Consider the following 144,179-nt stretch of genomic DNA (forward strand, 5'->3'; position numbering starts at 1 on the left):
GATATTACTAAAAAGAAAAATCATAACATCATGATGATTGATATTGCTTCTGCTCTTAATTATGTTGAATTTGATGAAGTCAAAAGTTGCACTCAGTTTATGATATGTGGATCAAACTAAAAGCCATCTACAGAGGAAATGAAAATGTTAGAAGAGCTAAAGCCAAAAGTCTTAGAGGATAGTTTGATCAAATGAAGATGAGAGAAGATGAAAACATTACAAAATATGTTGAGAGAATTAAAGCAAGTGTGAGCACAATCAAAGCATCTGGAGGAGACATTGATGACAAAACAATTGTAAGCAAGGTACTCAGAACCCTTCTTCCTATCTATGCAATTAGAGTGTCTACTATTCAAGAAATTAGATGTGATCCAAATAGAAATATAACTTTCGATGCTCTAGTTGGAAGATTGACAGCTTTTGATTTGGATAACTATGATAACTATGTCCCTAGTTCCAAACGTATTAAGTCTGCATTTAATGCCAAGCTTTCACTCAAGAAAAAGGGTAAGAAATCAAAGGCCAATAAATTAGAAAGTTAAGAAGAAGAAGAAGAAAGTTCAGATAGTGATCTTGAAGTTTTAAAAGCCCTACTTGCAAGAAAATATTCCAAAGGCAGAGGAAAGTACAAAAGTAAGATTCCTCTAATCTGTTTTTCTTGTGAAGAAGTTGGTCACATTGCTGCAAGGTGCCCAAACAAAGAAAACAATGATGAAAAGAAAAGCAATAAGTTTAAAGGCTAGAAGGAATTCAAAAACTACAAGGACAATGGTAAGCAATCTTGTTTTATGGATAAAGATTCTGATAACAATGAATATGAAATGGTATATATTGTTGTAAAAGAAGAATCTAATGATGAAGGAGATAAAATGGCACTTATCTCTCATGTTAGCAAAAATGATACATGGATTATTGATAGAGGTTTCTCACATCATATGACTAGAGACAAAATAGAGTTTGAACACATGGAACATTATGATGGTGGTAGTGTGAGATTTGGAAACAATGAACCTTGTTTCATAAAGGGAAAAGGATGTAACTCATTAACCAATGAACTTAGATGTGACAATGCTCATTGGGTTTAAGGACTAAAGCATAATATACTAAGTGTGGCATAGTTGAATAACATTGGATTCAAGGTAGAATTCATGAATGGGAAGGCCAAACTGGTTGGATCTGGCAAACAAGCAAAAGGTAATCTATTCTATGTTGATCTCAGTGAAAGTTCATGTTTTATTGCTCAAGTAGAAGAAAGATGGTTATGGCACAAAAGATTATGCCATGTAAACTTTAATAATCTGGTCAAGATAAGAAAAAACAAAAGAGTAAGAGGTATTCCTAGCTTGAGGAAACCTGATATGGGTCTATGCAAAAATTGTCAAATTGGTAAGATGGGAAAAACTAGTTTCAAAAGCAAAAACTATCATTTGTGAACCTATTGGAATAGAAAGTTACAATGGAGATAAGTATTTTATTTTTTTTGTTGATGATTATTATAGAATGATGACTGTAATGTATCTAAAAGAAAAATATGAAGTTTTTCAAAAATTTAAGTGGTATTTGGCAAGAGTTGAGAAAGAAACTAGAAAGAAGCTAAAATGTTTAAGATCAAACAAAGGTGGTGAATTCATTTCCAATGAGTTCAATGAATTCCACATTGAAAGAGAAATTAAGAGATAGGTATCAACCCTTGGTACACCTTAGCAAAATGGTATAGCTAAAAGAAGGAATAGATCCATCATGGATTATGTAAGAACATTGATGATAGAAAATAATGTTGCAATCAAATACTAGAAGGAAGTAATCAGTACTACAGTGCATACTTTGAACATAGTACAATTGAAGAAAGACTCAAATCAAACTCTTTATGAACTATGGTATGGCTACAAGCCTAATGTAAGTTACTTAAAAGTATTTGGTAGCAAATGTTATATCTTGAAAGAATCTAGGAAAGGTAAATTTGATGTCAAAGGTGATGAAGGCATATTCCTAGGATACTCTTGCATAAGTAAAGCATTCAAATACTTGAATCTGTCTACTTATAAAATCATAGAAAGTGCACATGTGAAAATTGATGAGTTTGTAGAAAAGAGTGAAGAAGAAAGCAATAAAGAACCTAAGGATTACATAAGATTTGTTTACTATGAACTTGATACTTTGCCAAATTTATTTGGAAGTCAAGAGGCCTCACCTCCCAAGTCCCCAAAATCCCCAAAAGCTACTAAGTTGCAATCAGTGCAACCTGAGTTACAGTCTAAAGGACCTGAGTCATAGTCAAAAGCTACAAAGCTGTTGTTAATATAAATTGAGTCTGACGAACCCGAGTCACAGACAGTGGTACCTGAGCTTGATACAAAAGATCATGAAGAAATTAGTGAAATAAACTCCAAATCCAAAGAACCAGTGGTAGCAAGATATGTCAGAAGGCATCATGCACCTTGATGAGACTAATTATTGCCTCTATTTTATGATAGTTTTAAACACTTTGTTAACACTTTATTTTATTTTTATTAAGACTTTTGTAAACTTATGGTTACCTAAACCAATGATTAACTTATGGGTAGGTAGTATGTCATATTTTGCAAATATTATATATATATATATATATATATATATATATATATATATATATATATATATATATATATATATATATATATATATTGCAGTATCTTCTATAACCATCATAATGTGTGTCCTAATATTTGAATTTAATTTGATAATGCTTATTTGTAAACATCTCTGCATTATAACTAACCTGTTAGCAATGAGGCTAAAGATGATTGGAAGAATTCAAAGATGAACATTGAAGACAACCAATAGCATTCAAGGAGAAAGACATTGAGGTTTAGCCACAGTGGAAAAGTTATAATGGTACCAAAGGACACAACTGCGAGTATGGAGGAGCTATGAAGACTTGCTATATTCTCTGCATTTATTATTATGTCAAAGTGGTTGTTCGGACTTTATGATTCCCGTCTTGAGCCTTTATCTTTTATTCTCGCTTTGAGCTATTATCTTTCCTTCTTTCTCTCCTATGGATTTATAGCTAGTTTGTTTGCTTTTCTATTTTAGAATAAGTGTCAATCTTCTATTTATAGGGATCAAACCAATTGTGTTAAGGGTTAGAAGAAGAAAGTTTATGACAAGAAACTGTTAACTCTTGTAGTGAGTTGTTTTTATAGTTCTATGTATTGCTCCCATGTAATGAATTTCTAAAACGTAATAAAATAGTTCTTGGCTTACATTCTGTGCTAGTAGATTAGTAGAAGCCAACCAAGGGAGCCCACTTGGGAGGTGGATTAGATTAAAGTAGTGTAGATTTTTTTTTAAAGCATCCTTAGTTTTGCAAGTAGAAGTTGTAAGTTCCTTCCTGTAGCATCATACTTTGTGAATGTTCCTGCAACATCTGTAAGACCAGTTATAGTAGATGAACTGAGTTGGAATATATGTTAACATTTCATTACATTTCCAGTATTCATTTTAGTAAAGAGTTAAGTGTGTTAGTTTCCTACAGCATTAGTGTAGGTTCTTTCCTTGCATTTTACTTTCGTGCAACATAAGCATAATGACTCATTAAGAGACCTAGTGCACATACTGTGCCAACCATTTCAAGTATACATCCCTAGGTTGACAAGATTAAATGATCTTCATGGTGGGGAAAAATAATCCTTAGATTGAATACACTATTCCTAAGCATGGCCTTGAGCATGATTATTATACACCTATTGTGAGGCCGACCATTTTTGGTGCCGTTTCCGGGGATGGTGTCAAGCTAGGAGCATTTTTGAGTCATAGTTCTTAGTTAAGTCTTTTTTTAGAATTTGTAGTCCTAAAAATTTCTTTACTAGTGTGAAGAATTCAATTGCATGCATGGAAGAGGAAGACGACGAGATGAATATGGTAGATTTCTTCCACGGGAGTCTGTTAATTTGAATGAAGAAATTGAAGAAGAAGAAGATGAGTTGCCTTTTGAAGATGCAAGCCCTATTTTTCCTACAAAATCATCCTCAAGAGTAGAACCTATAGATACAAGTGGTCTTCAAAATTTTGCTAAAGTTTTGGCCAGTTTCCTTGATAATACTACTCTAAATCCACTAGTTGTTAATAACCCAGTACCCAATGTTCCTTTTCAACAATAACCTCAAAATCTAATACCTCCAGTAATGGCAGAACCTACCTTTCCATTCCCTCTTCCAAGTCTTGTAACCAATGCTAATCTCAAAAATATACCTCCAACTACTCTCCCAAAGTTCTATGGCCTTGTAATTGAAGACCCTGATACTTTTTTGTTTGAGTTTGACATACTTTGTCATAGTTTTGACTACAACACTGATGCCCATAAGCTTAAATTATTTCTAGCAATATTAAAAGAGTCAGTTTTACAATGGTTTATGGGCTTAGGAGCCAATGCAACAGGAACTTGGGATGAAATGCAAACTCTATTTATGGATAAATATAAGGAGTATTGGGAAGCATCTAGTTTAAGAGGAGATGATGTCTTTAGGATATCACAAAAGGAGGAAGAAACATTGGAAGACTATGTTTTACGTTTCTTGTATACACTGTAGAAGAACCCTCAACATGTGTTGTCTAAGGATTCACAAAAGCTAGTCTTTCTGAGAGGTGTGAATGATAACTACCTAGAAGCATTGGACCTGATGGATGGTGGTGATGTATATCAAGCTTCCTGGGATGACCTCAAGAAGATTTTTTAAAACTATTCAAGGTCAACTATGAAGAAAAGCCGCACACCTCATTCCACAGTCACTAAAGGAATTAGTCAAGGTATTCCAAAGCTTGAGATATCTAATGTATTGTCAGATTTTAAGCAGGATATTATAAATGATGTTGCTACACATCTTGACACAATGACTACTAAGGAGAAGCATGCAGAAGCTAAATTACAACTAGCTAAATACTACCCTCATTGTTGAAAGCAAAAGAAGGATTGCTAATGCAAACTGGTTGCAAGTATGGAGAATCAACATCTTCCAACTGAGTACCTTAAGATAGATGGAGATGATGAGCAAGTATTTTTTGTTGCTCAACACTGGCCATGGGCCCCTGTGTTGCATAAAAATGTAACTAAGGAAATAACACTAAGAAACTAATGCACATTCCTACATTATCATGCAAAACCTCAAAATATGAAAGAAGACATGTAAATGAACAACAAAATAGCACTATGAAAACCTCATGAAACCATCAAGTGATTGATGATTTCACATTGTTGTGGGATGTGGTTGCTCACTAGTCCAACAACATAACAATGAGGTAGAAGGTGCCTGATAAGAATGAGGAGAGGGCTCTCCTTTTATAGGAAAATGGATGGCTAAGATTGAATGCAAGATGGACGACTAGGATCTCTCAGGATAGATGAGGTGTCCATGAGGTGGAGGCCAAGTAGACTCCATGTGGATTAGGGTTTTGACCATTCAAAGGGGGAAATATGCTCACACATGTGTGAGCAACCTTTGATGTGACATGTCTATGATAGGTGTAAGAGGGTTGGAGGCTCAAGGTTTCCCACACATGTGTGAGACACATTGATTCACACGTGAAGGGGGACAAGGTTGTAAGAGGCATGCAAGATGTGAGGGATAAGGAAAGTGTGAACATCTCTCACACATGTGTGAGGATTTCTCACACATGTGTGAGAACACACTTAGGATCAAGAGGTGATTAGCTAGGATGATTAGGAAAAGAAAGCATGATTAGGAAGTGGGTAGGTTTAGCAAGATGGGTTAGTTAGGCTAGTGAGGTTAGGTGAGCGTTAAATGTAGGAGCCATGTGCTCAAATAGGATTAAATGCAATATTTAATTCCTAGTGGGATTAGGAGGGAATTAATTAAGTAAATGACATAATTAAAGTGAAAGGGGTTAGATGCAAGTGGAAATTGGTTAGGATTTAAATAAACCTTAGTTTATTTAAATCAAGGTAAGGCAAACATAATTAAATAAATGTAAAATTTATTTAATTAAGGTAGGGGAATTAAATAAATACTGAATATTTATTTAATTGGCTAGGAACAAGTTTTGGACAATTTTAGGTGTCTACATTTAGTTTTTGGAACTGGTTGCAAGTATGGAGAACCAACATCTTCCAACTGAGTACCTTAAGATAGATGGAGATGATGAGCAAGTATTTTTTGTTGCTCAACATCAGCCATGGGCCCCATGTCAAGGTATACCTCAAGACCCTTTACAAAATTCAAATTCATATGGTAATCAATGGCAAAACTGTAATCCCCAAGGTCTTCCACAATATCATCAACCTAATTGGAATAATGCTAGGTAAAACTATCTACAACAGCCCCAATGGCCTTAGAATTCCCAATCATCCTGGTAGAACCAATAGAACTACTGGCAAAACTAGCAGAACCAATGGCAACTACCCTAAGGGAATTGGCAGTCTACAAACCAATGCAGGGGACCTCAACAGTGGCCTAACCAAAATACCAGTACTCCACAATTAGCACCCCCAGTTCAACAACTTGCTCTAATGCCACCACTTGCAAATCTTGGACCTCAAAAGTAGACATAGTTACCTGCACAACCTCAGCCAAATCCAAATAGCCAACAACCACAACAACCCACGTATATTACTGATGCTCTGTAATATCTTGCTTATGCTCTGAGTGTTATAGATATACATCTAAGATCTTGTACAACTTTACCAGTGCCTCAACTGCCTCTTATAACTAAAATACTAGATACTCCTACAGTTTCATAACCCTTCATGTTTAAAGAGATTGACCCAACCAATGTTAATATCTCAACCCAAGCTCAATCAACAGTGGAACCTCCTTTTCCAGAAAAACTTATACAAAGTAAACCTATACAAATAGAGGAACAACCTTTTGATATTGTTGATTAGTTGAAGAACATGCATGTCCAAATACCCCTATTCCAATCTATTAAAGATGTTCCAATCTATGGAAAAGCCATTAGAGATGCCTATCTAAAGAAGCTTGGGAGGAAGAAAAAGGACCCCACCACAATTCATGTTGTGGGACAATTGGCTGATATTATGTTAAGAAAATTGATCACCCCAAAATATTCTGATCCAGGTAGTCTAGTTGTGGATGTGAGTATAAATGGTTAGTTTATTAAAAATGCTTTAATAGGTCTTGGTGTTACTATAAATGTCATGACCAAGGACACCATGAAGAAGATGAAAATAGAAGGATTAAGGGCTACTCCAACAATTCTACAACTTGTAGACAGTTCTACTGTCACCCCTGATGGAATGATAGAAAGCATAGTTGTAACCTTAGACTCTCTAGAGTATCCTACAGACTTCGTGATTCTATCCCCCAAAGTTAATCTATCTAGTTACCCTATTATCCTAGGTCAACCATGGTTAGCTACAGCTAATGCAAATATAATTTGTAGGTTAGGGAATATGACCATATCCAATGGCCAAGCAACAAAGAAATTTGACTTATATCCTTCAGCACAACCATTACCAGATCTAAGCACATCTATTTGGCCCAATTTAGGGGATGAAGAAGAAGAGTTAAATTCTATAGCACAGCGCATGATGTTACATAGACAATCCTTTCTAAAGTTGCAGGAGGAAGATTCAGTACTTCAGAGTATTCTTACTAATAGTTGTGTGTTAGAAAAAGATGTATCTGAAAGTTCTGTGTTGGAATTAACCACATATGAGGAATGTGATGAGAATTGTACTCTGCTCAAAGAACTTGACATTCTTCATCAACTCTTACTGTGTGAATTAGAAGCAAGTCCAATCTCTAAAGCTGCTATGATAGAGTCTACCACTACTATTGAGAAATCTAAAGGTCATAATCTCCATGTCAACCCCAAATTAATATCCACACAAATGGAACAGTTAACAAAGTTGCTTCAAAAGCATGAAAAGGCTTTTGCATGGGACTATGGTGATATGAAAGGGTTGAGTCCTACATTGTGCACCCATAGAATATACATCAATGAAGGGTGTCTACCACTCCATCAACCCCAAAGAAGGATAAATCCAAGCCTTAGAGAAATAGTTAAAACTGAATTCCAAAAACTCCTTGATGCTAGTTTTATTTATCCTATATTTGATAGTAAATGGGTGTCACCCCTGGTCATAGTGCCCAAAAAGGGAGGAAGATGGAGAATTTGTGTAGATTATAAAGAATTAAACAAGGCCACCAAAAATGATCACTTTCCTTTACCATTTATAGATCAAGTTCTAGACACTCTAGCTGGCAAGAAGTATTTCTCTTTTCTAGATGGGTATAGTGGTTATAATCAAATCAGTATTGCTCCTGAAGACCAATACAAAACCAAATTCACATGCCTATGGGGTGCTTTTGCATACTCTGTTTTGTCATTTGGTCTATGTAATGCTCCTGCAACATTCCACCGAGTTGTTATTAGCATCTTTGCTGATATATCACATGATTGTATGGAAATATATATGAATGATTTCACAACATTTGGAGTCACCTTTGAGGAAGCAATGATGAATCTTGAAAAAGTTTTGATAAGGTGTCAAGAACATAATATGGCACTTAATAGTGAAAAATGTTTCATGCTCATGCAGGAAGGTGTGGTACTTGGTCATTTCATATCAAGTGCAAGAATGCAAGTGGATCCAACTAAGATAGAGGTAATTCAAACATTGCCCATACCTAAAAAATTGAAAGATATAAGATCTTTTCTAGGTCATGCTGGATATTATAGATGTTTCATAAGAGATTTCAGCAAAATAGCTAGTCCCTTGTATAAATCACTAACAAAGGAAGTTGAATTTGGTTGGACACCTAAATGTAATGAAGCCTTCCTACAACTTAAGAAACTTCTCACTACAACCCTAGTTTTACAAGGCCCTGATTGGAATTTGCCCTTTCACATATATAAAAATGCTTTTGACTATGCCATAGGTGTAGTTCTAGGACAACAATCTCAAAATCTTGAAAATGTAATATATTATATTAGTAAGAACCTTCATGGACTAGAATTAAACTACACAGTGACTGAAAAAGAATTGTTAGTAGTAGTTTATGCTTTGAACAAATTCTGGCACTACATAACTGGCTATCCTATTTGTTCATATTGATCATGCAACAAATAAATATCTCATGAAAAAACCTGATATAACAAGCAGGTTAGCAAGATGGTTACTATTGTTGCAAGAATTTGATATAACTATCATTGATAAGCCTGGAAGAGCCAATGTGGTAGCTGATTATTTATCAAGAATCCACCATGATGAAAATGAAACTACTCTACTAGGTGATGCATTTCCAGATGAGCATTTATTTCATATTGTTGTTCAAACTCCATGGTATGCAGATATTGCTAATTACATTGTAGCTAATAAAATGCCAGAACATTTTTCTTACAAGGAAAAGAAGTTGCTTGTAGAGAAAAGTTTTCATTTCTCTTGGATAGATAATCTCTTATTTTACACTAGACCTGATCAAGTTATGAGAAGATGTGTGAGAGAAAATGAGACACATGAAATTCTATATGCATGTCATAATGAACCATGTGGAGAGCACTTTGCAGCAAAAAGAATAGCCTTGAAAATTTTAATAACTGGTTACTATTGGCCTACACTTCACAAAGATGTAGCTAACTAGTAGCCAACTATACACAGAAGTGTGATAAGTGTCAAAGGATGGGCCAGCCAACAAGAACATATGAAATGCCTCTCAACCCACAAATGGTGTTAACACCATTTGACAAATGGGGCATGGACTTCATTGGTCCAATTGATCCTCTGTCAAATGGGAAATCATATATCATTGTGTGCACTGATTACCTAACAAAATAGATTGAAATCAAAGCCATGAAGCATGCTCATGATCACAAAGTTGTAGAATTTCTATATGAAGAAATTTGTACTTGCTATGTTGTACCAAAGAACTAGTCACTGACCAAGGTGCACAATTTACTTCTAATCCGATCTCTGAACTGATGAAACAATATAACATCAGGCACCATAAATCAAGTCCCTATCACCCTTAAGTTAATGGACAAGAAAAAGTCACAAATAAAGAGATAGAGAACATCCTAACAAAAATAGTTCATTTGCACAGTAAGGATTGGAATAGCAGATTACCAGAAGCAGTTTGGGCCTACAGAACAACATGGAAGACTACTATAGGGTTCACACCATTTGGGATACTATATGGGAAAGTAGCAATGCTCCCCATTGAATTTGAACATAAAAATTTAAGAACTGCACTGGAGTTGGACATTGAACTTCCTGTAGCATAGAGAAAACATCTTCTACATCTTAACTCTTTGGATGAAATGCACAAAGCTGTCTAGAGTGAACTGAAATTATACAGAAGCAAAGAAAACAATGGCATGACTCCCACATTAGCAATAAATAATTTCAAGTTGGTGACTGGGCACTACTATATGATTCTAGATTTAAAGATATGTCAGGCAAGCTACAGACAAGATGGCTGGGTCCATATGAAATTAACCATGTCTTTGAAAATAGAGCCGTCCAATTAACTACCATTGATCCAATGCCTTTTAAATTATTAGTCAATAGTCATATACTTAAGTTATATAAATGACCCCAAACAAAAGAGGACTTCCTGAAGTAGTTTCAATGACCAAATTCAAATATACAAAAGGTAACTCTTCCTGTAGCAGAAGGTGCTAACCTTTTGCTTGCGCCTCTTCAACACTAATTTCTTTGTGCATGCCCATAATAAAAACTTTATGCCCACATAAAGTTCCAAATTTCTCCATTCACTTTATAATTTCTTCTTTTTCCACCTCATCTCATTTCTTTACCTTCCACCCATCCACCTTCCATGTCATCATTTTCTAATGTTTTGAATAAACATCGCAAGTTTGCTGATGGATACTGTCACTGCTGATGTATCTTCCACCACCTTTTGGTATGTGTGACAATCAATTATCAGGTATAAGCTTTTCAAATTATTATTCATTTACAGCACATAGATTTCATTGCTTATATCTAATACTGCATTCTTTATATTATGACGGTGTTATGCCAATTCCATACCCCATACTAAGTCTGACAAATGTGGAAACTTGTCCATATTTTGTAGGGGGCAGAGATGGTTACTAAAACCCAATGACATTCCTATTTATTCATAAAGATTTTTTTCCAAATCTTCACACTTTCTTTATTGATGGAATTCAATTGTCATAAGTACGCAAGTGTCTAGGTGTCGTACCCTTTATTCTTGAATGATTCTATTGTTAGGCTATGATGTGACCTATATTTAAATTTCAAGTGGTCTGAATCCCATTTTCAGATGATTTTCAAACATCCATGATTTATTCTCATTAAAGCCATATTATTGCTCATAATGAATCATTATGACATTAACTACCTGTTAAATAAAATGTGAAAATGGGTCCGTAAAACAACAACAAAAGAAGCTTGAACTCACAAGGGGGAAATAGTGCAAGTAGTGCAGACAATGAAAGTGTTAAGTAGAAATGGGTGGATAATTGCAGCAATAAGAACCATTGGAGCATACTATTTTTCTCTCAGATGTAGAGGTAGTGAGGAGATTTAATGCATGTGGCTGGTTAGGGTATTTCTTAAGTTTAACTACATTGGATGAAGAAACAACCACAAAATGCACAAGGATGTTTGATGAGGGAGAAGTTTCTGTACAGAGTTTAATGGTGGTTGCTATAGAAGAGAAAATAGTAGAAGTAACTAGATTACCAACAATAGGAGAACATTATCCCAATATGCATGATGCAAGATCAACCAGGGCTCAGTTTGTCATACCAACCGATCCTCAGTTGGATATTACCAAGAAAGGTTGCAAAAAGACGTCTCTTGTGCTGCCATACAATGATTTGGCCATGCACATTATCAGGTACCTCACATGTGAAGGAAGATTTTCATATTTACATGCACATCATTTTAAATTCCTCAGTTGTATAAGGCATAATTATCCAGTAAATGTTCCCAATTTCTTGTAGAATATGCTGTGTATTAGTGCTGAAGAAACCCAAAAGGGAAAGGAAAATTTTGTCACCCATCATGCCCTAATTAAATTACTCATAGAAAGATCACTTAGGGATGTCTCTCCCATGTTATGGGAAGAATATGTCCAAGCTAAAATCCTACAACCCCAGGCTACCCTTAATGAACAACCCAGTGAAGAGAATGTAGTTCCCACTGATGAACCTACTGATTAGAGCACTCAAAATGCTGAAACTGAGAATGTGCAAGAAAATGTATCTTTACCTATTCAAGAAACTTAGAAACCTACCTCTAATCAAACAAAGAGAAAATGGAAATTGCAAGAAGAGATCTCTGCTCCGATAAAAGAAGAGCCAAACCCTACAGTCATGAGGCAAAAGAGAACTAAGAAGGGTCTTGTAGTAGTCACTCCTACAACAAAGACACCAAAAGGAAGAAGTAGGCAGAAGGCTATGATACCAGAAGAAACCCCCATAGGAAGATATCCTAAAATGAGAGGACAAATTTCTAAAGAATCCACTTCATCCAAGCCATCTACTAAAGAATCCCCAGTACAAATTATTCCTGATAACTCTCCTCCTCACCTTGAAACTACAAACATTCCTAAAAACCCTAATGAGGAATGTAGGGTTGAAATCAATCAAAATCAAAATTATACCCTAGCAGCCTAACCGGGTACTTCAAGCAGTAAAGATGAAACAGTTCCTAAGCAAGTTTATCTAAACATCAGCCTAGTTCCCTATAAATCAACATGGTTTATTGGTTTCGTAGAACAGTTATGGAGGGGACAAAGAAAGAGGAAAAGAAACTATGAAGAAGACAGTGGTTCCATTACCCTACATAAACTCCATTTCTAGTTGCTTGGACAACATATGTTTGCTGTGGCCTTATGGGAAGAGGAGAGGAAAAATATGAAGAAAGTCATAGCATCCCAAGGTGAAGAAATTACAGATTTGAAGGAGAAATTAGCAAATAAAAAATAAAGAATGGATCATGCTCTCAAATTGATCATTCAAACACTTGCTTGTAGGCCACCACCTTGGATTTATGCTATGTGTTTAAATAAATAATTTCTTTTATTCCAACTTAATCTAACCCTCAAGAATATAAATGAAGAATTTAAATCGACTTAGGAATTCTATGGTTTATACTAGACTCTGCCATCGTGGCAGCAAAATTTTCTCTATGAATTATATGTGCACAATTTTATTATCCCTTCAGAAACCCAATGAAATCCTTTACTCTATATAGGGGATATACATCTGAGGGCTTTGATGTCCTGGATGTATAATGAAGAAAACTATGATAGGAAACTAAATAATTATAGAGATGAGGAAAGAATAGAGCCCTTGCCATTAATAGATGAGAGTAGTAAACCAAAAGAAGTTCTTAGGGACTAGTTTAGATTAACTTATGGGGATAAGAATAAGGAAGTAAGGGATAGAATTTTTGCTGCTAGAACCAAGGCCTATGCTGATTATGAGAACTTACCCTACTTTTCCTTCTAGAGATCCATGAGTGGTGTTAAAAGTAGATGGGCTAGATTACTTGAGACACTTAAAAGGTCAGAGCCACATAGTCCCATCAATTTGGAGGCTGCCCTTCATTGATCTCCAAAGTGTATAGAGTTAGGGAAATAGGCTAGACCAGAACTATGGCACCCACTCACTCTACAACCTCCAATGCTCATGTGGCCTTTATATGACATTAATGTTGACAAACTTGACAAGCTATAGGAAGAACACAAAAGGGAAGTTTGGAAAAGAACACGAGGATTCTACTATATCTTCAAGAGCAGTAGGAAAGGAAGGACTGAAGTTGGTCATTAACTAGGAAAAGCAATGCTTGAGGACAAGCATTAATTTACCAAGGGGCAAATGATGAGGCTAATTATTGCCTCTATTTTATGATAGTTTTAAATGCTTTGTTAACACTTTGTTTTATTTTTATCAAGACATTTGTGAACTTATTTTTACCTAAACCAATGATTAACCTAGGGGTAGATAGTATGTCATCTTTTTCTAATATATATATATATATATATATATATATATATATATATATATATATATATATATATATATATATATATATATATATATATATGCAATATTTTATATAACCATCAGAATGTGTGTCCTAATATTTGAATTTAATTTGATAATGCTTATTTGCAAATATCTCTGCATTATAACTAATCTATTAGCAATGAAGTTGAAGATGATTTGAAGAATTCAAAGATGAATGTTGAAAACAACCAATAGCATTCAAGGAGAAAGACGTTGAGGTTTAGCAATGATGGAAAAGTTACAATAGTACCAAAGGACATGGCTGTGAGTATGGAGGAGCTATGAAGACTTGCTATATTCTCTGCATTTATTATTATGTTAAAGTGATTGTCCAGACTTTAGTATTGCCTCCTTGAGCTGTTATCTTTTATTCCCACCTTGAGCTATTATCTTTCCTTCTTTCTCTCCTGTAGATTTATAGCTAGTTTGTTTGCTTTTCTATTTCAAAATAAGTGTCGATCTTCTACTTATAGGGATCCGACCAATTGTGTTAGGGGTTAGAAGAAGAAAGTTTATGACAAGAAACTATTAACTCTTGCAGTGAGTTGTTTTTACAATTCTATGTATTGTTCCCATGTAATGAATTTTTGAAACGTAATGAAATAGTTCTTGGCTCACATTCTATGCTAATAGATTAGTAGAAGCCAACCAAGGGGGCCCATTTTGGAGGTGGATTAGATTAGAGTAGTGTAGATTTTTTTTAAATCATCCTTAGTTTTGCAAGTAGAAGTTGTAAGTTCCTTCTTGTAGCATCACACTTTGTGAATGTTCCTACAATGTATCTGTAAAAATAGTTATAGTAGATGAACTGAGTTGGAATATATGTTAAAATTTCATTACATTTCTAGTATTCATTTCAGTAAAGGGTTAAGTGTGTTAGTTTCCTACAACATTAGTGTAGGTTCTTTCCTTGCATTTTACTTTCCTGCAGCTTAGGCATAACGACTCATTAAAAGACCTAGTGCACATACTGTGCCAGCCATTTCAAGTATACATCTTTGGGTTGACAAGATTAAATGCACCTCATGGTGGGGAAAAATAATCCTTAGATTGAATACACTATTCTTAAGCATGGCCTTGAGCATGATTATTATACACCTAATGTGAGGCAGACCACACCTGATCAAATTGGAGACAAGTCAGATGAAATAATGACAAGAAACAAATTGATAGGTATATGTTTTCTTGTTGAATCTGAACCTAGAAATGTTAAAGATGCTTTAGAAAATAAAAGTTGGATTGAAGTAATGAATGAAGAAATAAAATAAATAGGGAAAAAAAAAACTTGGGCTCTGTTCCAAGACCCAAGGATAAAAATGTAATTAGCACAAAGTGGGTATTCATAAATAAGCTAAATGAAGATGGAGAAGTTTCCAGAAATAAAGAAAGGTTAGTGTGTAAAATTTATTCTCAAGAAGAAGGTATTGATTATGGTGAAGCTTTTTCTCATTGATTATGGTGAAATTTTTTCTCATGTTACAAGATTAGAAGGTGTTAGAAATTTACTAGCATATGCAGTTCACAAAGGATTTAAAATTTATCAAATGGATGTAAAATCTGCATTCTTGAACGTAATTCTTGATAAGGAAGTCTACATAGAACAAGTTGAAGGTTTTGTAGATCCCAACAAAAGAGACATGGTCTGCAAATTATACAAAGCATTATATGGTCTCAAGCAAGCTCCCAGAGCTTGGTATGAAAGGCTTCATAACTACTTGATAAAGATTGGTTTTCAAAGAACAAATGATAACAATAGTCTGTATATCAAAGAAGGACCAAACAAGAAAATTGTATTGGCAAAAATATTCATGGATGATACCTTATTTATAGGAAATGATGACTTGTGCAAGGAATTTTTGGAAGAAATGAGTAAAGAATATGAGATGTCTATGTTTGGAGAGATAAAATTCTTTGTTGGATTACAAATATAGCAAAAAAAAGATGGTATCTACATTACTCAATCTAAATATATCAAGGAGATACTAAAGAATTTGGAATCGAAGATTCAAGACTAGTTGGAACTCCTATGTCTACTGGACATAAGCTTTCCAAAAATGATGATTCCAAGAAGGTAGATTAGACCACATACAAATCAATGATTGGAAAAATGCAGTATGTAGTGCATACAAGGCCCTATATTGCATTACCAGTCAGTATGGTGGCAAAATTCTCAACAAATCCCAAAGAAAATCACATGATGGCAATCAAAATAATAATGAGATATCTAAAAGGTACTGAAGACTATGTTTTATGGTACAAAAAAGGAGGCAATCTGGATTTAAAAGTATTCACAGATACTAATTGGGCAGGAAATGTTGATGACAAAAAGAGCACCAGTGATGGAGCATTCTTTCTTGGTAAAAGGCTAGTGTCTTGGACAAGCAAGAAACAAAATTGTATTTCTCAGTCCACAACAGGGGTTGAATATTTGGTAGCAGTAGTTAATTATTCTAATATTGTTTGGTTCAAACAACTATTGGCATGAATGAAGATAAAGATTAAGGATCCAATGGTCATATATTATGATAACACTAGTGTAATTAATATACTAAAGAATCCAGTGATGCATACCAAAACAAAACACATTGCTATAAAATATCATTTTTAAAGAGAATTGGTGGAAGATAAAGAGGTAAGATTGGAATATATGAGTATAAAAGAACAAATTGCAGACATATTGACTAAGCCATTACCTAAGGATGCATTTTTGTATCTAAAAGGTAAGATAGGGGTCATTCCCCTATCCGAAGTCCACTAAATGAAGTTTAGTGATGCATCAACCAGAGCATGTTGAAGATTAATCAATTATTGTAGTATTGACAAAGACACATTGCAAATGAATTAGTACATAAGGTACATTGATATTTACTAAACATTATCTTTGGCGTGAGATGTCAAAGAGGGATAAGTTTGTTGTCATATCTCACATAAATTTTATCACTTCAAGAGATGACAAAGAGGGAGATATCAAAGATAGAGGTTTGCTGACAGAGGGAGAAACTGAAGGCAGAGAGAGTTCACACTAAGAGAGGGAGTTCTCATAGATGGGAATCATAATGAAACTAAGGATATGTTCCTTACTTTATTCTTGCTCTAAAATTTCATTGTATTATGACATGTTATGTTTCCATCAATGCCAAAGAGGGAGATTATTGGAAACAATTGATTAATTGTGTATTGTCTTTGATGTTACACAAAATGTCATCTCATTGCGAGTCAATGTATGCTGAACTCACTCAGGCATTGAAGATAGTTTCTTGTATTTGCCGAGCATTCTAGAGTTTTCCTAGTTCAGAAGACTATGTCTACTGAGTTCACTCAAGTGATAAAGGAAAGTTTGCAAAAGTTGAGTGTTAAGCGAGCTCACTCGATTAATGAAGGAAATGTTGGATGGAACTAGTATTAACCAAGCCCACTTGGTTACCAAAGGAACTTTGAGAATATGCAGTGTTAATTGAGTTCACTTGGTTAACATAGGAAAATTACTTTGAGTTAGTATCTAACAAGTAGGGTAGGCTAACAAAGGATTTTGTTGCTTTGGCATATTGAGTTAAATAATTTTGTTTGTTGGTTCTAGCTCACTGAGAAGATGAATATTAATTATTCAAAGTTGTATTCAAGCCAAATTGATAGTGTGTAAGATATAAATATAAGGCCAAGTTGAGGATTGAATGTTTGGAATAGAATTGAAGATTTGATGATGCTTAGAGGAAGCGAATTAAAAGGATAAGAAGAACATCCTTGTTGAGATGAAAAGATACATTCAATCAGGACAGATTAAGTATACAAGTCAAAATTGAGATCTGTAATCAATAATTCCATTACATCACAAGTTAGGACATCTCATTGTTACTCTCTACCCATTATAGCAGTGATCTAAATCTTTTAACAGAGTTGGCTTAACAACTATTTGTAAATCCTCTAACAAGGTGGCATTTCTATTGAATTGTCTAAAGACCTCTAACAAAGCCACTCCTAATAGGGTGATTAAATCGTCTAATAGGGTCACACCTAATAGTGTGTTTTGTAACCTTTAATAGGGTTGGCTCCTAACAGGGCTCACTTCAGAAGAGTGAAAATCAATAACTAATTGCAATTGGTGGTTTTTTCCAAATTGGGTTTCCACGTTAAAATCTCGTGTTCATGTTATTTCTTTTATGTGTTGTGAACTAAGTTAAAGTAACATTAATCACAGATAATATCTCAAGATTTTCATGTTAAGCATTTGCCGAGCTATTTCAATGTTTATCGAGTTACAACATTTTTCTTGTGTGTTTATTGAGTTACAATAGAGTTCAGTTTTGATTTATATTGACATCTGAGGGATCTAGTATTTTTTTTGTGGTAATTGATTCACCCCTACCCTCTTAGTTACTGCTCTTATATTTCCAACAATATCATCCTTGTCTATTTTTTTATCAAGACTGCACTCAGGGGTTATCCTAGCACTTATGCCTAGAAATAGGTGTAATCTTGTTATATTAAACCTAGGGAATCTAATTGTGTAGCCATATTGATTTACATGTCTTTGATTTTTAGGTTGGATTCCCACATTCCTATCCAATATCGATCATATTCATATCCTCATAGTTACACTAGTGTTGATTGTATAATCTTACAATGTCCCTAATAAATGCTCAATGATGAAATTATAGTCTAAATGTTTTGTGTCCCTTGCAAGTAAACCACTTTGCATGCTATTTTGTATCATAAGTACATTTTAGCTTAGTCTTTCATTTTTGCATATGGGGAGAGCTCTCTCTTCATCTTTTTTTAGGACATATCAGCTAACTACTTTCATATCTTCTTTGCTTTCTTCTTGATCATGTCTTTTCATCTTCTTGATCTTTCACTTTGCCTCTTTGCTATCCCGTCATCACAAGGGGTTAATCTAAAAATCACATCCAATCTATCCAAGTATTATATTTTCAAAACATGAGTCTATATCATACACATGAGAGCTAAAAACTATACATGAGAGAGATCTATGAGCATATCAACATGAACATAAAACTACACATACATGAGCAGGAAACTAGGAACATCACATGGAAACATAAAAGTATTGACACATCCATATACACCATTCATAATGAGACAAGTACACAAAGATATCTATCAAATCCAATATCTCATATATATATATATATATATATATATATATATATATATATATATATATATATATATATATATATATAAGATGTCACAACACAATATGGGATCCAAAATCTAGATGAATGCCTCAAAATACATATGGTACAATAAAATTATCATCAAAACATCAACCTAGACCTAGGTCTGGCTTTCCCCCTTATGAGTGGGTTGTATCTAGGGAAGAGTCATTGGTGCCCTCAATGGTGACTGATCCAATCTACTAGCCCTCTCTGAGTACATAGGTACCTGTTAGTCCACCAAAATTATAGTAATATACATGTTGTGGTAGTAGGTTTCCCTGACCATCTATTGCTCCATCTCTCATCGGACCTCTGTAAAATCATCCCTTAGAGATCTCTCTCACCTATCAACCTCTGCTCTTGCATCTACGAGTTGCTGGTCTCTAACCGCTATGGTAATCCTCAACCCCTGTAGCTCTGTCTCCAAGGCCTAGATCCTGGCATCCTAGTCAACCTCCTCTTCGCCTCCTCCAACAGGCTTCTCCTATCATGCCTTTGCCCGTCCCACTCTCTTGCATCTCAGTAGATGCCCCTCCTCCTCATCCTCCTCCTCCTCTCTCATGACCTAGGGTCACATTTCTCTCCTCCCACTACATCAGGAACTACTCCCAACCTCCATGCATCTGCCACCTTGGCCTCCACCTACACCACCATCTCCTCCATCTTCCCCTTGTCTTACTACCATGGGTGGGGCATCTAGTTATGTGAATATTAGAAAAGGATGCCTTTGTATCTCATACATATAAGTTGGGTCCACTCTCGCATCTGCCACCTCGAGACGGTAGTCCCAAGGCTCATGCATCAAAGCTACTATCTCTCATAAGGTGACCTGATAATCTAACATGGGCATCCAACCTTGAACCTCCTAATCACAAAACCATACATAAGTAGTGGTCTCGACTAAGGTCCCCTACTGCTGGCAAAATGATGCCATACTTGGCTGATGACAAAATGCTCCACTATCTCTAAATGTCTCTTGACTAGCAGCTAACTATAGTACATATACTCGAGCTCCCATGCATTAGACTATCTATGGTACTTACAATATGGCCACCAAATTAAAGAAGTGAACTCATCAATGAGACATTGATAGTAGGTCACATCTTCGTTGTGTACCTGAAAATGTATGGCTCACTGTGCTCTCATGTCTGCACTTGCGGTTGGATCACCACAATGTGCTCCCATGCCCATATTTGGGCCAACAATCTATCGCTTGCCTAGGTCCATCATTATTAGTAGGCTATGTCATGGAGCTTCCTTTACATATTTTCTAGAATCATAGGCCCCCATGCCATTTTTCAAGGCTGCCCCAACAAATCTGCTAAAAGTCTGCCCCACCCTAGTGGGAAGCCCTTCTGGCCCCTGTTAGTGACCAAAGCCTAGGTAATCAATGAGCACAAAAGGCAAGGTAGTGGATACTCAACCCTATACTCATCTATGAGCTACTCCTACCTCAATTGGCGATCCAAGATAGTAGAAATCTTAAAACACTTGTTGTACGACTGCCCTCCTCTCTATCGGGGTCTGATCGTAATATACTTGTGACATACAAAACTCACATTAGTACATCTCATATGGATATCAAAAACTTAAACAATAAAGGAGCAACCAAACTTATAAAACACATTAGATAACCATAATATGGAAAATGAAGGATGTGATATACATGCTCCAATATGATGGTAGCCTTGTCAATCGACGGATGGAAGGTGTTGTGCTCACTATGCCACCTCTTAGCTAAAGCACTCAATAACCCATGATTCACTCATATATGGGGCATGTGTATCACCTACTTCAGCCCCATACACGAAATGGAAACCCTCTCATCATCATTAAGATATTGGAGGACACATAACCCCACCACTTTTGGGGCCCTGTTACGAAGTGTAGGAAAAATAATCTACAAAATTGAGTCAAATGAACATCAGAAACATCAAAACAATGCTCAAACATGCAAAAAAGGCTCAAAAATAGACCGCACGACACTTTTTACTATATGAAGGTGATATTGTTTGTTGATTAAGTATCATATGATACTCCTTATAATACTTGAGTGATACTTTTTAACTGGATGACATTTCGCACCATGTGGGATGACATTTGGGTATAACCGATATGATAAACTTTGTGAAGTCATGCGATACATTTGGTTTGATAGAAATATCATGTGATATTTCTTAATGTATCTATGCGATAATTTTAAAGTATCACATAAAAATCCTTAAAATGTGCTAAAAATGTAATAAATGTTTCAAAAAGTGATAAAATTTTGAACACTTACAGGGCCTCATACTTAGGTGGCTGATTATGCAACCAGTTGTACTCAAAATGATATTAGTGGGTTGGAACACCTGCTAAAGCCATCTTCTCTCTCAAATCACTCAAAAGATTTGAAAACCATAAAAGACAAATGAATTGAAAATGACCCTTGGACCCCTTATATAGCCCTCCTTCCTCATTTTGACTCATTTTTCAAACTCCTCAGAATTCTATGAAAATTGCACCCCTAGCTGATTTTGACATCCTGGATCAATTTTTGGGATCGAAATCAAAATCTAACTTCATCTTGATAGTCAAAAATTTACTTTAAAATTCTACCTTCTTCTGTGTAGTTAGCAGACCTTTTTGTGGTCTAATCTTTGAATCTTTGCTGGGCATCTTCATTTCTCCATGTCTTCATCATTTCTACACTCCATCTAGACTATTAGCCCCCTTTCTCATCATTTTGTCTAAATTAATTAATCATTTTCCTAGACCAAACCACTAAAAATCAATTAATTTGATTATAACCTATAGTTTGACTATATTATCTTAAGTTCACTATTTGATTAAAAGAACATGTCCCCCTTTAATTAAATAAAAGACCCTATTCTTCTAACCCACTCAATGTGTACACATAAAGTCCTTTTTCTATTTTAAAATTAAAAGAAAAGGCTTTTTGGCTTTTTGTCTCACATGAAAAGTCAACTTCTCTCCATTGGTTGACTTGCTCTTGCACATGGATCATGCCAAAGTCAACTCTCACTCTTGATCTTGATCTCCACCCTTCGTACACCTTTAAAAGAAAGAGCTCTTTCCTTCTCAAAGGATCTACACTCTTGAGTATTGTTATGCTACATGTTTATTAGTTAATATTCTTGAGAGCTTGTGGAGAACTTTTATTTTTCTTGTCTAATTCTCTCATACCATTTCATGTTATCTTAGATTCATATAATATAGCTTCTCTTTTGTAGTAATCTAGCTCATCTAGTTAACTAGTTTGGATTTGTAATACTCTCATTTGCTTAATATAGTTGCATTGTGCATCTCATGCTAGTTTAGTCCATATTTGTATTATATAGCTTGAGAGTTCATCTGGGCACTTGCATTCTTTCTCTTGTCTTAGGAACCTCCCTTTGCATGGTTTATTAGCAAGGGTTGTGTCTTAAAGGCTCAGTTGAGAGCTATCTACATTGATCAAAACACACCTTTTCACTCCATGGATAGTGAGCTCTAAGCCAACATTCAAGAATTCCAATCCATGGGATAACTTGAATAGAAGGTTTTAGAGTGTGACACTTTCTGAGTGTACACCCCATACACATAAATTTGAGTCCCCTATTTTCATTCATGAAGTGAGAGATTTCATTCTAAATAACCAATCATCTAACTCTCGTGTTGGGTGCACAAATATTACATAGGCACTAGGTTAGGCTATTATAGAAATGAGATGTGGCATATATGTTCATAAGAATAATACTCCCCGAGGAAACACTAAAATTCCAAAGAGTGGACACTCCTCCTGATGCCCCACTAGCTTCACTATAGACAAACTTTTCCTCTAGGAGAATCTTCTCTTCCACCTTGGAAAAAGTAGAAGAAGACATCTTTACTTCTTGGATTAACAACACATCAACCTTAATAGTAAGGATTATCTACATAAGAACATTTTTTTTAAGGGTTTTTCAATGCCGTCATGTTCCACAAAATGAAATTCAATTTTCTCTTTATTAGAGTTATCCAAGCTCAAATAATCTCCATAAGAAATTTCCCTTTCCATCTACTTTGTCCTCGTACTTTTGTTAAAGGGCCTACCTTTTTTGGCCTCAATAGCCTTGTCCGCATTCTTGCTTCCTCTAATTCTCTTCTTCAGTTGTTTTCAATCCCCTGTATTACTGCATGGAAGGGAGGAAGGGGTTGAAAGACACTCCATAGAGTTACACATAGCCTCATTAACTATATCTGGGAATTGGGTAATATAGTAAGTAGCCTACATCCACCTAACCTTTTGAGTGTAAGGGCAACATTTTCCATCCCAAAAAAATTTCTTTGGCTCAAGTATATCACCTTCCCCACACACTTTGTTCCTAGTAGGTTCTATACACTTCCCTTCAATAGTAGTACATTCCACACCAGGAATCTCTCCCTCTTCCAAGATAGACCCTTCCACCATCAATACAGGTTGTTGAGAGTGATTTGGGGTGCTTAGTAAATCATTTAGTCCTTTTTAAAAATGGTAGTCCCTTATAACATTCTCACTATTATTTGGATCTTCAATTGCCTCAAGACATTACTCTCCATTCTCTTGATTTTTGGTTAGATTGGTTTCTTCCATCACATGATCTAAAATATTTGGGGTGAGGGAGGCATGGGGGGAATAGAAGAGGACTCCATTTTCTCTTAATCATTTGGTTGAGGGAGTTTACAATCATAAACCACATGACCAAACTTTGAACATCTATGGAAAAATAGACCAACGTTCTTATACACAACAGCTTGGGCCTTTTACCCCCATTTGGTGCTATGAGTGACAAAAGTTGGGTAGGGGTTTTTTCACAAAAATATTTACACAAAATCTAGCACAAAAAGCCTAGATTTTTTGAGAGTAACAATATCAACAAACACATCCTCCTTTACGATCCTTGGGGACTCCATTTTCTTTAATCATTTGGTTGAGGGAGTTTACAATCATAAACCACATGACCAAACTTTGAACATCTATGGAAAAATAGACCAACATTCTTATACACAACAACTTGGGCCTTTTACCCCCATTTGGTCCTATGAGTGACAAAAGTTGGGTAGGGGTTTTTTCACAAAAATATTTACACACAATCTAGCACAAAAAGCCTAGATTTTTTGAGAGTAACAATATCAACAAACACATAAGTCTAAAAGAGGTTACAATCCACCTAAATGATTTTTCATCCCAAAAATCCAAAGGGAGCCTATATAATCTTACCCAAACTAGTACTAGGTAGTAGAGTTTTGTAGCAAGATCAAAACCAGGGTGTCATTTAGCCAACACTAGACTATGTATCCCATAATACTAGAAACTAGATAAAGCCATTACCAAATCTTCACTAGTAGTGAATTTGAACAAAAAGAGTCTGCTTAACATATTTGAAGCACAAACACTCTCTTTTAGCTTCCATATTTGGCCACACCACTTCGAGACCAAGTCAATTATCAGTTTGAACACAATAAAATGTCCAACCAAAAAAAGATGGAGAGATGAGGAAATACTAGCTACCACCCCATCTGGGACAAAAATTTCAAGTCCACAAACCCATGGAAAAGTTCTAGCTCTTTATGTGGGGGAGATAAGCTCAAATTTCCCACCAAGACATCATTCCAACCTTTTGCATTGTGGGCGAAAGCCACCTTGAGTCTGTTCCACTTGAACAATACTCAACTTGGAGGAGGTGCCCAAAAAAGATAAATCATCCCTAGAGGAATTTTCAGTAGACTCTAAGCCATGTACGTTAGTAGAGTCAACCCCACTTATGGATAAAATGGGGAACTAGTTACAAGCCTTCCAAATGCACTTCACCATGGGCCTCCTGGTTAGAGGTCAATAGCAGGAGAAATTTTAGACAAACATAGGGTCCAAAATCAAAGAAAGGATCACCCTCTTAGGCCATGGAAGCTATTACCAGAATTCACAAGGTTATGAGTAGTAAACTCACAAAACACTTCAACTCTACTAAGTGGAGTACCAATGTTCGAATATTTGTTGATGAGAAAACTCTTATTGAATATTTGCTAATGAGAAAACTCTTAATTTTTGCAGGATTGTAGGAAATTTCTTTATGTAGAATATTATTTTAATTTTATTGTCATTTAAATTTAGATTTCAATTATATACACTATTTTATTTATTAATATCTTTTATGTATTTATTAATATATTTCTTTTTGTATCTATTATATTAATATTTACATTCTATGTTCTTAAGAATAATATTTAAAGATTTTGAAATTTTAAATTTGATAATTGTTGTTTAGTAAGTTAATTTTTCATCAAAAAATATAGATTCTTCTTAAAGTTTTCATAATATTTTTCATCATTCTTAATTTCATTAATGTTGTCCCATAAAAATGCAATTATCAATGGGCGTATCGAATTTCTAAAGTTTTCAATAAATCTAAAGATGAAATGCTAATAATAGAACCAAAAACCCTTTCATATCGATAATACACAATATAGTATATAACTAACGATTATTAGAAACAAAAATTGAAAAAATCACAATTTTAGGATTATCATAAACTTTCCATTAAATAATTCATGAACATAAGAAAATGTAAGATACCATAAATTCATCAAACTAAATAATAAACAATAATATTAATATTATATTGATTAAAAAGAGCATCTACAATATTATTAGTTATGCTCGAGCTCATCTAGTAATCCAAAAAGAACTATAAATTCAGTATAAAAGCTATATAAGGTATGAAACATATTTTCCTTGTTTATGTGGTTTTATTATCTTGCATGAATGAAGGATTTGTATGTCGTAGTCTAGTTTGATTGTTAGTCCCTACCTTATAGATAAGGGAGGGAACTAATGTTTTCAGTGGCAGTTCTTTATTAATTTTTATAACCAAAATGTTTCTAATGCTAAAGTTAAAATTAGATTTATTTATTAATTAATTTTCAATCATTAATTTCTACTTTTTGATTTTCCAATATCAATTTTGGTAGGGGCAAAATTGATTTATTGACACAAATAAATACCAAAAAAAAGTTTCTGGCAACTTCTATCAAATTCTTTCTAAGCATTTAAGAATTTTTTCTACAGATTACAATTGAAAACCCTAGCAATAGAATATGGGCTTTTCCATCTCTTGTTATGTCATAGTCATTTGGTTGACATCTCCATTTCTCAAACTCATGATCAGGTTGTCTGTAGTGGAAACAATTCAATGTTTCATTTGTGTGGGCAAGAGCCTACACGATACAATGACTTTGTGTCATCTGAAGCCCACCCACCTTCTAGAAAATATATTACACTTCTCTAATGTTCCCAATGGTACATTAGAGGGCTTATCAGCCCTAATTTGTGTAATGTTTCATCCATCAAAACCTTGGCAATGTTTTCTTTAGCCTTGTTGCAACCACACCCTTTGCAACAGAAGGAGTCATAGCTGGTGCATTCTCATATGTAGTTTATCCTACAGATAACTTAATTCTTTCTTATTCAATTGTATCCTTAAACCATGATGGGTACTTGCAGGTTACTGAGTTTAGTTGTGGTGGTAGTCTTGTTGGCTGCATATTTGAACACAGAGTTGCAGATGCATACTCTGTAAACATGTTTTTCATGAGTTGGGAAAAACTCTGTAGAAATGACTCATCCATGTTTCCAAATCCAAGCAATGCATGCTCCATATTATGCCCTCGAGGTCCTCATGCTTACTATTTTGAAATTGAAAATATGTATGTAAGGCATAGTGCACAAGAATCCAGCCAAGAAAATCCTCACCTAGCTTGGATAGCAAGTAGAATTTACTATCTAGATGTGAAGAAGATTATGGTTCTTTAATTGAATGAGAACAACAATGGTAACAAGTACACCAAAGTACACCAAATTAGAGCCATTCAATGCTTACTTATGGAAGCTACTGGTATGCATCCAGAATGTGTAAGACACAAAAAATTGCAAGATAGGAATGTGTAGATGGCTACCCATGCTTAAAAGACATTGTGATTTCTCCTTATAAGTTTTCCCTTTGTTGAATCTCATGCCCATTGTGTAGAATCCAAATTACTGTGCTTAACTGTAGGGTTGATCCATGATGCAATTCAAAGTGTAGTGAATGAGGAACATTTTCAAACTTTAATCGACTTTGTAGAGATAAGAAAGCCAATACTGCCTCTGAAATCAATAGATCGTAGGATAGAGCTTCAATCGAGATCAGGAAAACATAAGATAGCCAATTTGCCACAATAAATTCTATATATTTAAAGTGAAAAGAGGAGAGAGAAGACATTGAATAAGAATGAATTAACTAAAATTCCAGATGTTTTGGCACGTCACACAACTTTGCAAAAAATGTCAAAAATAAGAATTAAAAATCTACAAGAGATGTAGGTGCATTAACTGTTTATGTCAGAGACAAAGCACCGACTTTATTTAAAGTTATAGGATTTTCCATGGCTAGATTGTTCAGAGGTTTTAGGCAGTCCTTTTGATGCAGAGAATTGATTCTTAGTATTTGGTGTGGGGAACTTTGCTTGAGAAATATTATAAATAAACAAATTTTAAAAGTTAAGCTCGCTCTTAATTATTTATTCTATTAATTTTTTTTATCATTATATTAACAAGTTTGTATGTTTGATATTCATGTTCATGTCTTTTTGATTTTCATGCAAACATGCTCTTTATAATGAAAAAAACTGTCATTTTATGGTACACAATTAAAAAAATATAATTAACAAAAATGTTGAAACATTAGTATTATTCAATTTAAACATATATAATTAAATTAAAAATATATTATCAGTTTATCTTTACAAATATTACAAATTATACATATTAAATTTATTGTTTAAATTATTTAATATTTAGTATAATTTTAAAATAGATTGAATTAAGACATTTATCTAGCTTAAATAAATAAAAATATAAGAATTCTATAAAATACAATTAAGTAGAAACATTAGTATTGATTTAAATTTATCTTTAAAAATATTAATAATTAGACATTATTTAAAACAAATTAATTTTTATTATAATTTTCTAAATAGACATAATTAAGATATTGTTTTAGCATGGCTAAATACAAATTAATTAATTTTTAATCTTATTCATTGTATTATAGATTTATATTACTTAAATTTTGTACTATCAATGAATCTTTTAATCTACTATACATTTTTTTTATTCTAACAATTGTGTCTTTATACTTCAGACATGAAGTTGTTTCTAATTTATGTTTCTTCTTTTTACACAAAAGGCAGGGACTCTAGCTCAACTAGAGCTCTTGTTTGTATACTTTTTGTGTCTTTTTAAATTTTAAATAAATAATTTTTGGCTTGATTTAAACTATAGATTATGGTGGGAGGTGTTCTCATAAATTCTAAGTGTATTGTTTCATTTGATTTCATTTATTTTAAGAGTAATGGTTCATTGGTTTTCATTTAGTTTGGTTTTATTACGTGTATAATATTTTTGTCTAAAAACCACTACATTATTACAAGATGCATTCTTTGAATATTTCATTTGACATTATTATTTGTAAAATATATTTGGATAAAAACAAAGTTATTACATGATGCATTCTATTTGGACCTTCATTTAACTTGATTATTTGTGAAGTACTTTTGGCTATTGCACCTTGATTAATTCGTGTACTTTTTAGTACCTTGCACAATACTATTGGTTTATAATAATGTATAAAAATATATTGAATTTGTAATCTTGTAGTTTGACTTTCTTGTGATATAGTATTAATTTAATACCTTTCTTTTGTTAATTTTAATTTTGCTTCTTATTATTTTCTTACAATTTTCACCATTATCACCACCTCACGTATGAATAGTTGTGCTACAATGAGATAGAAAAATAATGTCGGATTTGTAATTTTTTAATTTAGCTTGATTATCTGTAAAGTGCCTTAATAAAATTTTCAGCATAATTTAATGCCATGTTAATAAGATTCTCACTACCTTAAATAATAATAGTATCACAACAAAAATGAAAATAAAATTATGTGTTATATTTATATATTTGTTTTGTTTGTTGTGTGGTTCTCACTACTTACAATTTTGTTATGCTAAATTACATAAGACTAATAGTTTACATAATGATACAATAATAATATTCAGTTTACAATTTTATAATTTTACTTCGACTTCTATTCGATGTAAAAATATCTATTAAATACCAATTATGAAAATTTTAGTACCTTTGCATAAATTACCTGAATTAAAAGTAAATTTATAACAACGCTTAACCTTGTATCTAATACATTATATATATGTATTTAATTATCAATCATTTCAACTATCATAGATTATTCCTCACACATTATATATATTTCATTGCACAACCAATTACTTCAAACTTATTAAATTTATTGATCCATGAAAAGTAAATTATGAAGTGGCAAAACATGTTTCATTTAATTGTTAACTTTTTAAGGATTCTTAATCTAAATATTCTTATCTTCCTAATGGCAACACTTAGTGTTTGGCTTTATTGAATGTATGACTAGCAATCACACCTAGGTGTGCAATGGGTATGTTGAAGATCATATGGTCTTTAGGGGACTTTTTAGTCTATTTATTGCATATGTTTGTGGAGGGCATGAAGTCAATTAGTAGTTCATTTGGAAAATATTATTGTTTACAATAAAGGTGTCATCGCAAAGTGATAGCATCAAATAAAGTATGAGTCCTCTTTGTTAGCCTGAATGTTGATGGTATTCCTTTCGGGGAGTATCCTAAGCATTGGAGAGCATGTGATAGTATTGACATGTTGTATTCATCACTATGTTTGACATTGATGTCAACATAGCAGTAATTATGTGAAGACTAGTAGAGTAGCAAACAAAGATCATGATCAGATGGATAATGTTTTGATTTTCAGGTGACACATGGTTAAGGACATTTTCCACACTATGTCTTGATGACAAGGTTAAGTGCGCATAACATAAGTCAAAGAAATATAGAAGATATACGTGATTTACAAAGAGAAGTGCATAAATAGAGCACCTTCTGATGATTGCATTTTTTTTTATCTTAACAAAGATATAATAAGGATATGTGAAGTTATATAGTGATAGAGGACAATCTAATGATGATGTTAGAGAGTGCGGAAGTCCTGAAGTCACACATGTGAAAATTTGTATGGACTGCGAGCTGACAGTGTTATGTGATTGCAAAATAATTAATTATCTTATTATGGTCCTATTATAATTAATTGGGAAAGCCTCAAGGTTGAATCAAGGAATTGTTTTTAGGACTTGATATAAAGGAAAGTATTTCCTTGATTGTAAAGTGTGATAAGATGCAAAGTGTTCAAGGAAGTGAGAACAAGAGCAGAGTGTTTGGTAAATGCGAGTAAGTGATCCAAGGGATTATTGGATGTGAAGTTTTTGATCTAGTATCGAGATTAGGAGGAGAAGAATTCCAATTGACATGACAGAGAAAGAGGAAGGTGAAGTATAGTTAAATTCTATTATTCTACAAGGAATAATACAAAGATCATTTAGACAGTGGGTTTATTGGTCTTACCTCTGAAGCTATTTGGACAATGGATCCATCTTCCTTCTACAACTCCTAATAGGGTTAGAATCTCCTAACAGGGATTGATATGTACTGAATTTTTTTATGGACTCCTAACATGGTCCATCCTCTAGCAAGAAATATTTATATTAGTACATCATCTTGTGGGTACCATCCCCACCGAGGTTTTCCCTTTGACCAAGGGTTTCCCTAGTTAAAATATCTAGTGTTATTGTTCATGAGTATCTTGTTATGGTTTTTGATTATATTGCTCATATGGTCAAGATTTAATAAGGTTGATAATTGTGATAATAATTGGTAACTGAGTCACTCCCCCTCTTAGTTATATTGGTGGACTATATATTCTAACACTTGTTAGGGAAGGAAAAACAAGTAAAATAAAAGCTTTGAATCAAGTAGATGATTGAGCTCCATTACCAATAGGTTCATAGTTATGTATGCAAGAGGGAGAAAGGGAGATGAAAAAAAGGAGGGAAGGATGGAGGGCATAAGGAGGTAGAGATAAAGATGGAGACAATGATGTAGATATAGAAATAAAGAAAGGGGAGAGGAACAAGTAGAATATAAATTATATTAAATCATATCTAATAAAATAAGTTAATAAATTATATTTAGAATATTATTTTTTATATAAGTTTTTTTAATATAATTTAATATTTAAATTTACACTATATAAATTTATTACACATATTTAAAATGAGGATGAAGTCACTTTTAATTCTTTTCAATAAACTAAGAATATAATATATTTATGTTAAACTAGTGTAGTTGCATCCACCATTGACACTCGTCAAAACCAAAAACAAAGAGCTATACCAAATTGATATTTATATTGAATAGGATAATATTTGGTGGTTGATTTTTTGATTTTTTAAATTCAAAATGTTAACATCCGTTTCTATTTATGTCATCTCTCTAATTTTGCATCCATAGTCTATACTTCGTTTGACTATATCTTATCATCGAGAATGCTTGTATATATACCAACCATGTAATGTTTTGTGACTAGATAACAATATCTCAAAAAAAAGAGTATATTACCACATTATAGAATAAATTTTATAATTATTTACAAAATAGGATTATTGAGGGTTATTAGAAAAATAGAACAATAGATTAAAAAAGAGAGACTAAACTTGGGCTTTTTATTTGTGATTGGTTTAACTAATTGTAATTATATAGAGTCATATGACAACAAACTAAAACAATTGACAACAAATTAGATGTGACTGACAAATAACTAGAACTTATTGACAGCTAACTCAAACACATCGACAATCTTAATTAACTCCTTCTTGAAAACTCTCTAACTAATTGAGCATTAAATTATAAAACCCCCTCTTAATGCTATAACATTAAACTGACATACAATAGGAAATAATTATGCATATCCTTTTCCTTGAAAAATAATTCTTAGACTAGTAATGATTCTTCGAAATTGCTCCCAACTACTTATATAACCATGTAGCTATCATCCATGCTTCCAATACCATTGGAAACAATTTGCACATGAAATGTTGCACAACCCCTATAAAGGTATGATGCTAAGCTTCTAGATTTACAAATCTCCCTAAACTATTGGGCACCAATCCCCACATGTCTGTCTCATAACCTTAATGAGGTATAGTTTTTCAATTTTCAAAGCTTTGGCTTCTTCATAATGTGACAAGACCTTCACATTCAATGAAATCACCATAACTATCAATATCGATTATTTTTTCACCATACCTTAGCTCCTTTGTAGCTTCTTCTCCAACTTATTCCAACAACACAAAATAGGTCTTCTTAAATACACACCATTATACAAGTAGATGGTTTTGATACCATTTTAGAAAAGTAGCACAACTGATTCAAAAAATAAAGAGACTAAACTTCATCTTTTTATTCATTTTTGGTAATACTAATTACAATAATATAGAGTTGTATGAGTTAATTAAGATCCTATAATTAAGCTAATACACATGAAAACAAACTAATATAATTGACAAAAAAATAGATGTCACTGAAAACTAACTAGAACTCATTGAAAAATAACTCAAACACATCTACAATCTTATTTTATTCCTTCTCAAAATCTCTAACTGATGGAGCATTAAACTCTAACAAGGGTCTACCATTATTGACCCGAAACAATGCTAGCATAGGTACATTATGTGAAACTATTATGTATCCCAATTTAGCCTGATATTTTACCACAACACTAGACCAAAATAGCCACAAGCCCTTGTCTATATGAATCAAAGAAAACTTTTATACTTAATAAATGCATAAACTAATGAGAAATATTTCCTTCCCTTGAATTGGGTTCTTTAAATCTGCAACGTGAAATGGTTCCAATAAATTCTAATAAACACAAAACATAAGATACATATAATATCAGAGGTAAAAATTTATATTTCACCAATAATCGTGAATTAAATCAATTAAAATATAGGATATTTAAAAATGATATAAAAAATGAAGAAACTAATAGAATAAAACTTTTACAAAAATAAGATCGAATATGGAATGTGATTTTTGACCAAATCTAGTAGTAGCACTTCTTCATTGTACCATGGAATTCTTTGTTGTAGTTGACGACATAGACATGATATTAAACAAATTAGCCACAAATACTTTGCTTGTGAGTTGTTGGCTTCTAATTTAATGGTGATTTTAACTACCAGATAGCCAAGAGAAGACTACATCTAAGGGAAGCTATCTCCTATGATGGGCACAATTTGTATGGAACTGGGTCCACCTATAAGGCTAAACTCCTTCTGCACTTTAGGCTATGCAAAACCTATGTGAGTAGACCTTAGATTCATCTATATAGTACTCGTTCCTAAAACATAAGTTTGAATTTGTAGAAAGTGGATGAAAACCCCAAAACCTTCTATGCTCATGGAATGACAAAGACATGAAATAGCTAATAACATGATCTATGAGATTCACAAGCTATGGGTATCCATTCAGCTCTACAACATGAAAGAGAAAATGATTTTGATTAATTGATTGATATCAACAAAACCCACATATGAAACAACAATATACTTATAGATTCTATGACCGATCAATGCACTATCCATTGGGTATTCCATAAATCACAACATACACCAAGTAGTAGATCTATCCCTTCACTTTGTGAATTAGACATTTATGTTCAAACTGAATCCCATACTCATAGTATCCTTCTCATGAAATCTGCAACCTTGCCAAGATATATCAAGCATTTACATGATTTTTTGAATCAGAAAAGAAAAACACATAAAGACATACAACCTAAAATGAGATGCATCTAGATCAGTGTTCTTTGCCCATAAACCACAAAAGATTATAAATAAAAAAGATATGAGACAAGAATCAAAATAAAACTAAGTAATTTTTTGCTCTTTGTATTCATTCCTTTGAAATAAGTACATTCAAGATGTATGGTAATGACTCATTCAATACCAAATAGATTAGAACTCCACACTAAAACACCATTAACGTTGTTCATACAAGAGAGGATGTTGAGAGAATGGTGGTATCACAACTAAAGTCTGAAACCAACAACATCCAACCCTAGAGAAAGAAAAGAGAAGAGAATAAGTAGAAGAGGAATTATTCTAGGATTTGATTTGATGATGCCATTTTTCCACTTGAAATACTTCCATCTGTGGAAGCCAGGCATCTCTATTCTCTCCTTAATTGAAACCTAAATTTGATCTTCATCATTGTTGCAATAAATTGGAAATATCTCTTCAAATGATAAAATAAACTCTTTTCTGATAAACTATTAGAGATGGTACCAAAGTTGGCAAAACCTTCACTAAATTGATTTGGAGGCAAAATAATGATTCTAATAAGACTCTCTCCAAATTTGGTAGATACATATTTTACAGTTTGGTCACAAACTGAATCTAAACTACTCATGTCAAAAAGCAGTTGAATATGGAGCACCTAGAAAACAAAATTGTGAATATCTGCTATGCATTGATACATGTGCAAGAATTGATGGAAAATTTGGAAAGTAGACTTTGAGAGCTTTCTGATGATACATAATAGTCCTATATTTGACAAAGATTTAGGCAGGTAACCCTCCATTGAAAACCCAGGCAGATCAGGAGATTGAATGTGTAGACATTTTCCCTAAATATTTGATTTTATTATAAAGTCTTCACTTTATAATGAAATAAACTTAAATTTTAAAAAGTGGGCCCAGTGAATTTTAAAATTCTTTTATTCCCAATTTGAGCACTTACATTTGGAGGATATTTTCTTCAAAAATGAAAAATTGAACTATAATGAAAACCCTCCAATTTATGGACATGGTTGACCGGTTGATCACCACATATCACTGTCCTATTGAACCATTCTTGTCCAATCATCACTCATTTATTTTTCCTGTTGGCTGACCTACCACATGGTGTTCATTTATTGGTTGATAGATCCTTGTCACATCACCACATCATCTGGCTCCACCTAGGTGTCCCTATCATGTGGCAACATCTAGTTGCATCATTATGAAATCATCATCACCTTGTAGGACAATGAGATTGTTCCATGTGTCATCTGATTGCATCACTATCTCCACCCTTGAATGCCATGTGTCACACTATGATTCATCATTGTCACCAACTCAATGCTATGTTAACACCTACCTGTTGAGCACCTCAGGCTTGCCACGACATGTGGAAACATCTTGCTTATCTGCAACTTCCTTATGGTGAGAACACGTGATTGCACCATGTGGCACCTAACTACATTTAATTACATATCTAACATTTTTCTTTGTGAATGAGTGATATTTTGCCACCTATTACTCGTCCAACTAAGCTGCCTCAAAACTTGTGCCACATGTTAGCTCAGGTAGGTTCATGTCATTGAAATGTTTCTTTGTGAATGAGTGATATTCTGCCACCTGTCACTCATCCAACTAAGTTGCTTCAAAACTCGTGCCACATGTCAGCTTAGGTGGGTCCATGTCATTGACATTTTTCTTTACAAGTGAGCAATATTCTACCACCTGTCACTTGTCCAACTGAGTTACCTCAAAACTCGTGCCAGATGTCTGCTCAAGTAGGTCCATGTGGCACATGTTTGCTCAAGTAGGTCCATGTTGGTCCATGTCACTACCTCTTTAATTGCACTAATGTTCAAAAGGAAATTCATTTGTCTTATGACCCACATGCAAATGACCTCTCCTATCCTTAAGCTATGTGCTTAAGAAACATAGATCTTAGTGCTTAGATATAAAAACCACTAAGTTCACCTCCACTTGATGCATGTGGGACAAAAGAGTACTATCTATTTCTTATAAGCTGCTTGGTTATTAAATTTGAGCACACCTGATCTATAGCAAAAGCCTTGAAATATTGTTTCTATATATCAAGTCAAATTTTTTAGAATGACAAGCGGGTAACTGTCAGATTTGGTAGGACTACCATGAGCCTTGGAATAGCTTAAAAATCACACACTAAGTTTAATTCCTAGACCAAAATTGTTAAATAATCAAAGTTGACTTTTTTTTTCCCCAAGCTTAATTCTTCCCTTAGTGTGTGAGAGCCTTAGATCAGTGAAACAAATTCATCCATTGTTTGTTTTAACTTGTGCTTTGCTACCACTTCAATGCTCAGTCACAATGAGGCAACCTTCCTTTTCCTCAAAGATTCAAAACACTGCTAGAACTTTTCCAGAGATGTTCGTTTAGCTCACATCATCATCTACTATGTTGACAAGCAGGTAGAAAATTCAACAACTTGGGTTTCCTCTTTTCATAGCAAAGGACTATCTTGTCTTTATGTTCCATAGATTGTGAATAAGTTTCAAAAGCAATCTATGCCACTCCACCCTATCATGAAATCCAGATGCACATCCATCAAATTAACTCTGGAATGGATAATTTTAGTAGACACAAGTCTATCTTGCAACAAAGTGACAATAACTTGTAGTGCCACATTGAAAATCAATGTCCTTCTTATTTCTCATGCTAAGAATTTGCTAAAACAATGATCTTTGAAACACATGAATGCTCTTCCTTTGCTTTTTCTATCTAGCATTGGGCTAGAATTTAATCCCATTTTGTACTGGCCAATAGTTTTATGGTGAACACTTTCCTTACCTACGCACATACAAAGGTACACAATTTTTTTCTAGACTGAAAAAGAAAATAAAATGATTAATTCTCCTACAAATTTTATTTGTGTTATTTTACACATCTAATTGGAAAAAATTGCTCATTTACTTGAGAACATTGCGGACTTGAATATCAATTCAAATACTGCACATCAATGTGAAGATAATCTCTTCAAATAGGTAAGGCCAGATTTAGTTGCAATCACATCAAATCATGTACCTCTATAGACCATGAGGAATAGTGAAAACTATCCATTTAACCTCTTGTGTCCTTACAAACAAATAGAGATAAGATTTTGCTAATGGAGGCTCCGACTAGATTGAAAAAATATGATGAATGTTTTGCGCATTTGGGTTCCATCCCACTTATAGAGAAATCATGAAACATTATAGTGCAAAAGATGTTTGCCAATAGCTTCACATGAGGAAACCATTTACAAAATAAACCTTCGATGAAAATGGGCTTAGTCTTCCTTGGATGCTCAGTTCATTCCATTATAGTTTACTGTATGTATAACCTCAAATGCTCATTCGATCAAGGATGATATGTGCACATATGAATTATTATAATGATTAAAATAATTAAAAAGCCTTTGATCATAGGTGATTTTATTCCTCTAATTTTAGGCACACCAATCCCATTTACACCTTCTTTAGATCACAATACTTTGATGTCTTAACTTATTACAACCTCTCATGATATCTCAAATTCCTAATGCTCTATTGGTCTAGTGAAATTAGTCGGGCCCCAAAGTGGGTTTGGCTAAAACATTTTGCATTTCAAACACTTGATTTCTCAATCTGATCAAATCTACTCATCATACTAATTTGATTCAAATTCTATCATTGCTTGAATCCTTAAAACTCATTTTAACACTTTTTTGCAAATTGTCAACTTTCATGTTGGGAGGCCTCTGAGCTAGCTTTAAAAACTGACATAATCAAGTACCAAGCCTTGAAACTTTGCATTCACAATCTCTTACCCACTTACTCTCTCTCTATAAAATCCCATATCATGCTGACATCATGGTCAAAAGATATTGGTCGTCAAAGTTGCCCTTTTGAAATTGATCTTGCAAATATCCTACCAGAAAATAATAAAATGCATTAGGTTTTGACTTTGAAAATTAGTCAAACGATCACTCAGGTGTACAAAACCTGGGGCAGTGGTAGAATCTTATACAGAGAACATAAGTTTATGATTTGGGCTCATTATGAATAAAATGGAAATATTGGAAAGCATCCAAATTTGGGTCATGAGAATTACAGTATTGGGTACACTAGTAGAATAATGATTTTTGCATTTGGAATGGACTTGGAAAAGTGTGCGAATGTGTAGATGCTTAAAATCGTCCCAAATACTATATATTTATTTAATATTTCCTTTGACATTATAATTAATTAATTATTAATTAATTATATTTTTTCATATTCTTCTACTTATTTAATTTTAATTAAATAGGTTCATTTCCTAATGTATTTAAATTTAATTTAAATACTTCCCCCTAATGTATTAAATTCATTTAATGCATAGTGATCCATAAATCCTTTTAAAAATAAATTCTAATTTATTTAATTCCCTCCACTTTATGAAATTCTTTAATCCTATGATTAAGTTAAATCTTATTTAATTTAATCCTAATCCCATCCTAAAACCTAGTCTACACCCATCACTCTCATCCTTCTAAGCCTACCCACTACTTAATCTCACTTATTTATCTTAAACGCCTTTCTAATCACCTTTTAGCTCCTAAGTGTTTGCTCACACATGTGTGAAAAGCTTATGGTCCAATAAAGCTTCTACTTCATTTACACCTCTTGCACCTCTTACACCTTTGTCCCCCCCACTCCTTTCCCCAAGGTTGCTCACCTTGAGCCTCTCAACCATAAAGGCTATTTTTGACTTTTGCATGGCGTGTCATTTAGCCCATGTGTCTCCCTTGTGGCACCTATGTGAATGCCACATAGATGCCACCTCCCCAAGGCCTCTCTCAAACCTATAAATAGAGCCCTTGTCTCAAACATTTGACAACTCCCTCATTTGCATTGTTATCATGCTAGTATAGTTCTAAAGTTTTTAGAGATTTTAATGCATTGTTACTAACCTTTGGTAGTTGTTAGATTTCATTTCATTTGCATTATTAATCTAGTTTACTTTCTTGCATTCATCTCCACTTCCTAGAATGTTTTAAGAGTGGCTTCTTCCATAGCCTCCTCTTGAAGCATTCCTCACTCGTCTAGCTTAGATTCATATCATATTCACATACTTTCATCATCAAGGGATTCATTCATAGTTGTGTTTTGGGAGAGCACATCCACATCCCTCCAATCTAAAACACACCAACAAGGTCTCTCATGGGTACCCTTTGTTGAGCTACTTTGAGGTTGTAGTAGGACTTTTCATTTTGGTTGCATCAAGTTGTCAAACTCAACTATAGATAGTTGTATTTCAATCTCATTTAAATCTTTGATATACACATGCAACTAACTTTACTTGTTTACGTGTGCTCCTAATAGGTTAGGTTTTCATGTATACATTTTGGCACACTTGGTGGGACCTAGATCCCTTCTCCACTATCCAATCCAAAGAAAACTTTGTAACTTGTTGTAAAAACTTGTGCACTGTCATCTTTGTTAGGATGTAGTGTCATTTGCAAAGACGCTCTGTCATCTCTGTAGATCAGCATCTCTGAGACTGTTATTTTCACAAATAGTTATTTCCACTACCATTAAGTTGAAAACCCTAGCCTAATCCTATAAAAATATGGTGTTCTGGCATTTGTGTTGTATTTCTACATCTGCAAATATTACATTGTCATCTGCGAATATTACCTCTCTGTCATCTGCATTGTGGGCAGCCAAAAAATACTTCTGTATAGTAGACTGTCATCTATGAATTTCACCAATACTGTCATCTCCATTGTATGTGGGGTAAACCTTAACCACATTAGACTTTCATTTATGCTAGTGTTTTATCGTCTTTGCCTGACAATATTGCTAGAACTTTGCATCTATGTATCTTGTCATCTCTGTAGTTTAGCATCTACGTATACTTTTCTATCATTTGCAACTACCAATGTGTCAATGAAAGTGACTGTATCTTTTAATGCTCTGTCGTCTGTGAGTTTTGACATTTGTGTAATTTTGGCATGTATCCCTAGTTTCTGTCGTTTCCACAATTTGATAGTTTGACTCATATTTTTGAATGCTTAACTCCTTGATCAGTTGATTGATAGGGATTTCTAATCAAGTTTTCATTGCAGGAAACAAACTTTTAGATATTCTTAGTGACTTTGGTCACTTAAAAATTTGTAGTGATTTTAATCACTTAAGGACGTTATAGTGATTTTAATCACTTGGGAATTTGTAGTGATTTTAATCACTTATAGGATTTAAAGGATGAATGAACTTTTATGAATTAATCATTTTCCTTGGAATGCATGTTGCAACTAATATCTAAAGGTCAAACACACTCTTGAATGCATTAAGGATAAACCATTACACACTCTTGAACAATCTAAGAAAATTTACACACATTTCATTGGAATGAATGATGCTCAAATAAACTTTTGAATGTCTTAATGAGTGAACAAGTTTTTCATTGGAATGCATGTACAGACTAATCAAACCCAATCTTGAGTGTCTTAAGGAAATTGACATGCTTTTCATTGGAATAAATGTTTAGAAAGCAAAGACACTCTTGAATGCCTAAGGTCAATGAAGCTTGCTATGAAATATTTGGGATTGGTGCTTAAAATGAATTCACTCAATCTTGAATGACTTAAAGGAATTGGTTTCATTTTCAACAATCTACTTATGTTGAAGACGATCGATTTACTTTTTGTTGACAAATCCTCACTTTTCATTATGTTGACGACGCTGTCAATTTGGAAAGAATAATGCATGCTTAAACACGAGTGTCTTCAAGAGTAGATTACAAAACTTAAAGTTCCATTGGGAATGAACATGTGTCTTTTAGACCCTGAGACCACTTATGTATTCTCTCCTCTCATGCCTTTAGGTGATCTTGAGTGCACAAGAAATAAGTGGTCTTGTTTATATATTTTTAGGAGGTCTTCTTGGAGATTTCATCAACCCTTAGGATGACCTCAACTCCAGCATTTTGATAGAGTATAAGAATCGAGGGGTGAATCGAAAGACACCTCTCTTGGAAGCAAAATTTTGTCACTCTTGGCTAAGCCCCAAAGAACTTTATACCTTTGGGAAGTGAAAGTAGAGATTTAGGTTACCATCTCCCCTAGGTTGTGTGGCACTATTTTTTTTCATCTAGAGATTTGGGCCTCATGTACCTTGCGTATATTGAGGATACCCTCCAGATAATCTTTGTACATCCTAGTGGCAACGTTATTAGGATTATTGATGTGTTCAATGTACTTGATTGTTAAAACATCCAAACCTACTACCAAACATCAAACAAGTTCAAAAACAAGTGAAATGGTGAGCTAAACTTTCAGTGAGTGAAATAGTTGTAACTGGGTCCTCTTGACCTACGGTTATTTTTTCAGGAGTTCCTATACTTGGTCTAGCATTTGAATTTCATTGGGTCTTTTAGTCACAAGTTTGTTTGAAAATTTTTTTTGCTTGAAATTGGGTTTGCTTTGTTCCTTCCATGACTGAAAAAATCAAACCTAAGAAGGTGAAATTATCCAAACCATATGCTTATAAGGAAAGAAAAATCCTAGCACACAGTGATAAACAATTTTGATACGCTATCAAAGACATCAAGAAAGAGGAAGCTAAATAGGACAGCTATGATAGAATCTTATACAATGGTAAACTTCAAAATTGGTCCACTTTCACTGGAGTGAACCCAATATTTTTGTTCCCAGTAAGAGAAGATTGAGTTATCCACATAGTGACCATATCACCTTCATTTTCCATATCAATTCATTTTTAAAATTCCTAGTCTTCCATTTGCAAAATTCCCTCTAGAGAGTTTGATCATTTGAACCTTAGTCTTTTGGCCTAAGAACATCTTAGTCACAAAACTTATGAGATTATAACACTAGACCTTTATCCATAAGAAAACATTTATCATAGTTACACTCACTCATTTGGGATCACAAGTTCATCTCCAAATAGTGGGTAATCAATTAGGTGTCCTATCTTTCCTAAAGATCACTTGCCCGTCTTTGGTAGTAGAAAGATAATTTTATCCTATATCACACTTGGTTTGCTAAATCAACAAGGTCTTTTGTCTACATTTAGGTTGTTGGCCCTTTTATCATATAAGGTTTAGTGGCTCTCTCATCTCCCCTTTCTTCCACAGTCTTCCACCCATTGGTTTGGTCATAATTGTATGGTACATACATGATCCAACAAATTCACATTTAACCCTATGTCTCGTTTGTTGGAATCATTAAGACAATAAGTGACGGAGAATCCTTTTCCTCCATAATCAGCCTCACTGGGGAACGTATTTTCTCCTAGTACAAACTTTTGTATGCCTAGCTCGACACCCACACAAGAACCAAATAATCCTTTTCGCAACACAACTCTAGGAAGTAATTCGCATGATGAAAAATAAGTATATCAAGATGAAGATCCGATTGACAACAACGATATCCCTAGTGATGTTCAAACATTTCTTGTAGATCCATACAACTTGGAAATGTTGGAAAAATCCATTAGGGAAAACAAGACAAAGATCTTCCTAAACTTGGTTAAAGATGGTGTTAATGTCCCTACGAGTTTTGATGAGAGCACTTTATTTAGAAAAATTACCAAGGATGGTGCTCCCATGTTGACAAATTCACACATAGCCCAAACATTTGGCAAGGGCAAGGAACCTGTGGTGAGAACTAGTTCCATACCTACATCAAGTGTTTCAACACAACCTATGTTCCAATTAAGTGTGGAACATATTCAACAAATCATTAGCGCTATGCCCAACACTACTACACATGCTAGCATGCTGCAGTCAACCTTGATAGGTCCAACTGTAGGATGCTTAAACATTGGGCAAGTATCTACACAACAAATGACAATTCCAACACAACTGATATATTCCTCTTATTTACAAATGCCAGCAAGTATGATGAAAACATCTGTGCAAATTCCCACGACTGCATATCAATACATTGGCCAAAGTGGTGCACTACCACTTCCACCACCTCATAATATGTTTGGGACTCCATACAACTTTGGACATGGGTTCATCAATTCCCAATAATCACAAATGCAACCAAACCAAGATCTAGTCCAACAATTGCATGACTTCAAAATTTGGTCCACAACATGAGCAACAAAGGGGTGAAGGATTTCTCTTTTGAGGAAAATTGTCCCTTTCCATTTGATAGATCCATCAACATGATACCATTTCCACCAAATTTTGAGATTCCTAAATTTTACAAATACACGGGAGAAACATGTCCCATCACACATCTCAAGGAATTTTTTGTCTTATGTCAAGAAGCAACCTATAGTGAGGATTATCTTAAGAGGCTCTTCACATGAAGTCTTGGAGGCCCTGCACTTGAGTGGCTAATGAACTTACTTAGAGGTTCCATTACTTCTTTCAATGATTTGACGGGGAAATTTTTAGCACAATACTCTTACAACATTGAACATCATGCCTCATTGAGTGATTTATGAAACATGAAACAATAAAATGATGAAACATTTGCCAACTTTCTATAATGGTGGAGGTATCTTGCTAATTATGTGCCATACAAAATTGAGGATTCCCACCTTGTAGATATATTCATTAAGAATTTGATACCAGAGATGTCTTTCCAAATGAAGATGGCTAGTCTCAAGGACTTTGCTACATTAGTAAAAAATGGCAAGAACATTGAAAATGGACTATTAGACAAGGGTTCCATTAAACATTATAGCTCTTCATCCTCAAACAATGACACAAAAAACAATAGCAAACTCAAGTTTTGGTCCAAAAACAAAGGTGTTACCCATGATGGTGTCACCGATGTCAAAAGTGTACTAAACCTTCAAGGTGGAAACAACAACAACAACAACTATTGTAACTAGAACAACAAAAAATCAAACCATGACAATCAAAATCAAAACAATAACTAGAACAACCAGCAATCTCATAATCAAACACAATTTTTTCCTTGCAACAACAATAATACCAAAAGCAATTGCAACTATGACTATGATTGAAATAGGAAGTTCACTAACTTTCGTGAACCTTTGGATGCCATATTCCAAAAACTAGTGGATCACAATTTGATGGTGTTTCCCAACAAATGACCCTTTGATGAAAATTAACCCAAATCGAAATGGTATGGGGAAAATGAATATTGTAAATACCACTGCATCAAAGGACATGACACAAAAAAGTGTACTAAACTCAAAGTCTTCATCCAAAATCTTGTTGATGATGGGGAAATTGAGGTTGAAGGAGGACCACCCTTTAAAAATGCTAAATTCAAAATATTTCAAAAGCCATTTCCTAACCACAACAATGACAATAACAATAATACAAACAATGTAAACCAAGCTTCAACATCAAATACACTCCACTATGACTATTCTACTAAACACATATCATGATTTGACTCCTTGTGTGGTAAAATAGAAACTACGATATATGTGGTTTTGACTCCATGTGTGGTCACATTGAAAAGGTAGACACTCATGTGAATACCCTTGTCCTACAAGCAGCTGATTGCGATGCAACCACTCAATAGGGAAGAATTACATTGCAAGCTATCACTCCCAACCTCATTAATCCATTAGTTTTATATGTGCCTGTTACGCCTTCCACTTCACAAAGACCCACTTCTTGCTATGATGTATTATCCCAATTAGGGAAGACTCCTACATAGATATCCATTCTAGAGCTTCTCACCACCTCACCCATCCACAAAGAGATTTTGGAGACTGCTCTTTTAGAGTCTCGTATCCTTGAAAAAATTAATGCATCCCAATACACTGCCATGATTAGAAATCTTGCCGCACAACAACACCTTGTCTTCATAGACAAAGATTCCAAGGTCCTAATCAACACCACAATTTTTCACTCCACATTGAAGTCCTTATACAATGACATAAAATAAAATGAGTCCTTATAGATAATGGATCTGGTTTGAACCTTTGTACATTGAAGATGATTCATTTCTTGGGGCTTCCAAAAGACCTCCTAGATATCAATAAAAGAATCACAATCAAAGTATATGATGAAAGACAAAGAGAATCAAAAGGAGTTATCATGCTACCGCTAAAGGTTGGGCTAGCTATAATAAATACTAAGTGTCATGTCCTAGATTTGGACTTATCATATAACATCTTGCTTGGTCAACCCTAGATACATACACTAAAAGCAGTCCCATATACATATCATTAGTGCTTGAAATTTCATCACCAAGGAAGAGAGGTCATGATTCCAGGTGATCCTTTGCCTTTTTATTTTTGCAAGAGATTGGAAAGTGCCCTAACAATTTTTTTTCCAGTCAGTGAGTTTGCTAAGGTTATACCTAGATCTCTCACCATAATGAAATCACTTTCTACAACAATGCTAGAGTTATCCAATATTGATTCCAATTCTTGTAAAGGAAAAGAGAAGGTTGAAGATAGTAAGGTCAATACTACGATGCAGAAGGTTACTTTTGCTAACCAAGGAATGTGAAAGTATAGGTTTGAAGATGCCTTGTGTGTTGGAGAACTACCACTCTCCCCCTGATCCTTTGGAAAATCTTCCCAAATACCACCTTCTACAAATAAGGATACTATGCATGTTAATAAAATAACCTTTGAACATTGGGGTTCACTTAGTGATGAGAACATGGAATCTAATAGCTTAGATTGGCTATATTTTGATGGAAATGATGAACCTATGGAATTCCCTAAAGATAAGTATGTTAAGACTCCTCCCATCATTAAAAACATGGGATATCATGGTACTGGCCTTGGACCTAAAGAATATGGAATGAAACAACCCCTTGAAGCTGATAGCTATCCTAAAGGATGTGGTTTGGGCTCCATTAAACCCAAGGTGTCCTTTGTTGACAAGTATTGTATGGTTGAACCTGATTCTAAGACTAAAGAGGAGGAATTCTTTGAAGTACCCTTCCAATACATTGAAGATGACCTAGATAACTATGCCCATGCCATTACCATAGCTGACCTTTCATCCACCAACCTACCTCTCACCAACCCTAACATGATAGATTGGGACCTTCAAGACACACCACCAGCTCTTGATACCTATAACTCTAACGAAGTAGTGATGGCACTCTTTATCCTTAAGAATCTCCAAGATTATGAACATGAGATCCAATACAATGAGGAAGCCTACTTTTGTAGCCAAGTCAACTCTCTTAGTCACAAAAGTGAAAAAGAAAATAGAAATAAAATAATAGTAGAAACATCCTCTAGTGAAAACTCTTTTGGAGCCCTTTTGGATGAAGAAAAGGATAAAATAAAAGATGTATCTTTTGGTGAAAACCTTCTAGAGGTGCCAGAAGAGGGAGAGGTTGACTTGTCATTTAGATCTTTACCACCAGAAAAGTCATCTATATTGAGTGAGGACACAATTCTAGTTAATTTGGGCATGGTAGATAATCCACAAATCACCTACATTGCTACCACCTTAAGTCTCAAAGAAGAAAAAGTGATGATCGAGTTCCTACAAAAAAGAAAAATTAATTTTGCATGGACATACAAAGATATGCCTGGTTTAGACACAGATTTGGTTGTACATCACTTAGTAGTAGATCCAAAGTTTAAACCTGTGAAACAAAAGCTGCACAAGATGCATCCTAAGGTAGCACTTTTGGTTAAAGCAGAACTACAAAAAATGCTAGAGGCAAAATTCATCCGACCTTTTGATTATCCTAAGTGGGTTTCCAACATTGTTCCTGTAGGGAAAGCATCTAGGGGTATCTGCATTCATTCAAATTTTTGAGATTTAAATCTCACATGTCCTAAGGATGATTTTCCACTTCCTAACATAGACATCATAGTGGATTTGACTTCTGGACAAGAAATGTTGTCTTTAATGGATGGTTTCTTCGGTTACAATTAGATCAAAATTGTAGAAGAAGATCAACATAAAATGGAATTTACTATTTCATTGGGCACCTTTTCTTACCAAGTCATGCCTTGTGGCTTGAAAAATGTCAGCACCACATATCAATGCACAATGACCACAATTTTTCATGATCTTCTACATGTCATAATGGAGGACTATGTTGATGACCTTCTAGGAAAATCTAAGACACGTGATTCTCACATTGATGTGCTCGCCACCATTTTTGAAAGGTTGAAGAAATATAAAGTGTGCCTAAATCCAAAGAAGTGTGTTTTTGGGGTGAAATTAGGCAAGTTGTCAGGCTACATAGTGTCAAGAAGAGGCATTGAGGTAGATCCCGCCAAAGTAAAAGACATCATGGAAATTCCTCCACCTACTACATTGAAACAACTCTATAGTTTTTAGGGAAGGTTATAGTCCATCAGACGATTTGTGTCCCAGTTAGCAGATAAGGTCCATCCACTTCAACATTTGCTTTGAAAAGACACTAAGTCTCAATGGAATTGCCTATGTCAGAAATCATTTGAACAAGTTAAGGTATACTTGACTAATCCACTAGTTCTAGTCCCTCCAATTGAAGGATAACCATTCATTCTATACTTTTCTACCACTTTAGTTGCCTTAGGTTCCCTTTTGGCACAATTAGATGACAAAGGTAATGAGCAAGCCATATACTATCTCAATCACACATTAGTTGGCTCTGAGTTGAACTATACTGCTATTGAGCGAGCTTGTTTGGCAGTAGTCTTTTGCACACAAAAACTACACCATTACATGCTTAATCATACTACACACCTCATTGCCAAGATAGATCCACTCAAATATTTGCTATTAAAAGCTTCCTTCACTGGTCGAGTTGCAAAGTGGGTCTTGATTTTAAGTGAATTCAACATTGTCTATAAGGATTGCAAGGCCATTAAGGGACAAGTAATTGTAGGCCAACTTGCTGAAGCTCCCCTACAAGAAGACCATCCTATTATAGCAAATTTTCTAGATGATAAAATTATGGTTGTTACCCCTAGTACACAATGAAAATTATATTTTGATGGTTCCTACACACAAAAGGGATCAGGGGTAGGAATTTTATTTGTTACACCGCAAGGAGACCTTATTCCTAAATCTTATAAAATTTCATTCCCTTGCACAAACAACATAGCTAAGTATGAAGAATTAATCACAGGGCTCTGTCAAGCTATCAGATGGAATATCAAAAGCCTTCTTGTCTTTGGAGACTCTCATTTGGTCATTAAACAAGTCATAGATGAATACCAAAAAAAGGATGAAAGGTTGTTTCCATATCACCAGATAGTTGAAGATCTTAAACAATACTTCATTGAGATAGTCTTTCAGTAGATACTAAGGACCAATACAAAGCAGTAGATGCTATGGCCACCATTACCTCCATGATCACCATGCCTGAGTACAGTCCTAAGGATGAGCTTCTTGTTGAGAATCTTTTTCTTCTTGCTTATGAGAAACCTAAGTTAGAGCACTGGCATTTTTTCCTACCTTCATCACAAAACCATCCCCATAGCCCTTTCTATGAACCAAAGCAAAACCTCCATCTGTCGTACTGCCTGATATACTATCCTAGGCGATACACTTTTCCAAAAACACTTAGATGCAACCCTCCTCTGATGTCTTAGTTCAAATGAAGCCAGAATGGCATTAGAAGAGGTCCACCAAGGAATTTGTGGTGCCCATTCTAGTGGCCTTATGTTAGAAAAAAAGCTCCTCAGAACGGGTTACTATTGGCCTACTATGAAAGTGGATGCCTATCATTTTGTGAAAAGATGTGTTCCTTGTTAGTAGCATGGCAATTTGATACATGCCCCCACCCAAGACCTTCAACCCACCATCACACCATGACCCTTTTCTTGCTGGGTATTTGATCTTGTTGGTCAAATATATCCAAATTCTAGAAATGGCCACAAGTATATTATTGCCGCCATTGAGTACTTCACAAAGTGGGTCGAGGCTATCCCATTAACCTACACCACCAAAAAATAGGTTTTGAAGTTCATTTTGAACTATATTATTTGTCATTTAGATATACCTCAAGACATCATAACTAATAATGGAACTCCTTTCAAAAACCAGTAAGTTGCCACATTGTGTAGAAAATTTAGAATCACCCAACATTTTCCACCAAATACTTTCCCCAAGGCAATGGCCAAGTTGAAGTAACCAATAAAACCATTTTGAAAATCCTAAAAAGAACTATTAATGTAGCTGGTCGTGTTGGCATCTCCAAATTGCTCCCGCCCTTTGGGCCTACCGCACCTCTATTCATACCCCAATAGGAACCACCCCATTTTCCCTTGTTTATGGTTTTGAAGCTGTCTTACCCATCAAAATTGAGCTCCCTTCCCTCAAAATCTCTCTCAGGAATATGATGTCCAAATTAGAATACTGAGTTGCTCACTTGCAAGAGCTACAAATCCTCAATGAGAGATGCATAAATTCCCTAAACCACCTCCACGTGTATCAAAATTGCCTTCAGCTTCAATTTCACAAAAAAGTCAAACCTCAAAAATTTGAGGTAGGTGACTTTGTTTTGTAGGATAACATGAGGAATCTCCAAAAATGTTAAAAGAAAGGAAAATTTGAACCGAATTGACTTGGTCCATTTATCATTACAACCAAATATGGTTATGGGGCATATCAGATTGCCACTTCAGAGGGAGATCTATTCCTTGAACCTATAAATATCCAACACCTCAAGCGGTTCTATGCTTGAGTCTTGTAGTTCCTGTACAATGTTGTTATAGTTCCACAAAAATTCAAAAAAATAAAAAAATAAAAAAACTCAAAAACATTCGTAAAATATTCCTGAAGAAAAGACTAAAAAGCAGAAAAAGTTCCTAAAAAAAAACAAAATAAGTATTTTGGTCCATTATCTATAAGGCTCATCTCGCTTCACTCCATTCCCCCATTTCATCCCATCCTTGTGCAGAAGTCCCATTTGACTTGCACTTTTCATGCATCAAATAAAAGACCTCTTGTCTACGAGGCATCCATTCACTTCCATCTTTTCAAAGACCTCTAGTCTGCAAGGCATTTTTCCTGTCAAGTGTTTGTCCTAATCCCATTACACAGAACTTTTTTTTTCCATAGGCAGTGATTGCAACATAACCTAAACAAAATCACCATTGAGACTTAATGTTTTGAGAATTTTTTTATTTTCACAGCCCTTGCCAACAAACATTTGCAACAAACATCAGACAAACACATAGGATGAATCCTTCCTACACATGGTACAACAACCTTAACTTTTGAGACCTAACATTCTTGGCAGGAACTATGGACTGAATGACTACTTGGTCATGCGGTCTCTTTTGGTTGATTTCATTTTGTGTGTTAGTAGTAGCCTTTTACAGTGTGCCTTGATCTTCCATATTTTGGTATCACCTGAATGGCTCTAACTGACTACATGTGTCATTTTTTGTATGATCTATTTTTGATACTTTAATATATGTATGTTCATTTTGAGTTATGGTTATGCATTGCTCACTGGGGGTGACGGGTTAGCACATGTTCCACTAAAGATCCCTAAAAAGACTTTGGGTGTGCCTAGACCCGCCTAGACCTCTCCATGGCATATATGACATTTGTTCCATCATGACTATGCAAACTACATCCATCATCCTAAAGTATCTATTTTGTTGAGAGTCTAGTCCATGCAAAGGAACTTTTTCATCTATGCTTCTATAGCATATGGTGCATAACTCCTTTTACAAAATCAAACTAGGGTGTGCTCTCCCATATAAACACAACTGAATCCCTCAGTATCATGTAATTATGATTCATGTAGTATAGGTTTTCATCGTGCTCTACTCTGTTCATTTCCCCCCTCCTATGCTACGCTACTTGATTCCTACAAGTGACAAGTTTGACACATGTCCATTCATATTACATTTTCACATTTACACTTTAAGTTGCATCATTTCACTATGCGTTTGTTAGTGTCTTTTTCTATTACTAACATTTTCATATATTCATTGTCATATTAGTTCATTACATTAGACATTTTATTCATTCTTAGATTTCATCATTTGTTCATTGCATTAATCCATTAAGTACATACATTATAGCCATTACATTTAGTGACATATACATCATGATACATCTCACAAACACATATAGTAAATCCATACATGTCACATAACAAAATGCATACATCTCATATATCGCCATAGACCTACATCATCCACACATTAGTCACCATATATACATATAGGAAACATAACAACACACACACATCCTACATCACAATGTCAATAACAACATCATAAACATCACATGCATAAGCAAAAATCATCCATACATATCTAGGCTCATCAAATCATGTCATGTATATCAAAAGAATAAGTGTCTGTGTACAGTCCGTATACAAAAAAATCATGTAATATATTGTGCATAATGCATCATCAAAAACTCACTGCATCTGCATCAGTGTGTCAAAACTACTCACTATAAATCATGGAGCTGGCTGTGAGGGCCCAACCCCTCCTGTATCCCCTCCTCATGGAGGCCTACCCTACACAACTGATGGCTCTGATCTTTGGTGGCCCCTTGTAGTCCATGAGCTTGATGACTCTCGAAAATTTGGCTATCAATGCTCTGTCGAGATGACATCATGATATAGAGACCTATAGTAGGCCACCTCTCACATGACCCATGACTCCTGTCAGTGTGCTGTCATAGCCTCCTACATCATAGCCATTGCTGCCCCTGGCTATACCATATGTCAGGCCATATCGTGCTATTTGTGATACTCATCCACCTATCTTTGGTGTGTCTCCCTCTCTTCCCATACAGTGGCCACCTCCTATCGTAGAGTATCTATCTTGACCAACTCATCCATCTTAGCCTGTATAGTGAAATCGCTGAACTCGCCTACATCTATCTTAGCCTGCAGTGCTGCCAAAGCCTCTTGGGCATTGTCTGCCCTCACTTGTTGTGCCTATAACTCAAACTGTAGTGCTACTAAGGCTTGTTGGATACTATTTTCCATCGCACACTCCACCTATACCTCACCCTATAGACAAGAAACCTCTATCCAGAGGCTATCACACTCAGCCCTGAATGTATCTACATCCTTTGGCTAAGTAACCCCTATACTTGTGGCCCCTATGGTGGCCTCGCTGGTGTTGGTACTCTCCTCTAGTGGACTTTGCACCCCCGAGGACCCTACTGTGCTCCCTACTCTAGTGGTGGCACCACTACTACTTGACCCCCATCCCCTATTCCATCCCCCTCACCTTGTGCCTGCTATGCTGCTAGTGGCACTCCTGGTACTGTGAGTTGCACTGGGTAATGGGCCGCCCACCACTGTGTATATGCAGGTGTCATCCCTACATCTCCCTGATCCTACCCATGTACCCAAGGCACTGGTTGCATGCCCTGTCATGAGATTCGACTCAATCTTAGTGTTGTACCAAAAATCCATAATTTTTTATACTCATGAGATACCAGTGGATATAAGAATCTATCAGGCACAACATCCTACACCCACCCGAATTGTCACTGCACCCTAGAGGGCATATATCTCATAACAACATGCACTGTCTGATCAATGAGCCAATAGTTTGTCTGTGTGTATGGAAGCTAGCGCTGATCCTTACTATTATCCTCTCCTCCTATGGCTAAGGTCGCCCCCCACCGCTCCATGCCATCATAGGGGGTCCAATCAAACATGATAATCTTGTCTAGACATCTCCTTCAAAATTTGACTAACTTTGTCGAGGTGTACTGGATAGGTGGCCTATATCGGCATGCAAATGGCTCTTTAGGCTGTCAAGTCTCATGCCTTATAATGGGGCATGTCATGCCTATGTGCTCCCATGACCACACCATCAATAGTGTCAATCCTAGACCTATAGTCTGCTATGTCCTATAGGCACACATATGTAGGTCATGGTACAACTCATCCAAAATAGTCTGACCCTAGTAAAAAATTGCAGCATGCATCATCCTATAATAGACTGCTCAGCACTCGCGTCCAACCAAATGGGAACCCATGCCTAGTATGGTCTGGCACCATCCTCCATATAAGTGATGCTAGATAAAGGGGAAGTCATGGCAACCCCTACTCTAGTGCCTCTCTCCATCCCAACCACGATCTCTAGATTGGTAGCCTCTATCATCGGTACCTGAAGCACTCCTGTAGGAAAGGATCCGTGCTCTCTAGAACATACGATGTATACCTCCCATAGATTAGCACTCAAAGAATCCACCACACATCCAGTAAGGTGACTGTTGCTTCTCTAGTAGGTAGACGAAAACTTGAAGTCAGTGTACGCCACCACTCTATAAGTGCTGACAGTTGCACTGCGTGTGCTCTCAGATCAGGCCACTCATGAACATGCTCCAAGCTATAGAGTCTCATGTGACCTCACTCTGCATTAGTCAGTGTGTCCCCTAAAACCATAATTTCTGGGTAATGCTCCCGTGACTGAAACGTCACTGTCGCCATCTGTACCATATACATGCAATAGTTAGTATATCATCCATCTCATGCTCTTTTTGCCTATCTCAGCATGGGGCATCCTACTTTGTTCCCCCTAGTCATCCCCATTCCTTGATTTTGCCTTTGTCCCAATCAGTGAAGATGTCGATAAGAAAAGATGTCCATCCACATAGACGCTGATCCACATAGATGTGGATTGGTAGAAATGACAAACCACAGAGATGCCAATTTGGCATCTTCGGTAGCTGTGCAGACGTCAATTTCCTGTTGATGACTGACATGAATGTCATCTTCGAAGACAATGACATGGAAAACATCGTCTCTGACCCATCTTCAATCCCCTTATTCCCCATTTTGGCATCTGCGAAGACAACTGGATGCATCCTATCATCTCTATAGAGCCCTGAACCCTAGTTTATCATCTGCATAGATGATAGAGCAAAGATTGTCATCTCTGCCCCGACCGAGTTTTGCCCTCATTAAATGTGCAATAAATGCCTACTTTAAGTGTGTAACAAAAAAATTGACAAGTAGGGATGGTTGAATTTCTAGTGGGCCCATCTCAGCTAACCTTTGGTGCTCCCAAATGCGCTCTCCAAGATGTAATCTCTTGATCAAATTCATCTTTCGCTTTGGTTCTTTGCTCTCTAGGCGTGCAAATGACTCTTCCTTGAGCCCTTTGGAGGCTTATATAGGCCCTCCAGGGTCCCTTTTCGAGCCCATACCCTTTCCTTGGCCATGTCAACCCTTGTTTATCTCCAAGTCATGCAAAATGTTCATCTATGCCTTTTTATTGCCCTTTCTTTTCTTCTAAAGACCTTTTCGCAAAAATTGTCTAAAATTTATTTTTTACGCTATTTTCACGAGGGGGCACCCTCCTCCCCTGTCATCACTTTGACACAACTCCTAGGACTCCTATCCTCTCTGGGGCAACCTATGTTTTCTTTTCTTTGATATAATGTCGTTTTGACATCACACCAAAGAGGGGCAAAATGTAGACGCTTATATTCGTCCCAAACGCTATATTAATTTATTTAATATTTCCTTTGACATTATAATTAACTATTAATTAATTAATTATATTTTGTCATATTTTTCTACTTATTTAATTAAATAGGTTCATTTTCTAATGTATTTAAATTTAATTTAAACACTCCCCCTTAATGTATTAAATTCATTTAATGCATAGTGCTCCATAAATCCTATTTTAAATAAATTCTAATTTATTTAATTCCCTCCACTTTATTAAATTCTTTAATCCTATGCTTAAGTTAAATCTTATTTAATTTAATCCTAATCCCATCCTAAAACCTAGTCTACACCCATCACTCTCATCCTTCTAAGCCTACCCACTACTTAATCTCACTTATTTATTTTAAACACCTTTCTAATCACCTTTTAGCTCCTAAGTGTTTTCTCACACATCTGTGAGAAGCTCATGATCCAATAAAGCTTCCACTTCATTTACACCTCTTGCACCTCTTACACCTTTGTCCTCCCACTCCTTTCCCCAAGGTTGCTGACACATGTGTGAGCACACCTTGAGCCTCTCAACCATAAAGGTTCTTTTTGACTTTTGCATGGATTGTTCTTTAGCCCATGTGTCTCCCTTATGGCACCTATGTGGATGCTACATAGATGTCGCCTCCCAAAAGCCACTCTCAAACCTATAAATAGACCCCTTATTCAAACATTTGACATCTCCCTCATTTGCATTTTTATCATGCTAGTATAGTTCTAGAGCTTTTAGAGATTTTTATGCATTGTTACTAACCTTTGGTAATTGTCAAATTTCATTTCATTTGCATTGTTAATCTAGTTTACTTTCTTGCATTCATCTCCACTTCCTAGAATGTTTTAAGAGTGGCTTCTTCCATAGCCTCCTCTTGAAGCATTCCTCACTCATCTAGCTTAGATTCATATCATATTCACATATTTTCATCATCAAGGGATTCATTCATAGTTGTTTTTTGGGAGAGCACATCCACATCCCTCCAATCTAAAGCACATCAACAAGGCCTCTCATGGGTGCCCTTTGTTAAGCTACTTTGAGGTTGCATGAGGACTTTTTATTTCAGTTGCACAAAGTTGTCAAACTCAAGTATATATAGTTGTACTTAAATATTTGATATACATGTGCAACTAACTTTGTTTGTTTACCATGCTCCCAATAGGTTAGATTTTCGTGTATATAGAATGGATTCATGAGAACTTTGCAAATTGGCACGCTTGGAGTGTTTTCAGTGTAAAATGCAACAACAAAATCCATTTGGCCTCATCTCTCACATTTTTCAAGTTATAGCATCACGAATAGGCCCTCCAGTCAATATGCATATTTAGTTGCTAATGAAACTTCAAAAATTATATTCAAAATCGCATTTGAAAACTAGTCAAACAGATTCGTCATGGGTTAAAATGAGGAACATAGCAAGTCTCTGACCCCTAGAATACAATGCAAAAAGAATTTTCTCAATAGGGTCAACTAGGTCAAAGTTATAACTGGTCAAATAGGGTTTACTAGAATTCTGAATAATATGCATCAACATGACAACAATAAACAACCAACTTTGAGGGATTAAAAACCTTGTCAAAACAAATTGAAATGACTTGAAATTTGGAACATAGGCTCTCTAATATGCATAATAGACATTTCCAAAGTGGTGAGTTATGAAACTTTACTAGGTGTAAGATATTCAATTGTAAACTAGGCTTCCTATCGCTATTTGACACTTAGGAAAAAATGCATATTTTTGAAACGTTCAAAATGACACATCACACAATGACTTAGAATGGAAGTCTTTCATTATGAGACACATGCATGTATTGAATGAAAGGTGTTAATCACATGAAACAAATCATAGGCCTCAAAATGATGGTCAGGTACACAAACATGAAAAGCTTTTATAAGGGGCTCATTTAGACTTAATTTTCAAAATGGTACTTAGGATCAGTATTTGAATTTTGAGTCCCAAAAAAACCAAAATAAATTATTTTTACTAATAGAGTGGTGGGTTGTGCCTAATGCTCTAAAATTGTTGAATCTCTCCTAAATTTTTTAATCTATATAAAATATTGATTTCTAGTTCTTTGAGAAGGGTTGGCACTGATTAAGTCAGTTCTCCATTGTTCAATTTAGAGCAATTCTAATAATTATCCAGTTTGACACTATCAAGCAATGGTCCTTTGACATAGGATATTCCATTTATTCCCAGTGCCTCATATTTTTTTCCTTTTATACCTTCTTGTCTACCAGACACCCCCAAATTCCTAATTTGTTTATTTTTATCTGGGATTCATCTTCAATTCTTAATTACAGGATTTATCTCATTTTATTCTCTCATGCTATATTTCCTTTTTTTTACCCCCAATTTATCTTTTTTTTTCTTTTTTTTCTGACCCACACTCTTATCCATTTGATTTTTTTTGCAAAGTACATGTGTACATTCTTTTGAAAATAACATTTTGTCTCGAATCCCTTTGTTGATATCCATTTTTTTGTAAACTTTAAAGTTGCCCTTATGGAATATATTTTACAGGAGGAGGATCATTAACTTTTTAACTTAGAGCTAGATAATATGTAGTAGAATTAGATATTCCCTATGTTTCCAATATCTTTAGATTCCCTCTCTCTAGATTTTGCATCTTGCAAATTAACTTCTCGTCATCCATCACTCCTTCTAGACATCTAAATCCGATTGCACAATTACATAATCATATTTGTTCATCTTCTAAGGCATTATTAATTAAATATTAAATATTTAAATCTTTAATATTATCCCCTAGTTAATTAATTTAATTAATATATTATATTCTAATTAATAATCAAATGACAACCAATAGTGTGGTTTATTGATTGAATCTCTATTCCCCTATTAAATTAAATTATTGCACAAACTATTTAATTTAATTTAATTTCAAATTCCCCCCTTTTTGATTAATCAATTTTAATTAATTAAATCCCTTAAACCTTAACTAGCCCTCAACCCAACAATTAGCCTAATCCAACCCATTCACCAATAATTAGACTTTTAATTAAATAATTCCCTTTATTTAATTAATCCCTCCACTTGTATTTCTCTAACAAATCCACTCACCAGACACATCATCCCCTTATCTGAGCCACACCACTCCCTTATTTTAGTTTAATCTCGTCTCTATATCACTTGCACAATTTAAGGCATGAATTAAGACTTCTTGACTCAAGCCTATGTCCACTCGCTTACCACATCTTACTCTCCCACCTAAGAGCACTAAAGTCTATCTCACACTCAAACAAAAATAACCAAATGAATTATGACAACTCCTTTATACTAATATTTGATAATATCATGTTCTAATATACTTATAAGTTGTATTTCACTAGTAATGCGTGTTCGCTAATAGGCTTATTGCATAAAAATTCTTTACAGACTTGTCTCGTACCAAAAATTTAGCTTTTAGGTAAATAAAAAACATTTATAAAGGGAATATGATGGGGAGAGTCTAGTAAAACCCATACACATCTCAACTATAGGGTTTGAGTAACTCAACCAACCTACCAATATTGATCTCCAAGTCATGTTGCCTATTAGTGTCAAACTCTTAGTCATTTCCTACGTAGAGTTGGTCGGTCATCACTGTGACCTGCCACCCAATGAGGGTCAAATGATTATGGACTTGTCCCCATTTCAATTTGAGCCGAGCAATTCTTAGGTTGTCGAGCACCCCACTATGGACCAAGTGCTAGTTTATGCCAAGTAAAGAAAGAAGACATTAAGCTAAAGATAGTTAGTTCATGCCAAGTCATATAGTTATTTTTGGGCATACAAAAGCCGAGGGACAACATGAATATCTTTTGTGATTGAGTGTTAGGGTATTCAAAATCTGAGTTAACCAATTTTGGCATATTTTTTTGTGATGGAACAAACACTTACGTAAACCATTTTTTCCAACTTCTATACATGATTTAAGGATTTTAGAGATAAGTACAAAGTTGTTTACAAATTTTTTTAGAGATCATTGATCCCCATGCAAGGTGATCAACCAATTAGAAAATTAGAAGGACTAGGTGGCAAAAGGGAGAAATCTAGATCATTGATCATGATTTAGAACCTTATTTGTCTATTTAAGAAGGGTATGAACCCTAAATCAATGTATGTGTGTGTATACATGTGAGAGAAAAATGTGATTGAAGAGGTTAAGTGTATGAGTGAAGGAAGGCTATATTTGATGATTAGAAGCAAAGATCAAACATAACAACCTAGCCGTGAAGGACATAACATAGTTTATTAGATAAGGAGATCAAATCATAACTGAAAAGAGAAGATCCAAAATCTAGCATTAGAGTGCTAATCAAAGGATTAGGTATTGATACTTTCTAAGAAGTGAATCAGGGTAGATCTCTTTAACAAAGTGGTCCTAATAGGCCTATTTAAATCCCCTAATAGAATTCTTATTTAGTTGTAATTTTAAATCCTTTAATCAAGGTAAACTAAATAAGTCTTGTAAGCTCTTAGTAGGGTAGACCCCTCACAAGGTACATCACCAGAAGTGATCAAATATTTTGGCCTTAACAAACACACTTTATTGCTGCATTAGTGAAGATTTGCTGGTGTCACCCCCATCTGTAATGCCCCGCCAAGGGATCCAAAGAATTAACCTAGAATTTCACTAAGTTTAGTAGCATTTTTTTTTTTTTTTGAAAATAAATACCATATATAACTCATGCACAATAACAGAAGCAATAGAAATGTCCATCTGAAAGTAAACATAACATAAATAACAGATTACATTCTTTAAGATCCCTTAACGTTGAATTACATACATGAATCCATCACATGAAATAATAATGATAAGTCCCATGTTTATACATTATATTTCAAATACTCAATCATCCACTGTACATGTCACAGGGTATGACAACCTCAAGAATATTCATATGTAGAATAAGGTACATCATCCTATTCTAATCCATGATACATCAAAGTAAAGATAATCACATGATACACATGATACAACATCATAGAAGAAATACATCCATCATAAAGATCAAACATAATAAACTAAGTGCACGGTTCCTCCCAACCGTTAATAGCATCATTAGACCATCATGGATCCTAGTCATCCCTCCGTGCGTAACATTCTAAATCACCGAAGAGATCATCGGTATTACATAGTAGGAATGTCACTCCTAATATATACAACATCATATGTAGAAGTAATCTAACATGCAAATAAAAGCATAAGATAACATCATCTAACATATGCTAATCATCAATGAAAAATGATACATATCCACCATCATGAAGGATGCATCAGCCACGATGTCTCAATGAATCTCAAAATGATAAGAGTGGAAAATACACTACCACTCGACCGCGTGGTACCTAAGTGGTCCACTCCCACTGTGCTGAGGAGATAATCTCAAGTCCCAAACAGGCTATCAAAATCACATAGCACATATCTCTATAAGTCCAGGAATCCTAAAAGTATACTAACTCAAAGGTTCCAAACACAAAATATGACATCTAATCCCAGAGGCACACAATGACATGTAGGAACCTACTATGCAAGCGGGAAAGTGTCATCGCAATTATCACATACAAGTTACCCTGGCAGTTAGCTAAACTCCACGGGTCCATACTGATTTCATGTGACCACTAGTATCCTCTCATACTGACAAGGCATGGGCGAGAACAACAGTCTTATCTTTTTAGGTTCATTCAGTTAGTATTAGGTGTTAATGTTATCACTTATTAATCCAACTTACAATGAGTTACCCTGGCAGCCTCTTAGGGCCCCAGCCCCCATTGCAAGCCACTTCCCGTCACTACATGCAGATATCCTACCCTAATGCTCATGGAATCATAAATCTCAAAATCACAAAAGATAATCCATAAAATCATCAAATATGCATAAAAGCATCAAATCTCCATGAGCTAACATCCATAGAAAATCATGAACACAACAGCTCTCTGATGCAGGAGCATCCAGAGGTATAAGGGCAATCCTGTGTCACCCAAAAAATAAAATGTACTTAGACTTAGTTTTTGTTTCATGTGTTTTCATTTTTGGATACCCATTTGGGCCAAATAAAGGTTCCAACTCTCACAGTTCCACTATCAGTGAGCTAGAAAATCCCAAAAAAATAGGAGCATGCAATTTGGCCATCATTTTGATGACCTAGAAGGTGTGAATTGGCAAGATGAATGTAATTGTGATTTAGAGCATTCCAGAAAAGGAATCAAGTCAAAAGGCCCCATGGTTTGAAAGTTATTTCAATTTTTCGGTTTTGGAGACCTCCTAAGAATGCTTCAAAGTCAGGTTAGGGGCATTAAATGACCTCAAAAAGGGCCAAAAAATGGGGGAAAAGAAAAGCTGGTCCATAGGGCTATAGAGCACTTCGAGAGCTTTCTGAAAATGTAAACGGTTCGTCAATCGGAGCTACGGTTCAAAAGTTATGCCTCCAAGAAGTTCGGTTACCATTTTTGGATTCTTCTAGATTTGCACCGACTTCTAACGCAGCTTCTAGAACCTTCTATTTGGTCGGTGGATGCCTACCAGCACTTTCTAGAATGTACTCCTAGTCCTTAACCCTCCGGGGTCTATTTAAGGAGATTTATGGCATTGTAAAAGGCAGTTCGGAGTGGAGTTTGAGAGGAGATACTGAAAGGAGAAATTATCTCCAGATTTATGCTATTGTAAGCCTTAGGGCATGTTTTGAAGTTTATTTTCCTGTACTGTTTGTACTAGCTTATTTTCTCAGTTAATATAATTTTCCCTTTTCTGTTGTGTCCATTCTGTTCTTGGGTTGTGTCCCCATCACTCTCTATTGGCAACTAAAGTATCACTGATAATCAAATATCCAATGGTTCTCAATAACCAATATATCTCAATCAAACTGATCGAAGACTCCAAAAATGGTTGAGTCAAACATGTCACAACATGACATCATCAAGAATAGATCCACATTACAGTCCCATCACGGCGACTAGAAAATAACCAAGGATAACTGATCAATGACCAAAATAATGGTTAAGTCAAGTGTCTCATACATAAGAATCTCAACTATAATAATCAGTAATCACAACCAATACATAGAGCATTCCATCACATAACCATGGTTGGGTTTATAAAGATCGAGATTAAAATATCATCATGTCACCACAATCACATAACCCCCAAGCCTCTGGTAGACGTCCTATACTGGTCAACACTAGTCAACCCAAAACCCAAAACAATAGCTTAAAGAATACACAATGCAAACACATGTTTTGGTTTTACCAAGTTTACACTTGAATCTAAATGTAGAGTTCTTAGTTTAAGTTTCCAAGTTTGAATGGAGGAACACATATATTGTTTTTGGATAAAAGTTTTCCTAAAAAAAAAATCCATTTTCCAATTAATAATATTTGTTTGATACATTCCCCACCAAACTATCAATTCTTTATTTAATAATTTAAAACAATTAAATTATTAAATAGTTGAAAGTTATTAAGAGTCACCTTTATGAAAATAAACCTTCAATATAAATCATTTATCAAATAGTAATAACTTAAATTTATAAATAACATATTTACATACATACATACATATATATATATATATATATATATATATATATATATATATATATATATATATATATATATATATATATATATATATATATATATATATATATATATATATATATATATATATATATATATATATATATATATATATATATATATATATATATATATATATATATATATATATATATATACATACATACATATGTAAATATATTAATACGTTTTCATAAAATCGATTTAACAATTTTGATTGACACCATATTATATAGCAATGAGAATCGATTATTTACAAACATTTTTTTTTTTGCATCACATTAACATTAATTAACCCCCCAAACACTTGCTGCGGTACGCAGTACCTGCGGTCGCAGACATTGCGCCGACAGCGGGTACGTAGTACCCCTGTCGCCGCAGACCTATGACGGTAGGTCTCTGCCTTCCGTAGGTGTGGGTACAATTCGTGCCCATGGTGTTTCATTATATACATTGTTTCATGCGATATGAATCGCGATGCGATTTATTAAATTTCTCCACTGCGATTTATCAATCGCTCATTCGGTGTATTATATATAAATATACATAGGTATATATATATATCACAGTATATATATATATGTATGTATGTATGTATGTATGTATGTATGCTAATCTGAATATATAACCATGTATGTTTTTTTTCTTTTCCACAAAGATTATAACTACAATTTAGGAACAAAATATTTGCATTATAGAATGCATATAAAATTCTCTAATAAATTAATCTACCCATATTGAGAATGCATATAAATATGAAACTTCTCAGAAGACATATGGAAGACACGAAGAAGACAGGGAATGCGTGATGCGAAAATAGCACAATTAAAATCACAAGAATCTACCCGAATTTTGATGCTAAATCGCTCTTCCTCAGAAAATCCGCAGAGCAAGCTCCTCCCTTCTTTAGAATTCTTGAGTCCTCCAATGCTCCAATTGCTCTCCCAATGCTATGTCTAAGCTTCTATGAATGCCTGAATATAAGGAGCTTTCAAGGAACATCTAGAATACTTCTAGAAATAGCTGGAAGGTGTCACCAACTAAGCATGGGCCTTTTCCAACCTTCAAGATGAGCCATAGGGTTGTAGACACCATGTGCTTAATTGATGCACTAACCCCCGTGTTGTTGACACATGAGAAATAGAGAAGTGCGTTAATTCCCATGCAAGCTTATAACTCCAATGCACTTTTTATATAATTTCTATTTAAATATTCATAACTTTTATTTTAATTTTTATAACTTTTATTATTATTATTTATTTATTACTTTATTATTATTTTTATAACTATTATTAATTTTAATTTTCTAATTTTCTTTTATTTAATTCTTTTTCCTCAATTAATTCCCACTCAATTAATTATAATCAAAATATCAAATAACATGATATTTTACATTAATTTTCTCAAATAATTAATTTATTAAGACTTAATTAATAGAAAATTCACCATAGACTTCCAAGATAAAATATGAAAACCCATCATAGAGCAAATCACTCAAAATCAGTCTAAAGGGTTAAAAATCACAAATTATGTCATCTGACACATTCGGTGGGTAAAATATCCAGATACTTGTCCTACCTCACTAGGACAATTGGTTTAAGGTTTTGGGATTTGGACTTGAGAATTTATCTCCCTTCTCTTATCATTGAGATAGTATAATAGGGTACGCTCATCCTGGCAATTCAGGGAAGTCGATACCCGATACCTCCAACCTGCAGAAAAACCATGCATGTACATACAATATATATAATGCTAAGCTAAACAGACAATGGTAGGAAGTGGTGCATCGTGTAGATCCCGACTAAGCAGGTGACTACGACTCCCTTCTTTAACCACATCAGAAATGCCATACAATAAGAAAACACACACACCATACACATGCAAGTATGGGGTAAGTATTCATAATAAAACACATAAGATAACAAACCATCCATCTAATCATCAATAATAACTGAAAATAGTATAATGATAATCATGTATGTATGAAATGTAAAGTCTAAATGATCTCATCATATAACCACTGAATCCATAACATAATGTTTGATAGTCTCAAAACAATACCACTAATCCATCAACATAAAACTAGTCTATCAAAGTTTGATAATAACAACAATGTCCAAAAAAGATGTGAACGAGGGTAGGCACTACACCATCCCTATTTTACCTTCACCTTAGATGGTTTCCAAGTAACCAATTTTTGTGTTATGTGTTTACATTTACTTTCATGTTTATGGATGTGATGGATAGATAGATCTATTTTAGTTTATGGTTATATGATTCATGATGCTGATATGAGATGGTTTAATGGTGAATGCATTTGATTTGTTTCAAAGAGTTAAAAGTTTTATATATCCCGATTCACCTCCGTCCCAGTATCTTACTTTTGTAATTGACTTCCAACAACTAATCTATCACCCTCACAGTGAATGGATGGTAAATTTTTGGAAAGATATAGAGAAAGATTCCAAGACTCCAATAAGGATCGCTAGTCAAGACCACAACAAACTCTCAATCTCTTCCCACCAATTGAACTTTCTTTCTTTCAACAACCCGTACCTATGGTGATATTCTCCTTCCAAGCTATGAAAACCCACATAATAGGTTTCAAGGAAATTAGGATGGGTGGAGTGACTTTCCTATACCCTTCTATGTTCAATACAACCAGCCTAAAAAAATTTAGCCCTTAAAATTTACTTGCACACAAAAGTATCCATTAAGACCTATTGAAAGGGCCTAATTGAATTAGGCCCATCTATACTATTTTTAGGACTTAAATACAAATAATTCCATAGGAACACCCCCTCGACCAAAATTAAAAAATAAAAATAAAAATAAAAATAAAAATTATACACCCTTTTGGGATTTGTATTGATCTCTAAAGTTTCAATTTCCTACTCCTCTGATGGGCCTCTGATCACTCTTAGGGATAATTAGGGAATTAGGCCTAATTAGGTCTATCTTTCAAAGCAAGTACCCTTGGTTTCAACTCCAAAACCTTTTTAATCATTAAGACACTTATGGGGACATGTATAAACACCAAATACACCTTTTTTTGGTTAGATACATTCCACTCCACATTCTATACTCAAATTCATAATTTGTTATTACTCGAGCACATTGAGATGCTTGGTTAGGGCTTTGTATTTCTCACAACTACTGAGGTATTCCTTCCCAAAAACCAAAAATAAATAAAAATATTACATCCTCTTGTATTTAATTCCACTGAAGGCCATAAAATTTCAAGAGTTAGAATTCAAACTAGAGGCATTTTAATATAAAACCCTAGGTTATCACATATTTTCAAGCCAAACACAGAGTTTTGGCCCTAAAATGCTTCAAACTTCACATTTTTTAATTTTTTAAAAAAGAAAATGAAATCTATCTCAGCCTATATCCAACCATACCAATTAGATTTTAGGTCCAATCCAGATCCATATAGAAAGCCTTACAAAATAGTGTAAAACTAGGAGAAATCATAGAATTTTATTATTTCTTCAAAACAAAATCCTCCAACCATGTACATGATGACATAAGAGGGCTTATATATATATATATATATATTCATTTTCCCACTATATCAACTAATACTAATGACCATTTTAATTGGTTATCTAATCGGGATCACTTTTTACAAAAGGTTACAACTTTGAACAAAAGTTGCATTGACTACTTTTTTTCACATTTTCAACTTTGGGCTTATTGACCCAAACTACTTGTCCTATCCCACCACAACCCTTCATAGGACCTTATTGAGTCATTTAATATCAATTTTTATCTAAATGGACCATTATATCATAATTTATAGTTCTTGGACCTATTTGGCTGATTTGGCCCTAAGCATCCCTGAAGGCCATTTAGAACCAAAACTTGACTCTATTTATAGAATCCCTATTACATCCTTATATCAAATGACCCATAGGGTCTTGTAGAATATTCAAGAAAAAAAAAATCACCCATTGAATAGGGCCTAAATGATTTTGATTCGTGCTTATGCACCATACTCCCCCAGACAAAAAAGTCTCAAGTCCCCTTAGATACAAATTGCTCCAAATCACCTCATTTTTGCACAATGTGTTCTTCCTTGATCCATGTTTCCTCTAATGTTGGCTTGTCCTTCCATTTGACTAGGTGTTTCATGTACACCTTTTGCCTTGTCTTCTTAACTTTTTTGCTCTCAAGTATGCACTCCATAATAGAATCATAAGTGATAGGTAGGTCTACAACGTAGTTTTCTTGTTCATCTTTTTCCTTTATATTATCCACTTTAGTAGGTATAGTCCTCTAAAAGGTTTTAAATCTGCCACATTAAATATAGGAGATTATGATATATTGATGGTAGATCAACCTTATATGTATTTTCTCCACATCTATCGATGATTTTGTAGGGACCTATTTTCCTCATCTTCAAATTGATGTAACTCCTCTTTGATAGTTTCTTCTTGTTCAAATGGACCATAACCATGTCACCTTCTTGAAATTGTACACCTGTTCTTTTTTTTATCCACCTTATCCTTAACTCTTTGGGAATTTTGATGAATATTCTCTCTCACTTTCTCATGTATCTCCTTCAAAGCCTCTGCAAATTGCTCAACATGACCACTCATGTTCTTTGTCCCCTTAAAACTTCTCAATTCCATGACCCCTCTTGGATGGCTCCCATAGACAATCTTAAGATGACTTTTTCCTGCACTCTTATTAGTGGGATCATTGTAAATAAAATCTTCCTATGGTAACACCATATCCCATGACTATCTATTCTCTTTTTTTAAACACCTTTGAAGTTTTACTGGTGACTTGTTAACCAACTCAATCTTCCCATCAGTTTGAGGACAGTATGTAGAACTATAGGATAATTTTGTTCCCAACTTCTTTCATAAGGTCCTTTAAAAATGACCAACAAATTTTGAGTCTTTGTCTTTGACTATGGACCTTGTATGCTTCCTTGAAATCTTCATCATTAGGATACATTTCCTTCAAAGCCTCAATGCCCATACTCTACAATTGGATCTCTTGGATAGTAAGTGTTCTCTTGCTCAAGGCATATACTACCTTGTTTTCTCACCCTTTCTTATGCGTAATGATGAAGTTGAATGCTTGCATGCCCTCCACCCACTTCATATGTTTGTGGCTCAAATTTTCCTATCCATTACAAAAAATCAAAGTATGATTGCGAGTAAAAATAATAATTTCCTTTGGAAGAAAATAATGACTCCACTTAGAATAAAATCTTAAATATTGATAATCTACAAAAAAGGGGGTTTAATCTTACTAACCAATGGTGTTTGTATAAATTAGATAATGAATATGTTGATCATAGTTTTATTCATTGCTAGTATATCCAAGATGTTTCGAAAGTTATTCTAGAGTATTGGTCCATATCTTAGATCTAGTTAGAGAGTATTATTGATTGTTTTAATAGATAGAAATGCTCGCTTAAAGGCCTTGAAGCTAAATCCTTTAGGCAATTCACTCTGCCTCATCTCTATTGCAGTCTATGGAAGGAAAGAAACAACAAAGTTTTTCAAAAGCAACGAATCTCTCCCCTTGGGTCATTGGTAAAAATAACAATATAGCTATTAAATAAAACTTTCTAGCTTATCCTGAGTCTAAAATTGGATTTAATATTAACAATCCATCCTTTAACCAACATTCTATACCTATCTCTAATAGGGATAGTGTTGTTTGGTCCTCCTTATCTTATTGATGGATGAAAGCCAACTTTGATGGGGATGCCAAAGGAAACCTCAAAAAGGTGAGATGGGGTGGTGTTCTCAGAGATTAGAATGGGAGGGTGATTGGAGCTGCTACTATCCATCTTGGAATTATTTCTAGTCACCAAGATGAAGCTACTAGAGCCCTTTATACTGTGAAGTTAGTTGTGATGGTGCCTTGGAATTCCTCCAACAAAAAAATAATTTTTATGTTCATCTTTCAAGATTCCAATTTTTGTGATTTTGGGAATGATGTTTAAAGGCACCTCTGGTTTCACAATCTCACAAAGATGAAATAAATAAGCTTCCAATTTTTTGATTTTCAAGAATGATGTTTAAAGGCATTTCCAATTTCGTGATTTTTCTCAATAAGGATTCAATAGGTTTCAATTTTGTGATTTTGCATTCAAGATGGTTCTCTTTGTCCGATGTCACCAGTTCATAGGACTAGATTTCTTCACATTTTGATTTCATGCTTGCATGTGCTATGTCTATTCATTAGAGCAAATTTATGAAAATTTTCATTTTGAAGATATCTTTTCAACTCCAGTGGAAAGAGATGAGCATTTAAGGCTAAGAACATTTCCATTCAGTCTTAAATTAGCACAAAATTAGATGTGACGATTTCTTTGCATTTTTGTGTGTGATTTGTTGGTTGATGTTTACTATATTTGTTGAATGTTATTGAGTAAGGACATAATAAGGCAACATTCTCTCAAAATGTCCTTGTATTGCAAATTTTTTGTTTTGTTTTTGTGTAGGTTTGAAAGACTTTTCACCATGGGACTACCCATTCAAGCATACAGTAAGCATGACAATCCAAGACCAGTTGTGCAACCACTGGTGGAGGAGGACCAACTTGATGTTCTTAATAGTATGTATGTAGCATCTTGAAATTTGTAGAAGAATTATGCCAACTACTTTAGCGATGTGTAGGAGTTGGAGCTTGAAGAAGATAGAGCCGAGGTCAGAGCCATCTTGGCTGAGTTTGAAAACCTTCATGGGAACCAAAATTTTGAAGAAATGCTTGATATAATTTGAGAATTGTGACATTTTGTTTTAAAAGATTCTTAAAAACCTTATCATTGTAAAATTTTGTGAATGGTTGCAATTATTTATTAGTTAGTTTTTTGATAAAGGTCTGAAGCTTTTTTGCACCCTTTCTTTTGCCATAAGAAGGGGCACCAAGATCTCATAGATATAGGAAGATAGATATATAGAGATAAAAATATATGAATATGTAGTATAGAGATAGACATTGCAACCAGTCACTGTCCTATTGTACTTATTTTCAAAATTAGTAAAAATACTTTGTTTCTCTTCTAAAGTTTGAGAATAAACCATAACTATTGGCATTTACAAATCATCTTCTTGGATTTACATTGTTGTAGATGGATTGAAATTGAATAAATAAATCCTCGATAAGAAAAATCTATGCATAGGTTTTGTGTAATTGGTCTTCACTACTATTAGAGTTAAATTCAATTAACTAGAATTTTATAATCTCAAGTTCTCTTTCTAGTAATTGATAAAAGCACACCTATCTCCAAGTAATTGCATGATTGCAACAAACATTATTATTGACTCTATTCTCTCATCAAGAAAGGAATGGTATTTTATTTTTTATAAAGAAAAGTGTAATTCACTGGGAGGTGAGATTCTTTGTCTTATTCTCTTGTTCACATATAATACTTCACATTTTAATTTTCACTTTCAAGAATATTATCACCCGATTTCTCCTTGAGAAAGTACTTGCCCACTCAAGAGTATCAGTTTTAAGTTTTCATTGGCAATTTTTCTCCTCTATAAGAGTTGAGACAAGAAGGTACAACCACCTTCTTCATTGACCAAAATTGTGTTGATTTCCCAACATCAAGCATGCAAGGCTTGTAGGTTTTCAACCAACAATTTTGAGAACCAACATATTGGTGACTCTATTGGGGCGAGTTTCTCATAATTTGCATTGTGAGGTTACCCATTTTTTTTTAGTTTCACATATTAGAGAAGGAATAATACCTTGTCTGAAGTATACTCTACTAGAGAATGAAACCTATAAGATCTTTTATTTTTTCCTTTTAAGTGAGGTAGAGACACTACAATTCACTAATACATTCATGTATGAATGATCAACTATTAGTGGTTGAGAAAAATAAGTTTGATTGACATTTATCCCTTAAATTTATCTGGGGAAGGAGATCTATCCATTCTAGAACCCAATATCTTGAATATACTCCTAAGAAAAGGAATAGAAAAATCCATTAGATAGCTAATATGTCATTCACAAGATGCAAGAAGTTTGCTGAATAAGAAGGGATTTGTATGCTAATTATTAAGAGGATAATGACCAAGGAGAGGAAAATCTATCTCACAATGTGGGTTTATTTCTTAATCAAGAACATCATGAAACTCATCATGTAGATGATGAGATGGATGAAGAAGAGGAAGAGGAGAATGAATATTCAAAAAACTCATTAAAGCCCTTCAAATATTATTATGTCCTAACAAAGAACCTAAAGCTCTGAAGAAGGTTCCCAAAGAATTATTAGAAAGAGTAGGTATCAAGAAGGATTACATCATTAGTCCAAAGCCAGCTAGAGAAATACTCTGCACAAAATTAAAATTTCTTCATTTAACACTGTAAGGAGGAATCCTTTATATAACAAAAGTGGAGAAACTAGTGGCATTCCCAATCAAAATAAGATTAAAAAAAGATAAGACTGAAAATGATTAGAGAAAAAATAATTACAATAATTAAAACAATGTGATAAATAATCAAAGGCATCAAAAATATCATTACCATGGGGTAAGAGCCCTAGTGATAATTGAGAGATATAAGAAATTAGATTTCACATGGATAGTTGGATACCCAAATCCCATATCAAATGATTTGAGAACTACCATATCAAAATTTTCAGGGAAATAAAATCAATCTGCTGAAACACATGTCATGAATCTAAAAAATGTAGTTGAGGAATTTGAGCAACATAATGAAGATGTTTTTTATGAAATAATTTGTGCAACTCCTTGACTAGTGATGCAACTTAATGGTATAGAGGACTTCTTGATGGGTCTATATCAAGTTGGTAGGAATTTGTAGACTTGTTTCTCAAACAATTTGGAGATCATATAAATACTTCTTTTTCTTCACATGAATTGGCTAGCATAAAGAAAAATCCTACTGAACTTATTTTTGAATTTAATAAAAGGTTTGATAAAGTGTTAAATAGAATTCCACTAGATATTAGACTAGTTGATTTATTTTTTAAAAATTTTTATTTAAGTGCATTTGAAAGAAAAAACTCGTTATGAGATAAGGTCACATAGACCTTGCACTTCGCAAGAAGCTTTCAAGGTGGCGATGAAAATTGGAAATGATAGGAAAGTTGTTGGAATTATTTGCAAAAAGGATGATCCATGATTGTTTGGTCCTAAAAACCTAAAGCCAACTAAAGATGAGGACAAGATTGACAAGCTTTTAGATGTAAGATACAATAATAATGAAGGAAAAAGATTCAATAGGAATGAAAAACCCTATTATAAGGCAGAGAAATATAGATTACAAGATATGCCCTATAATATGTCCTGGAAGGATGGTAAGCCAGTGAAAAATAATGAAACACATGATCCTTTGAAGAAAAATAGTAACTATGTGGAAAATGGTCACTGGTGTGAGGTATGCAAACTCTCTCATATATATCAGAGAAATGCTTGGTAGCTATGAGTATGTTAGAGGAGGAAACTCATCACAAGGACAACCACCAGACTATCAATGCATTATCATTTGAACCTTTCTGGGGAGAAGATGATTCTTTTGAGGAAGAATATATCCCTAATATTTATACAAGAAGGATAAGGTATCAAAATACTTAGCAAATTTTCTTTGACAATGATGAGAAACCTATATTGAGGATATCCTCTGTAGAAAAAAGAAGGGCTTGTACAATTGTAGTAGTTGAACAAGTGAGAAGTAGTTATAAACTAAGGAACATGATTGTTAATCCCAATGTAGAAAGAAGGGTAGAAATGTCCCCTTTGAATAAAAATAATAAAGGAAAGGGAACATATGATGATCAACAACAAGTGGATACATAGGTGACACACCCCATGATAGGTAAGCAATTAGTGAGTAGTAATTCATTTATTTCTAAAGCTTTATCTTAGTTAAAAAAATTATTTACCACTTTTATAAATTGTTAAAATTCCTCAATATGGAAAAGAGGTCTTAAATATTTTGTCTAATACTAATGAAGAGGGATGTGTTAATCCTAGTGAGACTCTAGTTGTCTACTGAGGGACAAATATTAATGAGAATTCCCTACAAGTGGATCCTTTTTACTTGAATTTGTTGATAAATAATAAATTGGTAAGAAATTATATGGTAGACTCAGGAGCAACTATGAATATAATGTTTGCAAAAGTAATGAAAGAGATAGGACTAAAAATAGACATGCCCTATGGGAAGTGCTATGCTATGGATAATAGATTTTTCCTTGTGGTGGGAGTTGTTAAGAATGTTGATTTTAGATATCTTACCTCTCCTGATACCTCTTATAGAATAGACATTGCTATAGTCAAAGTTCCTACCTATTATTGTATGCTTCTTTCAAGACAATGGTCAAATTTAGTCAGAGGTCATATATAGCTAGACTTTTCCTATGCAACCATTCCTATTAATGGCCATAATATTAGGATTGATAGAGTTGAGATATGAGTATCTTGTGGAAAATTTTCAACTTGATAACAATATGCATTTTTGTCAAATGGACATGGATGATTTTTTAGCAAGTGTGAATAAACCTAGTCAAGTTATAGAAGATAGGAGCAAAGATCCTATGCAAGTAAAAGATGATGGATTATGGAAAATTCATTTTGATGGAGCATGTAGTCTATGTCTATCAATCTTGGTTTGCACTTATTCACTTCATTCTTTCTTTTGCCTTGCCTAGCTTGGAATTGACTCTCGTCTAGGTCTAGGGGGCACAAACTGCTTAGCTTATTAGGGTCTCTTTGTTGGATGGGTATTTCTTTGAAAACTTTCTCAATAGTGTTTCTCAACACTTCACTTTACACCGAGTGTTTCTCATCACTTTTTAGATACCTTATTTACAGTCTAGGATGTTATGATATTTCTCATTGCAAGATTCGAGTCCTAAAGAAATGGTCATGTGACTTACACACAGATGCTTGAAGATTAAACTTGTTGAGACTTGATTGATTTTATTTTATTTGTGTACTATCTATGATGATTTCCTGGTGCCACTCATGCCTTGATACATGCATAATCTTTCTATATTAAACTTAGGGAACCTAACTGCACTTGTCATCTTCACCTATATGTCTTTGATGCATAGGTCAGGTTACCACATTTCTATCTGATATAGATCATATTCATATCCTCGTAGTCATACTAATGATGATTGTATGATCTTCCAATGTTCCTAATAAAGCTCAATGATGAAAATTAGAGCCTACTTATGTGTCCCTTGCAATTGCACCTTTGCATACTAGCTTGCATTTTAGGACTCATTCTAGTTTAGCTTTTGCATCGTGCATGTTGAGAGAGCTTTCTCTTTATCTTTCACAGACACATCAGCTAACAATGTTCATCTCCTTGCTTCCTCTTAATCACATCTTTCACTCCTTTTCGATCATATAAACTTAATGCTTCTTTGATTGATGTCATAACAAGGGGTTAATCTCATCATCACATCTAATCTAATCCAAGTGCTAAATTTTCACATCAAGTCTACATCATAACATGAGAGCTAAAATATCTATGAGAGAATACATCCATACATCCATGAACACATAAACATAAACATGAGCATGTATAGCAACATCACATGGAAACAAAAAGACAAGTGCTCAAATACATAGGAATATCTATTACATGAGCAAGAAAGGAGACAAGTACACAAAGCCATAAACTAAATCTAGTATCTCATATATAATAATCAATCAATACATTACAATATGGGATCCAAAATCTGGATAACTATCTCAAAGCATACATCAAAATGCCACAAGGGCATCAAAACCTAGATCTTACTCTAGACCTATGACTGATTGCCTCCCTCATGCGTGGGAGGAGGCTGTTGTGGTGGTGTCTATGTCTTGTTTGGCGACTATACCACTCCCTCTAATCTTTTGACTCTCACAAAATAGTTAGGTAACCCCTTGTCTTGGAGGCACTATGCCTCTATACGATGCATAATAGTTTGTTTCCCTCACACCATGACACTCAGACTCTTATCTAGCTACATCTCGCTCCCACCTTAGCTCCTTACCCTGTAATCGCTCATCTATGAGCTGCTGATCTTAGACCGCTATGTGATATGTGCCTATTGTAACTTTGTCTCCAGTGCTCTGATCTGTTGGTCCCTTAGATCATGTCCTCCTCTGACTAGGGTAGGTGGTGCCCACCTCTTATCTTATCTAAGCTACTTCCTCTCCACCCAAGGCCATCTCATCAATCTCTCCCCCTCCTCCTCCTCTAGCTCCATCTCTGTGTGGCTCCTTGATTGCATCCAACTACTAGAAGCACCCATCGAACCATTTTCCCACTCTCTCCCTCTCCCTCCTCTCCCTCCTCTCCCTTCATCCCCTCCATCCCCTTCATAATCACCACCATCATCTCCCACTATCCCTGCATCCTCTAGTTGTGCATAAGGAATTGTAAACCAAGGAAATGGATACCTCCTCATTCTTAGAGCACACTCTAGAAATACTCCTCCATCTGCAACCCTTGGTTTATAGTCCCACATATCTCTTTGTAGCCCCTGTGTCTCCTATAGAGCTACAACATAGTCCAACATTAATAACCACCCAAAATCCTCCTCTTTGTAGAACTAGGCATATGTGGTGCTCTCTGTCAGGACCCTCTAACGCCACCCAAACCACCTCTACACCCGTGTGATGAGGAGTTGCTCCACAATCCCATCATGGAAAGATACCAATGGCTGACTATGAATATATATCCCAAATCATCCACTACCTCCCACTAGCCCTCACATCTCCTATAGGGCTGCCACTCAAAAGCTAACAACTCGTCGACTAGTCATCGATAGTATGTGATGTCTCCATTGTGTGGCTAAGAGGAAAATTCATAGAATCTAGAGATAAATGGGTATGAACTCTCTTGAAGTTGTACTTGAAGCCAGATGATTTCTATGTGGTCCCATGCCCAAAACATGCTATTATTGCACTGCATGCTCATGTCTTCCCCTCCTAGTAGACAATCTCATGCAACTCCTGGTACAGATGGGCCTAGATGACTGGTCCCTGTGGCATCCATCATGACCTCCGTATTATGTCCATAACCAATCTCCCCCATTTGCATGAGAAGCCCTTTTGGCTTCTATTCATGACTAGTTCCTATGAAACCAAGGAGCATACGATACATATCATCAGGTACTGTTGTTTGTACTCTATTATCAACTGCTCCCATGTCAAGTGTCTATCCAAGATGGTCACATCCTCAAATAGTGTCTGTAATGCTACCGTACCTTGGGGCCTGAATATAATGCACCTATAACACACAAAGCTCATGTTAGCACTCATGATAAACAAATGATGCAAATAAAAATAGAAATATTCATTACACTCATTTGGTCTCCATTACAAGGTATATTCATGATGCAATACACATCCTTCAGCATGATTATAGCCTCTCTAGTTGGCAAATGAAATGTGTTCTGTTCACTATGCTACCACTCTTTTAGTGTTGTCAAGAGGCTATATTTTTCTTGGATATCTCAAAAATGTAATAGCCACTTGAATCCCATGGTCCTCAGAGTCCTCTTTTGATCCTCATCTAGCTAGCCTACTAGTCTTAGTCCTACTACCTTAGGGGCCCTACTGTGTAACATTAGAAACACCATTTGAAAAAACAAGTCTATATGTCAGTACATGTCATGGTGGTTCCTTTGTCTTGTCTGGTAGTTGTACCACTCCCTGTGATCTCTTGGCTCTCTTAGAGTAGTCGAGTAACCCCTATCCTAGAGGAACTATAAGCCACATAATAGTAAGTTTCCCTCACACCATGGAACTCAGACTCTCATCTGGTTGTATCTCACTCCTACCTCATCTCCTCACTCTATGCCTGCTCATCTATGAGCTTCTGATCTCAAATTGATATGGTGACTAGTGCTCTGATGTACTGGTCACTTGGATTGTCTCCTCCTCCGACTGGAGTATGTGGTACCTATCTATTTTCCTATGTAGGGTGTTGCCTCTCCACCAGAGGCCATCTCATCAGTCTCTCCTCCTCCTCCTCCTCCTCTGCCTCCATCTTTGCATGGCTCCTCGAGTATGTTTGACTACTAGATGTGCCCTTAGAACCATTCCCCCTCTCTCTCCCTCTACCTCCTCTCCCTTTGATCCCTTCATCCCTCCATCCCCTCCATCATCTCCCATTGTCACTACATCCTCTAGCTATGCATCGAGAATCATAAAGCAAGGAAATAGATACCTCCTCATACTCAAAGCATAGTCCAGAGATACTCCTTCATCTAGGACCCTTGGGGTATAGTTTCACATCTCTCTCTACAACCCTTGTGTTTTGTATAGATCTATGAGATAGTCCAACATTGGCAACCACCCCAAATCCTCCTCTTTGCAGAATTGAACATATGTGGTAGTCTTTGTTGGGACCCTCTGTTGGTGTTTAAAACTATTGAACAACAAAATGCTCAATACCAAAGTAATAACCTAAGGATTATCCATTTCTTATTAACAATTACATGTGAAAACCAGTTGGACCCAACTTCAACAAAACCAAGGATGGTTTTCTACTTTTTAGGCTCTGCAGAACCAAGGTGGGTATACCTAGGGGGTGATTCAAACTGAATGCTATTATATGAGAATTTTATTAGTTTCATTTTGATTCTCATCTTCTATCTTTAGAAACATACATAGTTTATCCATTCCTTGACATTCTAGATGATATACATCCCTTATAAGTAGATTTGGTCACAATTCTTCTCGAATTTGCAAGTATTTTCAGCAATAGCGACTAACTAAGGCTAAAATATTCTATGCAAACAAGTGTTGATCACCTTTGAAAATCTTCAAAAACAGTAAAATAAAGTTGATTTTGCTTTTAGACTTGATGCTTATTCATGATCTACCTATCTATAGGCTGAATTAATTTGATCAATGCCTATTCCATTGGGATTCAGAGTCTACTCAAATTTATAGATTTGATTCGTTCCATTACGACAAATATTATCAGTAATTCTTACTAGAATTCATTCTTACAGACATCCTTTCTATTACCATAGCAATCCCATCAAATTCACTAAAGCCTTTACTTAATTCATTGAATTAATAGCAATAATGAATTGACATATAACCTAAGTGAATTGTATTCAATTGGACAAGCTTTACTCACACAATATCAAAATAACTAGGTAATAACAAAGGAGACAAAATTCAACAAGAAAAGATATGGGGATAGCTCAATGTTGTATTAATTTTCCTTGAAATTGTATACAATTGTAGTAAAACTCATAATGATTGTAAAAAGACACAAGGATCATATGATATCAATGTATTCTCAGAAAATTTAAAGAGAAGATATATCATGAATTTTTCTACAATGACTGGACCGAAACATGCTTAGTATAAAACTAGAATTGCATTAGAAATCGGGCCATTCTCTAGCCCTAGAATCTCACTTATATAGTGTGAGATGCAACAAGCTTTAGGCATAGAGAACTAACAGGTGTCCTTTTACAAAGATATTTACATTTTTCTCAACAAGACATGACAAAAATTTATGTAACAGAAAGGTAATACATCATAATATTCTCTTGGTAGGCCCCTCTTCTCTTACATCTCTGAATGCTACAAATCCCATGATTGGCCTTTATTCACTCTGAGTCCTTAGCATATGTAGCTATCAAACTTTCCAATGATGCGTTAGGCTTAAATTCCTCTAGCTTTACCTCTACTCTGGCATTTTCACTTATATCATCATGTACTACCAAGGTGACAGTTACATTTGGTTCTATTTTTGCCACATCATCTAATTTATTCACTATCTCTTTCTAATGAGATGATTGCCCTTCTTTGTCTTCTTCTTTCCCAGGTGTTGACGAAAGTGAGTCGATGATCTATAGTTCATCTTCATGTGTTTCATCATCATCACTTTCAACTTCTTCTAACTACACATCAGAAGTAATATCTGCCATCCACTTGTCATAAAGTGTGTCATCTGGCCAATCAAATTGCAAAATATCCTGTTGCTTCTTGATAACATAGTTAGCTTTATTGTTAATGTGTACAAAATCTTGTTTCAAAGAATCAAAGAATATTTTGGCTTTCACCATTTCTTTTGTTGTGGTGGCCCACCATGCATGTCTTGTTTTGTTGATGATTTTATTCATTCTTAGACAAAATTAATCATCTAATTCCTTAGCCCATTTCTTCTTTTTCTTTAATTTATTCTTCCTATCTAGACCATGAGGGAATAAATCAAATTTCTGGCTCTTATAGTTGCTTAGATGGGAAACCACTTTTAGTTGTAATGCAACCCTTCTGTCATCAAAATCTGACAGATCATTAGCAATATCATATGTTTTTTCAATATGGTCATGGGAAGACCTTATAATAGAGTAACATAAACAAGTAATTTCTTTTCTTCTCTTTCCCCACTTGTTGACAATGGGTTTCAAAATCTCCTTATGGGCTTTCAATTCTGCCCATATGCTTATTACTTTTGCTAATTGATCATAAAATAGAGGCCATTCAATTTTATCTCCCAGATACATGAGAGATTTTCTCAATTTATCTTCATACTGCATATTTAGCTCTACATGTAATGCCCACAGTTTGTTGTTTTCTTCTTCAAAGTCTTCAGCTGTGTAATACTGTGGCCTTTGTGGGGTATCTAGCATCTCTATGAGAGGAGCGGACTTAAAAGGTTCCACTGGAGGGTGGGGATATGTGATTCTTGGCCTTGTAGACCTTCCCATTACCTTATTTTCAAGTTCAATTCTTTTTTGAAATTCTTTATTATAGGCCTCCAAAACACTCTCATACTTACTCTGTAGTTCAAACATTGTCTTTTCTTCCTTTTCTATAGTGGCAAGAACAAACTAAGATTCTCCAACACCCATATGGGCTGCTTGCACATGGGAGGTTTCTGCTACTCTTCTTACAATGATGTTTCCCATCAATCTTGAGTCATCTGGTTGTGATGAAATAACCCTAGATCCTTTCTTTAATGACCATATAACTAGAGCATCTTGGTCCTCACTAAAAGCAGTACCTGTGAATTCCTTTTTGCTTGGATCTTGTAGGTCCAATTTATTTGAAATAGAATTAAAAATTAAGGCATCTGCTATATCCCAATTGGGTAGCAGTAGAATGTTTGATGCTTTTACCAGCTATCTCCCCTCTTCAGGAGTTATGCTTTGGAATTCTTGCATCATCTTTTCCTTTATTTGATTATGCAAGGCTGCCTCCTCCAGCTTTGGATGCTCTGTTCTTAGCTTATTACACCTTTCTTTGAATTGGCCCATGTTGATTCTCCATACAAGCTGGTGGAAGGCTCTAGATTTGACAGAATTATCATTTGACAAAAATGGTTGACTAGCTTGCTCTAACACAGGGTCTAATTCCCTTCCTTTATAATCTGCTACTGTCAACTCAAAACTTGGCACAGGAGGCTCCTGGGGGTTTCCTTCATCTATTTTAGCTTGAGTGACAAAAACTCCTCCTTGGGACCCTAGTTGCTCAATTTGCTCCTCACTAAGCTGTTCCTCTTCAATCCTCAGAGGGGTCTATGAAGGTGAATATTCCTCAATGTGAGGATCTTGTTCCCTTATTATTTTCTGCCTCTTAAGGGAGGGCTCAGGAGGTCTCTCTTCCCAGATAGCACTACTGGATCCAATTACTTGTTTTCCTTTGTCCACAGTGGTCTTTTTATTATGGATGATAGTATACCCTGGCCTTTTTTGGATAGTCAATTGACTTGCCCCTATATTGGGAGTGAATCCTAGTTTCTTCATTACTTCCTTGGCCTTATCTGGGAAAGAATTACTAAGAATTTTCTTCTTCTTATTCATGGTTTCCATTGTTTCAGGAAAATTAAGCATGAGCTTATTTATTTTATCTGCCTTTATAATGGCATTACCTAGAGGGCTATATTTGTCATCAAAGCAATGAATGAAATCCAAAAATCTTGAGAATACTCTCCATTTTTCCTTTTTAGTTTCCTGCTCTTGCAAGGAGTATTCATTTCTTATTATGTCTTTAGGAAAATAAAATTCATGGTCAATTTTGCCAAACTTAATTCTATGTCTAAAAGCTAAGTTGTAAAATCCCTCAGTGTCATAAAAATGAGGATGAGGAACAACCATCTTATATTGATCTAATATCTTGTGTAGAGAAAGTCGACCCCCTTTGGTGATTACAAGTTGATGGACTACAATGAAAGTGGAGAATATTGACCCTCTCTATCTTTTCAACAAATAAGTTTCCTCTAATCCTCTTAGCTGCCATAAAATTTCAGCTACTCCTACCTTTAATGGAACTTGGTAGGGCAATACATGGGGAGTACCTCTGAAACCATTAACCCTAAAGACAGTTGAGACTAAATATGGGATGATGTCTCCCCATTTATGTGAAACTTTCAAACCAATAGGATTGTCCTAATAAGACTTGCCAATGCCTTAGGTACTCTGGGATTGTCACTTAATAATAGGCACCTCAACCTTGAGGCAAAGTACCTAACAAAGCTAGCATTTTTCGCATCCCAGGTCATATCTGCACTGCATAACTAGACTGCTAGTGCTTCTCCATCCTGTCCTCTATTCAACTTCATTTCTTTACCAAAATATGTCACTCCCTTAAACAAAAACATGTGCATCAACAAATAATAATGGCCAAAAGTTTTTTCTACTTTCCCCTTTGCAATCCCCACTAGGCCATTATGAATTTCTTCCACTAAATAAGAAGAAAAATAAAAAATTATATCCACACCAAAAGAGGAAATCTAAGTAATCATGTACATAAAACCCATGGGAATAAACTCCTCTTCATTTTCTCTACAAACTCTACATAGAGTCATGTATACCTCCACAGCCCTAGAATTGAAATACGCCTTTTTGAAGGGTTCCTTGGAGGATGTTGTTATTGCTGGCAAAGTCCCAATTTTGCCTATATACACCCTTAGTGCACCTTGCCTAACTACGTCCTTCTTTGACATATATTCCTTTTCTAATTCCTTCAGGTCAATAGGCACATGATAGTCAGTGAGAGGCCCTAAACCAAATACCTATTGAATTTCCTCTTAGTTGACTGTGATAAGAATTTCACCATCAATTCTCCTAACCACTCTAATTGGTTGGTCATAATTCTTTGCAACAGCTTCAAGGAGGTCATAATCCATAAAAACACTTGTAACTACTAATTTTCCTAAGTCAAAATTCCAAATATTGGCATGTGGGGCAAATAAATTTCTTTCTGAAAACCATTTCTTGAATAAAACAAGACAAGTTTGAGAACTGTTAGCATCTTGGACCCAGTTCCTTTTATCATATAATCCATTTACAATTTTAAGCCTAGGGTTTAACGAAGTTAATTTTTTAACTTGTACAGGTTCAGTGGTGGACTCAAGAAGCAATTCAAGCAAATCATCATGAATGTTTCTAGCCAAATAATCCTCTTGCCCAGAAAACACCTTCTTTGGAGGCATATTGACTATAACTTGTAGAAAACTAACTTGTTATAGAGAAAATGGAACACGTGAGCTTACTTGACCTTTTCTTGTCTTTCTTTGTAACTCTGCAATGTCTCACAAACAAAAAAAAAATTGCTTCATGTCTCACTAATTTCTCTAGTTCAAAAAGCTTGAAATCTTGTTCATGTAAGATGAGAATAGTGAGATCTTCTGTAATATACTCTATTTTTGCTCACACGCGAAGCTTTCAGTCTTCATAAATGAACTATAAGGGAAACAGAGTGGCACCACCTTCTACATTTGAATGCAAACCATTGATCTCAAAAAATCCTACGATTTAGGAGTAAAAATAGGAATGACTCATTTTCCACTTGACGTGCTGGAAGTCAAACTAATGAAAATTCTCCCTATGTACTTTCCCTTCAATACTGGCATTTCAAAATGGACCCACTAATTCTTCAGGACATGTGTCGCCTAATCACTATCTCACTATACATAACGAGTGAGCATGTTACATATGTGATGTAGCGACTACCATTGATTTCATCTTGATCTGACGATAGGCACTTTATGCAATTTTTAATATCAGAATGGTGGGTCCCTTAGTCACCATGTTACTATCCTTAACATTTGAGCAACTCACTGTGGCGAGAAAGCAACAGCTATAGATCTGAACTTAATTTGAGGGCAAGGAAACTGCATGACATACAGATAACTATGGTGGGTCCCATAGTTTCCATGTCGCGTTGGGTAAACAATGCACATCTTCTCATAGCAACATAGTGATGATAATTGATCTGAGCTTGATCCAACGATTATCATCTCACATTTGACTTCTAACTTGAGCATGGGTCCATGTTACTGTTGATGTGGGAACGTCTTGTCCAGCTGACACATAAATTGATATTTTAATCTTAGCTGTATCAACACATGACTTAGGTCCCACCATATGAAGATTTTTTGGCTAGGCGTCATGTCACTACTAGTGAGGCACAAAGATTTTTAGGTCACAATATAGTGACCTCTGGTGTTCTCAGAACTTCTAGTGCATACGTGTCTCTAGTTGGATGCCACTGTGTCCCAAAGGTTGCATGATTCATTCTTGATGAAGCATATGTCTGGAACCCACCTGGAACTATTGCCATAATATTATTTTTCATCAAGGTGCTATGTCACTAACAGTGGCAATCTTTGATTTTTTGATTGTGATATAGCGACCTCGTTATGACTTTAGAAATTTTGGTGCCAAGAAAATTCTTTAGTTCCACCATCATTACTACAATCAATGCTTCTGACAAGTAAATAAGATCACCTAACCAATATTAATGACAAGAATTTTGGCACCCATCCATTTCATAACCTTTCGTCTTCCTCACTTTTTGGCAAGGCACTATGTCGCTACTAGTGAGATCCATAATTTTTTTGGTCACGACATACTGACCTCCAGTGTTTTGTTAAAATCTGGTGTTGGAAGGATAGATACCTATCAATCATGATTGTCTTAATTAGTACCTCTAACAAAATAATAAAATCGCATGTCCACCATGCCACTTGGGAGCTTTTATGGTCATTGAACTTTTTAATAATCGTCGTATTCTATATTGTCTGTTAAGGTGCTATGTCACTAATAGTAGGATGTAAAATTTTTTTGATAGTGACATAGCGCCCCATCAAAAAAACTAGATTTTGTTGACGCCTTTTTGCACTTCATTGTTCTTGGTTCCTTTTTTGGTTCTGACAGATCTAAAAAGAAACATGTGACTAAAAACTTTTGAAGCAATGCACTTTCCAGTTGTCGCACCTCTATTTCATGACATCGCCACTCAATTTTGTAGCAGTCACTATGTTGCTGTGGCTAAAAGTCTTGCATCTTTCTATAATGAGGATGAGATTGCCATAGATCTTAAAAGGATAAGACGGTGTGAAACAAACAAGGAAAAGGCACTTGGGGGCGCGAAATATTTAAATGGGTCAAGGAATATTCACAGTTTGAAAAGATTCGTGCCTAAATAAAATTTCAAAAAGAATGCAAGACTTAAGGTTTAATAAGCTTTTTCAAAGGTTATTAAAATGTAAGGCCAAAGAACCAAAAACCCTAGCCAGAAAACAATGAATTCAATTCTGATTTTTAACCTAGGATTTGGAAAAAATATTTTGTAAAAATCAGACCAACACCCTCTACCACCACCCAAATTGCCTCCACACCATGTGATGACAAATCGCTCCAAAGTCCCAGCATGATAGCCTACCAATGGCCAACTCTTGAATATATATCTTAACTCATCCACTGCCTCTCGCCAACCCTCACATCCCCTATAGGGCCACCACTCAAAAGTTGACAACTCATCAAACAATCACCAATAGTATGTGACATCTTCATTGTGTGGCTAAGAGAAAAAGTTTCAGAATTAGTAGATAAATGGGTATGACCTCTCTCAAAGCTGTAATAGAGGCTGGATGATTTATATGTGCCGCATGCCCAAATTTGTGCTACTACTGATACCACATGTCCATGTCTTCCCCTCTTGATAGAAAATCTTATGTATCTCATGGTACATATCAGCTAGGATGGCCAATCCCCATGCCATCCATTGTGGCCTCCCTATTATGTCCATAACCAATCTCCCCCATTAGCATGGGAAGCCCTTCTGGCTTTTGTCCATGACTAGTGCCTACGCAACCAAGGAGCATACAATACATATCATCAGGTACTATTGCTTGTACTCTGCTATCAAATGCTTCCAATTCAAATGTCTTTCCAAGATGGTCACATCCTTGAATAGTGTCTGTAACACTACCCTTCTCTCTATTGGGGCCTAATCATAATACACCTATGACACACAAAGCTCATGGAAAAACTCATGATTAAGAGATGATGCAAATTAAACATAGAAATATTTATTACACTCATCGGGTCCCCATGACAAGGTGTATGCAAGATGCAATACACATCCTTGAGCGTGATCATAGCCTCTCTAGTGGGCAAATGAAACTAGTTATGCTCACTATGCCAGCACTCTTCTAGTGTTGTCAAGAGGCCATGATTTGTCTAGATATGGGGCAAATGTAATAGGCACTTGAATCCCATGGTCATTAGAGTCCTCCTTTGATCCTCATCTAGTTGGCCTACCATTATTAGTCCCACTACCTTAGGGGCCCTAATGTGTAACATCATAAACACCATTTGTAAAATCAAGTCTATATGTTAGTTCATGTCATAGAAAAAACCAAAACACGACTATACACATCTATACTCTGCTATCCGAGTACAAAACTTACATTCAAATCAAGAAATTATGAAAATATGGTTCATACATGCAAAATTGGCTGACCAAGTATCGTACCATACTTTCTGTAATAGGCATGTGATACTTTGCATAGTATCATATGACTATTGGGTGGGTCTCGTAAGATACTCTGTTCAAGACTTGCGTGATACTTTCCAAAACTTAGAAGTATTGTACGATAGTTCATAGAAACACCCTATGATACTTTTTAAAGTACCACATGACATTTTGCAAAAAACCTATGAAAACTATTAAAATGCTCAACAAAATGACTAAAGTGCTTGAAAAATTGAAAACTTACTAGGGCACCATACTATGGAGGCCGGTTATGCATCCAGTTGCACTCAAAATGGTGTGATGTAATCAAAATACCTCCTTGCACCATCATTTCTCTCTCAAATTCTCAAAGCTCTCAAAATCACAAGAAGAAAAAATGAATTGAAAATGACCCTTAGACCCATTATATAGTCTTTTGACCCAATTTTGACCTAATTTTTGAACTCCTCAGAATTGCAAGAAAATTGCTTTCTAGGCTAATTTCAATGTCTTGGATCCATTTTTTGGATTGAAATAAAAATCCAAGTTCATCTTGATGGTCAAATTGTATTTTAAAATTCCTTCCTTCTTCTACACAGCTGGTTGACCTTTTGAGGCTTACTCTTCAAATCTCACCATGGTATCATTATTTCCTCATTCCTTCATCATTTCTACTCTCTTCCATGCTTCTTTCTCATTTCATTTCACTTTCATTTAATCTTTCATCTTGATTTGGCCTAATTCTAATGCTTCATCTTCCTTGGTCAAATCTAGTCAAACTGGGCCATACTATCACTTCTTAGTGGTCACTCTTGGGTTTTAATCACTTATTTGTCATCATGGACCTTGATTTAGCTCAATTTGATCATATTTTTCTCATTTTTGCATCTCCCTCTACCTCATTTCAATTTCAGTCCTTAGTGGGAAGGAATATTCTATCATCAATGCAAAATTGCTTGCGTGCTATGTCTATTTATTTCTCATGAACATATCCTTGACCTTCCATTTTATCTTACTCTACTCAACATATTAGCACTCATCTTGGGTTTTGACTCTCTCTCTCTCTCTCTCTCTCTCTCTCTCTCTCTCTCTCTCTCTCTCTCTCTCTCTCTCTCTCTCTCTCTCTCTCTCTCTCTCTCTCTCTCTCATAGTGTCCAGTACTATCACTACCAGGGTGTGCATTTAGGATTTTCTATCTCACTTTGCACTCTGTTCTTTGGAGTCAAATCTCTCTATTTGTGTTGCCTACTTGGCTTCTTCATTCTTTGACATAATGTGTTCCTAGATGGATCACACATTAGTCAAAGAGGGGCAAATGTAATCATCCAAAACTGGTTATCTAGACTATTATCCCCCTAATCAACATGTTTGCTAAAATTATTAAATCATTTATTTTGATCAAATCTTCAAAAATCAATTTATTTGATTTTATCCTATAGTTTGACACTTTATCCTAAGTTCTTATTTAATTAAAAGGAACATGTTCCCCTTTGATTAAAAAAAAAAATCCATTTATCTCTAATCATAAGTTGCACACGTAAAAGCATTTTTCCATTTTATTAATAAATGAAGTCTTTTGTCTCACATGGAGATACAAAAATCAACTCTTTGTGATTGGTGGAAATGATTGTGCACATGGATCACACAAAAGTCAACTCCCCACCATTGATTAGATCTTCTTGTCTTGTGATCTCCACCATCTATACTTCTTTAAAGGGGAGAGCTCTCTCCTCATCTTAGGATCCACTCTTTTTGCACTATTGTTGTGCTACAAGTTTTTTCAATAGGCACTCTTGGAGCTTATGAAGATCTTGTAGCCTCACTTCCATATTTGCATAGCATAGTAGTATAATATCATGTTGCATTAGTATAGTTTCTTTCATGCATTAGAATAACACATCTAGTTTAATTAGAAGGCTTGTAACACTCTCATCTTGCTAGTAAATTTACATTTCTTGCATTTCATATAGCTTAGTTGCAATTTTCATAGCATCTTATAGTTGTTCATGGACACTAGTATCCTTTCTCTTGCCCTATAATCTCCCATTTCATGGTGTACTTTCAAGGGGTTGCATTCTTAGGCTCAATTGAGAGCCATTATATTTCTATTTGCATCATATTACACATCATGACTAGGGAGCTCTAAATTTTTTATGTACATTTCCATGTGTATAGAAACAACTGTTTTTCTTCTTTTAAACATGACTTTCTTCCAAAATGGTAACAAATTCTATCTCATCTTCATTTCCCGTTTAAGAAGTTTATCTCTTTGAAATCAAACTCATCATCACAAACATGCAAATATTCTTTTGGAATTTTTGACTTGTAAAGCTTTCTAGGTTTCACCTTCTTTTCCTCTTGGGAAGTTGTTATGAAAAATGACCAAATTCTTCATATTGCAAACAAGAAAAAGCTTTATTACCTTTAGGCTCATTCTTCACAATCAATGATAAAAATTCATCAATTTATTTTCTTCTTCATACATTTTTGCCCATTCTTTAGCATTCTCACCACTAGTACTTTTACTTTTGGTTAGTACTCTTTTATTCTTATGAATACTATGTCTAAAAGAAGACTCAAATCTAGGTAGATTAGGCCTCATTCTAGATTCAAATCCTTGCAATTTTAAAATCAAAGTTTGTCTATTAAAATCTAGCATAATTGGAATGCACTTTTCTATAGAAATTACCTTAGTATCATAAGGAGTTAATGATCTCATAATTTTGTAACATATCTCATCTTTTGCTATAGTTCCCACACAACCTTTTATGCCTGCAATAATATTAGGGATCATTTGAGCATATGACTAATTGCTTCATCTTCATGCATTCTAGCATTCTCAAGCATAGTTTTCCAAATCAATAGTTTAGAATTATTTGCATATTCATCTCCTTCATAAAGTGCTTGTAACCTTGTCCAAATATCATAAGAAAGTTGTAGACCTTTTACTTCAAAAAATTATGTTTCTAGAAGTGTAGAGATCAACGCTTCTCTAGCATACATGTTGTACATAAAGAGTTCCTTTTTTTCATTGGTGCAAGAAGGTATATCCCTTTCTTCTTTGATAATCTTTTCATCCTTTGTAATCATCCATAAAATAATCCGCATGCAGATCAAGTGTGTTCTCATCTTTTCCTTCCAATTGTCATAGCTATCTGCATCAAACTTCAAACTTTCCTTCGTAAATTACATGGATCTCCTCTGGCTACTAAGCTTCATCATTAATGAGGACTTGATGCTCCAATACAAATGATAGTTAGAGATAGAAGTCCATCAACACAACTAAGGGGGGAGGGGGTGAATTGGCTGTGTGCCAATTACGACTTAGATCCAACTTCAAATGCCAAAAAATTAAACAATTCCAAGTGATAAAATATGCACAATGAAACAATGATTATTTAACTAGGAAAACCCTTGATTAAAGGGAAAACCCCAGTGGAGATGGAACCCATCACATATTGTACTAATATTATAAAATTTCCTTGTGAAAGGATATGACCTTGTTAGGATAAGAATACAACCAATACATTAGTCCCTATTAGGAGACTTTGAATCCCTATCAGACGATTCTAGTCCTGGTAGGAGCCTTAAGAAGACAATTGAACATACTAACCAAATTTCTTTAGCAATTGTTATGAAAAAATCTCCAGGATAACAAATCCAACTAGTTAAGTGACCAAGACAATAACTCAATTGGCAATGAAGTTCCTTTGAAGTTCCCAAACCAACACCAACATAATCCTTTTTCCTCTATCTAATCAATTTTGCATGCTCAACACACATAATATTTTGTTTTTCTCATGCAACTAAATAGTCCTCCTTCCTAGATAAGATCAAGGAGTTGCAAAGGTAGCTGGATGTGTCAGTTTTGCCACTAGTGGTCTTTGGGCTGGTTTTTGTTGCTGGATTTTTGGTGTGTTGTAGAGTTGATGGTCTATGCTATTTTGGGGTTTATTTAGTTTGCGGTTCCTGGATCAGTAGTTCATAGTTCATGGTTCAAGGTTCATGGTTATTGGTCATTGTTAGCTGGTTGGTGGTTGGGTCTCCCATCCTATTTTTGCTCTTTCTTTCTTTTTTCCCCTTCTTTTTGGTTAATTTTTTGTTGTTGTTTGTTCTTCTTATGTAAGGTGCCATAGCTCATGAACCATTTTCCTCTTTCCTTAGGACTTGATGTTAATTTTTTGTTAAGGTGCCCTCTCGCTTTTCTTAATTAGAACATAATTTAACATCATAGTATTTCAAATTAAACCTATTTTTATAGCCATGTCAAATAATATTTAACATCAAGTATACTTACTTCATCGCACTTGCATTCCAAGGTCTGAGGCTCTATTACCTCCCAATAATAACAAGCTTGGAGAGGTACTACAAAAGTGCTTAATATTTCTCAGTCAATGCATTTTGAAGCATTTCTATCATTTTAACACTTTTAGATCGCTTGTACTTTCATTCAATATTTTTATTTATGTAAATAGTAGATGTGTTAAGGAATAAAATAGTATTTTAGGTGAATTTAATGGAATGGTAAAATGAAAATGTTGGCTCTTAGAAAAAATAAATTCTGAAATACATGATATTCACCAAAAGCTTATTACATACTTTGTACACTGATGAAAATGCATTCAACTTCATTTTATTGTTTGCTATGTCTAAAGGTTTTTTTTTAGAAAATAGTTTGTATCTTGTTTTATATTATTAGATAATAATTTACAACTTAATGGCAAAATATTATATCAAATGAGTTTTGTAAGTAAGGTAAAAAAGCATTCACCAACATGGATGTCTAAATTTATTTATGATGGCCTATATGTGTATTGTTTTAAATTTTCTACTTCATAATTTTAAATGTGATAAAAGAAATAACAAAAAGGAGTCTTCAAGATAAGTCATTCCTCTAAATATGTATTATTATTCAACTCTGATTTCTAAATTTCTAAGTTAACCATTTTTTCCACGACTCTTTTTATGGTTTCATATAATAAATCTTCTTGTTTAAAACTAGTTTACCACAAGTAAAATTTTGATGTATATAATGATTGAAATATTTTGAAAAATAATCTCTTAAAGTTAAAGTAAAAAATATCACACGAAATGGAAATATTTATGCAACAATTTGAATTTGAATTTGCATTAGATATTATATATATATATATATATATATATATATAAGGTTGGTACAATAAAGAAAGAAATGCACATAGGAAGGATTTAGGATGTAATACCAAATGTAATTCTCCTTTTCTCCCAAGTTTAAATAAAATGATTTTAAAATTAGATAATTAATTTATATCTATACTATTTAATATATTTCAAGAAATAAATTATTTAATATAATAATTCAATATAACCTAGTTTATTAATCAATTAGCTTTTTATAATTACTAAAAAAATTAAATAGTATAAATTTTATAATATTAGTACATGTAATATAAAATAAATTAATAAAACTTTAAAAGTAACTATTATAAATATAATGGAGTAATACATATATGTAAATCAATAGAGAGCTTGTATGTTACATGAAGATGATTTTGATAGGAAGATGACTAGTTATAGCTCTTGACTTTTCATGGAAAGGAAGCACTCTAGGAGGACCTTATTCTTCGCACATAATCCCACACACCATTCTAGTATGAAACACATGCTTCAAAGCATAAAAAATACATCCCTAGCCAAGACACCCCTGGGTGTACAAAATACACTAAGCTGGACACACATTGTGTGCCTCTGAACTCCAATACCTAATGGCCAACTAGAGAACTTAAATATTGTCTCATATGCATCCTTTAAATTATTCCTCTTCCCTGTATCATTCTTTGTACCCTTCTGTCTACATGTTATCGTTTCCTTATTTCTCTATGCTTTCATTATTTTTCTCCATGTTACCCCTATATTTAGTTTATGTGGGTTTTAGTATTACCCCAAATGGTGGTTACAACCATCAAATGTGGTGTGTGTGTGTGTGTGTGTGTGTGTGTGTGTGTGTGTGTGTGTGTGTGTGTGTGTGTGTGTGTGAGAGAGAGAGAGAGAGAGAGAGAGATGTGTACATTTATATGTATATAATTATACACAGTTGTATATGTGTAATGTGTATTAAGGTTATAGGCATATGTTGTTAAATCTACAAAACCAAATTGGGTACAAACTAAAAACATATCTAAAACCCAATATGTCCACAATGTTTTTAGCATTACATAACTTGAATAGGTCTTTAGTGTTTAGAAATCTAATCATATTTTGATAACTGGGAACACATGGATATAGTTTCACATAACCTAATAAGGTAGTTTAATAGTTATAAACTTAACTACATTATGCTTAGGTAATAGGCTTGGACAAAGGCCTTGAGATTTGGGAGCTTTATTTCCTTAGATTTCTCTCTGTTTTTAAGTATTTTGTTCTTCCAAAGGGATTTATCAACTTCCTCATCATCAAGAGGGTATTTGTAAAATTACCACCATAATTTCACACATTTTATAACCTTTCTATTCATATATAATTTTTCTATTTTTGGATTATAGGTAGTGGGCAAAACATCAGGTTCTGGGAGGATAATTGGACTAGGGGGAAATCGCTAGCTTACAACAAATTTAGAAGACTAATGTAAACATTGAAGTAGAAGTGGGGCTGAGAGTGGCGGATTATATTGACCCTAGAAGGAAGTGGAAGAAATTACAAAAAGATATTTGTCCTCTAGAAGATATTCAACTACTTAAAGAACTTGAAGAGTTGATGGAAGCTCAAAGGCTCCCACTTTTAATACAAGAGGATAAAGTTGTGTGGGATATAACTTCTAGTGTTCATTTTACTGTCAAATCTACTTGGAAACTTCTCTTTTGTAAGGATCATTGTCCCAAAACATGGCATAAAGTCTAGATTAGCAATCTTCTACCCAAAATCAACTTCTTCTAGTGGACTGTGCAACATGGAAAAATATTATCGTTAGAGAATCTGAAGAAAAGGGGTTTCTTTATCACAAATAGATGTTATCTCTATAAAGAAAAAGAGGAGAGTATCTCTCACCTATTCCTTGAATGCTTGCATACTCTAAAGATGTGGTCGCTAGTGTAGGAGAAATTTGGACAGTGTTGGGTGCTAAAGGAAAATTTGAGTCAATTTGTTTAAAATTGGGATTGTCCCTTTTATCACTCCAAGTTGATATTTCTATGGAGAATTATTCCACCACACATTTGCTGGCACATATGGAAGGAAAGAAACAATAGAATCTTTAGGGAAGAGGAAAGGCTTGTGGAGGTAGTTATGGGAATTATGGAGAAACTGCTAAAGGAAAATATAATGATTACCAAATGTAAGACATCGATGGAAGAACTAGGAAGGAAAGAATACCAAATAGTGCAAAGATGGGTCATCCACTAGAACTTTAATCATTTTGATAACTCTAAGGCAATAAAGAGACAACGGACAAGATAGAAACCACCACCAACAACTCAGCTTAAATTAAACTTTGATGGTGTTGCAAGAGAGGGTGTTGGGGCAGCAAGTGGAGTGCTGAGAAATGGAAATGGTGAAGCATTGCTAATCTATTATGGAAAAATAAGTGGAAGAAGTAATAATATGGTTGAAGCAATGGCTCTACTCTGGGGTCTACAATTGATTAATGATATGCCAATAAAGGAAATAACTATAGAAGGTAATTCTAAATTAATAACTGATATGGCGAAGGGAGTCCCTCAACCAGGTTGGAATATCCAAAACATTATCATGGATATTAGACATATCCTAAGTGGGATGGAAAAAGTCCAGTTACAACACATATATAGGGAAGGTAATATGGTGGCAAATGTTGTTGCTACCATGGGGTTTGAGTTAAAAGAAATGAAATATTAGAGAAGCATGGATATCCTAGAGGAGGAAATTAAGGCCCTGATTTGTAAGGAAAGGACGGTGACCAAAAATTGAGCTTGGCTAAACAAATTAAGATCAGGGCCAAATTTGGTAGTATCATCTCTAAGAAGGCAAAGCTGGCTAAATTTAAGAAGAAGTACAAAGTAAAAATGATGAGACCCCTTCGTACGGGTTTGATAATAAATAGACGCACATGGAGGCAAGAGTTGTTTTGCAATTATGGTAACATAATGCTAAATTTTAAACACTTTCTTTTTGAGAGTACGAAAAAATCATTACGAATACTGTCAGGGATTTTAGGGGTGTTAGAATTAAGATACAAATTACGCATGAATCCCATTATGAAAAGGTATGTGATTTTGAAGTGCTTCGAAACCATGCTTGTAGGATGATTAAAGATCCCAAAGATGTTATTTTAAACCCCATAGTGTTGTTATTGATTAAAAATATCCCTATTGTCAACAAGCTTGAGGGTAAGAAGGCTCAGATGCAAATTATTGAGATTGGGGGATCAAGCATCAGCAAAGAAGAAATGGGTGGTGATCTAAATCAATTAGAGCCAACAAAAATGGAAGATTTTAAGGAGAGGATGGCGACTTGGTTCATGCTAAAAGAAGGGGGCTTTATTCCTTATATGTAGGTGATGACGGGTTATGATGAAAATTGTGCTCTTTAGTTTGTGAACGGGTGGAATGATCGTAGAGTTACCATAAATGGTATCACGTTCCAAGTTAATGAGGAGGTTATCGCTATGGCCACTGGTTTGTCCCTGAAAGGGAAAAAAAATGGAAGAAGGTTATGAAAATGGTGGACGAAGCCAGAATGAAGTGCTTTTTTGCTGATAATGAAGAACCTATTCGCTATAGGGGAGGCTTCTGGAGGGATAAGCTACCAGTTCCTTGGGATGATGTCTATCTGGTGATCATGAAGTACCTCATGCTCGAAGGTAGGTTTGGAGTCTATTATTATTATCACTTTCCTCTCCTAAACCATTTTAGAAATAGAGACTTTATTTCTATTTCATTCTTTTTATTACATTCCCTTGAGGACATGATTAGCAATGTTAGGGAGAAGAGAAGTAAGGGTAATAATTTCACTATCATTCACCAATGTCTGATTTTTTTACTTTACTAGTTTCATCTTGCCCTCTATCCCCCTAGGCTCATTATTGTTGATAATTAAAGCCACCAACAAAATTCGCCTATGAATACTAGCACTGGAACTAGAATCCACACACCGCACCCTTCCCCTAGTAAGGATAATAAGAAAAAGAAAAACCCAGACCTGGTAATTGAATAGAAGGGTGGTAAAAATATCAAAATTGAAAAGCCAGTAGAGGTGGATCTTAAAGATTCAGAGGAGGAGGAGGGAGGAAATGGTAGAAAAAGATCGGGAAGGCTAGCCAAGGCACAAGCAAGGTATAAACAAAAAGCCAATAGATTTAGAGTCAAGGAGGAGGAGGAGGAAAATTCTAAGAACAATGGGAGAGAGCTGGAGGAGGAGAAACATTTTGACTCCAAGAGAGAAAAGGTGAATGAGGAGAAGGAAAAAGTGAAAACTCTGTTGATAACACCCGAGTGTCTCCTGGCAATGTAAAAACCACTAAGACTACTAATGTGTCAGCTAGTTTTACCTTGCAGCCTATCAGCTTCTATGAAGACAACAATAAAGTGGATACCTCCCCTATCACCATCTCCTCTCCGGCTAAGGAAAAAAACCAATGTTTTAGCTAACCCCCAAGTTTTGCAGGATGAGAACCAACCATTGACAAAGATTAAGGAGGTGTCTAACAATGTGGGAAAAGGAAACAAGGAGAAGGAGGAGGAACATAACAAGAAGAACACATAGATGGAGAAAAAGATAAAAAAATTTGAGGATGGGTTTTACTCCTCTAAATTTTCCTTGAAGGTTACCAATGCTACTATAACTACCCTCCAATTATCAGCGCAGGAGAAGGATGAGACAAGGCTGGACATGGAGGACACCAAACTCCTATAAAAGTTTCTTGTTGAGGATTGGGCTAGGGTGCTTCTTGCTGGGAAAGGAAAAGATAAGGATGAGAAAGAATGTGGAGGTCTCTAGGGGTTTTTAAGCACTAGCTTGTTTATATGTTTTTACAATTGTCTTGTTTGCTGGTCTATAGCTTATTCTCAGACATGGGTTGGCTTGTTTATGCCAAGAATTATTATGTTTTGAAAAATCATAGTATGTTTGGTACTATAGTTTTTAGAATTAGTATAGATGATACTTTGGTATTTCTGAATAATCGTGTGTTGTTTTTTGGTTATTAGTTGTTGTTATCTGTAGTAGTGGTTGCTCTCTGCTTGTTTTTGTTGGCAGTGTGTTGGTTGCTAGCATTTTGGTTGTAAGGGCCAACCCCCTTATTTTGGTCACTTTTTATTTCAAAAATAATATAATAGTAAAGTTTAATTTTCTTCACTAGTGTTTTTATAGTTCTCAGATACATATTTCCACTAGTTTCTCAATAAATTTTGATTTACTTGACAAAATTCCAATCAAATTACATATTCCATTTCAACACCTCATCTTATATTTTTAGGAGGAAACTCACCACCACTCATTAAGTCATTAGGTGTTGTTTAGCCCTTGGTTATTTCCTACCATAGGAGGATTAACTTTTTCCCATCATTTTTTTTGTTTGGAAAATTGATTTTTTGGTGGAGTTTAAATTTATTTCACCAGAGGAAGATTAATTTTCTAAAGAGGAAAACATTCATTTGCTCATAAATTTTTCTCCTTACTTGAAATTGAGTTCTAATTTTTGCTAAAATGCATGTTTTTTGTCATGAATTCTACATGCACAATCACACACTATCATTATAAAATGTTAATTTTAGTGTTTTTTGTGAGTTTGGTTATAAATCACTCTTTGTATAAAGTGAAAAAATAAGGGGGAAAAGATAATCAAGGGGGTGTTGTGTCTTTTCTATTTTTTCTTACTTCCTTGTGAAGTGATCTTCATTTCTACATTCTACAAGAAATAATATAATTCTAGTTACATGGATTCAAATGTGAGTGCATCCCCTTAATCCTTTCAATTATTATTATTGGAAGTTGAAAGCAACTATTCTAATCAACAATAAATGGTTATACATGGCAAAAATAAGAAAAGGGAAAGAACCTAATGTAACTAAGGACAAGGAAAAGTTTTTCAATATGTGTGACCAAGCATTTGGATTTCTATGCTTGAACTTATCTCCTAATCTAGTATTTCATGTTGAGAGGTAAAAAAAACCCAACCAATTTTGGGAAGCTCTCAAAATACTATTTGGGACAATCGATCAACTTAGAAGTCATGAATTGGAAATCAACTCCTAGGTCTTAGTCCTAGTTTTTTCAACTTTAGAGGACTTCTTCACTAAATTTAAATATTTGAAGTTGCAATTAAAAGGTTGTGGAATTTATAAGAAAGAGGATATATTAATCCTTTCTTTACTTATCAAGCTAGGTTATGAATTTTATGTGTATATTTCTACCTTCTACTTTGCTAAAAAATCCCTTGGTACCTCATGGTCTATGGAGTCATTTGATAACTTCATTGTTGATCTTAAAAAAGAGAAAAATACTTAATTCAAATGTGTACTTTGAAATATACTAAGGCACAAACTCTAATTGCAAAAAATGAAAGGCATAAAAATGCTACAGGAAAGAAAAATAAAACTAAAAAGGACAAAGAAGGAAAGAAAGAAGAAAAAATGGATGAATTCAAAAATGATAACTAATCTGAATAGTCAACTATTGAGAGAGTTAAATGTTCCTTTTGTAAAAAAAAGCCTTTTCTTGAAGAGAATCAATGCATGAAAAAACAAGTTTAGCAACTCAATTTTCTACTAAAAAGGAATAATATTGAGGTAACTGATTATGTCAAATCATCTTCTTCAAATCAAAAAATTGTTAAGGATAAAGAGAAATTAAAAGGAAGGGTCTTATTTTCTCAAGTGATTACAATTTCTAGCTCCACAAACCATATTATCTCTCATTCAGATTTTGATTATAGTCCCCATAATTTAGATGATTAAGTGGATGAAAGTCATACTTAGTTAGATTTATTAGATACAACATCATCCTTTGGTGAGGCCTTATAGGCTTCTCTTCTTAGATATCTTTTTTGAAGGATAGTTTTCCTCCCACTAGGTTTTCTACCTTTCTCCCTTTATGAGATATTTTATTGCACATGGGTGCCTAACATGGCTAATTAGGCAGGACTCATTTTTATTTTTTTTAGGTCCTAAATTATGCTTAAGGGGAGGTGTTAGTGCAAATATAATCTTACCTAGGTTTATTAAACCTACTTAGTCATACATATTCATTTGACTCTTGTCTAAACAAGTTGTATTTGTTTAGGAATCGCGTAAAAAGGTGTCCAGAAAGCTTTTGATTCTATTTTGACACCTTGTCATAGGTTTTGGGAAGCAGTTCATCACCACTCATCGAGCATTAGATTCAACTTCTTATTTTATCTAATTACTTTTGTTGTATGTACTCTTCTTATCCTTTGATTCTTAAAAATATGGTAGGTTGACTCTAGGCTCTCAAATTTGTTATTGTTCTTCAATATTATCTTATAGATTCTTGGAAAAATATACATTTAAACCTTTGATGTAAGTTATATAGTGCATGAACAAACACCTAATTTCGAGGATGCACCCATTTCAAAAAATCATAAAAATTTACTCAACAAAAAATTACAAAAAATACACAACTTATTGCTCTCGCTCTTATCTATCTTTCTAACTAAGGTTTTTTCATAATGTTAAATATATATATTTTTTAAATGTGTATTCCAAATGCTATGTTATCATTTTTAGAAAAAAATGAGATTTTTTTCATGCACAGTAGATTTGACCCTCTTAATCTTATACATTTAAAAAAAATAGTGGTTCAAAACTAGATTCAAATTATTATAATTCTTGTTCTTTCGACATCTTCTAGTTTTGAGTGCACAACTCTTAAATTTCTCTTCTAATTTCAATTTTAATTGATTTTGAAAAACAAAAGTGACCGCTTATACCTCCCTTTTGCACACCATCTTGGTCCACTTACCCAAAACCCTATACTCAACCAACTATTTGAATGACATAACCTATCAATCAACTATATGGTATTGATTTCAGCCTATAACCCTACCATGCCCTTGACCAAAATATGTAGGTCAAAGTAATTGAATTTGAGGCCCAAATGAACCTCAATTTACAATTTTTGAGCAAATTATGATGGAATCTAGTCATCATTAGGATAAGAACCTTGTATGGAGAGCCACATCAATATCTGTGCAATATGTTGCTTGATAGGTTCTCACAGTTACCTTGTCATCATAGAAAGGAAATACATCTTATTTTATGATTTCCTTTGAAATGCAGTGCTAGACCTTTTCAAATGAAACATCACCTAAGACCCCCTCCCTCAAATTTCAAAAAATAGCATCTAGTATCTCTAAGGAATAACAAGTGTGTTGACATGGGTGATCTCTAATGTGGTCTAGGCTGATCAAAATATTTTGATGTTCATCCTTATACATACCATCATTAGGATGGTCACCTATGTGATCCCTTAACCTACAAATCTCTTGGTCAAATTACTTAAAAAATCCACCAAACTCAATAATTGCAAGTGCAAGTGCTAAACATACATCCTAATCAACCATCAATAGGTGCATAAATTTACAAATTATGTAAGTGTATATGTACAACATGTAAAAATCATGCAATTTACTCTATAATATTTTATAAAAACTAGATATGTAATAAGAACCACATAATTTTTAAACATAAATAACCCAAACTTATATAATAAACATTAAATAAATTTAATAATAATTAACGTGCAAAAATGTACACATATGAACTATGTATAATAATAACTATTGATAATTGAATACATAATCAATTTAAGCTTTTATGTACATGCACATTATTTGTATTTGGGCCAATAAATTTAAATGAAACAAAATTGTCAGACATAAAAATTCAAATATGCATTTGTGCATATACATACAAGTGATCTTTTTATCCATTTAGATGGAAAATTATATAGATGTTATAAAAGTAATCCCTAATGGTCTATTTGGTTGCGAGAATAAGAATATGGCAATAGGAATATGTATTCTGGATTTGTTATTCTAGAATATAAAATTATATTACATATTCCTATTCTCTGTTTGGTTAAACAAGATTGAAAATTTTGAATTAAGAAATTTGACGACACTCCCAAACATGTGTTCGACATCAATTTCTACAACTATAGGGCTCTCGCAAAGAAATATGAGGACAAATTTTGGCCGCATGAAGAAATGTTTTTTCCTCTTGGCAAATCCGTAGGCATTTTGCAGCATATTTTGGGAATCTATGATTTTTATTTAGCAGGGCGCGATCATGGGATTGACTCTCAGATGGTTGTGGAAATGCAAGTCGATTGTAGATGAATATCACAATGACGCGTTGCATCGACATGGCTCAAAGAAAAAGCCCATGAAAAATTCCTTGGTTTGATCCAAAAGAAAATGACAAAGACCAAAACAACGCATGAAAACTTGAGCATAGACCTAAAAATATTATGGTTAAAAATAAAATAAAATTAGAATAGGAATACATATTCTAATTCCACCTATTTAGGTGGAATAGAGAATGCTTGCATTTTGACCAAAATTGGAATATGTATTCCTATTTTCAATTTTGATTTCGTGCACCCAAACAAAGAATTTTTTTTTAAAAGAATTTACATATGCCTATTCCACTCATATTCCTGTTGCCAAACGAACCCTAAGATTATGGTTAGTTAAATCTAGTTTGGAATAAAATAATTAAAAACATGTTGATTTAAAACAAAACTAATCAATTCGTAATTTGTTAATCATCACTTATTAGTATGAATATAGGGCTTGTGAACATTGTCCCTAATTGAATGTAGTATTTTCTAGATCATTTAACTTTAGTTCTATTAGATATACTTGTGAAAGGTTAATTCAATCTTAGTTTTAATTACTTGATTACTCCATCTTTAGCAATTTACTATTTAATTTACTAGGGCATTTTCTCTTTTCTTCTCTTCTCTTCTCTTTTTCAAATAGTGACTAATGACATTAATAACAATATTTCAAATTGGTAGTTATGGGGTAAGATTTTCTTAAGTGTTAGATTAAGATTTTTCTAAGATTTTCTAATATAATTTTTTTAAAAAAAAGTTTTCTAAAAAGTTTTCTAAGGTTTTCTAAGAATACATGAATTAAACTTTCCTAAGGTTTCCTAAGAATAAAGAAATTTGATATGATTGTATATGTGATTAAAATGTGTGCTTATTAATATGAAAATACAAGAATTTAAGTATGCAAAAATAAGCTCATATTTACCTAAATATATGTTAAAATATAAGAAAAATTAATAAAACTTCAAAAATAAACAATACATAACATAATTTTGATAACAAAAAAATAAATTATGTGCACATGATATAGAAGAGCTTTAGTAGTTGTGCTCTAGTGCGCTTACAACTTTGAACAACCTTAAAATACAAATTCCCTGCGGAGAATTGAAAGAGAAAATCTCTACGTTTGCTACTGGAATCGAACATCTGACCAAGGTCAAGCTACATGTGAACTGTGAACATTATTTTTGGACCCAACAAAAAAAACAGGACTGATTTCTGTGTCATAATTGGAGTGGGAATTTTGCAGGTAAATGTAGAAGCCAACAAAACACAATCAGGTGGGTGGATAAGGCGGCCATTGGAGAAGAAGAAAAAGAAGAAGAAGAAGAGCATGGCAGCAAAGAACCCTGGAAATATTGCACAGGGAGTGAAGCAATTGTGCACAGGGAGTGAAGCAATTGGCAAGAATGGTACCAGTGTGGCTCACAGTGATAATATACTCTTCACTCTTTCACAGGGCGGCACATTCTTTGTGAAGCAGAGCAGCACAATGGACAGAAATTGTGAATGCCCGCTGCTTCAACCCAATCTCTGTTCGGCCAGTCTTAAACATCACACACTAATAAAGAAATTAAGCCTGAAAAAGTAAGTCAAACTTTGACTATTTAACACTTTTGCACTAGGAATCAAGCCTTAGTGTGTGATGTTTAAGCCGTTCGATCTCTGCTCCATTTCAAAAGAAAAGCATATATTCACTCTGTGCAACAGTAAAAGCAATCGGTATCATGTCAGATTTTCTAATGTCTCATGTAAAATCAGCAGTTCAAATTCTGCTGGGTTGATTTGAATCATCCAACAGTTTTCTTAGAAAAAAATATAACATTGGTTAATATAAAATCTCAGATCCAAATAATTCAACAATCAGTCAATCTCTGTTTGTACCTAAATTTAAAAATCTGGTCAGACTATGATTTTTAACACATTAATTGATTATTTACTGTAAACAAGCATCCACGTGACTGGAAGATAAAAAGAGCTTCTCATTTTTATTGAGGAAATCTTTATCTCATTTGGACAGCAGTAGGCGAAGTGACTCTGGGCATGAAATAGATGATAAGAGATTGTTTTAACATTCTCTCCAGTCCCGAGGCAGCCTCTAATAGAGAAGTGCGATGAAAACATTAGTCTCCGCCTCCAACAAAGCTTTATATGGAAAATAGTTAAATGGTTCTATTTATAAACAAGGAAAACTTCTACAAAGATTTATCTAATATTAATTAGACTTCGACTATTTAACACTTTTTATTTATCATTTACAGCAAAAAACATGCAATTCTTAGTATCTTTTGATTTGTTCTTTCTATTTTAAGATTTTCCATAGAAACAACAAATAGTAGATTCCAGTAAGAAAGCAAGACCCCATAACCCTCTCTTAGTTTCTGCCACCATGGGTGCAGTGAGCATTTTAAAGTCAGTAATTCTAATCCTCTTAGCCAATAATTACAGAGAATTGAGTTAATTGGTATGTCAGATAAGATGAACCAAACTGTTAGCTTTCTAGTTAAGATCATATAATAAGAAAGTTGACATCTAAAGGAATATAGAAAGGATTTTCTTTGGTCCCATGAACGTCATTAAAATCATTCATTCATTTACACGTCCTCTTGCAATCAGCGCTCCAGCATCCTTTGATTCCTTTGACCAGTGTCGCCAAATTTTACATCTACACCAGCTATAGAAAAGTGTATATAAGAAGATTAAGACTACTGACTTGAAAATGCTCAGTGCGGCCATTATTGCTAAGTGGGATCTTGCTTTCATACAGAGTTCTACTTTAATTTAGAGCCTAGGATTCATTGTTTATATGGAGTATGATTATTACTAGAAATTAAAGTCTCAAATAAGAAAGAAAAAAAGAGCAAAACAGAACTGAATAGATTATTGCTTCTATAGCATAGAACAAACTGAATCTACTAAGTGAGTTTTAGTTGCAAGCTTTTCTCGCCTATAAATAAAACCAGTTTTAACTGTTTGCCATGCAAGCTGTTAGTTGTGGAAAACAAAATGGGTCCCTTAAATCTTCATAAGTCAAATAATCTGGATATTTTATCATTAGTTTTTAATCTAAGTGGCTCACTTAATAGATTATCCTCTTCAGTGGAGAATTTTGTTTTGTCTTTAGTTTTTAAATATGAGTGGCGCACTTCCTCAAAAATTCGCCTTTCTAGCCATGAAATCGTAGTACCAAAATTAAATACAACCAATTTTAACTCTTTGCCATGCGAGTTGTACATTGTAAACAATGGTATAATTGGGTTGTTTTGTCATTAATGTTTTTATTGATAATTGGCGCATTTACTAGATAACTATCTTTCTATGACTATGAGGTTTAGTGGAAACTTTCGATTTGTCTTTAATTTTATTTAGTGGTGCTCTTTTGGTCTTTCTAATAATGAAATTTATATTAGTGTTGAACATTATGAGATGCAATAGTTATGTTGATAGAAGGCATATCATGTTTTTTGAAATCTACGTTGTCTTTTTCTTTCACTTTGTCTTCTATCTCGTCCTACATCTTCTTTGTTGTGTATCTTTTCTTCCTCCTTGTTGTTTTCTTATTGGTCTTAGTCTCCTCCTCCTCATTTCTTACTCACATATACACACTCATTTCTCCCTTCATGTCTTTATCTTATCTTACCACCCTCCCGACTCCCCCTCTTGCCCCTCTCCCTCCCTCCTCCATCCCCACTTTTGTTTAAATTAATTAGATATGTCTTGATTGTTTCTAAATGTTTCATATTCTAATATAAATATATATATTTTTCTAAATGGATATGCTTTTAATAATAAAATATTTAATACCAATATTCAAAACCTTTATTATCATACAGCAGAGAATTATCTTATAATATTGATTAGTAATCAATTTTTTATTATAGAATAAATAATTAATTAAATGTAATATTACTAATATGATGCATGCTAAGAAAATATGAAAAATCTTTATAAATATATTCATGATAAATTTATTATGAAATAATAAACAATATACTATTATGATAATATCCTAATGGTTTCCGTTTTGTGGTAGATTGTTCCTTGTCATTATGCCAAAAACAAAGAGAAAAATGATAAGTACGAGATATTTTTCACTGCAAGTCAAGTTGTGATATTACAATCAGGATTTAAATGTGTGATTTTTTAGTCAAACTGGGCAGTCTGGGTGCTTCACCTTTGGGTGCATCACCTAGATCCAATGAGTGTTAAGTGTTCCATTCATTCTCATGAGAGATGGGTTCGGTGAACCACTACTCATGAAATATGAGTCAATGATTTTGACTCAAAAATCACATAGTTAAACCCTGATAGCAATATCACAAAGAGAAAATTGTTTAAAATAATAACAAATTTGAAAGGGTCAATGTTTTAACCAATTGTGCTCCAATTAAATAAGGTCAGATGTCTCTTTGACTCCAAATTTCTTCCCAAGACAAGTTAAATAATTAATTACAAATAGCCAACCAAATTAAAATGAGTTGTTAGGTGGAGTACAGTAGAAAATTATCAAATAAATGAATGACCATCCATCCTACTTAGGCATATCAAACAAGGGGCAAAACTAAAATTATTCCATATGCCAATCAACACATTTTATGCTTCTATTCTAATGATGCCCACTGCAAATTTCTTCGCTTGAAAAAATTGCCCTCCATACACCACTGGACCTCCCATAGAGCAATAAATTTCTACCACACAACTGTGGAAAAAGGATAGTGGATAAGAAGGTGTGGAATAGACTCAACATCTTGGAGATAGAAAATACAACAGTTAGAAAGTTGACACCCTTTGCACTAGAGGTTATCAATAGTGAGGATCGACCCATGCAAAGTTGTCCTCCAAAAGAATTTTATCTTTGGTAGGACCCAAGGGTGTCAGGCTCTTCTCCAATCATCCTGGGCCACCTCCCCCCCATACAACAAAGGTAAGCAAACTTAACTATAAAATCCCCTAATGGTGTGAGTTTCCACACCAAGGAGTCCTTAACCAAATTGAGGGGGATCTTATAGGTATGGAGAAGGTTTTGTAGCTCCCAGGCAAGCCCCACCTCCACAAGATGAAAGTTTTGGAAAGTAACTCATTGTTTATCAAGGGTGATGAAGTTTCAAATCCAAGGGTCATACAATCTAGTTCACTTCTCACATAGTGGTAAGAACTTAGTATGCTTGAGTGGGTTATCCTAAATCCATTGATCCTCCCAAAAGTTAATGGAATTACTATTCTCCATAATCCAATGACACCCTTTTTTTAGGATCTTTCTGGCTTTGACTACATTGTTCTAGATCTTGGAGCCCTAGGGGAGAACCTGTGCCCAAGGGAATTGTTGGGGAGACAATCCTCTAAGATATTTAGCCTTGAAAATGTTACACCATCTGTCCTAGGAGCTTAGCAAATTCCAACTGATTTTGGTTAACAGGGCCTTAAGCAAGTGTCCTATTCCTCTTAAATTCAGACCTCCAAAATCTTTTGGTCGACAAACTTTCTCCCAGGTAACCAAATTCATTCTTGACTTCTCTTTAGTGTCGAACCACAAGAAGTTCCACTGGATTTTATCAATAATGTCTTTGAAACTTCCTAAAATATTGAAAATGGAGAGGAAATACATCAGGATGCCTTGAAGGGAGGTTGAGAGGAGTTGGAGTTTCCCAGCATTACTCAAGATTTTCCCTTTCCAGCCCACCAACCTTTTTTGGAAGCATTCAACCAAACCATTGAAAAATTGATTGGGGACTTCCTTTATTATAAGTGGTAGACTGAGATAAGTATTAGGGAGATATGTTCCCTAGAAACCAAGAATGCCTGTCACCTTTTCCCTCAAACTGGTAATGGCATTAAAGAAAAAGATTTTACTTTTTTGGTAATTTATGCACTGACCAGAGACCTGCACATACTGATTCAAGGTGTCTTTCCATTCTTTGGCTTCATGGATGGAGGAGATGTTGAATAAGAAGGTATCATCCACGAGCTACTATATGATTTGTGGGGGGCACTAGGAGGGAGGTTTAATGCCCTTAATTCTGTTAGAGTTAGTCAAAGAAACTAAATTTTTGGTTAACACTTCCACTACAATAATAAAAAGATAGGGAGATGGGGGTCACCTTGGTGAAGACCTTGGGAGGAAGAAAAGAAATTTATAGGGGCTCCATTAATGATCACTGAGAACGTAACAAAGGTGAAAATGTTAATTATAATACTATTAACCTTCTCATTAAAGCCAAGTTTGGTCAGAATGGCAAAGAAGAATTCACGCCTAACCTTATCATAAGCTTTGGAAATATCCAATTTAAGTGCCATCCCTGGTTTCTTAGACCTTTCCATAGACCGTATTACCTCATGGGTGGTTATAACTGCGTCAAGAATCTGCCTCCTAGGCACGAAGCTATTCTGAAAGGGGCCAATGAATTTGTCTAGGAGGGGCTTGATGTGATTCACCATAACCTTAGCAAATACCTCATAAATAGTGTTACATAGGTTGATGGGTTTGAAGTCTTCCAGTCTCTGAAGGTCCTCCATCTTAGGAAGGTTTGGTTAAGTTCCTTTAGAAGCTTTCCCATCCTGACAAAGTCACGAGCAACATGGATAACATCGTACTTGACAATGTCCCAAAATTCCTGGAAGAAAGCAGGAGGAAACCCATCAGGACCGAGGGCTTTATATTGGTCCATACTTAAAACAACCATTCTAACTTCCTATTCATTGACCTTACAAGTCATCTTCTCATTCATCTGATCATTTATCATTGGTTAGAATGAACTCAGGATATCACTTTGGATGTTACTATTAACCTAGGCTATTGGGGTGTTGTACATTTCTTGGAAATAGGAATTGACTTTATCCTCTATCTATTCCATTTCAGTGACCTCATGGTCAATATCATCCATCAGACCGTTGATAGTGTTTCTATTTTTCTTTCTCGAGGTTGATCTATGGAAAAATACTATTTTTTTGTCTCCCTCCTTTGATCATTGGATCCAAGATCTTTGTTTCCAGTAGACTTCCTCCCTGTTCAAGAGGGTTTTCCATTTGTTCATACAATTCCTCTCTTCCTGTTGCTACTCAATCTACGCATTGCTTTGCATAAGTTGCATTTGGAGAGCTTCCAGCTTTTTTTTCGGTAGTATTCTTTTCCTTGAAAACAATCCCAAATGAGGATTTTATCCAAGCTCCCACCTCCTTTCTGACTCTATCAAGTTTCCTAGCAATTCAAAACATGGCCATGCCTTCCACCAATTCCTTCCACCATCATGCAATATAGTCTCTGAAATCAACATGTGAGTGCCACATGATCTCATACCTAAAAGGCCTCTGTCTAGTTTCCTTTTGTATCCAGGAGAGAAACAAAATTGAATGATCCAAGATGGTCCTTGGATACACCTTAAGGGAGGTGTGTTGGAGAATGTCCCATCCAGCTCAGAGATTAGAGCCCTATTGAGCCTAACTTGAATCAAGTTTTTCTCTAGTCTTTTATTGGACCAATTAAAAGTAGAACCCTAGAGATCAATATCAATCAGATCATTTCTTCTCAAGAAATCCTCCAAGTCATGCATGCTCTCTAAAAAATCCTCCAATCCCCTCAATTTCTCTGAAGGGTACAACGGGGTGTTGAAATCTCCCATACACAAAATCTTTCCTTGTGTCATGGAATCAACTACAATGGTAGCCTCATTTCAAATAGAAAGCCTACCATTACGAGTGATGGGGGCATAGAAATTAAAAGCAGACCAGCTGCCAAATTGGATGGTGAAATTTGTGGCAACAAAATGGGTGCTGACAGAAATATCCACACCCACAACCTTCTTGGGATTTCACATTATAGTAATGCCACCAAAAGCTACATTAGCATCACTATAGGTATATTTAGCACCTGGCCACATATAATTAGCCACTCTCGCAAAAACATGCGCAACCATTTTCACTTCCTACAAAAGAATCATATCAGTGTTAAGTTTAATGATCTTTTGTTTAATTTTGTACTGCTTCCTGGGGCTATTCATCCCTCTCACATTCCAAGATATGATCTTCATCTTTTATGGTTCTAGGTTTCCTTCAGGACTTTTTGTTTCCCCTGTGCAATGTCCTTTTTTGTTTCCTATTGATGGATGTTCCTAGTTGAAGGTCTCCCTAGCCTCACAGTTGAACCAACATCCACTTTGCCCCCCCCTCTAATCTTTCTCTTCGGAACAATCGATTCCACTTCATTACTTAGGAACTCAAGGTTTGGGCCCTCAAAAGTAGGGGAAAAGAATTCCATTATACCAAGCAAGAAAACCACAAGGGTTCCATTACCAAGTGGAGGGCTAGTCCCCAAGTCGAGGGGTGGGGTGCAGTAGCTCCCAGCTCCCACAAGAGCCATTTCTTTATCCAACAACCCCTCACCCAGATCCTGCTTCTTTAGGGTCTACATGTCTACAATCTCCCCTCCTCATGATAAATAACATTCCTCTCTTCACCTTGTACAACAACCAACTCCTTCATTAGGGTTCTTGTACTCTCACTCATGCAAGGGGTTCCATTTAACTTAGGCCCCCCACACCAGTTTTCATGGAACTCATGTTTTCCTGGGTTTCTAGTACAATAGTCCTTTTCACAAATTTTGAGCTTTCAACCACATCCACACCTAGGGATGAGACCTTGTTCTTGAGTTCTCACTCATTAGACATTCCACAAAGAGATGGCCAAAGATGTTATATTTATGGCATAAAGGAGCAACATTCTCATACACCAATAGTTGTGACCATGTTCTCCATTTAGACTTCAGGTCTACTATGGTTGGTAGGGGTTTGTTCATTCCCACATTCACACAGATCCTAGCGAAATCTAATTTGATTTTTGAGCTAGTCATCGAGTCCATTTTTGTGAACTACCCAAAGGAGCTACCAATCCATTTAAAGATGCACTCATCCCAGAATTCCAAGGGGAGCCCAGTTAAGCAGATCGAGACTAAGGCAGATTTGTAAAGTTTACTCTCTAAGTTAAAACCCAATTTCCATTTCATTAGCATCAAGTGATGTTTGCCAAAGTTCCAAGACCCAACCATGATCGCATCCCTGTCTTTTTCAACTATGAAACTAAAAAAGAAGAGGGCCTCAGTCATCAAAGATATGGAAACAAAGCCCATAATTTTCCACTTTTTCAAGCATGATTTTTTGACCATATCCATCATAGGTCGAAAAGGGACAAACTTTTTTATGAGGCACAAGGTAAACCTTGAGGAAATTGAGTCCACCATAAAATCAGGAAGGGAGATCAGGGGTCTTGTGGGACTTGAAGAGAATGTGGGTTTAGCCCTAGAATCAATAGGAGTCTTGGATCCAACAACAACCGCCAACCAATTTGAATTTGGGGCCAATGTTATCATGGAACCACCCAAGGATTTGGGGCCCAAACAAGCATAGTCATCAAGAACAACACCAGGTTCCATCAGAAGAAAATTGTCCTCCTGAAGAAGGATGTGATAGTTATTTACAATGTAATATCATAATTATGCCAACATATAGTCCATATTTTCCTTCATCAATCATAAAAACTAAGAGGTACAAAAATGATCAAAATTATTTCCCATGAAGTTGAAAAATGAAGTAATGTCTAGATTGTTTGGTCCTGTATGAAATAGAGTCATAGATTGAGAAATATTCTTGTTCTTTTCAACAACTTTAATATCAAAAAATATATAAATAAGCTATTTTTTACCATTTATACTTACTTGCATGATGTAAACTAAAACCAGATGTTTATACTCATCTTATAGTAATGCCTCCACTCTTCTAGAAGGGCGATATGTAGCTCCATAGGCTTTACATAACACACTTAAAGAACTCTTTCAGTAAGACTCCATTGTGGAAATGGCCATATGAAACCAATCTTTAATGACCTTCTTGATGGAAAACAATAGAGATCCATTTTGTATCTTGATTAGCATTGTTGATTGTTCATCAACGATGTTCTCCTCACAACTACAAAATACACCAAAGTGAATGCTTCTTGCATATTTCTCTTTAACTAAAATATTTCCATTCAATATAAAACTCTACATACGTTCTCCTTTTATATGAAAAACATCATTATTTATCTATTCCTTAATAAATAATACTCAAATCTCTTCCTTCAAAAGAAATTGGGAATATATATCCTAATAATCTTTCTATTTTCTTCTTGTACTAAGGATATATGTATTATAAATTAGATATTAGGGCTCAAACATAATAATATCTATCTAGTTTAGATAAATATGCCCATTATTTCTCAAGCATAATTAAATGTAAGGATGGAAGCATATTGGAGATTTCTTAATTTGTTCTAGAATAGTATTATTTCCCTTCCTTATATAGTTTGCTTCCTATATTTCTTTAACTAGTGCCAAACATTTTATATATTAGAGTACTTCTGTGTCTTCCTTAATAATCTCCCATAATTTAGGCGATACTTTATGATTAAGATAATTTCATTGACCACTTACTTATCAATATTAAATATAATTCCAAGTTGTATAATACATGAATGTTTGAATTTTGAATACCCTCATTTTTTCATTTGCTTGTAGATCTACCATGATGAATATATAAATCATTTAATAGCAATATTATTAACAAATATTCTTAAAATTTTACTATAATTGTAGATCCATCACTTAAAGACCTAATATGTACATGTAGATTGAAATAAAAACTGATACAATGGTGGATATGGAATAGGTAATTGTTATCATGAATAAGATTTTGTTGTTGGTATAATGATTTATCAAAAAGGTTATACAATTTTTGACATGGATCAATAAATTATGGGGAGAACTCATTGAATGCCTTTTCATGCTATAAATATTAAACATGAACAAAAAAGGAAAGCTACTATAGGTGGTAAGAGGAAATATGACACAATGAATGTTGAAATGCTCAAGTTAAAACGATTGCCTTCCCTCCAAACCACGTACCACTTATACGTACATATTTTGTTTCTTAGAAACATGCACCAGTTCATAGCAACTACACATATGTTTTCCTTTTTAATATAATATGAACCACATCATGGTGCAAGGGAACATCGTAGATACCAGGACCATTTAAGAAGTCTCCAAACATGGAAGGAAGCATGAAGACACTTTTGAAGGTTGATTGGAATGTTTTGAGGCCAACATAACTATATGTAAGAAAAAAAATGATGGAAAAAAAAAACTCCTTAAAGGTCTTGTTAAAGACCTTAAGAACCAATTTAATGTAGGCAAGGCCAAGAGTGTCTTATGGGATTAAATTAGGATCAAATAAGTTCAAGGGGGGTCTTGGAAAGGTCAAACTTGACATATGTGTTAACACATTTAAAGGAGAGAGGCCAAGAGTGCCTAATGGGGTTAAATTAGGATCAAATAGGTTCAAGGTGGTCTTGGATAGGTCAAATTTGACATATGTGTTAGCACATTTAAAGGAGGGAGGCCAATAGTGCCTAATGGGGTTTTATTAGGATCAAATATGTTCAAGGGGGGTCTTGGATAGGTCAAATTTGACATATGTATTAGCATAGTTAAAGGATGAAACTTGACAAATTTTCATTAGTTTACTCCACAATTCTCACTTGCCCGCATTCATAATTCATCTTGCATTATAAGAAAATATCATCCAAAGATCAAATATATGTCACCTCCTTCTACCACTTGTCAAGAGCCTACTATGCACATTTGTACAATTCAATCCTATAACTTTTTCTTAATAATTGAATCTAAATCTTCCATGACTAAATAAAAATTCTCATTTAAGAAGGCTTATTAAAAGGACATGGGATCTAGTATATACTCATGCTTAGATATTATAACATTTAGTATAATTGAAATAAAGAGAATCCTCATTTCAATGCTTCAATTCTTGGAATTGCTTACAAATATCTAATAGATGTATGATGCCCTTTATAAAAAAAAACTTATAAGAACTTATTTAATTACATGTTTCTCTAACTTGAGTGAGTATGTCATATTTAAGTTTGATTAATATTATTTGATTGTGTATCTGGCTCTTTATTTTACTTCAAATCTGACATCCATAACTAATATCAATAATTTAGAATGCCCCTCCTCCTGCAAAAAAAAGAAAAAAAGAAAAAAAAGGAAGTGACTTCAGAATCGATAGAGACAAACAAAACCTATGAGGAAGAGGAAAATAAAATTGATTCACCTTGGCTTCGAGAGTAAGAATAACCCTAGCTCATCCCATGTTTCTGATAACATGGAAGGTAATCCGTCCCCGAACAAGAGCTTGGGTGAGGATATCACCTTCCCATGAAGTAGGTAGAGAAGGGTGGAGGGAAGATGGGGGTCTCCACCAAGAAAAAGAGAAAAGTTTAAAACTGGGATGGATAGGCTAGAGAAATCTATCAATGATTTGACAGATAATCAGGAGGCCCTGTATTGCAAATTTGAGACCCTTGTTGAGTTTGCTACAAAGGTTATGCATTTAGAGATCACTACTATGTATTTTCTATGGGTTAACAATGAGGAGAAGGAGGTGGGAAAAGAGAGAAAAACCACCCACTCCCTCTATAGCTTCCTAGCAGACGACTGGTTGAAGACCTTGCTAGACAAGCCTACGAAGGAGGAGGACAACAAGCCTATTAAGGAGGACCTGGGGGATAAAGAGGGGAGCTAGCCTCTATGCTATTTTTTCTGTTTTCTAGTTTTTGTTATAAAGTGGTATTTTATGAAATTTATGCCCTGCAAGGCAAAGTTCTATAAGTTGAAACATTGTTGGTTCCACAACAACACTCGTAGATTGTGCTACTACATTATTGTTTGGTTTAAATATTATAGTAGTATGTTTGTTTTGGTTAGTATTGTTAGTAAGGACTTTGATATTTTGTGGGTTGATTTAAGTTATTTTTGATGTCTAGAAAAGGAATAGGCCAAATTGTAGTGGTATGATCCCCGACTGATCTCCAACCTATTGTACTTCGAGGTCAGCCCCTTTATGGCTGCTTTTTAATACATCAAAAACTAATATCAATAATTTAAAAAATTAGGTGCGAGAATTATTTGTCTGAGTTAAGAGCATAAAATGATTCTTTTTGTACATTTTATTATTTTTAATATTGTGGCATCATATTTAATAATACAAACCTTCAACCTTACATGCAAAAAATGAACTTGTCAAATGCAAAATATCAAGAAAAATTGGAAGCATTCCAAATCATTATCCTTAAGATTTTACGTATTTTATGAATATTGATATTATATCATATTTTTTTTAATATATTTTTTAGATTATTTGTTTCCTTTCTTTTTATGTGTCTCTCTTTTATTTTATTCTCATTGCAACCCACTTATATAGCCAACTTTGTAATCTAGCTCTTATTTCATTCATAGTCCAAATGATTGAACACTAAATGATCTAAAATAGAGATAACAAAAGAATTACATAACTAAATTCAAAAACTCTTATCAAATAACTACCTTATCACATACTAAATTTATAAATTTTTACTACAATTTTGAGTAAGGTTGACAAGTATGATAAAAAAAATTATGAAATATAAAATAGTACACTATTGAATCACAAAGCTGAATAGGAAAAAAATAGAACAGATAAACATAACTAATTTTATTGATGAATATATGTGACTATAGTATATCACAAGCTGTGATTATGCTTCTATTTATAGAAGTCTTTCATGAGCCATATGCTGAGGAGGTTTCCAGAATTCAAATTAAATAAATCCCATTAACAACTCTAACTGCCTTCCACATGGCAAGGGTGGGCTTTGAGTGGAAGGAGTCCACCGTACCATTTTGACAGCACTAAAAGTATTAATCAACTGTTGGCTGGAGAATAGGGAATGTGCACAACAAATCTGCTTAGTCAACAATAACCATTGAATATAACACCAGTTCAATTGCAGCTGACATAAGGTAGATATATTAATTATTCCAACAAAGTAGATTCAAATGTTTCTTATATATTTCAACCTATTGTATCTAAGATTTTACACACCACAAGTAGTTTCTATTATCAATGTAAATGATTAAACAATAATTTTAGCATATCAAGTATGAGTTGAAATTGGTAAAAAAAATTCAAAACCATCCATATTGTATTTAATTCTAAAATATTATAAAACTATTCATGCTATATTCAATCATTTTAAAGATCGAGAAATTCTTCCACAAACATCAAACCTCCAAACAATTTACAAAATGACACACACATATATATATAATGAAAAGAATGATATACAATACATGACTAAAAGAAGTCATGCAAGAGGGATCATTCATTGCATTGACTATATAACATATCTGCAAAGTCGCTTTAAGATTGACATTGCTTGCCTCAATATCTCACCTTCAATTACAGTTTACAGACGCTTTTTCTCTTGTCAAAGATCTGAATGTGAGGTGCTTGGCAGCTTCCCTTCAGCAACAAATTCAGGTTTTCTTTATTTTGGTGTTCTTCATTGTGATTTGGGCAGGATTTTTAATTATTGAGTGGAAGGAAACAAATTCAAAACAAAAGCATAATTGCGTAATTATGAATGTGAGTCAACGCTTCAAATGTGTTGGTTAAGCTCATCTGACCAAACTGATTGTCCACTCAGTAGACTTATTTTTTCAAGTTTAATTTTTTCATTAAGTCAAATTTGACTATTGAACACTAATTAAGTCGAAAAATCAAACATTAGTGTATGATATTTAAGCCCTTTGCTAGAACCTCCTTTAGCTGCTTACAGATCACCAGAGAATATAAGAAGATTTAAAACTATTGACTTGAAAATGCTCAGTGCAACCTTAATTTCCAAGTAGGATCTTGCTTTCATATACTTAGTTCTACCTTAATTTCTAGCCTACGATTCGTTGTTTCTATGGACTATGATTATTACAAGAAATTAAAACCTGAAAAAGAAGAAGAAGAGCAAAGCAAAAGATGAACTGAAAAGATTATTCCAATCATGACTCGTGTTTGCATGCTGTCAGTTATGCATGGCCAAGGATTGTTTGTAAGAACAAACGTGAGTTTTAGCTGCAACCTTTTCTCGCCTATAAATACCACCAGTTTTAACTGTTTGTCATGCAAGTTGTTAGTTGTGGAAATACAGGTGGGTCCCTTAAACAAAGATATGATTTGGTATTTTGTGATTATTTTTTAGTGAGTGGCGCATTTACTAGAGAATTATCGGCTTCAGTGGCGCACTAGGTCGAAATTTCATCTTTCTAACTATGATTTCATAGTATTGAAATTAAATTTATATGAAAGTGGGTCAGGCACTAAAGTGGCCAGCTGTCTTTTGTTTCTTATTGCTCAGCCTGTGTACATATCGAACATTTACTGTGCATTCCTTGGCATATTATAGGTAGTGCAGGGCGTGAAGGTTCATTGTGGACAGCTTAAACATGCTTCATTCTAATATTAAATGTGTTAAATAGTCAAAGATGACTTACTTTTTCTAAACTTAATTTTCTTCTTGGTGTGTGATGTTTAAGGATGGCTGATTCATTGTCAATATTTGAAAATACACAGCATCAGAATTGCAATTTCGTTTATGATTTGAGCAAGAACAAACACTCCTCGCCTCTCGTCATCTGTAACAATGTGATGTAATAAACTGATGTATAGACACATCTCTACTTTGATATGTAATAAGTGCATGTGTCAATATGTAATTAGTCCATGTGTAGTCTCTATGTCGATATGTAAGGCGTCATCTATGCAGTTCTTATGATGAACCCTTGATTTGATTGACATCATAGGTTCTATCTATCTATCTACCGATTTTGATTTTTTTTAGGACTCGCATGATCACTAGTATGTATCATCTTCATATTTATAATGGTTTAGCTAGTACACTAGTCAAAAATTGATGATTTGGTCAAAAATATTGATTTTTTTGTCATTATTTGACCCAAAAAATCATACTCCATAGTTAAGTGCGCTCAAGCTAGAGTAGTACTGGGATGGGTGACCTCCTGGGAAGTCCCAGTGCAGCATCACCTAGATCCAATGAGTGCTTGTTCCATTTATTCTCATGAGAGATGGATTCATGTTGAATCACTATTTATGAAATATGATTTAATGAATTTGACTCAAAATCACAGTTAAATCCTGATAGCAATATCACAATCAATCTCAAGGTAGCGATGTTGTGATGCATTGTGTTTGTTATGATGTCATGACTTCTCCATTGTTAAGTATGAAAGGTATAAGGCAATTGCAAAGTGGAGACATAAATGGTAGTGGTTAAGCACAACATCTCTATCGTTAATCCCATAGTGTGTTTTTAAATTGCGAAGTTGTGATGGTCAATGAAATACATTAAGGGTCCGTTTGGTGAACGGAATAGGAATACGTATTCCAGAATACATATTCTGGAATACGTATTCTGGAATAGAACGTATTCCTATTCTCCGTTTGGTTTAGCGAATATTTGATGGGAATTCGTAGACCCAAAAATTTATGTTTTCTAAAATAAATAAAAATGGAATAGGAATACGTATTCCAATACCACCTATTTTGGTGGAATTGCAAAACCCTATTTTTGGGCCAAAAATGGAATACGTATTCCATTTTTGCTTCGTATTCCAATCCCGTTTTGGTGCATCCAAACAAGGAATTCACAATTTTTGGAATACGTATTCCTATTCCGCTCACCAAACGGGCCCTAAGCGTTACGTATCTATGGTATTTTCAAGAAAAGGAAATTGAAGTCGCAAAGTGGTGACAACCTATAGCATGTAACTTCTCAGGGTTAGTCATGAATGGACATGTTGCCACATGGATGAATCGGATCAAGGGAAAATGGAAGATCAATGGTGGAAAATAATACTCACCGAATCATGTGGTCCATTCTTCTTGGCGACCGCATGTGTTCACAGTGTTATGAGCATGGTTAAAGTTTTAAGTTGCAAAGTAGCGATGATTTTTAAATACATTGAGTGCAACATTGTCAGTCAAGCCTCATAGTTAAGGTTAAAGGTCGCGATATCATTATAGACAATTTAAACGGTAAGCGTAACATCTCTACTCTAAAATGGACCATGCTCTTAACTGTCACGGTGTCATGATGAGGATTTGAAAAGTGTTAAGTGCAACTTCACAAGTATAAAGTTCAATAGTGAAATAGGGTTGTGATCTAGAAACATAAGGTTTGGCATGGCTTTGCAAGTTAAATTACACGGTTAAGGCACAAGGTTGCAATGTTATGCTACGAAGAGAAAATGTTAAGCACACCTTCGTGGCTTCCTCAAACAGTTTGCAGTTGATAGCTGCGAAGTAGAGATTAGTTGAGCAGCATGACTTTATAGGGTTATGAAAGATAGTAATATTCAAGATTGTAAAGTTCTGACCAAGTTAAAATTATTAGGGTTGGCAGTCAAGTGCTACATCATAGCAATTAAGGGTCGTGGTTAAACTCTAGTTGCAAAGTGGAGATGAATATAAAAAGGAGCAGAGTGCAACTTCATCGAGATCAAAAGGAAATTTGAGATAGACAATTGTGAGGATGTGACTAGGGTAAAGAAACTATTGAGTGTAACATTGCAACTCCTAATTGAAAAGTCATGTACTGATTTTAAAGATAGGTAGACTGGGGTCTTGATGAATGAGCTAATGTTGTGTTGATGGGAGATGAATTGATGATAAGTTGTACAAATGCTGCAATTATAAGTAAAGGTGTTGTTCAAAGAATTTGAAGGAATTCATGCATGCATAATTTTAATGCTATTAATGTCATTTCTAATTCATGAAAGCTATTAAATTATTCATAACAAAAGCCATTTCAACATTTTCAGAGCCACAAAACATACAGAGAAAAGAATTCAAAAAGATTTCTAGATTTTATTACTAATTCAGAAATGGTAGGACAAGAAGGTGCACCAATTGTAGAGTTAGAGGTCGAAGAAGTTTCAGTAAGTCCAACACAAACCAAAGTTAAGAATCCAACCCCTTTTGCTAAAGAATGGATGTAATTTCTCCCTGATTCTTCTAATGCACAGTCTATAAATGCACATGAGTTAATGGACTTGTATAATTTTTGTAGAGATGCTAAATTCCCCAACACCAATGGAGGTGAACTCTTCTGGTTCTTTTATGATAATAGGTTGAAGAACCCTCTCGCTTCTAACCCATGGTATAGAAATTTAGGTAAGTTAATTGTACCAAATTTTTTTGTTGATGTAGATTTGGTAAAGGCCTTAATCAAGGATTTTAATATTGTCACCCAATCATTTCATATAAACATGAAAGGAGTATTCTATGCAAATGAGATAAAGATTCATTTATCGAAGCATTTAGTCTTGAGGGACCATTCGGTGTAGATATTGATTTGGAGAAGTTTGAGGAAACTTTCCAATCACATAAGAGTTTCTTCACTAGTAAGGTTATAAGGGATCATATTCCCATGAGCAAGAAATAATTGGGAGAGATTCCATAGAAGGTTGATAAACTCATGCCACTTGAATTCTTTTGTGGATATTTCCAAAAGACGGTCTTTGGTTTGAATAAGGTATTAGGAGTTGATGGGACTATGAATGCCACTAGTGCTACATATGTGATGGCTATAAATAATCAATATGTGTACACTAGTGTGGGATATGATTATGTCAAGCACATAATCATAGTGTTGTACAATGAGATTACAATTGCACAATAGGGAGAAATGGGAAATTTTTAATTTCACCATTATTCGGTGCTCATGCACCTGATTCTATACAAAAAACAGTGGCCATATTAGTCTAAATTTTATCGAGCAGATTAAAGAGTTTGGAGAGGCACTTCCTATGCAATTATGGACTAGGGTATGGAACATATTTTATCCCTATGCCAATTCCATTTCATTTTATAATGATTTTTTTTTTCTAGTAATGAGCATGCTAGGAAGTAATTTGGAAAGCATTCCATGAGCAGTGAGAAAGTTGGTTAGGCTAACTTTATGCTATGATGATGTTAAATCATAACATAACTAGGGGGTGTATTTTTATTAGGAGTCTATACTATGATGAGGGTTTATGGATTCCCACAACCACCCCATGTTTTGCTTTAGTTTATACCCGAGAGATTAGGAATAATGGAGTTATTTTGGCAATTAATTTTGATGAATAGGGAACACATAGGGCCTATTATGTAGAAGGGAACCTTTCTTTGTAGAAATTTTAAGGTTTGGGACTTCAACATTAGCAAGGATACTATAGATGAAATTGATTCATTCCTTAGACATAACAAATTTCCAGCTTCAATTACCAGGACATATGACCCTAAAGAAGTAGTTAGGGCTGCATTAAGGAAAATGAGAGGGTATAATCTACCTCTGAATAAACCCTTATGGGAGGAGGATGTGATCAAAAAATGTTTATTTGATGATATCTGAAGGGATAGAAATCTAAAGTGGAAAGACATCATGAGAGTTAAAGAAGAAATGAATAGAGTTGATCCTTATTTCCCAGGACTTTATAGTGATGTAAAATATTTGGACAAATTCACCAAGCGTATTGAGAACTATCATGAATTCATGTCTCATATTCATAAGTAAGTTCAAGAGGAAGAGGAGGAAAGGGTAAACCTTACATCCTATGAGCCTAATATATTTCTTGACGTAGAAGAACAGGAAGAACAAGATGAAACATCAGCATGGGCATAAGGGGGAGAAAGAACCGGAAACTAATTGAGATTCCTTAGAAGGCTAGGAATAAAGCCTTGAAGATTTTGCCCAGCAAAAGTAAATACTTTTCTATAATTACTTGAGGCAAAAAAAATTGAAAATTCAAGCTACTAAAAGTGAAAAGGATCCTAGTGAGTCAGATGTGGTTGCTAAGATGTTGGATGATAGAATCATCCAGGCATAGGAGTTCTTGCAGGACAATGCCTTTGTCAAAAGTGACAAGTTTAAGATTTCTTTGTTCAAATTGAAACATAATGAGTTGACTTTGACATCACAACCTAGTGATTCTAATGAAAAGGTTGTTGAATTGGTGGAAAAATTGCAAGCCTATGACCCCAACATTGAAACTCTTACTATTGAAGAGGCTCGAGATCTAGTAAAATGGAGTTGGATGTTATTGGTCCATGGGTGGGGATCTGAGCTCCTCCTTCATATTGGCCCAAATTAGAAACTTGATAGATCCATTTATTTTGAATCGTTTGGCCTAGGAGAACTGCAAAGAGGATTCAGTTACAATGTAGATGTACAGACCATGGTTGTATGGAGTATAGCTCCTAAATCAAGAAAGCCCAAGATAATGGAGGTAAGAGACACACCTCAAGGGAGTGTGATCTTTTAGAATTTGAAATCCACACCTGGTGGAGAAGTCTTTGATTTGTTGAGTGTATTAACAACATTGAGCAAGGACAAGATAGAGTGGATTGAAGATCAATTGGCTCAAACATTCAAAAATTATGTTGCTACCAGAAAGAAGTATGAGGAGAAAATGAAGAAGACTTATGTGATGGAACAAAAGATTAAATAATTATAAATAGAAGTAAAAACTTTACATACCTATAACTGAGGTCAATGATAAAGAAGTTTATATGAAAGGGGAAGGACCAACTCGTATTGAAATAACAAAGTAACAGGTGAATATGGATATTGATGAAAAGGACTTAATAAGAGGTGCAGAAATAAATGCAATGAAGGGCACTTTACATCATAGAATAAATTAGATGAAAAATATTTCTCAAGTTGTTCATAGAATTTTCATTTCTTTGCAAGGTGTAGAGCACCAATTCTCTGAGGCTATTTCCTTATTAACTCCTTTGTTTAAAAAGTGGGGTCTATATAATCAATTTTTTTATAAACTAATTCCAATGATGACTCAAAAGAAGGAATTTCCAAAGGAAATCATTATTCCTATTAGAAAATTGCTTGGAAGAGTCAAGGAATTATACAAATTTTGTACTAGTAAGGTACAATTGATACAAAATAAAATTAAAACTGTTTTTGATGGTGCACAAGGTTTCATACCCCTATTGTTCATGCTGAAGGAAATTTAAGGAATATGAAGGATTGGTCCACCTCTTTTGAAAATATTTTGAATAATGAAAGGGTTACGATTTATTTCAATGGAGATGTAGATGCATCAACCTTTTATAAGATCATTGATACTTTGTATAAAATAGAAATGAATATGAATAAGGTGGTTATTGATGCAAAAGCTATCAAAAATTCTAGGTGGACCAAGAGCCTGAATGAACTAGATGTAGTTAGAGATGCTACTTGGCCTCATGTAGAAATAGACATCACTATTTGGGAATCCATGGCAAAGATTGAAGCCTTGCCCAGTGAAGAAAATTAGAGAACAAAATTGGAGCAATGCGAAGAGAAAAAAGAGGAAGGACAATCATCAAAATAGGGTATCTTACTTTTTTGGTTCACCCACTATGGATACACCGATATTAAAAACAAAGAGTTGATCTTGAACACATAGCTTTGTAGCTATTCATTTTGGAACTATCTCCAATGTTATTCCTTGTTATTTTGTCTTATATGTAACCAGTAGTGGTTGTCAAATAAAAATGTGGCATGTGTCTCTACTTTCCCATGTCTAAATCTTGTTGTAATCCTTGTTTATAAAAGGATTTCCAAGACTGGGATTGAGGGTCTGAATTATGAGAAAATGAATGTCATTTCATGTTTTTAGTCAGTCCAAGTACTATGTAGTGTTATAATTTTTTATTTTTCTCATCAAAAAAATAAATAGAGTTTTATTGTTCTAAGTTTATCTTGAGTTATTTTATTTCGCAAGGTCTAATCCTCCAATTGTATTATTTCAAGAAAATTAATACAAATGAAGAAGTATTGTGAATGACTCATTTTGGATCTTGTCTTTTCTCATGTTGCCTTTAATTTCCTATTCTTCATTGACAAGTATGTTAAATTTCAGTCGTATTTTATTTTGAATTATATCCCATTTCATATTTAGTTGTTGATCAAACTGGTTAAGTAAATGCTTAATGTGATATGAGAGAATTGAAGGGTTTCATGTGGAGATTTTGATAATTATGAGATCTAAACTGTGTGTTGGTTTTCTTTCACAAGATGAAGAAGTAGATATGAAGTTGTAATGTTATTTTATGAGTAAATAACTTGATAGATAAAGCACTTATCATATCATAATTATGAGAAATTTGATAGAGGTCTACATAGTATAAAATTTTAATCAAAATATATAATAATTCATTTTATGTTTTAAATCTGAAATGGTTAGCCTATACTTGATTTAGGAAGCTTCAGGATATGTAGGGTTGGATGACTTACATCTCCTTTTGTTGTCTCTAAATTAGAAGAATTAAGGGCTATTTTCTACTTAATGGGAATTAATGTTAAAAATTATTGTAGAGGGAAGTGGTGATTAATTACAAGGTATACCCATCTAAATCCTATAAAATTCAAAGGGAAGAAGACTTAAAATATCTTGTTAGTCAATCCTAATGGTATGTTTGGGAATACTTGTCATGGTTTATAGTTGATTCTTAGGTATTTCCCACTATCAAAAGGTATTTCAAATCCTGTCAAATCAAGAACCATCAAGAAAATCACTTAGAAAAAGGTTCATGAGCCACAAAGACAAAGGGTCCTAGGTCCACGTTCATGCACAAGGGTGCAAAAGAAAAAAGGAAAAGAAACAAAAGACAAAAAGATAAAGACACAAAAAGGGGTTGGTACTAAAACAAGCCTAAATCAACTACTAAAAGATACCTCAACTAAAGAAATTTCTCACCCACTAATATCATATTTGGAAGGCTGCCACAAGAACATAAGTGATGACATAATAGATACAATAGAAACATATGTTCAAGAAACTTTTGGGTTTCAGGATCCCTGTAAAACCTGTTTTACTTAATCAAAAACATATGTTCAAGATCTATCTTTGCCAACATGAAAGAAAAAGAGAGAAGGGAAGGAGAATTTATTACCTCTCCTAATACAGTGGCCACCCTACTATGAACCATAAGAAGATATTCTTGTAGAATATGACATTGAATAGTCTAACATGCTGGTAACCCACTAGTCAACCCACAAACATTCCATGCATAATTCAACATCCTTTGGATCACTATGACATGGTCGTACAAAAATGTGTTACTTGTGTATGGGACTTATTATGTTGTGCTTGAATGTGTTACAGGTCTATATATGAGATTTAGCAAACTCATATGCTTTACCCATATATAATATTTGGAATATTTTTCTGGATGTGTTACCTATATATGAGATTTAGCAAGTTTGTATGTGTTACCCATATAAAAGATGTATCATATGTCTAGATGCACTACCCACATATATGAGATTTAGAAAGTTTGTATGTGTTACCCATATATGAGATTTAGCATATGTGTGTGTGTTTGTTAAAGAGATGAAGCAACAATGGATAGATTTGAAAATAATCTAGAAATCATACCAAGCCTTGAAGCATAAAGTACTCTAAGCCATACTCTATATCTATATTTGTTACCCCATATTTTTTATAAGAAGCTATGTACAATGATGGTGTATGTATGCCCCCCTCCTTATCATGTCTATATAATAGACATGAGAAGGAACAGAAAGAGGATACACACTTGGCACAATAAGGAGATATCCTTAAAACAACAATGTGGACTATATTCAAAGAAAAGGGGCTTAACTCTTTCGATCTAATGACATAGGAAATCAAAAAAATGATATCAGTTGTGGAAAGAGGGTCCTCAAAAAGGGAGAAATCTTAATAACAAGACATCTATCTAAAAGGAGTGCTTGATTGAGATAATATCTCCAAGAAGAGGGGAAGGAGAACAAAAATGCACCTCTTTGTCCTGCTATATACATAGGTGGAATTGGGATCCTTAAATGAAGGATGAAAAACTTTCACCCAAAGTAAGGGAAAATGTTTATAATGGGCATAGGTTTTCTTGATAAAGAAGAGGTGATGACAGAGGACATACAACTCTAGCAAAATAAAAAAATTCATAGTCAAGATAAAATTTGTGTCACATAATAAATAAGTGTCACTATACCAAGGAAAGTAGATCCTTAGAAAAAGAGAGAAAGGGTATACAAAGCCTCTAGCCCCCCAAGTGCGAGGCAAGGAATAAAATCTATGGTGATTTATATAACAAAATATTCAAAGATATAAGGATTAGTCGTAAGAAAAAATTGATAGTCCTTCACAAAATGCAAACACCCCATATCCAATAAGAAGTATTAATAAATAATGCAACACCATAGAGAAAATTTAAGAAAGAAAACATCATAGGATAATCAATTCCAAACAACATGAGATGCGACAAAAGATATCACATATGAATTCAACTATAGATGATTATTAAATGAGAAGCTTTAAAATCTAAGGCATGAAAAGACATTTGTTGGGAAGAGCCACATGATCTTGCACATAAAAAATATATAACATACCAAAGATAAGAATATACCATAGAATAATGTAAATATATAGAGAAATGAAATAAAGAGATGAAAGTGTAAGATGTAACCCACAATCAACACTAACAATGTCGATGAAAACAACTAAAAAGGGATAAAGTGAATGCATAAAAAGAAAGGAGGGACAAAAAAATCCCCCCTCCTCCCGTTAGAATATTTCCAAATGGAAGTACCTTCATAAAGGAAGAAGAGTAGATCCCTACAAGCAAAGAAAAAAAATAAGCCCTTCCCCCCAGCGAAGGAACAAGAAACATAAACCTATTGGGTGATTACAAATGCTCGTTCAAAAATATTGGGGAACCTACCTCACAAGTATAACGGACGATTCCTAAAGAGGGGAAACTGATACAATTAGAAAGCATATGAGAATCATCATAGTGAAAGGGACATGGAATTTTAAAAATAACATCTTCAAGAGGAACACAAATTTCTTTGGTTCAAGAAGAGCTAATTGAATATACGCTTTCACAACTACATCTTGATGAATCTTCAAATAATCAAAACCAAGAGTAGGTAATATCAGATGAAGAGGAGGTTTTAATAGGAAGATGAACTATTTCTTTACAAGGAGAAAATACTATACCATGTTTATCTTCTTAGGAGGAATATGAATAGGGTTTTTAATACCAAGTCCTAAGCCTCCATAACCATGTTTAGCAATCATGTATTATCCTATAGTTTATTTATTTTTAAAATCTTCAATAGGATGATATTTTTCACTAGAATCATGAGAAAAGGTAGTGTAAGGTATAATATTAGGAGGAGGAATAAAGGTAGCTTTTTGTTTCCCCTTAATATCATCATGAGTAGGAAGAGGAGGAGGAGGTGCATCAAAGAACTCTTGAACATCCTTATTGTAAATTATGTTTTAAGCTTGAACATATGTTTGAGGAGTGCTAGGAGATGAAGAAGGAGAAAGAGATTTAGGAGGGTTAGGAAAAGGATTAGGAGGGTGATGAGGATGATTAGGAGGATCATCAACTAACATTCTCACATAATCCAAAGAAGAAATAAGCCAACCCCATAAAGTTCTAACCATAAATTTGAATGAAGGAAAAGATGTATTTGTGAATCTCCTAATAGCATAAGAAAGGAAAGCATGAAGAGCCATAAACACTATAAAATGCAAGAAACTCTCATATACTTTATAAATAATATAAAGAGATACAAGGAAAATAATATTGAGAAAGATACCCATACACCAAAAGAGATTCTTGTTAAAAAAAAGCTAAAGTGTTATCTAACACCATTAAAAACACTGTGCATCGGGATTACTAAAGATGGTGTAAACACCTAAAATAATTAAACTCCAAAAAAAAGGGGACACAAGTGATGTGCAATATCGTTACATTGTCAAATTGCATCATTTAGTTTTTAATTCAAATGTCATCCAAGGTGTGTACAAGGGTGTCTGCTATAAGGATCATTTGAAGAGACTCAATGATTTGGGGGGGTTTTGTACTATGAATAGTGACTGACTTGTGATTTCAAAATTATCGAAAGAAATTTGGAACTCTTTGATCTAATCTACTCTAATAGAATTTCTAAGGTTCTCACTTACTCCCAATTTAGATCCTAGAGGATAAGAGCACAAAGTTGGGTCGTAATTCTGCGGAAGTCAAATCCGCAAAATTGGACCTCTCAGAAACGAGTACCCAATTTTGAAATCCTGCTTTGATCACCTAATCCACATTTCAAAAATCCGACACCTGATTTTTGAACTGTGGACTAGGTGCCCGAACGTCTTAAAAATCGGGCACTCGATTTTGAACAAATTGGGTGCCCAATTCTAAAAATATCAAGTACCCGATTTGAAAAACTACAAATCCCCCCATTTGTGGCATTTTTTTGTGTCATTTCTATCATTTACAAATGTGAGCCCGACTTCAAAGCAATACGGGAGCCCGTTTTTTACCTCTACCAACCCCCCTGCTGTTGTTTTTTGACATACCAGGTATTTTATTTTGTTTTGTACTATTTTATTTAAATTTTTTTAGTTTTACGTTTATATATTGTCAATTTATTGTTTTTTTTTTTCAGTTTTAATATTTACATAAAATTGTAAATTTTTATTGCTAATAGTATTATCTTTAGATTATTATATCTGTTAATTTAAATAATAGTTTTGTAGATGTTCATTTAAAAATTATTATTTTAGATGTTTTGAAATGTATTTAATATGTAAATTACAATGTTGAATGATTAGATAGATGTAAATTCATTGTTTAAACCTGTAATTACATTCAATATTTTATATTTATTTCAAATAACTAGTGATTAATTATAGATTAGTTTGTAAACCATATAACAAAGAAAGTAAAACTAACTATATTTGTAAGTCTTTAACCTCGATCTAACCATAACTATACAATAAAACCCTAAACATATAACTAAGTATTTAATCATGTAACACCCCGCCAAGGGATCCAAACACAAAACTTAGTATTTAATGATTTTACTTATTGTATTGTACTTTGTTTCATGGATCAAAAATGGATGATGTTAACTATTTTATAAATTTATATTCTTTCAGCCTTTCATACCCTGTGACATGTACAATGGATGATTGTGCATTCTGAATTAATGGCAAGTGGCATTTAGAACAAATGTATATTATTTAAATGGATTGAACTTGTACTTATTCTTTCATGTGGATGTGTTATTTATTTTATTTCTAGTATAATTATTTTAAAATGAAATGTAAATGTTCTCGTTAAGAAATCGTTAAGGAATGTAATCTCTTATGTTTTTTTATGTAAATTATTGTACATGTTATTGCTTGCTTAGTAAAACTTTAGGTTAGTTCTTTGGATCCCTTGGCTAAGCGTTACATAATGTGCTCCCTTACCTTAAAACCATATATTTTTTAATAAAACTACACACTACCTGTAAGCATAGTATTAATCTTGATGTAAAATCTCGCTCTCACCATAATTCTAACCTAGCCCTAACACTGATTAAAATTTTAACCAAATTATATAATTCAAATCAACAAAATTAATTCTAAGCCTAACCCTAATCATGTTAATAAAATTAATCCTAAATGTTAAACCCTAATTGTAATTGTAACTTCAAATCTTAAACCTAACACTTGATCCCTAGTCGGGTAACCATAGCAGTAGGTATAATGGAAAGTAATCTTAATCCTAAGTTTGAAAACCATATTTAATGATTTTAAATTGGGTTGAAGAAATATTATGGATAATATAAATAATATTATTTTGAGAATATATGTTTTTGATTAAAGTAAAACAGGTTTTACAAGGATCCCGAAACCTGAAAGTTTTTACAACATATCTAAAATAGAAATATTAAGAAAAGTCCAGCTACAGAGAAACTGCTTAACAAAAGCCAATCGTAAACAATAGGCTCACGGCTAGGAAACAAAAAACCAGCTACACTAGAACAAGAAAGAACCAACTACACAAGGAAAAAATGAGACAACAAAGTAGCACTAACTACCAGTTCTCTCTATGAAGAACTTGTAGGGTCTCTGCAGCTTCATTGGTCTTCCTGTCATCCACGTCCTCCTAGTCCTGGTTCTGAGCATCCACCTGGTCCTTGGTTTCTTTCAAATCATCCTCAGCCTACCCAATATCCAAGCTGGCCTTCTCCACCTTTTCTCTGCCAAATCCAGCACTAATCAGTGATTCACCCAGACTATTAATGTTCAAATTCAGGGCATTCAAAGTGGTGATCACATGATTGGCCAGGTTCTCATGGGAAACTCCATCCTTTAGACTCTTTGTTCAACCTTAGTGATTCTATCCTCCTGGTTAGCCTTGTGTTCTTGGAAGTTGAAGTGTCATTGGCTTCCATCCTAACTTCTCTCCTCTTCATTGTGTCCCTGGTCACTGACAATTTTTTGGCTTCCTTCTTGGCTTATTTTCCCCTTAAGGTCTTCAATTTCATGGAATAACCATTTGATAGACCAAAAATTGTTTATCATGTTGTTCTTAGCATTGTTCAAAAGGTTAAGCCTAGTTTCCCTCGCATTATCAGAGATAACAACCAAAGCAGGGTCGATGAGTTCATCATAGTGGGCTTTGCCATCAATGTCCTCCATCACTTGGATATTCAACGACTCCCTGACAATCCCCAATTTAGTTGTATTCAAATTAAAATTCCTCCAAGACCTCCTCCTATTTTTCATTATCATCTCCCCACTCTCTTTATCCTAAATATCTACAGATGAAGAGGTAGTGGGGCAAGGGGCTTGAATCTCAGGGATCTAGGCATTGGTTTCAAAAGCCTCATCTACTTTCCTTTTCTTGGGATTCCCTGACACTTCAGCAGAATCCTCCTCCTCCTTTTCACTTCCCCTCCCCTCCTCATCATCCTCCCCCTTCATCTCTTCCTTTGAGTCTGTGTCCTCATCATCATTGTTATTTTCCTCCTCCTCCTGAGGCTCAGGCTTAGGGGGAATGGGGGGTAATCCTCTAGGGCTCTTTCTACAAGGAATACAAGTAGAGGTTTTTCTTTTCTTCCTTGGGGGCTTTACTTTTAGAGGAAACATTGTCCTCTTCTTCTGATTGTATGCTATGCACATCCTCAAAATCTGAAGTCCCAGTTTGCTCAGATGCACACCCAGTATCACCAAGAGATTTCCCCCTGGTTTGAGTCTTAAGATACTCATAGACCAGAAGGAGTAATCCCTCGTGAGGGTTGGGTTAGTGGTAGGTTTCCTCTTAAAACCCTCAATACCCTTGCTAATGGAGGTGAAAAGATAAAAAGGAAAAGAGATTTTGATTCCATGCCTAAAGTGGTTAAGCAAAACAAAATGATGCATTCTGATCCTATCAAATCTAGGGTCCAGGGAAAAATATTCAATGATAATCCTAAAGACATACCTCCATGACTTTTTAATTGACTCCATCTTGTAATACGTCTCCACCTTTACAAGCTTATTCAGCTCCTTTTCATCCTTCACAAAAACTTTGACAACATTTGTCAACATTTTCTTGTCTCTGAAGAAGTTACTCCCTTCTAGAGGGATCTTCGCAATCCGGGCTATCAAATCCGCATTGACATGGTGGGTGACCCTGTCGATTTTGACTCTCCCATTTTTCCAGGAATCCACCATAATCTTGGTGATCCCCACATGAAATCCATGAAGCTTCTCCAAGAATCTAGTCGTTCTGCCCTTTTCCAACTTATGCCAAACCTTCGATTTCTCCTTCCATTTCTTCGCCTCCCCTGATGGCTCCCTCCTACTTCTCTCCCCTACCATGGTTTCCTTTGATTCAATAAGCCCCCACCTACTTGTAGTTTTCTTACAAACCTCAGCCTCCTTCAAGCTGTGAAACTCAAAAAAGTTTTTGAATTTACTAGTTTTAATGGTTGTATTCAAGACAGCCCTTGAAGTGTGTCATACATACACACTATCATATTTTGAAAAGAGTTTTGCATGATTTTCATTAACTCCCACTCCGACGTGCAATCTTACAAATCTTCCCATCATTAATTTTGGATTTCTTTTGTACTTCCTTGGATGTGATCTTGTAGTATATTTTAAGAATATATGTTATTAATAATTAGTTATAAATAATGAAATGGATTGTGTATAAAAATTCATTTACTAATGTAGTTATTTAATAGATATAATTGTCTTAAGTTAAATACTAGATCTTGGTACATTGATATTTTGAGACACTAAAACTATACCAACTATAAACTTCCTCTATCAAACTATTAAATTAAGTATATTTTATAATTGTCCATTTCTCATTCAACTTGTGATGAAGTCCACATTCATTACAACTTTAGCTATGATTTTGTATGATTCTATTAGATTTTATAACCTTTTTAACCCATTCATTACTAAGATTTCGAGCCAACAAAGGTAACATTACTAAACTTTGTTTGATCTTGAGATGAACATATAATCCATAATGAGAATACAATCCCCCAGTGTCACAAAATAAGTGTACATAAAAATTGATCTAGCTACTTGAATATAGAAAAGGGAAACAATTTTGAGGGAAACAACCCTAGAACAAACAATAATCCATTATGGACAAAAATCCATTGAATTATGGACTAACTGATAGCATATATGATATGCTAATATGAATCTAAATAAGTTATCAACTCTCTAAATTTCAATATATATTCTAGTCATACCTCTTAGATCAATCTTTAGTATGACATTCTTACACACCTTTATATCTCATACACTCATAACATCACCATTTTTTTGTAACATTAAAAAATAATTTCATCTTTATATGCATGCAATTAACATAAAAAAAGGTTGATCTTAACCATCATATTAATTTTACAAAAATGAACTACAATAATCAAATTTACCCAAGATATGTAAACTAAGACATAGTTAGGACCCACATATATAATCTCTAGTACGCCAGGATCTATCAATCACACTCATGATCTAATGCAACATGACATCTAACTGAGTCAGGCAATAATACATCAACACACTCCAAGAGACCTTTTGAGTCCAATCAAAAATCTCATTTTTTTCTCATGTTAATATCATGATATAATTAATAAACATAAATAAGCATTGTGAAATACCACATCAACAAAAAACACATCTCTATCGCATAATCCAAATGAAACTCTACACTGTTCATCATGAACATCAAATAGAAATATTTATCTTTAAAGAAAAATAGCATGCACAAATAAAAATCATGAAGCTTTCTATCTTGAGATACACATATGAGTACTCAACACTTCACTTGGTTAGCACCAAAAAAATATTACATAATTGATCCATCATCACAAGAAAAACTAGTCTTTGATCAACACATTGTAACTTAGAACTCAAATCATCATATTAATCTCTTCAAGTAACACTGTGAGTCCTTCCTAGACATAGACATGTTATTATTATTTGACTTATCATGACTACTAATCATACTCGAGAGATATGTTTCCAGCAATGATAACATCTATATGGTCACATGTAATACACTTTCCAACAATCTTCTTCTATTTTCTTCTCTAACCTCTCATTTTCCTTCACAAAGGATTAGTAATTGATTCATGAGTTGATCCTCACCATATGTCTCTAAGTCTTATTCCTTTCCATTTTTTTCTAATTTAAGATGTCTTACCAAAATCACCTGCCAACAATAAACTTATGCCTAATTTCTCACCACTACAAGGAATGTCAGTCTAGATAATATTTTCCATTTTATCTGTCACCTTCTCTTATCACAAAGATTGTTCACTCACAATAACAAGATTTTAAGGCAAATCATTGAAGGCTTACCCTTCATTAATTACCTTTCTATTCTCTTTCTTAGTCACAATATCTTCTGCAACATTTGTAATCCTTAACTTTATTTGGTTCCTTCTCTTCTTCTTCGCTCATTATTGATGAAATTACCTAGAAGTGAGTTCTTGATTTCTCCTTGGATGCATCCAACAAAATAGGAACTCCTAACATAAGGAGTCATTCTTCTATACAATACTAAAGAATTGATTAAAATCATCATCATCATCATTGTTCTTTTTTCTATCCTTAATCACACATGGTTTGTCTAAATCATCCTTAATGGTTAGTTAGGAGTCTAGAATAGAAACATATAACTGTAAAAAAAAAATTTCAGCAAGACTTTAAAAACTAAATAGAATAGGAATATAACTACTCTAGCATTCAATATAAAATATTAATAATAAAAAAATCACTACAATATTTCATAAAGTAATTTCATTTACGATCTAGATCATAATCTAACAAATAATGGTTAAACTATTGGGCACTTTCACATTCTTTTCCTTAATATCAAAATCATGTTCCCTTGAACTTGCATAGACAAAACAAGTTCATATCTAACATTAAAACCAGATTTATATAGTTGATTTATTAATATAGTTTTTTGGAGTATTATTTTATGATTAGACTTAAATTCGATATAATGTTCAGTTAGCCTTAACATTGAAGTTTACTGAAGTGTTTAACTTTATTTATTTAATTGATATGGTTTTAAAGATCCCCACATTTATATAATTGATATTTTAGATTTAAATTTTATTAAATAGTAATTTTGTCATTTTTTATGTTGTTTAAACATATATTCAGATTATATTTGATGGACCCGCCGCCACCCCCTCCCCCTCCCCCTCCCCCACCCCCACCTCCACCCCGTCCATCTCCACCTCCACCTCCACCCCCACCTCCACGATCACCTAGTCCTCCTCCACCACCCACTATAGATGATCTGCGAGAGAGCATGAGGCATAATCTTAATGACCTCATGTGAGATATTGAGGCTATCAAGTGTGAGGCTCACCCCCCTCCTCACCTACTATGCCTTGCAGATAGCATGCAAGGTGTTGTTCAGTCTATACAGCATTTGGATTACAATATTGATTCATTTAGATTATGGAGGCAAAACATGCATGCCTTCTATTCTGATGGCTTATCATATAGAGAGGTCCATAACCTCAAACTAGGTAAAGGAATTTTTAAAAGCTATTTTGTCAACCCTAAGATAGGTGAGGAGATTAACGAGAGGAAGCCTCGTATTTCTATTAGATGGTGCACACATCCACACATAGCAGCACACTTGTAGGAGCGGTGGTGGATGGTATTTGACCATCCACCACACATTAATCATGAGGTACCCATGTACTTCCTTAGGAAGCTACGACTTGAGTTTGAATTAGGTTTGAAACCCAATTATTTTGATATGAAATCATTTTAGGGGGTTGGTGGAGGGATGCCTCAGGATAGGCTTGGGGCAAAGCTGAGTGATAGAACAAGAAACCATAGGCAACCTCAACCCCTTGTACCTCTTCCTATGCTCGTTGTACTAGCTCCACACCATCATTGAGTAGTTTCATCTACTCTTACCTCTTTGAGTGCCCTTTCAGGCAATTTAGTACAGCAGTGGACATAGGCGATATATGTTCATCCACTTGGACATATTTGTACTAGTTGTGGAGGCATATGTTGAGGCCCCCAGAGCGATGTTGATGCAGTGCATGATGACCATTATGCTAAGGGTGTTGATTTTGATGATGATGTATACGCTACCCATGGTGATGGTAGTGATGAGATTGATGTGTCATCATTTGTTGACCTCATGCAGGGAGAGCCCGGAGACAATCAAGAGCAGCAGGTAAAATTTTAATTAAAATTTAAATATAAAGTACATAATTATTTACTTTCTACATACGTGTGTAATTGTATTAACCATATTAATTTGTACTTTTGAAATAACAGAGGATGGATGATATTGTTCCTCCTAGGAGGCATTATAGTCTTTTTTCGAGACCTACATACATTGGCGTCCCTCATAAGTATGCACTTTGAATTACACTATAAAAATGTACATTCAAACTCAAATTTAATAACATGTGCTCATATGTTCTTTTTATCTGATTTTGTAGGGATTGTCGACTGCTACACAGTTTGATGTCAATACAGGTCCTGATCCAATTACCACTGAGGCACAGCCTCAAATACATACGATATGAACTTTTGACTGAAGACAAATAATTTGTACTATTTTTATGTATGTACATTGTTATTAACTTATAATTTTAAAAATTTTGACTCATATATATATTTTATGTGTTTTGATTTTACGAATAGGAGATGGATCGTATTCATCCATACAGGCCTTGATATAGTTTATTTTTGACTCCACCTTTTGATCATCGTGCTAGCATACCTTTAGACACATTTATGACATTGGCTACTACTTAGGCATGATATATATATAAATGTTTTTATAGTGTATAAAAAATGTAGTGTACAAATTATGTACTTTTTAGTTTATGTACTTTGTAATTATTCATGTATTTATAATTTGGACTCAACATTTATGTATCCATAATTTTAGGACTATGTCACCATGAGTGTTGTTGAGAGTATAGGACTAAGCCAAATGAAGGTACCTACATCATCTTTTGAGGTTAGTATTGTGATTTTTGTATATACATAGTTCATTATGCTCTTTATCAAATTTTAAAAATGTATATATTGTAGATTACAGGACCTCACCATTGCCGCATTTGGTAGCTTTCATAGTGCACCTCCTCTCGTTATAGAGGGAAACCCATCTCATGTGGTATTTATTTTATTATGTAGTGAATATTTAATTTATTTGCAAGCTAGGTTTTGAAACCCATTTCAAGTAAGCATCTACATGATAAGACGTGCTTCATGTTACACAGGATGATCCATCTACCTCATAGGGTGTCCCACATGATGAGACAACTCATATTACATAGGATGATCCATCTAAGTCCTCTTCGCATGGAGTAAAGAGGACATTCGATTAGATAGATTAGGTCTTGTTGGCACCTTTAGATTGTGTTTTTATGACACACATTGTTTATTTTGATACACTTTGTATTAGGACAGTTAACTGTATTATATGTATTTTTTGACTTCATAGATCATGTTATAACATGTTAGACCATATACTATTTTTTATGACTTCTTATCATGCTAGAGTATGTAGTATATATTATTATGTTAAATCATGTTTTAAGTATTCAAACCATTTTCTTTATTGCGACATATTTTATTCATGAACATATGACACATTTTGTAAGTATATATGGTACATGAACAATAATTTTAACTATTTATAGAACATTAGTAATGATATCAAAAAGATTATTGGATAAATATCACATCAAATTTATGCATTGAGATTCATACAAATAAAATTGACTTGCTATTATAAATATTTTTCATCCTAAAAATTCAAATTTATAAAATTCAGGTAAAGATTGAAGATTTTTTTAATGAAATGATGGATGATACCCTTCCTTTCACACATTTTCTCATCAAGGCTATGTACGTATGAATACGATTATTTACCTAGGAAAGTCATGTACCTAGATGGTTCCTTGTAACTTTGACTTAGGTTTTCTTACATCCCAAGTGTCACTCTGGCTAGAATGCCTATTTTTATAGACAAGACACTTGATGTCTTATCAAATTGTTACATTTTCTTAAATATATTTACCTATGTAATTAAATAATCGATTAAGGTAGTTTTAATGTGTCCTAATTGGTCCTAATATATTCTAAGGTTTTGTAATGGGTCCTGGGGCCACTTACAATCTATTATGACCCCTTATGATACACTAGAATCATTAACATCCCCATTTGTGTGTCCCACTATAGTTAATGTGTTCTAAGGGGTCTTAATAGGCCCTAAGATGTCCTAGGATCACTAAGAACCCATTATGACCCTTCATGATATATTAAGACCACTTAAAATCCAAGAGGAAACATTAGGACTGATTACAACCACTTAGGAACTATTACAATGCCTTTGGACATAGTAGTGTATCATATGATGGTGAATGCATTTAGAGGGGTTATAATTGGTTCTTATGTGTCCTAATGGCCCCTAATGGATTATAAGGGTTCCTAACAGGTCCTAAAAAATCATGGGATTACCTAAAACACATTAGAACCCCTTATGACACATTAGGGCATATTATAACCCATTAGTGTGTCTTATGCCCCTTAAGATTATCTAAGAGGCATTAATGGATTTTAATATGTTTTAAATGGTTATAATGTGCACCCTAAAGGGTATGAGTTTTCATACCACATAGGACCAATCGTGATCCGTTGTGAGATATTAGGACCACTTAGGACACATTACTATGTCTTGCAATGGTTAATGTGTTATAAGAGGTTTTAATGGGGTCTAATGGGTCCTAATGTGCTCGAATGGACCCTAACGTGTTTTAATGAGACCTAATGTGTACTAATGGGTCCTAAAAATCCCTAATGTCCCCTTAGAACATATGACTCATTAAGGCACATTAGACCTCTAAACGGTGTCCTACAATGACTAATATGTTCTAAAGGTTCATAATGGGTCATAATGGTTCCTAGGAGGTTGTAATTAGTCTCAAGGATTCCTAGAACCACTTAGGACACACTAAAACTCCTTAGGAAAAAATAGGATTGAATAGGACACATTACAACCCTAAAGCATATCCTAAGATGATTAATGTGCTCCAAGGGTTCATAAAGTGTGTTAATGGTATGAATGGGTTCTAAGGAGTCATAATGGGTCCTAAGGTTCTTATGACCACATATGACCCATCAAAACCTCTTGGAAACATTAGAATGTACTAGGACACATTAACAAATCTTACTTTTAGAACTACAATAAGTAATGTGTTGTAAGGGGTCCTAAGAGGTGCTAATTTGTCCTAAGGTGTCCTAATGGGTCCTAATGTGTCCTAAGGAGTCATAATGGGTCCAAAGGGATTGTAGGACCACCTAGAACCCATTATAACCCTTTATGATAAATCACAAGCACTTATAACCCTCCCCATATCCCTCCCTCCCTCTCTCTCCCTCTCTTCCTCCTTCCCTCCCTCTCACTTAACATAGTTAACATGGTTAAACATACATGTCAATTATCAACATAACAATAACATATAATCAATACAATGAGTAATGATCTTTAAATTATCATGCAAAAGTGAAGGGTTCAATATTAAAATCAATAGTAATTTGAAACTTCAAACAAACATTAATTTAAACATGCTTGAATGTAAAAGTAATGGAAAAAAATGGGTCATTACTTAAATTGACAATTAATTTATAATATCAAGTGCACACCTTTAACTTTCAAATAGAAGTAAACTCTTGTTTTTAAATTTGTTTGTACAACATATTTCACAATATATGTAAACAATGTTAATGATATATTTATAGAAGTGAACTCAAAATATAAAATTGGTTCAACACATCTCTTCGAATGAGGTCCTGTAAAATAAAATTGTAAAATAAAAAAACATGTTAATAAATGCATAAATTAATATGAGGTATCTGAACTATGTAAATATATGTGTAATTTGTATGTACTCACTATGTGGAATTGCACAAGATGTTGATGTTCGATCCACTTTAACATTTAAATTTGCATAAATTGTAATTGAGACCTGAATAAAAGGAATATATATAAGTTCTCTAATTTGCTATTGATAGTGTAAACATACATGTAATTAAATTATATAAGTACATATATAAAAATAACACAATAAAGAAAAAACTTACATGTGTTTGATTTAAATGTAGTCATCCCACCGTACCATCTGCACCCTCTCTCGTTTGCAATACATCTATGATTGTCTCATGCTCGACCATTGAAATTGTCCATAATACCTTATTGGCAGGTCTCCCTTTTCTTTCTAATTTGATATTCATTGCCACAACCAAATGAGAATAGTGTAAAATCTTCTTTTCAGATTGGTAGTCTTCAAATGTTGGTAAACCATTTCTTCTTGTTAGGTATCTATGTAGCCAGGTGCCAGCTACAATGACAAACCCAATTGGATACTCAAAACCATCATTGTCTACTTGATGACATATCAATTTTTTCTTAGGTTCCACACATCTAGCTAGCCAATACTCAGTCTGTTCATCATTATCACTAGGTGCAGTAACAACATAAACATGTCCTACAAGATAAGATAAAGTACAAAAACACTTTAATCACATGAGTACATATGCAGATTATATAAATTGAAGCATGAGATCACAACAAAATCTAATTAAATTGTGCATACTGGGTCATATGAGGTATGAAATATGACCATAGTCTTCTGATGCAAAAGTAACACTCTGGCCTTCATTTACTATATCATATTGAAAATGTGTGTCAGTAGGTGTTAATGATTTTTTTTGCCAATCTTCAACCCATTCTATGTTCTCACATTCTTCCCATTCACCTACAAGACAAAACTGACAAAAACAAACAAGCTCTCTAGTCCATATAGTCCAAGTGTTAGAATATGAACTCCTAAGTGAATGCCATATAGCTGACCCACTAATTTTATCACAGTTAAATATTGAAAGGATATTCTCTCTTCAACTAGGTAGAAGAAACATTTGATTGTAGAGTTCTCACTTAATCCTGTATAAATATTTGTTACACCATTCGACAATCTCATGTGCATTTTTGAATTTGGATTTTTCCTCAAATTTTAATTGCTCTCTGCTAAGGGCTCTCTTCACACATGAATCAACACCATCATGTTCTCCTTTACCATGTCCAACCTCAAAAAAACTCCACACATGTTGGATATTAGTTTTCCTATGTGTCCTACTCAACCAATAGAACATTCTAGTATTCTTGAATTGTATTGTATAATTATCTGACCATATCAAATGTTGTGACATTTGAATTTGTCTCTCTTTTAAATTATCATAAAAGACCTTGAAACAATATTGGACAAACTGATATGAATGAAGTTTATTATCACTCATATAGAAATGGTACTCTCTCAATATTCTTCAATCCTCCTCTATACTGTCAAGTGCATGCCTATAAACTATATGAACATAAATTGTTACTTGCACTGAATTGTAATATTGTGGTTGTATCTCATCTTGCAGTGCAAGTGTGTAGTTCTCTGCAAAGTCAACAACTGAAAGTATAGTACCAATTGGAAATGTATTCTTACATATGTGAAATTTTCCATCAAGCCATCTAGCATATTAAGAATGTTTAATATATTTGGGTATGATCACACTCTTAAAATCATCCATAAATGCATGACAACTAACTTTATCTATAACTAGATCACACCTTCTTCCAATCTTCTCGTCCTTCAATGGATATTCAATAGTTTTGAATCTTTTTACATCAACTAGTTGTTGTCCAAAAGTAGTCAAAACATTTTCATGCAAACATTCATCTAACAAAGAAAGATTGCCACACATATCACATGTACCAAAAAGACATGCACTGAAAAGAAAGTATTGATCATTAGGTGGCTTACGAAACAAACCTGATATGAAATCCTTTATAGTTTGAGGTGGTGTTTTTATACCACATTCCTGCAACATTTCTTTACTATGCATGGTACCATGTATAGATCGAAATACATCATAATGGTAATGAAATTGAACATGAGTTTTACAACAACATGTGATTCTTTCCTTGTTAATCCTTACATACCATGGTTTAAACTTTTCAAAAGATATTTGACTAATGGTAATATTCAGTACCTTACCATCTACAAATTTTCTAAACAATTCAATTTGAGTCATGTCCAAAAGGTGTTTAGGATGTGGATCACGTATTTTTTACCCAACTCTGAATTTAAGAACATCTCTTGAATTAGGTGATACTCTTGTATTATCATGCCAAAAAATTTCAACCAAACTTTTCACTTCACTAGCAAGTTTCATAACACATCTTGGGAGTCTACCACTAGAAGTCCACAAAATATTTGTTGGGTCACATTCAAAGTTAACCCTTCTCTTTACAACTCTTTCTAAAGTCTTACAATTCACATTAAGTTATCCACTTATGTTGCTAATCAATCTTTTGTCAGTTTTTGATTTGTTAACTAAAGCTATTGTTATTGCTCATCGTGCTACATTCTTATCTTTAGAAAAAATTCTCTTTCTGATGACATCAAAGGCACTAGCAATAGTGGATACAACTTGTTTTAAAGACTCATTTTTATTCTTGGGTTTTGCATACATTCCTAACCTTCTCATTACTTTTCGCATTTTAGACAGTTTAATTAGTTGCAACATCAACTGACATTGAAACCCAAATTTCTTATTATAAAAAACTATATAATCTCTTAGCATGTGTCCTAATTTGTCTCCATGAAACCAATCCCTCAAGATTATCTAGTACATCATTAGGAAAATGAAAATTATGTTCAAACACTTTACTATCATTCTGACATGTTTGTTCAGTAGTTGGCGTTTCTATGTCTACATTCATGCAATTTTTATTTTCATTTGACATTTCATTTTCAGTGTTATTTGGGATTTGAATCTCATTTTCATTTTTTGTTGGTATTTCTTTCAGGGCATGCATTTCCATTGGAGTTTGTTGTGCATGATCGTTTGACAATTTATTCTCCTGAAGAAAATCTAAATCGTAACCTGCTTCCAAAAAATCACCAATTTTATCACGAGATAAACTTTTAGGGTTTGGAGACACACCTGTATTGAATGTTTGATTAGAACGTGCACCTGAATTTCCTTGTATTGGGTTCTCTTCTTTGGCCTCTTCATCCATTGTGGTATCCTCAGTGTCTTTCTCCTTTGAAACATTGTTCAAGTCTCTAATTCTTTATCTTCTCTCTCGTTGATGTTGTGCTTCATTCTCTTTATTTTTTGCAATCTCCTCATCTTTCAAAACTTTTTTTTCTTCTTTCTTCGTTGTTTTGATCCCATGTTTGCACCAGTTTTGGATTTGAATCAATAGCTTGCAAATTGTAGAAGAAGACAAGAAAATAGAATAACTATGATAGAATTCGTTGTTGCAGATCGAAACTATTATTTAATCATTTCAATCATTGAAAGTCGACCTATGGGGCAGCTTTTGGGGCCCAACAGGTATATTAGAATCGGGTACCTGACTCTTACAATGGTTAACATGCAATCGGGCACCTAATTTTTGAATTACAAATTGGGTGCCCGATTCTTGAGACATGAGTAGGAATTTGGAATGGCCGCGACTTTTGCATGAGGTTTTTCCTTGGGGAAAGGCATGGCATAGGCTTGGTCCCACCAAGCCATGCCTTTATGAACCATTTTTTTCTAAGGCATTTGATCGACAATTTTAGGGATTGTCGTAATTTTTATATGGTCATCCCCATTGAATTTTTTGATGAAACAAAAACCCATTATAGGTCTTACTGTTCTGATTTCAAATTTGTAAATTTTATAGTGCTATTAGTTTATTTTCTATTTTTCCATTTTTTATTAATCAAAACTATCTCTTAAATTTTAAAAAGTGACATTCACTAAAACTTTAATAACTTTTTTATTTTATAATTTTTCTTAAATTAATTTATATGTCATCAATCTACATTCAATTATTTTGAGGTTAATTTTTTTTTTATGAAAAAAGTGAAATTTTGATCAAATTATGGTGTACGTACACGAGAGGTTTTAAAATTTACCTTTATAGCCAATTATTAATTATTAATAATAAACTTATTCAATAAAAAATTAAGAAAAAATATTTTCATCAATCTTAGGTTTATTAGGTAACTCCCTTTAAAATGATATATGAAAACTCATTTATTTGTGTCAAATTATGGTGTTCGTACACGAGCATGGTATGGTCCTGAAATAGGCATTTTGAAAAAGTGGTTTTTAAAGATCCATACCAAAAAAAAATCTACCATATGGGTATACAAATAAATTACATATTCAAAAAGAAGATCCCAGACACTATGATTTTTATTGCTAAATTTATTTTATATTTAATCTCTAAATGACTCAATTTTTGGTATCAATTGACAAAATATTTCAAAAACAAGAAAAACACTTCCACTTTTTGGCCAAAAGTGAGACCCAACTTCTTGCATTGACCCTAGAACATATTTATATCATGTTCCCTTTCTATTTAGAAATTTAGAGAATAACAATAGGAATTCAATTTAATCTATCAAAAAAAGTTTTACTAAAGATGGTATAACTCAACTAGTTAATAAGGAAAATACTTCTACTTAACAAATGCAACAAATAATCTAATCTAAACAATTTCTTTTAACTCTTAACTATATCTTTATCTATTAAAAATTGTTCAAACAAATAGTATCCCTACTTTTAAAACATCTTGAATTAACAAGAACTAAAATGATTTCTATAGTTGAAAATAACAAACTTTCTAAAAGTTACAGTGATAGAATCTACCTTGACGTCCAGATTCATATGAGCATAATGACTTGCACATTCAATGAATTCAAAACACAAATAAGATCCAAGTAATTCCTTTGATTATCCAAGCTTTAATCATGAGTCTGAAAACAAAATACCGACTAAAAAATACTAACAAAACTATCAACTAGCTTCCTAAACTAACTAGCTCCCTAATACCACTAGTACATTAGGTCTCCATTTTTGACAAAAAAATTTGACGACGGGCCAATTTGGCTTGTCAAATTCACTTTTATTTTTAATATGATCCCAATATGGTTAAAATTTTGACAAAACTTAAGTTGTTTTTTCAAAATTTTGATGACACTTAAGTTTTGTGTCAAAATTTCCACAACACATAAGTTTTTTGTCAAAATTTTGACGTTGTTGGGATATAAGTTTATTATCAAAATTTTGACATTGTGAGGATATAAACAAAAAAAAGTAAAAATCTCATTGTATGCAGTAGATTGCAAGTGCGTGGGAGGCTTTTTGTGTGCATTTCTAGGGAAAGGGAAATCGTGACCGGCATGGCTTGACTTAACACCCACTCTTATGGTCATTTATGGAGAATGGAGGGGAAACTAAAATTCATTAAATTTTGATTGATTCTATTTTATCTTCTTCCCCTACCAAAATTTTCCATCCATTCATTCATTTAGGATTAAGTATTTAGTCCATCTTATATACATGTTGAACGAACATAGTTCCTTAAGGCTGAAACTCAATCGACTGGTCTATCAACGCCAATCTTAGACTATATGGATGCTTAAAGAGAAATCCCTCTGCTTGACCACTGAAGATACAGGTGTGATTGGAGATCGTGAATGGAAGTGATTTTGAAGTTGAGCACAATAGGAAGAATGAAAGAAAGACAAAGATATAGATCACAAGGGTACAATAGAGACATAGATCACAAGGGCACAACAGAGGCATAGATTACAACTAGGGCACAATAGAGACATAGATCACAAGGGTAGAATAAAGACATAGATCACAACTAGGGCATAGTAGAGACATAGATCACAACTAGGGAATAACTAAGACATGGATCACAAGGGCACAATAGAGACATAAATCACAACTAGGGTACAACATAGACATAGATCACAAATAGGGCATACCAGAGACATAGATCACAAGGGCACAAAGGAGACATAGATCACAACTAGGGCACATCAGAGATAGAGATATTTTACTGTACTAATTATACACCTCTATAAATGAATATTTTATTGTACTAATTATACAAATCAAAATGATAAAAAATATAAGTTATATAATGAGATAGATTGTAATGTAGTTAGATGTTGAATAAATAAAGTAGTTTTTGAGTGTTGATTTTTTTCAATTTATTGTTGTTGTTGTGTTTATGCAAACTTTAATACTTAATTGATATCATGTGTGGACTGAAAGAATTATTAAACAATGATATATCTAGTTGAAGAAGATATTAAAAATAAATAGAAATAAGAAATAAAAAAGAAGCCTGAAGCGTAGATCAACCAAAAATGACAAAGCTTGTGTTCAACCTACATGACATTCATAGAAGATAGAAATAGGAAATACAAACAATAAATATCACTCTTTGCTGTGATAGAATCAACTAGGGCCCAAACCATTATCATAGTGAAGTAGAACATTAAATCTATAGTTGACAAAAGAATCCCAAACTAACTTGTGATTTATCACCTAATATAAACAAAAAACTTAGAGTATAAACATGCATTGCACAGTAGATGTTCCTTTTATTGGAAATTTACTAAGAGCCTCATAATAGGAAGAACACATTGAAATTAAATGTTATCAAAGAGCTATAGGTAAGATAAAAGGTCTATGAGAGAGAATCTCATTAAGGAGACATTAATAATTCATGACATCCTATAGGCCATCCAATAGATATTAAGCATCTTCTTCTCATCGAGGATCTTAGAGATCAAGGAGTCGCACCTTATGGAGGAGCACAATATGGTAGATGTATAGACGATGCATGTTTCAATGTATAGGGCATATTTTTTCTAGTATTGACTATGACCCAATATTCTATGTGTGTGTGTGTGTGGATGTTTCATCTTTATTTCTTCTTTTAATATATCGTTGATTGATTTTCATGGGAGAAATAACATGATAATTAAATTGCTAAACATTTGATGAAAGAAATGAATATTTATATAGAATATATTTATATGTTGTTAAATTTGAATCTAATATAGTATATGATTAAATTAAAAGAAGAAAGGTGTCAATATCCTCTAAGTAATACCTTAATCATAAATAATTTATATTATGCATAATATTCAAGCCCCAAACGTGAATTTTTTTTGTCAAGAATGAAGCAATATATGAAAGAACACATAATGCTTTGAATGTAAGGAGAATATAGGCACACAAAAATATGTGGATAAGGAGAGAAGAAAACCAATGAAAGGATAAGGTTAAACATAGTATCGACACAAGTGCAATGCATATATAGGGTCTTTAAGTGGTACACTGTCCATTTTAGTTATTGTGTGTGCATCAATTCCATAGGATTCCATCAAAATGTAGGATAAAAACCAATTTGGACTAAGCTTTCTTTTCTTACGATGTAGAACATCAACATTATGTTGATTCTCATAAAGTATTATCTCCAATAAAAAATATCATTTAATCACTTTAGTGTTTTACCTTTTTTGAAGAGGTTTATGATATGCTTTGATGTATCCAAGTGTATTAATTTGATGTTCACCCAATATTTAATGGAATGAGTTCAAGATCTATGTTGATTACCTATCCCCTTTTTTTCTTCATTTATACCTCTCTTCATCATGGTAAAGAGCCTAGGTGGTGTTGTACACCTATCCTCTTGTGACATTATTTGATTAAAATACTATACATTTATGATTTAGTGTGCTATATCCCCAAATGACGCTTCCAAACAGCCACACACACCTATACTGCAATAGTTTTTAAATTATTGATAACACAATATCCATAAAGAATGGTTGTTGTAGAGTAGAATTGAAACAAATTTGGCTTCTATCACCAAACATGACATTGTTGTTGAGACTCAAGGGACAAATTTGAATCCCTACTTCTGATTGTGCAATATTGTTTTGCTAATTATGATGTAATTAACACTAGCACATGTTTTGTGAACTAATATTTATTTAGTCCAATGTTTCAAAAAAATTAAATATTGATGAATTGAATAAAAATAATAGTATAGCCATATATTGAATCCTGGCTTACTATAGATGTAG

The sequence above is a fragment of the Cupressus sempervirens genome, chromosome 11 (genome assembly GCF_028749045.1).
Source record: "Cupressus sempervirens isolate cs-2001-9-10 chromosome 11, ASM2874904v1, whole genome shotgun sequence".
Classification (NCBI taxonomy): Eukaryota; Viridiplantae; Streptophyta; class Pinopsida; order Cupressales; family Cupressaceae; genus Cupressus; species Cupressus sempervirens.